Source organism: Ambystoma mexicanum, chromosome 3p (assembly GCF_040938575.1).
Source record: "Ambystoma mexicanum isolate Mex_15411 chromosome 3p, UKY_AmexF1_1, whole genome shotgun sequence".
NCBI lineage: Eukaryota > Metazoa > Chordata > Amphibia > Caudata > Ambystomatidae > Ambystoma > Ambystoma mexicanum.
Window position 1 is genome coordinate 59,895,985 of NC_090925.1, and position 144,179 is coordinate 60,040,163.

Genomic DNA, 144,179 nt, shown 5'->3' on the forward strand with positions numbered 1-144,179 from the left:
GTAACCTGCACTCTTCACTCCATAGATTCCATCGCGACGCTGTAGGAGTTAGCTGGCTCGGCCCTGGCAACCCTTGGCAGACAGATAGTTTGTACCATACCTGCGCTAAGCTGCACATGCCCATACCTTTTTGAGTTTGGTTGACTTGTAATGGAACGGAATCCAGATTCAGGCAGCAGCTAAGCTCGCCTCGACGTCGGAGGAAGGTCAGCACTCAGCAAGTGCGGTCTGTGCTGCACATGCACACATGCACCTGAGGAGCAGTCAGTCACACGGACACTAGTGCACGTGCGGTTTGCTAAAGGCCGGGCCCCAGTCAGTAATGCTCACACATGCGCAGATGTGAGCCACAGCCTGCGAGTCCCAGTGAGAAATGCAGCAGTCTGTGAAGAGCAAACCGTTCGTTCTCATTATGGATCCTTCCCCAAAGCAGGAAAAGAGTCCTTATGCCTCGAGGCCTACCGGGGAAAGTCCCAGTGTCCTGGTGGGCCAGTCCAGCATTGGGCTGTGCACAGTGATAAGTTCACGTCCATTGGAAGTCAGGGCAGCTAATGTCCATAAGTGCCTACTGGGGTGGTTATGTGCCATGGGGTGCTGGGGTTGGCTGTCTTTTCGTGCCCATTATCACTGGCACAGGATTTACATTTTGTCAAGACCGGGTGTTTTTTTAGATAGTTTCACTTATATCTGTTCCCGATTTCTAAGAAGGCTGACAGGCTGTCTGGAATCTATAATCCCCCCCTGTGATGCCATTGGGTATTGAGTATGGTTTTGCTTCCAGGTGTGCACGGGTTCCCGCCAGTTTGTGGCCGTGCCCATTGCTATGCTGCTGTTGGAAGTAGCTCTCAACACGTCATTAACTCATGTCGTGCTAAGCTGGAAAGGGCACTGGGGGCAGCTGATGCCAATAAATCCCCCTCTTTCTCTGGGCCACTGTGTCATTCATAGCGTTCGTCATGGCAACCACGCAGGCTCCTGGGTTCCTGGAAATGCGTGCAACTGCTTGTACCTTTTGGGGCGCTGTGAATCACTGCCACACAGGGCTTTGTGCGCCCATTTCATGAGTTTGTTTCAAACCTTTGCGGTTTGGGGATTTTCCCTGCCTGGGTTATTGTGTGCACTCCCGTCCCGAAGCCCGTGGATGCCATGGTCACCCTGAGCTTTGAATTAGGGCCTAGTTTATTGTGTATTGGAACAGACCCAGTGACAGCCACATTGAGGGGGCGCTGGAGGGAATGGTCAGCTCTCCCTGAACGCAGGGGGTGGGCTGTCCTGGGAGAGGACGGATGCGGATGTGGCTGTGGCTCACAGCAGCAGACACTGGAGGGGGTAATTCTCTGCTTCCACAGGCCCTGGCTGGCACCACACTGCTGAGGATATATGTAATCCTAACAACACCAGGTCTCAGAGAGGGCCTTGTCTGCTCCACAGACCTTGGCACCACACTGCTGAGGGTATATATAATCCTAACACCACCAGATCTCGCCTTCCGAGATGCATGCTCATCGCAATAAAAACAGCTGTGTGGAACATTTCCAAGTTTAATCCAAGAAAAAACAGTTTAATTTTGGCTTTAGTTGACACCTGGTCGGGAATTGAATAGGAAATATTGCACAAATATATTTTAAAGGCATGCACTTTTACTTTGAAAAAAAGATTATTTTGAATTAAAAGCAGCAAGCAGGACACAATTTCACATATTGTAACATTTTTAAGAGATTGCAAAATCCGATGCAAAGCAAACGGTCCTTGGAAATTCCAATATACTGTAATTGTGACTATGGAAGAGTTTTCACCACAGTGAGGGAACAGGCCCACACAGAGTAAATCACCCTTGGGTGTCGTGCTACCAGCTTCAGTGAGAACGAAGGACAGACTGGTCTGGCAGGGAACAAAGTTGGAAAGCCTGATGCTCTCAATGCCGGGCACTGTAGCTCTGCTGCCCTTCTTGGCTTTTGTATTTGCAGCAGGAGGTAGGCAGTGAGACATGGTAGTGGGCTAGTGGCTGGTAGTTTGTTTGTTGTTGTTGCTTTCTTGGCTGTGCAGGGTTAGAAAGTGAAAGGGAGAGATGCCATGCTTCTTGGGGAGAGATACACCACATGTCAGAATGAGGTGCAGGGAGAGTTATATTGCATGAGGAAGACAGCAATGTGTGGTGGGGTTCGGAGTGAGGAAGAAACATGGGAGGAGGTGCCGTGGTAGAGTGGTGCACTTGACAGTAGGGTGCATGGGACGGTTGTAGTCATAGAGGGAGAAGTAGACTAAGAAAGAGCAGCTTAAGTAATAGTGAGGTAGGTTCAGAGAGCGGGGTCTATGAGAAATACAGCTAGCAGAACCTGGAGACAGGGTTTTTTCACGAGAGAGCGCAGCTGTTTAGGAGAGAACCGTGCAGTGTAGCAGTGAGAGTATGGCAGTATATAGGGAGAACCCAGTGTTGGTTGCTTAGGGGAAGAGAGGAATATGCTGTCTGTGAAAGTGCTAGTGTGAGAGGGGTACATAGACAGGGACTATGGCTTTAAATGCTTTGTTGTGCTTTCTATGCATCGCCAGCCTGTTTCATGCACATTACACTATCAAACTGTGCCATGCCATGCACAGTCCTGCTTGAATGCTGTGTTAAGATTTGCCATACATTGTTATGCCATATTGGTACCTGTTATCAATGGTCGACGTGGGGGTTAGCCTTTGGGAGCAGTGCTCCTCTACTTTTTTTCTATTTCTTACTGTTCCTATACTTTTATTTTTTAAAGAAACAGTTCCGGAATGGTTTTGTTTTAAAATAAAAGTGTGGGGAGAAGTTGAAACTGGAACTTCAGTGCACTGCAATGAACGTTCCCTTAAATAGCAGGTATGCTTGTTTGGGGGTTTGGACTGCACGTGGGAGGGTGTGTGGCAGGTCAGCAGAGAACATAGCTCCACTACTTCTTTTCGGACACTTCGACTACTGGGTGCAGATTGCCAGTTAACATATTGGCATACAATGTGGCCACTGTTTCCTTGCATCTGTTCCTTTCATTGGATTCCTGTTAAAACAAACATTTGCAAAGCCAACAACATTGGACCTGGCATAGGTATTAGATAAGCATTTTCCAGGCAATGCCATACTATGCTCATGTACTAAGACGATTTACCTGCTAGCTGATGCTGTATTATGAACAGGCAGTACCTTCATGGCATTGTCTGCAAAATGCCCATGTCATGCCTGCAAAAATGCTAAAACTGTTTGCCGCTTTGCCAATGCGTGTTCACTCCCAATAGTTTTTTTGTATTGTTTCAATAAGTCCCAGGTGTTAAAGACAGCAGCATCTCCAAAGAGCCAGAGAGAAGGATGGAAATCCTCTGGTGTCTGTGAATGGGCGATAGCGTATGGCCCAATATCAATGCACAATGTAAAAGCTGCTGCTGGGGCCATAGTCCATTTAAGGCCCTGTATTCAGAGAGTCTAATCATGGGAGTTGTATTACTAAACATCAGGAGAGCTGCAGGTTGCAGACATCATTGTCTAATCATTCCGTGCAAAGCTTCATTCATGCAACAAGGGGATCAATTTTAATAACAAAACCCAGGCCTCTTAGTTGGGTAAGCAGTAGGAAGGTGTTCATGTAACACATGGCTCTATTTTAGTTGCACCATAATGTTTTCAATGATCTTTCCAGGATCTCAAGAGAGCAAAGTATTTTTTACTTTTGAGGAACAAAACAAAGAGCTTGCCATAAAAGGGCAGGTGCTGTGGCCTGCAGACATTTCTAATCAGGTCACTCTGGAGTCCATTTTACTGTGCTTATTTCATAACCAATCATCTTTTTTGTTTTGTATTGCAGTTTTTTACTGTAGCTCGAGCCGAGCATCATGGACAAATTCGTCATTAGAAGAGGTTCTGTAGAAGCCACCCAAAGTGCATCACAGTTTCCATCAAGTTCTCTGTCCATACCACCCACTTTTTGTGCAGAAGAAATGAAACAGCCTGATCAGCTAAGCACTATTGATCAAGCACAGCATCAATCATGTGCTAACACAGATAATATTATTAATTTGAATAGGGAAACCCATCCCAGCCTTTAATGCAGTCCTATCCAAAAAGTAAATTTGGTACTCGTGAAAGAGCATTCAGTTCAGAATGGGACAAAACCCGAAAAATGGCTGGAGTATTCTGTACGCAAGGATGCTTGCCTTTGTTTTCTTGTCATGTGTTTACCACTGGGCAGAATGACAAGGACATTGTCTTTACTGTAACTGGTTTTCTCAATTGGAAACATGCCTTGGAATCTGGCAAACGTTTTGCGAAACATGTTTTAAGCCAAACACACTCCTATGCTGCTCTTGCTTTGGCAGAAAGTGCAAAAAGAATGCAAAAAGAAGACACAATTTCCTTTTTATTAGATACAAAAGTAATTGAAAACAATAGGTATTATTTAAAGAGCATTGGAGAAGTGATGCAGTTTCTTGTTGTTAATGAACTTCCTCTTCGTGGTGACAGAGAAGATGTGCTGGATTTCTCGGGTGGCTTGTTTTTAAAGCTGTTTCAGTACACTTTGAAAAAAGATAAAAAGCTGGCTGATATTGCTCAATCCGTTCCCAAAAATGCCAGATATACCTCAACAGATATTCAAAATGAAGTAATAGATACTTTAAAAAGTATGGTTCTCTCTAAAATTGAGCAACGGTATGACAATTGTGATTCAAAGAGATTTTGTATCAAAAGTGATGATACTCGTGACAAATGCAACATTGAAAATGTGTCACTTATAGTACGTTTTGTAAGTAAAGCCAAGCCAGAAGTGCATTTAATTGGCCTTATACAGTTAGAAAAGCTGGATGCAGAACACATTGCCGAACAGATATTAAGCCACCTGACAAAATGTAATTTTAAACCAGAGCACATTATAGTTCAATGCTGTGATGGAGCGTCAGTGATGACTGGCTTGAATGGAGGAGTTCAGGCTGTCATACAAAGGCGGTTAAATCGATGTATACCCTATATTCACTGCTATAATCATCAGCTCCATCTTGTTGTTATACATGCAATTCAGAGTGAACCAAGTGCAAAACGTTTCTTTGATTGATGTAATCTTTTGCATACTTTCTTTCGTCGCCATTGCGTAAGTCAACGATATAATGGGCCAGCTCTTAAGAGAATGCTTGAAATCAGATGGACTAACCATTATGAGGTAACCAAATGTGTAGTTGAAAACATAGATAACATTTCTGATCTTTTATCATAAATATATAATGATGCCAGTGCTTCATCTGAATTGCGTGCTGAGTCACGTGGCATATTATCTCCCATACGAAGAGAAAATGTATATATTGTTGGTACATTTTTATTAAACTTGCTGTTAATCCTGAAACCAGCCAACCCTGCATTCCAAACAGTGCAAACGCATCTTTCAGTTGCTGTAGAGATTGTGCAATCTACACTTGAGACTCTAAAAAGTATGTGTTTTGATCCAATGGTTTATATTAAATATTGCTCTCCTTCTACTGCTAAAAATATTTCAGGAGATGTCACACATTTAGACAATGGTCCAAAAAGACGAAGCACCCTAAATTGCCAATTAGCAGATTCTGTGGTATGTACCACAGTTGGACAATCTGAAAATGATAATGATTCATCAATTACAGAACACCAAATGCTAAGGAAACCACTGCTGCACATTCTTGACAGAGCAATTGCTGAAATGGAAACTAGATTCTCACAGAAAAACACTATGATAATAGAAGCGATTGCTGCTCTCGTTCCCTCATCACAGCATTTTCTGGATGTCAGTGTATGTTCACCTCTTTTAGACCTAAAACAGATCAGCAAATCCACTCTGGAGGTAGAAATGGAAGTGGCAAAACCATTGCTGCAAAAAAAAAAAAAAAAATCACAGCAGGTTCAAATATTGCCACAATTTGTGAAGTGGTAAACATTTATGCAGACGCTTTTCCAGGACTGCATGAAATATATGGATCTGCACTTGTCATAGGCATTTCAACTGCGTCCTGTGAGAACTCATTTTCTACTATGTCCCGTGTAGTCACAGCCTTTCGGCGCTCAATGCTTCATGATCGTAAAGAAAATCTGACCACATTAGCACACAGGAAAGAACTGACGGAAAATCTTTGCATGGCTGACTTTGTAAGGGAGTTTTTAAAGATAAAGAGAACATTACCCCTTTAAATCAGTTGGCAAATGACTATTCTCATTTGTCAAGAATACAGTTTTTTGCATGGATGTCTTTGTAAGGGAGTTTCAAAAGTTAAAGAGAAAATTACCCCTTTAGTTTAAACCAGTTGTCAAAGGACTATTCTCATTTGTCGAGAATACAGTTTTTTGGAGAAAAAAATTAAAGTCTTGCTCATTTTTTCCTCTATTTATTTTTCAAAGTATTTTTGTTTTTGATGAGTACACCTTAAGTCTAACCGAATGAATCATAAATATGTATGCAGTTTGAATTCTACAAATGAAAAAAAATTGAAAGAACACAGATAGGCTGCTTGGTTAAAAAGGCAAGGATAAAACCAACGGTTTGAGCTTTTGGTTGGGTATGTGGTAGGCATTTGATATGCACTGATATTATGGTGGTACTACCTGGCCATAGGTTTGCAACAGTGCCAGGAAAATGATGTGATTACTTAGACATTTGATAGGAGTGCCTGGCAAATTCCTATGTAATACCTATACATAAGCCAACTGGCTTTGTCAATGCTTTTTTTAAGAGGACTTCAGTGCAAGGAACAGATAATAATCAAGTGGCTTGGCTAATTGCACACTTGGTTAAGACATGTTTATTCCACCATTAGCCATTTACTTCTGCAATAAATGCTCAGCAGACTTCTTAGAAATAACTCTGGCAGACAAAAGTGTGATATTTCAGATTGCTAGAGTGATCTCAAAGAGATCTCAGGGGCATGTGTTTTGGGTGGATAAGGGCAGGTAGTGGGTGTGGCCCTGGCAGTCCATGGGTGTGTAAATAACCAAACAGCTGCAAGCTATGTGTCCTTTCTCACTTGCCAACTCCCACTGTGCTGTACTCTAATACAATAGTTTCGGATTAAAGGTGTCACTGAAGCACCACCTAATAGCCCAAACTAAAAATACAATTGCTAAGATGTGCAGGTATGGACTTTGTAAAGCTCTTAATTTTTACACAAACTGCATGCAGAGTGCCAACCTAATAACAATGCTTGATGACTGCCCTAATTGAAGATGCCAAGAATGTGACTTTCACAATGTCTCTCCTATACTTTTGGGTGTCAGGCAGCCTGCCCGAAAATGTTTCACCGCAAGAATGATGATTTTGTTGCTCTTCACTCTAAGGGTACCTCTCATAATGATTCCTACCTAATCAGAATGTATTCTTTGTACTTGGGCAGGTTTAGCCGCTTGCCCTGCCTGACAGGGACTAGGGCAGGATGGTGAGTATGGGCAGTGTTTCAGTGCTTTCTGTCATACATACTTACTGGGGGTTTCTGACCAAGGGCCTCATTACGACCCTGGTGTTGGACCATGGTGCTAATAGCACCATGGTCCATGCTGGTAACTTACCGACTCCGCCATGGTGGAATGGGGAATTACCGCCCCATTCCGAGGTTGGCGGGGCGGTAAATCCCCATGCTGCCATGGCCCTTCCCCATTCCCATTTTTGCCCCATAGGGCTCAATGGCAATGGGGAAGGCGCTAAGTACGGTGCCGCAAATTGTGGCACCGTACTTAGCACCAAGGTCCCTTTGCGGGTTGGTTTTTAACGCCTGAAAAAAGCAGGCGTTAAAGTCTCCAACCCGCAAAGGGACCTCGTAATCAGGCGCTAAGGGATTACCGGTACGGGTACCCTTACCGGTACCGGTAATCCCTTAGCGACAGGGTCGTAATGAGGCCCCAAGTGTGAAAGACTGCCCGGCCAGAGGATGTCATGGCTGGGACTGTTTATAAAGTACTGATCTTTATTAGCTCATGCAATTTGGGTAACTGTCCATAGTGTCTGTATGGAAACAGAATCTAACCCGTGTATTGTTTGTGCCATTGGTTTGGAAGGCTATATAATGTATCTCCTGGGTGGGTTAGGCTACTCTCCAACCAAATGGAAATTGGGCCCCACCAATAACACCTCTGGCTCACCTAGATGATACATTCTGGAGCCGGACCTGCTATATACAAGTCATATTATTTTAAAGCGGGTTGTGCTGCTTCCTTGGACAATTCACGCTTTTCTGTATGTCTGATTGTGGCTATGGTGTCACCTCCAAAGCCCCTGATGCTCTTAAAACAAACATACTCCCCTCCCAGCAACACCTCAATAGCTGCAGGACCCAAAATTACAGCTCATTACTTTCTTTCTTAAAGCAAGTGGAAGCGATTTACAAGTGATGGCCCATTTAAGAGATCATTGTTTGGGACGAGACGTTCTTAACGTTACTTTTCTGTGTTAAGACATGCATAGGGTCATTTGTTTTATTCTAAAAGCACACACAAACCACCAGTTTGCTGCCTAGAGCTACACCCTTCTCCAGGCCTTTAAAACATAGCTTACAAAGCAGATTTAAACTAACTGCATTATTTCCAGATGTTCATATGTAACACAACAAAAATTATTTCTTTTTGGTACAATGTAATATTTTCAGAACACCATATATAATGCCTGTATTTGTCCAACATTGAAACACAAACAGGTAACCTTTTCACACATTACCTTTTGTTTTGAGTCTAAGGGTCTCATTACAGGTGTGCCGGTGTCCTGGCAGTATTAAAGGTTACAGTTACGTTCCGGCATTTTTACACAAAATTGACATTTTTGAAATACAAGTTTGTTTCTTTGTTTCGTTATACAAAGTTCAATGGACAGCGAAATGTTTGGGAATGTACAGACATTCCCCTTTTCAAAATGGCAGACACAGATGCTTCGTAGTATAGACGTGGCCTGGTCTCACGTCATCGCGGACACGGTATTTGAAACCGCATGACAGACAGTCAGCGTATCACGTGATCTTTCCAGTCAGGTAGCACACTGCCATCGGAAGCCAACTGCGCGCTAAGTCATCGGCCGTTACAAGGTAAGATACAAACAAACAGTACTCTTTGGCTGTTGTGTATCTAGATTACAACGTTCTTACACCATCCCACGGATGTGTTTTCAGGACTCGGGAGGATTAGGTTCCTAGAAGATGAACGCTACATAGATGTTTTGGAGACAAGACGTGGATACCCGTACCGCACCACACGTCACATAATAACAGTCCCCGGAATAGCGACAACATTAGGTGAGCACTTTATGGTGACCCAACTGTGGTTTTCAAGTTGGGGGTAGTAACTGTATTTTTAACATAAGATAATTAGCGGTCCTGTTTCCCCAGTATCTGCAAACGAGGTGACAGAATACATCAAGCCACTCTGAATTGATACATGTAAAGAAGGTAAACATCAGGACATGGTGGGACTGAAAAGGGTAAGGATCCATGATAGTATCTGCCAAAGTAGGGGTGGAATTAGAACACTCACAACCCTCAGAAGGGGCACATAGAAGAAATGTAAGTGTGTTCCTTATATAATGAACATTTGGAAATTGAGTAAACTGAGGGAAATGGTCCCCTACGAGTATCAATGACGATAAAAATAAATGATTCCTTCTGTTTAAAATTATTCAAAGGTGAAGACGTGAAAATAAAGAGTTTTTTGTGACATGTCAAAAATCATAGCAACCATGGCATTAAGATTTGTGTTATGTTTGTTTTTGTAGAAATGTTGGAAAAATGGCAGCATCTTGTGATGCCTCATGATGAATGTGAACCCATGAAAATCAGAATAAGTGCCCTGAGGACAGCACCAATAAGGAATGCAATTTAAATTAACTAGTGTACATTCTCCAGAAACTAGTATTGGTTCTAGAAACACATTGTTTGAAGAGTAGGCACATTGTTTTTTGCCCTCTCATTCAAGGGGATTTCATTAGGTAGGATTCCAGTAGAGCCACTAAGTAGCTCACGGCTAAGATACAAAAGGGGCTTAATTAGAGGTGCTTCTTTGCCATATGAGTCACATATGTGTTATATGTATGTGTGTATGTTCATGCAAAAACGAATTATGACCATGTCATTGTGTTTTTAAATATATGTATTGTTGATTTTTGTAATTTTGATAAATATTAAAATATGAGTATATTTTGTGATAACCCAGGGTTACTTGCCCTCATTTATGATAAAAGGGTATGACACGACTATCTCAAAGGGCATTTGAGAACTCACAAATTTTTATTTGTTTATTTGTTCATGGTTTATCACAAACCTTTACAAAATATTCACGAAAAAACGGACTATAAAAACAATCGAAAATTTCACATTCAAGATGTAAAAATTACTTTAAAATACATAAGAAAATGAAAAACAAGAAATAAACAGAATACCAAAACCAAGGCATATCTAGCTTAATTCACATATTGTTTTTAAAAAGGAAATTACACGAATAATCAAGATAGGTGAATACCCATTTCTCATTCTATACCAAATATATTTAGGATCCATACATAAGCTATTATCAAATAAATCTGCAAAATATTCTGTTTGTTGTTTGAACAGTAAAGGTCATCTTAACATAATATGTTCTAAGGTCTCATCCATTTCAAACTCATTGCAGAATCTACACCATTTATTTTCTCCAAAGGATTTCTTGTGTTTAGAATACAATAAGTATGCATCACATTCAATCTAAATCTCATGTAAGAGTTTCGAAAAATCCTTGATGGATATTTTATCAAGTACATCTCCATAACCGGCAGAAATTTCCAGAAAGAGTGGGCCTCATTATACCATTATGACGCTAGGACTTTGCTCTTCGTCAAAGACCAATCCATTCCGCTTATAATCAGTTTACATTTGTTAGGCTTATTCATTACAGTACACTTCGAAATCTCTATTTCTGCCACCATCTTTTCAATTTCATTATTTAAAGAAATCATGAAGGAACATGTAAGATCCGAACCTGCTTCCGCATTGAAATTACTAATCCCAGATAACTTACATTTTCTCCATAACATAAGCCTCTTAGTTGCAACCACCGAATGAAGAGACTGCAAACCCAATTCGTACCTCAGTACTTCCATCGGGATACAGTTAGACAAAAAGAATAGTAGCCCCCTCCATATGATTCCTTGTAAGGTTTTCAGAAAATCAGCAATATCTGTTGGAAAAATTTCTAGACCATAGGTGATCCTTGGGACCACTTTCCTTAAATAAAACTCCCTAATGGGTTTCATCGTAAAACCTCCAAACTTCCTTTCCAGCATTCGCATCAGCCTTAATGCCACTTTGGCTTTAGCCCTGAGTTGGTTTTTAAACAGGATAGCAGATTCTGTACCAGTAAAGCAGTATCCCAAGTATTTAAAAGCTTTCTGGGGCTTGATGTATTTTCCCTCACAAAACCATGAAAAAGACTCCTGCTTCTTATTGGCACATCCCATTCGAATTATGATCATTTTGGAAGGATTGATTTTTAGATATAGGTTGCGTATAAACACTTCGAAGATCTTAATTGGGCGCTGAAGACCCACTTTTGTATTGTCCATAAGCAAAAATCATCTGCATAAGCCAACCATGAAATGGCCCTCCCGTTAGGTTTGGGTGACACCAAACCCCCATTATGAAAGGCAATTTGTGCTCCACTAACATAAAGATTGAAGATTGTAGGGGCCAGCATGCAGCCTTGTCGTAAACCATTGTTAGTTATTATCTGGGAGGAAAGGTCCCCGGCAGAGTTCATTCGTACCACTAACCTGGTATCAGTGTATAGCTCAAAGATGATGTCCAGCAAATGGTTTGGCATTTTTAAGGATTTTAATTTATACCACAATGTTGGCCTATCGACTAAATCAAATACCTTACTAAGGTCCATTGATGCAACAAAGGTGGGTCTCATCCCCTTGACCCAAGTTTTACTTTGTAAGCATCGCAGGACTAGACCACCACCGTCCGTGCCACATTTTTTTTAAAAACCCAATTGGTTCATGCTAAGAATATGGTTATCGTCAATCCATCTCTGAACATCTATCAATACCAAGGATGCAAATATTTTGGAATCAGAGTCCGTAATAGCTATAGGGCGGTAATTACAAAGCTGCAGTCTGGAACCCTTTTTAAACACCGGAATGACTACAGAGACCATCCAGGATTGCAGAATAGTTTTAAATAAACACACGTCTCTGAAAAGAATACATAAAATTCTTGCCCATAAAAGAGGATTAGATTTTAATACCTTATTAGTGAGATTATTTAAACCAGGGGCCCCCGTGTTTTTAGATTTGATTATCAGGCTTTTTATTACTTCTACCTCGCATGACAGGGTCCAAAAGATGTAGGTCACGCCCGAGGTGAGTAACATTGATCATTTGTCTTATATACCTTAGCAAAATGACCTGCCCATTTAGCTTCGGCCATTGTTAGGTCTTGGGTCGAGTCCACATTGTTAATCAGTTGCCAGAAATTAGAGGATGTAACCCCCTCATCGCCCTCAACATCCGTTCCCCGTCACGTTGAGCAGTGATGCATCGGTGGCTAATCAACCAGTTTTTATATGATTGCTTTAATTGTTTAATTACGCCCCCAATACCAGGATCTAACATGCTCAGTTTCTGCAATTTGCGGAGCTCCCTATTGAGTTCTCCTTTTCTCTCGTAGACCTCAAGATCCATTGAGTGTTTATGATGAGTCAATTGGGATAGTCTACAAGGCCTATGTTCAAAGAATCCCTTGATTTTCGATCTTATGGTGCTATCAAACTCTTTTACAGAGAACATAAGCAATCGTTGTTCCAGCTTAGTATTTTCGTATTGGGCGATCAATGTAGAGGTAAATTTATTAGTAGAATTAAAGGACCATTTTCTTATATTCTTTGCGGTGTTGAGCAAAAGATCTGTGTTATAGCTCCTTTGGGCACTCACACAGATAATAGATTCAAACTCAACCATCAACATACAATGATCACTTGTCAAGACTGTCTTTACTTCGAAATTAGACACAGAGAAGCTTAATTTTGCAGTTAAGAAAATATAATCAATAGTAGACAAACAACCCCTAGCATTCCATGTGTGGTGATCATTTACGATCAACTTAAGCCCCCACAATTCAGAAAAGCTTAACCATAGAAATCCTCTAAGTTTCTGGCTGCCATTTCTACAGGTCGCCATCTTAAGATACAGAACTTCTCCCAACAAGCTATCTACGCTGCAATATGCATTTAAATCGCCCGCTTTGATTATTTGACCACATTTGTTATCCATGGACCACAGATCTATTTGTTTGACTAAGTCAATTAAATCAATTTCCAACTGTTGGCCAGATAATTCATTTGCGTTCCAATAAACATTGATCACCAATAGAGGAAAGACATTCTCACCTTCTCCAACCAAATAAGCGGTTAAGATTGACCTTGTTTCCAAGTACTTTTGTTTAACAAACCTGAGGACTCTTTTGAGGCCGTAAGCATGCCACCCTTTTGTCTGCCCCTCGGTCCTTTTGTAGCACATAGATCCTCCACTACAAAACCTTCCCAGCCCACATGTGAGGTCAACCAAGTTTCCTGCAGCATAATTAAATCAAAAGAGTGTAAGTCTTTCATAAGTGACTCATTATTAAAAAGATTGAAATTGCCGCAAGAGTTCTAGGAAATCAATTTCAACTTGTGACTTCTTGCTATGCCGGTTTACCCAATTCTCTTAAACTACTGATTGCGTCACGTAAGGATAGGGCCAACCATCTCCAATCCTGTTTCTCTGTCACCTCTTCCACTCTGTAATTAGTAGGATAGTCAGCCCTTTCATGACTGCCCTGAACTATCAACCCACCTCTGTCAGGGGCTTGCACAGGAAACGTTTGATCTTTGAAAGGAAAGAGGTCGAAACCCATACGTTGGAGGGCTTCCGCCTCCTTCAATAACATTGATCGAACCAAGGGAGATGGGATAACCAATCTTACAAAATCCAATCTTTCTTTGTGTATAAAATCCACAAGGTGGATGTCTGCAGACATAATAAGTTTCAATTCAGATATTACCGCAAATAGGGATAGAATATAGGGTATGTTTAACGGTTGATTTCTCTCATCCTTAAATAAGGAGCATAAAATCAGACCCGGTAGATTTGCAAACGCTGGAGGTCTGAGCTCCTGTACATATTTTGTGTCATACAATGCTTTTTCATTACACAACCTCTCCTCCCCCCTTACGTAGGAGCGATAGTCGCGTTCATTCCTTTCTTCATCAGCTAGTCCATCATCTTTTTTTCGACAATTACCCATAGAATCTTTATTCCTCATCCTTTTGTTTTCTTTCAAAATATCATGCACATTTCTCAGCAATTCACCCATTTGACCCTGTTTTTTAGCCTTCAAGTCTTTGCTTACATCAATAGAATCATTTTGTATGATTACATCGTCAATTACCACATCATTGGGCTTCTCAGTAAATGCTACAGTTCCCACAGCGTTTGTACACCAACTCTTGTTCGTTTGATCAATCACTCTACCCTTTTCTTTCAGCCTTTTATTTTCATTCATAAAATCCTGCACATTTCTAAGAATATCCTCCACATTCGTCTGAATCTCGGTTGAACTGGGGTTAGGATTATGAACTCCATCTTTAACTCCCTGCGACAAAACCATCGCATCTGTTTTTCTACAGAAATCTTTAACTACTGTATGATTTATAAAAGGCAAGCTATTACCAATTGTAGGGTCTTTATGGTATAAGGCTGTGTTTAACGATTGCACAATCGGTCTTGTCCGAGGCTTAACTAAACCCCCAGAATCATTAAGTGAATGATTAATTTTAACCTGATCTATACAGATGTTCTTATTGGCTGATGTAATAGGCTCATTCATACCTAGGGGATCGGGATCCTTTACAGAATTGCTCAGTGAGCCCTTAAAGATCTTGAAAATGTCATTCAAACCATTTTCAAGTCTGTTTGTATTATCCACAACAGAAACCCTTTTTTTCATAGCTTCATACATTCCATTCTTCATATTCACTCTGGGTAGCATGATCAACAGATGCTTTCTCGTTTTCGGCTGCCTTTGTCTCTATGGCGACTTTTTGAGACACCACATAAACAACTGCATCCGAAGCATCCTCATCAATCATGTGTTTCATGTCAAGATCTCTCATGAATTTTCTAGAAGATTTGTTTTTTAGGTCAGCTTTGCTTTGTTGTTGTTTTTCTTGGCTTGTTTTTTTTGCGGCTCTGGATTGCGGGATGTCCATCAAGGGTCCTTCAATTGCACCGTTACCCTTACCCTTTGGTAGAATGTTAGACCTAGTCTCCTTTGGTACAGGTAGACCCTTTTTCACAGTATTGGCTACAATTTCTGAAAAATTTTGGACCGCCTTTTTTTTCCTTAGCTGTTTTATCATTAGGCGGATTAGGTACAACAACCTGACTCATCCCTGCTCCATACCCTTCCAAATTGAGTACAGATTTCAATTCAACAACCCAAGCTTCCGTAGCCTCCTTGGCTATGGGCACTAGTATATCAGATAAACCATTGGGCAGTACCTCTATACATTTAACAATAGGCATAAATGAAACCGATAGAGCTTTCGGAATGTTATCAATAGATTTTACCATTGTAGCCAACAGATCATTTTGTTTTCCAAGTTCCCCCAGAATAGCACGGTTGAAGATGCCTAGCATCATTGACATGTCATCCCCTGATGGAAATTCATTTACACCCCCCGAGAGGATGTCATATATGGGGTCAGAAAGAGTGTCATCTGGGATAAAAATAGCCGGAGTGTCTAATTCAAGAGCATCCAATTCAACAGCTTTGTCCCCCTGATGTAATTCATTATGAGTGACTTTGTTCTCATAGTCGCGCAACATATGTTCCCATCTATATTCCTGATTTCAACTGAACAATCCTGTGCACATTGGAGCAGTTCCTCTTCGTCCACACAGGGAGCAGGAAGAGGAAGCGCCGCCGCACGTGCCAGGCTAGCACTGCGAGTACTGACTGCAGTAAAGAAATCAGCCCTGTGATCTTTACGAAAAACAGTTAATTTAGCTTTGCCCATAATGGGAGTATTTAAACCACACTCCGCCACAAGGTTTTCCACAAAAGCAAGAATAAGTTAAAAAAAAAACACAGTCAATGATTGTCCTGACAGTTAGACTTCCCCAAACAACAGAATTTCAAAAGCCAGTTGTAAAAACACGCCTTTAGCTTCAAGGAACAACTGTATCACTGTTCAATTTTGTTCCCTAGCTTCGTACCTAAACACAAACAGGGCCCCAAGGAAGCATTGGCCCAAAACACAAAACGAAAACTTCCGAGGTCAAGAACAGTCCAAACGCCCCACGCGCACCGCGAACAGCAAACAGTACTTTCCTCGTACTTTCTCGGTGCGCGCGCTGGTGAATGGGTAGAAATAGCCCCAACAGAGGGTGTCACCCAACAGCAAGGCAGTGCTTCCAATCCGGCAGTACCTAATGCAGAGAAACAAATAATATAATTTTTAATTCAGTGTGCAATTAAAACTAGAACCAGAGAAATACAGCCCCCACTGTTGAACACCTCCTCCAGCACACGAGGGATATTGGGCACACCAAAAGTATGGGCATACTAATAATAAGGGCACACGCAGGTTTAGGGCAGCCCGGTCGTGAGTTCTAATGCTCGCACCGTCACTATCACGCAATAGTAATTAGTCAGAGTCACCTTCTTCCTGAATGACCAGGTCATGCAAAAAAACGGTGTTGCCGCTCGAGACGTCCTTCAGGTGCCGAACCTTCACGTTGCCGTAAGCTTTCCAAAGAGAACAAGTCACAGAGGAGTTCACACGTGTCCAAGGTGATAGCAAAAACAGCAAACAGTACTTTCCTCGTACTTTCTCGGTGCGCGCGCGGTGTGCTGGTGAATGGGTAGAAATAGCCCCAACAGAGGGCGTCGCCCAACAGCAAGGCGGAGCTTCCAATCCGGAAGTAACTTCTTCCTGAATGACCAGGTCAGGCAAAAACACAGTGTTGCCGCTCAAGACGTCCTCCGGGCGCCGAATCTTCACGTCGCCGTAAGCTTTCCAAAGAGAACAAGTCACAGAGAAGTTCACACGCGTCCAAGTTGATAGCAAAAACAGTAAACAGTACTTTCCTCGTACTTTCTCGTGCTGAGAACTCACTAATAACAGAAAGGAAGAAAGCTGGTCTGTGGGATATTGTGTTTTTTACAGGAAACCGAGCAGCCAGGAACCGACTCCCAGCAAATCACAGGCCCGGATGCTCATATTGCTACTGTAGCCAAGGGGTTGCAAATTGCGACGAAGCGACCATAAGCCATTGCAGCTGGTAGACAAATCTCGCAGCTCAGACAGCCCAAACCACCGTACATGTGTACAACACACGCATTGAGGGAGATAGCATTTCTGCGAGTTACCATCATTGACAATATGTAGGTTTGTTAGGGCAGGTATTTTAATTTGTCCATGCCCATTGCCTTGAATAGCCGCCCGGGTCTAGAAGTCACTCCTCCAAACCAGCAAATATGGGTTTAACTTGGAGGCCATCAGAAGAGGTGAGAAATGCAGACAGACAATTGCCACAAAAGCTGCCACATCTCACCATCACTTTACTAAGAGGGATGTGCAATGACATGCGCTGCCATCCTTAAACCGACTTTCTACCACCTCCAAGAGACCTCAAGAAGCAATTCAACAGTGAAGATGTTACTTTCCACATGAAGATTCCAGTGCTCCAGTGGGCAAAACAGGAAGTAGTTGCACCATTGTTGGCCTTGGTCGCTGCACTAATGAATATATATCTAGCCTGGAAAAAATAGTTGAGTCTACTGAGTAAAACCAATACCAATATTGATGGTGTCACTGGTGAGCGGCCACACAGCGTGAAATAGCACTCTCCATCAAGGCCATTGCCCCTGGGAACATTGTTCAGGAAATAAGGAAAAACAAATGTTCTATCTGCAATGCTACCAACAATGCAGTGGTATAAGGACACTGTGGGATAGCCACGTGGGTCCTCTTCAAATATTCAAACTTGATAGTCAAGAGATGTTAAACCAGCCATGAGTTTGCAAGCATCTCTAAAGCATGCTAAGCCAATGTAGGCTGTCCATTCAGGGTAATGGAGGGGTTTGTGGGGGAGGGAGGAATGTTGCTAGCAGTCAAGTCCATTTGAGATTTTTATGATGAAATTGCAATCGGCCATGTTGGTCTACATAGAGAAAGAATTATGGGGGCTGATTGTTGGGGCTTTGGTGGGGGGAGGGCACCTTTGAAGGGACTGCTCTGGGCAGGCTTCCACAGTACTGTATTTTTGCCCATCTGTGCCATTGTGAAAGTGGTTGAGCCCTATGCAAATCAGTCAAGTACGGGCACCAATGGGAGCAGCCTACCCCAAACTGCTAGCACAGTCCCCTCTGCATGGAAACACAAGCAACTCCTCTGCATGGAAACACAAGCAGCCCCAGACATGTTTCGGCCTTGTTTGGCCGCCTCAGTGAGGTGCAGCTTGGTTTTCTGTGGTGCAGTGAGCATGGGACTCACACTATTAACAAAAAAAAGCGATGGGTGGAAGGTTTTGAATGAATCTGAACCACTGGCACTGATCTGGGCAACCTTCCACAGCACCGTTGTTAGCCTGCCTGCGTCATTGCAAAAGGGATCCAGCATAAGCAAATTAGTCAGGCACTGCCACCAATGGCAGCAGCCCAGCCCAAACTGGCAGGTCAGGTCCCCTCTGCTTGTAACAGTTCCCAATCACAAGGGCCCCTGTGAGGGCTCGGGGCCATTTCTAGATATATCCGCTCTTGACTGCGGGCCTAACTCTTTAATCATCTGGTAGGGTTCCTAGAGTGCTAAAACCATGCATTGTTGTTTTATTAACAAAAATGGGGTCCCCTTGATGAAAGGGTACAGGTGGATATGAGACAACAAAGGGAAAATGACTATTGTGAGGTGGCTGCCATGCAATAGCAAGAAAAGTCCTCACAAGTGAGTCCTTTCTCTCTTTCAGAGGTGCTGGGAGGAGGCATCGTAAAGGCATAGGTTGAGAGCTGGGGAATATTTGCTAATTAGGGGCTGTGGCTGGGGAGCAAGATGCGCTGTGCAGCATGCAGAGGAAAGCTGGCCATCACAGCAGGAAGTAGAATGAGAATCTAGGAAACATGGGCACGCACCGGCAGCGACATTCCTGGAAGCTGGTTGGCTGGCTTCCCAGGCCAGGTGCTACAAATGGATGAACACAAATGACTAGAATCAGCACATAAAAGATAAAAGCATGGAGATGGCATGGTGATAAAAGTTCATGCAATAATGAGCTCCAGCTGGCAGCTGCTCAGGAAAGCTTGGCGTAAACTCAATGTATGACAAAAAAGAACAGCTCATATCAAAATAAAAGTCATGAGGAAATGAATATGTACACTTGCATCTGTCTAACTGAACACAGGCGTTCAGAAAAATGAGAGAATTAAAAGGAAAAGAAATCACACATTATAGATTTATTGGGCCTCATTACAATAGTGGCGGTAAGGCAACAACGGTGGTAGTGCTAACGGTGCCATTGTTACCATGCCGCCACATTACGAGTTCTGCTCGCGGGTGTCGCTCTGCATGCCTGGTCAGGCTGTTATGAACGGTACCGCTGCTACCATCCTCCTGATTCCCATTGAGCCCTATGGAGGCTCAAATGGGAATGGGGATGCACCGGCTCCGGGTCCCACGTAAGGGGAATTACCAGGCCCGCCAAGGTCGGCATGGCCCGGTAATTCCGTTTCGCGGGACCCGGAGCCGGACCCGAGTTTGTTGGTAGCCATGACCTTGTTAAGGACATGGCTACCTCCAACCTCGTAATGAGGCATTCAGTCTCATTACGACACTGGCGGTAAGGCAACCATGGCGCCGGTAGTGGTACCGGCGCGTTGTTGCCTCACCGCCTCATTACGAGTTCTGCTCGCAGGGTCTCCCTGTACGCCTGGTCAGACCAGACGTGAAGAGCGGCACCCGCTAGCAGAACAGGATGCTAACAACGGTCCCGTCATTTCACCCTATGGGGACTCAAATGGGAATGGGGACGTACCGGGAACGGGTCCCGCAAATGGGAATTACCGGGCCCGCAAAGTTCGGCATGGCCCGGTAATTCCCTTTTTTCGGGACTCGGACCCGAGTTTGTGGGTAGCCATGCCGCTAAAAACGACATGGCTACCTCCAAACTCGTAATGAGGATTGTCTTTTATCCTGATCCGGGGCAATGAGTGCATGGCATGACATCTTTACAATATTCGTAAAGTTTGTTCTTCTCTCACTTTCCATGCTACTAAACTTCCTATCTCTTCTCTTGTTTTCTCTCATCTTTTCTAATGTTCTGTCACACTCTTCGGCCTCCCATGCCCTCGCCTTGCTCCTTTAAAATCCATTTACCATTCCTCTGTTCGTTTGCTCTGTCTTCTCTCCTACCATGACTCTATTTCAGCATCACTTGCCTCACTAGGCTGGCAACCTTTCCTTTCGCAACTTAAATTTCATTTTCTCTGCTTAGTCTTTAAATCTCTTTACAGGCCCTCTCCTGACAATCTTGCTGCACTTCTGTCCTTCTACACTCCCTCTCGTTATCTCCGCTCTTCCTGTTTTTTCAGTCTGAATGTTCCTCCTTGTGCCCAGTCCCATTTTCGTTCCTTTCTGCTTCTCGCTCCTCTTCTATGGAATACTCTTCCCCTTTCTCTTCTATCACTGTTAACTCTCTCTTTCATGCTTCTTTGATACTCACCTCTCCACTGTCCCTGATTGTTGACTACCAGAATTGTCGTTTGACCTATACCATTGATCATTATTTTTTGTAACATTTGATTTTAACTTTGTGCAGCGCTTTGTATTAAGGTGCTATGTAAGATACAATAAAATACAAATAAAATACAAATGACAAGAGTGGGTTTTACCTCACTATTCCGACGAAGCGAAATGAGTGCATAACATGACAAGAGTGGGTTTTACCTCACTATTCCGACGCTGCGAAATGAGTGCATGAGATGACAAGAGTCGGTTTTACCTCACTATCCCTATCATGCAAAATGAGTGCCTGACATGACAAGAGTGGGTTTTTCCTCACTATCCCAATCATGGGAAATTAGTGCATGAAAGGACAAGAGTCGGGTTTACCTAAGTATCCCAATCATGATAAATGAGTTTATGATAGGACAAGAGTGGGTTTTACCTCACTATCCCGATCATGGTAAATGAGTGCATGAAATAACATGAGTGGTTTTTACCTAACCATCCCAATCATGGGAAATGAGTGCATGAAATGACCACAGTGGGTTTTACCTCACCATCCCAATCATGGGAAATGAGTGCATGAAATGACTAGAATGGGTTTTAGCTCACTATCCGAATCATGGGAATAGAGAGTATGAAAGGACAAGAGTGGGTTTTACCTCACTATCCCGATCATTGTTAATGAGTGCATGACATGACAAGAGTGGGTTTTACCTCACTATCTAGATCATGGGCAATTAGTGCATGAAATAACTAGAGTGGGTTTAACCTCACTTTTCTGATCAAGGGCAATGAGTGCATGAAATAACAGGAGTGGGTTTTACCTCACTATCCTGATCATGATAACGGAGTGCATGAAATAACTACAGTGGGTTTTACCTCACTATCCAAATCATGGGCAATGAGTGCATGAAAGGAAAAGATTGGATTTACCTCACTATCCCGATCATGGTAAACAAATGCATGACATGACAAGAGTGGGGTTTACCTCACTATCCAGAACATGGACAATTAATGCATGAAAGGACAAGAATGGGTTTTACCTCACAATCCCAAACATACAAAACAATTTCATGAAATGACTAGAGTGGATTTTACCTCACAATCCCAATCGTGGGAAATGAATGCATGAAACATCTACAGTAAGGTTTACCACAATATCACAATCATTGGAAATTAGTGCATGAAAGGACAATACCGGGTTTTACCTCGCAAACCCATTCATGCAAAATCAGTGCATGAAAGGACATGAGTGGGTTTTACCTCAAAATCGCAATCATGCGAAATGAGTGCATGAGAGGAGAAGAGTGGGTTTAACATCACGATCCCAATCATGGGAAATGAGTGTATGAAATAACTAGAGTGGGTTTTACCTCACAATCCCAATCATGCAAAATGAGTACATGAAATTACCTGAGTACCTTACTATCCCAATCATGGGTACTGAGTTTATGAAAAGACAAGTGCGGGTTTTAATCGCTATCCTGATCATGGTAAATGAGTGCATGACCTGGCAAGAGTGGGTTTTACCTCACTATCCCGATCATGGTAAACAAATGCATGACATGACAAGAGTGGGGTTTACCTCACTATCCAGAACATGGACAATTAATGCATGAAAGGACAAGAATGGGTTTTACCTCACAATCCCAAACATACAAAACAATTTCATGAAATGACTAGAGTGGATTTTACCTCACAATCCCAATCGTGGGAAATGAATGCATGAAACATCTACAGTAAGGTTTACCACAATATCACAATCATTGGAAATTAGTGCATGAAAGGACAATAGCGGGTTTTACCTCGCAAACCCATTCATGCAAAATCAGTGCATGAAAGGACAAGAGTGGGTTTTACCTCAAAATCGCAATCATGCGAAATGAGTGCATGAGAGGAGAAGAGTGGGTTTAACATCACGATGCCAATCATGGGAAATGAGTGTATGAAATAACTAGAGTGGGTTTTACCTCACAATCCCAATCATGCAAAATGAGTACATGAAATTACCTGAGTACCTTACTATCCCAATCATGGGTACTGAGTGTATGAAAAGACAAGTGCGGGTTTTAATCGCTATCCTGATCATGGTAAATGAGTGCATGACCTGGCAAGAGTGGGTTTTACCTCACTATCCCAATCATGGTAAATGAGTGCATGACAACACAAAAGTGGGTTTTGCCTCACTATTCAGATCATAGGCAATTAGTGTATGAAAGGATGCAAGTGGTTTTACCTCACAATCTCAAACATACTGAATGAGTGCATGAAATGATAGAATGGGTTTTACCTCACAATCCCAATCATGCAAAATGAGTACATGAAATTACCTGAGTACCTTACTATCCCAATCATGGGAACTGAGTGTATGAAAAGACAAGAGCGGGTTTTAATCTCTATCCTGATCATGGTAAATGAGTGCATGACCTGGCAAGAGTGGGTTTTACCTCACTATCCCAATCATGGTAAATTAGTGCATGACAACACAAAAGTGGGTTTTGCCTCACTATTCAGATCATAGGCAATTAGTGCATGAAAGGATGCAAGTGGTTTTACCTCACAATCTCAAACATACTGAATGAGTGCATGAAATGAATAGAGTGGGTTTTACCTCACAATCCCAAGCATGGGAAATGAGTGCATGATAGGACAAGAGTGGGTTTGTCCTCACTATCCAGATCATGGTAAATAAGTTTTAGGGAAAATTCTCATAAATGTGCTAATTCCATTGGGACCAACCAACTCGTAAGCCACCTGGATACCATTCTCGGAGCTGGCTAGGAATAAACCAGGGGGAAGGACACCAGCTTGTGTGCTTGAAGAACCGCTACTCGAAACAAAGATATTCCATTTGCCAGCTTGTTTGACCAATCTCCGTGCAGTGCAGGAGTCCCCCGACGTCCTCCCTCTTGTCCCCACTACTGAGGCTCAGGAACAGTGAGATCTGCAGCAACTGCCAGGAACCCACGTCTTCAGCTGGATCTTTTCTTCATATTAAGGTACTGTGCCAACCCGATAGAGATAACTTACCTCTCGCAGTGAAAGTTCATGAAAGTTTCTTTTTCGTACTAACTACTTCTGAGAACTTTGGCAAAGACTTTACCGTTTACTACAAGAACTGCTCTTTCTTATCTAAGACACTAGCCCATTGACTTTAGCCTAGGCCTATTGAAGTGAATCGAGTCCTCTAGTGAACTAAAACTATTTGCACTGCCTAAGAAAGTACTTGTGATCTATTTTATTAACTTGTGCCTTTGTTCTCCTATTTAAAGTGACTGAAATGCCATGTTGCTCCTATTTCAGGGGAGTCTAATTTACTCAGAAACGTATTGGTTTGGTACTGAAGTGTGTTTTTGTATGATATTACGTGGCCTCCTTCTAGTGAATGTTTTCTAAATGACTGTGTAATACATTAATAAGTGTTTTACCAAGAAATCTTGAGTGTAAGTGTCTACATGAACCACTGTGATTGTAAGACCTCTGTGTAACATATTTTACTGCTCACATTCCCTCTTGGGATAAGCTTGGCTGCTCAGCTCACTACCAAAAACAGTGTAGTTCAGACTTATACCAAAGGTTGGTTTTGCTTACACCTGTAGTCCTAATTGTATGTGGTGGTCCCAGAGGGTACTGCATGCAATTCGGCCTAACAATAAGTGCATGACATGACAAGAGTGGGGTTTACCTCACTATCCCAATAATGGTAAATGAGTGCATGACATTGCAAGGGTGGGTTTAGCCTCACTATTCAGATCATTGGCAATTAGTGCATGAAAGGATGCAAGTGGTTTTACTTCACAATCTCAAACATACTGAAGGAGTGCATGAAATGACTAGAGTGAGTTTTACCTCACAATCCCAATCATGCGAAATGAGTGCATGATAGGACAAGAGTGGGTTTGACCTCACTATCCCGATCATGGTAAATAAGTGTTAGGGAGAATTCTCATAAATGTGCTAATTCCCTTCACCTTAGAGACCCCAAGCAACTTTGCTGGATTTTGAGGACTTGATTTTTTTACCTGGAAAGAGTGTGAGCCTTTTTTCCCACTCTTTCATGTATTTTGATGTGTGTTTTACTCTTGTGTTCTTTGATTATGATATAATTTTAAATAATTCCATAGGCATCATCTATTCATGTGTGTTACACAGCCCCCTCAATACAGTGGCACAGGGATGTCTTTGTAGACTTCCAAAAGGTTTAAATACCTTCTCTGTCTCCCAGAGAATGTAAGGTTAAATTGACTTTACAAGTCTTTTTAAATTCCTAGACCCAGCACACACTATCTTCCTATAGAGTGCTGGAGGGTTTACCTATTATCCCCTTTGTCTAGAAACTCCTGGAGCAGTCAAATTCTACCCTTTCCTATCGAAATGGCTGATGGCAGTGGTTTTACAATGAGCTGCCATGATTGTTCCTGACCGCGAACACCAGTAGCTAAAAATCGCAGGAGTCATGTTTTTCAAGATGGCGCCTTAAGCCCCTTTGCTTAAACAGGTCCCGGTCTTCTTTTTTTGCTGTTTCTATTTAGAAAGGTCCTTCTAGAGTTTGTCTCTGCGCGCCAAACCACGTTTGGTCACTTTGTTCATACGCCTTTCGCGGGCTTCAGGACTTAAGTCCGCCTCTGGTGCCTGAGTGTCTGTGGTGGACAGGATTTGAGGGAGGTGCCAGAAACTCCCAGTGCTTAGTCTCCTAAGACACACAAATGCACTCTGGCATGATCAGCTGGCTGACTGTCTGGCAAGGACCGTCACCCTTCTGGGGGAGTGACAGCTAGGCTGGAATTAAAGGGAGAAAACTGTTTAAAAGACGAGTCTCTTGGACTGGAAAGCAGAGTCGACTACTGAAACAAAAGAACCGAAGACGAGCTGGAAGAGGATGGCTGCTGCAACACCTGGACCGTTGGTTTGCCCGGTGAAACCCTGCTGAAGGTCCGAATTGCCAAGTTCATCTCAACAGAGAAGCCCCTTCAACGACGACTTTTTCCTTTGAGTTGGTGGGACCAACCAACTCGTAAGCCACCTGGATACCATTCTCGGAGCTGGCTAGGAATAAACCAGGGGGAAGGACACCAGCTTGTGTGCTTGAAGAACCGCTACTCGAACTGAAGATCTTCCATTTGCCAGCTTGTTTGACAAATCCCCGTGCAGTGCAGGAGTCCCCCGACGTCCTCCCTCTTCTCCCCACGACTGAGGCTCATGAACGGTGAGATCTGTAGGAACTGCCAGGAACCAACTTGCAGGCCTAATCAGCTTGTGACCCAACATATGTTTCTTTTTCGTACTAACTACTTCTGAGAACTTTGGCAAAGACTTTACCATTTACTACAAGAACTGCTCTTTCTTATCCAAGACACTAGCCCATTGACTTTGGCTTAGGCCTATTGAACTGAATCGAGTCCTCTAGTGAACTAAAACTATTTGCACTGCCTAAGAAAGTATTTGTGATCTATTTTATTAACTTGTGCCTTTGTACTCCTATTTAAAGTGACTGGAATGCCATTTTGCTCCTATTTCAGGGGAGTCTAATTTACTCAGAAACATATTGGTTTGGTACTGAAGTGTGTTTGTGTATGATATTAAGTGGCCTCCTTCTAGTTATTTTTTTCTAAATGACTGTGTAATAAATTAATACGTTTTTTACCAAGAAATCTTGAACCACTGTGATTGTAAGACCTCTGTGTAACATATTTTACTGCTCACATTCCCTCATGAGATAAGCCTGGCTGCTCAGCTCACTACCGAAAACTGTGTAGTTCAGACTTATACCAAAGGTTGGTTTTGCTTACACCTGTAGTCCTAATTGTATATGCTGGTCCCAGAGGGTACTGCATGCAATTCGGCCTAACAATAAGTGCATGACATGACAAAAGAGTGGGTTATACCTCACTATCCAGATCATGGTGAACGAGTGCATGACATGACAAGAGTGGGGTTTACCTCACTATCAGATCATGGTAAATGAGTGCATGACATGACAAGACAGGGTTTTACCTCACTATCAGATCATGTTAAATGAGTGCATGACATAACGAGAGTGGGTTTTAAATCAGTATCCCGATCATGGTAAATGAGTGCATGACATGACAAGAGTGGGTTTTACCTCACTTTCTGGATCATGGGCAATGAGTCCATGAAATAACATGAGTGAGGTTTACCTAACTATCCCAATTATGGGAATGGAGTGCATGAAAGGACACAAGTGGGTTTTACATCACTTTCCCAATCATGGGAAATGAGTGCATGAAATTACTAGAGTGGGTTTTACCTTGCAAACCCAATCATGCAAAATGAGTACATGACATGACAGGAGTGGGTTTTACCTCACTATTCCGATGATGCAAAAAAAGTAAATTAAATGACTAGAGTGGGTTTCACCTCACCATCCCAATCATGGGAAATTAGTGCATGGATGGGCAAGAGTGGGTTTTACCTCACTATCCCAATCATGGGAAATGAGTGCATGAATGGAGTAGAGTGGGTTTTATCTCACAATCCCAATCATGTGAAATGATTGCATGAAATGACTAGAGTGGGTCTTACCTCACTATCCCAATCATGGGAATAGAGTGTATGAAAGGAGAAAAGTGCATTTTAACTCACTATCCCGATCATTGTAAATGAGTGCATGACATGACAAGAGTGGGTTTTACCTCACTATCCAGATCATGGGCAATTAGTGCATGAAATAACTAGAGTGGGTTTTACCTCACTTTCCCGATCATGGGCAATGAGTACATTAAATAACAGCAGTGGGTTATACCTCATTATCCTGATCATGATAACAGAGTGCATGAAATAACTAGAGTGTGTTTTATCTCACTATCCGAATCATGGGCAATGAGTGCATGAAAGGACAAGAGTGAGTGGGTTTTACCTCACTATCCCGATCATGGTAAATGAATGCATGACATGACAAGAGTGTGGTTCACCTCACTATGCAGATCATGGGCAATGAATGCATGAACGGACAAGAATGGGTTTTACCTCACAATACCAATCATACAAAACGAGTTCATGAAATGACTAGAGCAGATTTTATCTCACAATCCTAATCATGGGAAATGAGTGCATGAAATGTTTACAGTAAGGTTTACCACACTATCACAATCATGTGAAATTAGTGCATGAAAGGACAATAGTGGGTTTTACCTTGCAAACCCATTCATACAAAATCAGTGCATGAAAGGACAAGAGTGGGTTTTACCTCAATATCCCCATCATGTAAAATGAGTGCATAAAATGCCTACAGTCAGTTTTACTTCACTTTCTGGATCATGGGCAATGAGTCCATGAAATAACATGAGTGAGATTTGCCTTACAAACCCAATCATCCAAAATGAGTACATCAAATGACTAGAGTGGGTTTTACCTCAAAATTCCAATAATGGTAAATGAGTGCCTGAAATGGCTGCAGTGGGTTTTACCTAAATATCCCAATCATGGGAAATGAGTGCATGAGAGAAGAAGAGTGGGTTTTACATCACTATCCCAATCATGGGAAATGAGTGCATGAAATAACTAGAGTGGGTTTTACCTCACAATCCCAATCATGCAAAATGGGTGCATGAAATGACTAGAGTAGGTTTTAACTTACTATCCCAATCATGGGAACTGAGTGTATGAAAAGACAAGAGCAGGTTTTACTCACTATGGTAAATGAGTGCATCACCTGACAAGAGTGGGTTTTACGTCGCTATCCCGATCATGGTAAATGAGTAAATGACATTACAAGAGTGGGTTTTGCCTCACTATTCAGATCATGGTCAATTAGTGCATGAAAGGACACAAGTGGTTTTACCTTGCAATCTCAATCATACTGAATGAGTGCATGAAATGACTAGAGTGGGTTTTACCTCACTTTCCCGATCATGGGCAATGAGTCCATGAAATAACATGAGTGGGTTTTAGCTAACTATCCCAGTCATGGGAATTGAGTGCATGAAATGACAAGAGTGGGTTTTACATCACTATCTCAATCATGCAAATAAGTGCATGAAATGAATAGAGTGGGTTTTACATCACTATCCTGATCATGGGAAATATGTGCATGAAATGACTAGAGTGGGTTTACCTCACTATCACAATCATGGGAAATGAGAGTATGGAAGGACAAGAGTGGGTTTTACCTCACTATCCTTATTATGGTAAATGAGTGTATGAAATAACTACAGTAGGTTTTACCTTACTATCTCAATCATGCAAAATGAGTGCATGAAAGGACAAGAGTGAGTTTTACTTCACTATTCCGGTCATGGTAAATGAGTGCATGACATGACAAGAGTGGGTTTTACCTCACTATCCAGATCATGGGCAATTCCTGCATGAACGGACAAGATTGGGTTTTATCTCACAATCACAATCGTGGGAAATGAGTGCATGAAATGACTACAGTACGTTTTACCTCACTATTCCCATCATGGGGAATGAGTGCATGAAATGATAAAAGTGGGTTTTACCTCACTATCCTCATCATGGGCCATTAGTGCATGAAAGGACAAGAGAGGGTTTTACCTCACTATCCCAATCATGGGAAATGAGTGCATGAAATGACTAGAGAGGGGTTTACCTCACAATCCAGGCATCCAGGCTAGGAAACACATTGGACCTTATATTCTCCTTGTTGCCTGAGGTCTCCATCTATCCGGCATTTCCAGTCACCTGGTCTGACCACTTCACCATTCCTTTTCTTTGGGATATTAGGCCTTCCAAAACGTTGCCACAACCCCACAGTACCGTTTGGCGGGGAAGGCGCACGGTACCCAATGACAACATTGTGCTTCAAACGAATTCTCGTCACCTGAATTCCAGTTCCACGGATTTAGGCTCTTTATCTGGTACCCTGGAGGTGGTGGCAGATTTGTTGGCCCCTCTCAAAAACTCTAATCCTAATGCTCGGCAAACCCATCCTTGGCTGTTGGACGCACTACGTGCGCTTAGTGTGAAGTGCAGACAGGCCGAACGTCAATTGTCCAAAGGTGCCTTAGTTATAATCCGGCTGCCAAATCAGTTTTTGTGCAAGCCTCCACTGTTTACCACTTGGCTATTAATAATGCTAAATGGACCTACTATTCACAGTGGAAAGAGGCATAAAGTAAATGCTCCAAAGAATTGTTCAAAGTGGGGCCTATGCTCTACCCTTTTTCCCCGTCGCAGGATTTGTGTGACTCCCGGTCTCTTTACTTTGTGGAGAAAATTAGCAAAATCAGGTCCGACATCTATATATCAGGACTCATGTTGACGGTTCCTTATTCCTCAGCCATAACGTCACTGCCCACTAGCTTGTGGTCAGCGTTTCCCAATTTCTCAGCTGACGACGTATCAGCTGCTGTCTTTAAACTAAAGTTGGCATTGCCTCAGGATCCAATTACCCTCTGTACTTTTAAGGATATCCTAGTGCATATTGTTCATCTGCTGACAAGTGCAGTGAATGACTCCCTTTTCACTGGGCTGATTCCTACACCCCTTAAGAAAATACTGTTATTCTTTTACTGAAATAACCCACCTTGTGCCCTCTTCTGCCAGCTAATTTCCATCCTATCTCTCTTTTCCACTTTCTTATGAAGCTTTTGGAATCGTTGGTTTGTCCACTGCTCAGTTCTTTTCTTGAGGAATCCTCTTTTTTTCACGCCTCACAGGTCTGGTTTTCACGCAGGTCGGGGGACCGAGAGTGTGCAGGTCTGTGTTATGGACGATCTGACAAGGATACATGACAAAGGCGGCATCTGCGCACTATTAATGCTCGACCTCTCTGCCACCTTTGTTACCATCAATCAGGGTGCTTAAAATGGACTTGGGTTACCTACAGCTGCATAGCACAGTAATTCTATATGTTTATGATCATTTAGTGTGCAGCCCAACAGAGGACCAATGTTTGGATTTGGTTACACTTCTCACATTAGCGGAAGAGAAGGGATACAAAGTAGATATTGACAAATTGCAATATTGTCAAAAGGAAGTAGTGTATTTAGGACAGATAATATCAGCAGAGTGTAGGAAGGTCACTGCAGAAAGAACAGCAACAATACAGCAGACCCCACAACCAAACACAGAAAAGGAAATGCAGCCATTCCTGGGATTGTGCATCTATTGTAGGTCATGGATATTTAACTATTCCTTGTATGCTAAACCCCTTCTCCAGTGATTGAAGGAAGCAAACCCAAATGTCAAAGCAAATGTCCCCTTGATCTGGACTCCGGTTATGATTGATTAATATAGGGAATTAAAAGAGGCACTTAGCACCGCCCCCATTTTGGCAAAAACGAAATGATAAAAATATGTTTTTCTTCTTTGCACGCTCTCATGGCCAAGTGATGACGGCTGTCCTCTCTCAGGAAATGATAAGGCTACAAACCTTTGACCTACCAGAGCAGTCCCCTATATTCAGTAATGCAGGGACACTCTCCATGCAAACAATAACATGCAGCAGCGGCATTCGCCATACAAAAATCTGACACAATTACAGTGGGATGTCCACTGACACACAATGTAGAGCACGCAGTGTTCGCCATATTGGACAAATCAGAATTGACCCTGATCACCCAACGAGCTTCAGGGTATGAGGTAATACTGACAAATCCTGCTAATGGATGTTTTCTGGGCCCGTGGGTCCAAACATATGCTCAATTACCACCAAACTGAAGTGCCCAGTGTTCCCTGGTCACCCTAGACTCCCCAGCCCTCCTAGTGCCCCACTCTGACCATGTGCCATTGAATGATCATTCGGCCCTATGAACACTGCAAATTTGAGGTCCATGGACACAGCAAATATTGAAGAAGAGAGACATCCACGCGTCAGACAGTCGAACTTGTGAAGGAGGAAGAGAACAATAATTACTGGTCCCAACAGAGTGCGGACTGACTGGACGCTATCCCTATGGAGTTTAGGCTGTCCAGTAAAAAAGCAATTATTTGCTCGCACCTGGTGTTCAAAGTGCAGCTAATGCCAAATGGCTGCAGATGAGGTACAAGCTTCTACAATTGGAAAATGGGACAGAGAAAGGGCTTAACACAGTAAATGAGGAATTAAGGGCATTAAGGTTGGGCACCCTCAAGAACCGTTAGGTACTGGATTTGTTTACTGCCATGGAAGGTGGCATCTGCGCCAAGATAGGAGCAGTTTTTGCACATTTGTGCCCGCAAATGAAGCTTCAAATAGCACACTGTCAGAAGCAATCAATACCTTGTACACCCTTCACAAGACTGTGGTTCATGAAATGAAACAAGCAGAGTGACACAGAGTGATTTGTGAAACTTTTTACTTGGGTACCCACATGGCTCCGATTCTCATATTGGCTCTCAGTGCCTTTTGTGCATGTCATTTGGGATTGAGGTGGTGCAGAGGGGGAGCAAACGGGGGAAATATTTGATGATGAAGGGAACAGCCAAAGTTAGTGAAGCCATACCCCCATCCAGACACATCCAAATACAAACAATTCCTGAAAGTGATTTGGTTCAGGGGGAGGGGCTTTATGGCTTCAGAGGAAACTTTCCATGCCACCTTCTGATTTAGAACATGATATCCCCCGCTGGATCGACTGTTATGGTGATGGAGGAAGTTACTTTCTGAGATGCACTCCGGAAAGAATATTTTGCTGCAGGTGGAAGCTTGCAGGGGTGTCTAGAATTTGGACAGCACAAGAAAAGTTGGTCGGGAAGGGCAAAGAAGGGTTGATCAATAAATTGATTGAAGGGGCGAATGTGAATATGCAGATCCAATGCTCACAAGGGGGAGTGCAAGCACAAGCTAAAGAAGTAACGCTAAAGGTAATATACATGGTGACGTGCTACGCACAATGCACGTATATCACACTTATATTACACCTAGTGCACCACACATCAGGGAGAAGGGATCTGCAGAGGGAAGTGCATGTTCAAAAAACACAGAATGTATATGTGTTCTTAACTAGTAGGTATCTAGGGATAGGTAAGCATGACTGCCATCATGAAAAGTGCACTTGCAGCAACAATAATATTTTTATATTTTCCGTTGTTTGTTCACATTTTTCGGGGGCAAACTTATACACGCTTTTAGTGTATGTACACACAGGTCATTTTATTTGTTTTTATTTCATTAGTACAGGTGGATCAGAGTTGTTGTTGTTAGGTTTTAATACACCATGGCAAACACAGTTAGAATATTATAATAAGGCAGGTAGAGCTTGGTTTATGAGTAACTTGGCTACGTGCCAACGACACATAATCTGACTCACATCTAGCCTACTCCAGCCATGACCTACCACGCTGCCTAGACACCCATGACATGCCCTACTCTTGGGCATTTGTTGTATATATTCCTGTATATATTCCTCTGTGACGCCGGTGTTTCACAGACACCTGTTTGTATATAATCGTTCATATATGTGCTCTTCTTGTCACTGTGCTGTACATACTTATGCCAATTGTAACAAGCTTAAGTTTTCATGTAAATTGTTGCGCCTGGCTACCCATGGGTTTTCGCGCATTATTAAATAAACAAACAATCAAACAAACAAACAAACAAACAAACATGTATGTTCAGGGCAGACCAGACAGAAGCCATTATTAGTTGGGTGAAAAGCCACATCCGACAGTAGAATTGAGGTTTTGCTGACACTCGCAGAAACACTAGATCGGCTCACCAAGGGGGAGACAGCAAGAATCCCACAGTATCTAATTAAGTGTTGCAAAAGGAAAATATTCTCATGGGAAGGGAACTGAAGCTGGACACCAGGTATAGGTCCACATGATAGTTTGAAGGACACTGTGCAAGGGACCAAGGGCCCCCGGGCAGCGAGCACAGAAGCAAAAGCAAATTAAATAGGAGACAAGCAGTTTCACCAATTGAGTCCCCCACAGTTTTTTCCACCCAGAGCTGGCACGTCGCAAGAGAGAATACAGGGAGAAAAAAGGTGCAGGAGGGTGAGGGTAGAGGGGAAAAAATCAGGGGATTGATATATGGTGTTCCAGGGGCTGTAAGAATGCCCCTGATCTTGTAGTTGTTTCCTCACAATTCCATTGGACAGTTTTGGTGTGATTCTGTGGATTGCGCTTTCTCTAATGGAGAGATTCAATCCATATCGATATATTTATCAAGTTGTATATTGTGGATGCCAACCAATGGCACATCAGAGTTTCTGCAGAACAGTAGATAATGATGTTATTGATGGGAGGGACGCTTGAAGGTCATGATGTCATGAAGGAGTGTCGAGGGTGGTGTTTCAGGAAATGTTTATCCAATCAGAACATGTAATGTATAAGATTGTATAGGGGTCCCGTGATGACCTACCTATTATGTATTAGCACATCCCCAAAATTTTAACAATTGACAAATAATGCTAGTATGTGGTATTGTAAATATTGTAGTCTTTCTGGGTGAAGTTGAGAATATATTACAGCTCAGACTCATAGAGCTGTTTGTTCTTCCATTTTACTGTTCAATAAAGCTGTTTTTTTTTCTTGCACAATGTACACTTCCTTAGGATTACTTTTGTATTTTTCTTGGATCGCCCCCAAGGACCTCTGGTCTACACCACCGTAGGGGAGAACAAGGCAGGATTTCTATATATATAGAGGTTTTTCTCAGCTGCGGTCCCTAGCACTGGTGCTCTGTAAGCTTTGTCTCTAGGGATACCCCAAAACTTAGCAGTAGGATTTTCGATTCCTTGCTCTACGTCAACCATTCGTCAATCCTCGATTTAACTGCTGAGGTTTACAGACCAGACTCTCCTCTATTTGTGGGGGAAAACATTCACATACTAGCCTTGCGTTGTCCCCTGTTCCTTTTTGGGGCATATTGGTGCGTAGAAGGGTAACACATTGAAATACATAAGGATTATTTGTATCCGGGACCAATATTTTATCAGCTCTGATTGTTTCCATCAGTTTGCCTCAGTGTATGAACATCTTCACCCTCTCAGAGACTCAGACTCTAATGCAGCCAGAGTTGCAGCAAGGTGCAACTTACAAAACAATGTGGTGGGTGTACCTCAGCATATACTAGCAGGGGCCCCAAGAACAGAAAACAAAATTCTCTCTACTGTGGGTCCTGTAATACATATTTCACGAAACCTGTTTTGTTTCTATATTGATAATCTTCAGAGAAGGAGGGTAATCTGCATCAAGTGTTGAATCAAGTCCAGGAACACGTTGTTTGAACTCCAGTAAAGTCCAGCTCAAGTACTCATAGTATGTCCAGCTAGTAGGGATGGTACGTTGCTGGGGTAGATGTGATCTTATTACCACCACTGTCTGCAGCATCCTTCCACTCAGAAAAGACAATAATCATAGTTGAAGCCATCAAAACAAGTGGTGTGTCCAATTATACCCTTGTGACAATTTTCCCACTGCCGGGAGCTTTTGGTCCAGCTGATAAATTCTTTGGTTAATGTATGGTGCCTAAATGATATCCAATTCACATAAACATGCAAAATGAAACCAGAGAAGTGATGAATCATTTACGAGTTAGGACAAGGATAAACAGATGGTCTAAGAGAGAAGGAGGAGTCTGGTTTTGTAAATGTACTTCTTTCTTTTGCACACTCATTTGGAGGATCATCACATGCCATTCTAAGACTACAATTGATGAGCCCATGCAGGACACCCTCAGACTTCTACTCCAGGCAAAAGATCCACCTCCTCCTTAGATGGATAGATGAAGCCTTGATCAGAAGACATGGGCATGAGCCACGACTGGAGAACCTCGCCCTAAAATGGTAAGAGAGTGGCATATAGGGAGAATCGCTGTGATATTGTTAAAGTTACCTTTCTTATTTAAAGGATAGTTCCGGGACTTTTTTTTTATTGTCCCTACGGTTCGGCCATGTGTTTTTAAGCATAAATCGGTAGATCGTAGAAAACTTTCCTATGGACCATACCCGACTTTTCGTCCATTAACGCACTCGAAATCAGCCGCCATTTTCTGATAATCCTCTCACTTGCCGCATCACCCTGGCTCACCTGCTTTTGCGGCACTAAATCAAATCCCCCGCCCCTGAAACAGACTTTATCAAAACATTCATATTCCCCGCCTCTATCCGTGACGTGACTGAGCTGCGTAGGCAAACGCGCCCAGGCGTCTTCTACGCGACTCCACACAGAACCCGGAAATCAACACAGATGAGCTCACACAACACAGCGCGCCACAATCGGGAATATGAAACTGTACTTTTAAATTAAACTTCAAGATTGTAAATTTGGTAAAGTACATTTATTTGACATCAAATGTTTTGAGAATATTCAGCGATTTTCATTTTTATTTGCTCACGTTCCAAAAAGTTTGTTTTGAGGCACGCGATGTTCCTTTGCTGTACACAGGGTCTTAGATCATCTCACAATACAGCGCCACAATTCGGAATATGAAACTGTGGTTTAAAAGCAAACGGCAAGATTGTACATTTGGCAAAGTACATTTATTCGACATCAAATGTTTAGAGAATATTCTGGGATTTGCATTTTTCTTTGCTCTCGATCCAAAATAGTTCGTCTTGAGGCAAGCGATGTTCGTGTGCAGTACACAGGGTGTTGGTTTACGATAAAATAAGCTCTTCGGTCGCACTGATAATCGCATGGCTGTTCCAACAACGAGGCACTAGGCCACCACAACGGTCTGTATGTTGCATCTAGCCGTTAGTACCGCGTAAGGGCATACTTGTACTTGGCGATCGTCCCATAAAATGGTCAGGGTGGTAACGTTGTTCACGCGGAGAAGCAACTGGCGGTTAAAAAAACCATCCGCCGGTGTCTGGTACTCGTGACACATGCAGTAATGCATGATGTACCTGTTTGAAAAACATAAAAAATGAAATTAGTCTCACCATCAGATCTTTATTAAAATTATTCATTTTATATATTAGGTCGGGAAATTATTTCATAGCTAGGACAGTGCAACTGGGTATTATACATCAAGGGGTGGCTGTAGGATACTGAGACAGTCCCCCAGTGCAGGGGTTGACAGGGAGGCAGTGCAGGTGGAGAGTGGAAGGGCCCAGGACCGAGGTCGCAGACAGTGGACCAGTTGTAGCAGGGGAGAGGGAGAGAGAAAGCAGAAGCAAAGAGGAAGGTTTTGAGGTGCTTCCGTAAAAGGAGATGGTTCTCCTCAAGATAGTGGCGGTACAAAACAATATGCCACATAGAACGAACAAGTACAACTTAACCCGTCTTTAAAGCTACTGTATAGTAATTAAATTGCGGTATAAACTCATCTAAAGAGTTACTTACATTATATTTGCATTTTCCATTGTGTCTGTGTGTAGGGCAGCCCCGAAATACCACTCCTTCTATGCCGACGTTATTTCTTCTAATGAACGAACATGAAATGGCTTCATTATCGTTTCTTACGTTATTGCCCCACACCCCCAAAAAGAAGTCTTTCGGGATGGTCCCGGCCTGTCAAGGTCAAATAACAATACAACCTTATACTGAGTCGTGGGCCATTCCGGCACCCGAGCAAAAAATCAAAGCAGCTGACCTTCACTTTGAACGAGCGCACATTCCTATTTAGCAACATTCAGTGTAAGGCCATCTCACAGGACTTGAAATTTACACTCCATTTTTGCATTTTGTCTGCATGCTTTGCAGCCCCAGAGAACCATAAATACGGAGACATTCTTAATTTTTTGAAAAATGATTTATAATACTGTTTGGTTTAATTTAATGCGCAGATGAACAAGGTTGGATAGACACATTGCATGTACACTGAGAAATCACTTTAATTTACACATTACATAGATACACATATTCAATGGGCCTGCGACATGAGGAGACTCGAGAGAACAGACAATCAAATTACAATCATTTAAACCGTGATGTGTATTTCTCAATGAGCTCTTCTTTAGGTGGACATGGAACAGAGGCAATGTTGGGTGGCAATGCAGTTGTCCCCTGCACAGGTTCGTTCACAACTCCATTTATGTGCCTATCTAGGACGTCAACAATAAGTCTCTCAATAAACTCATATTGTTGCATATCCTCAAACACTGGTTTGATCACCCATTGTTTACTTCTTTAAGTGAAGGCCTTATTGTAGCGAAGCGACCCTAAAGTTCCGGTCGTCCTACTTTGTTGACGTCCAACATTATGGTTATGTGCCAAGACCGCTAGAAGAGTCCGATTTATCATGCCCTCCATGCCAAAATGCAATCGTTTTGGCCTGTACTTTAGGCACATATTGTGGAACACCTCCAAATCTCCTGTGTGGCAGAATTCCGTGAGTCCCCTCAAATCTCTTGTTATAGTTTTATCAAATACAATCTTTTCAATGGCTTTGTGAGTGGGTGATGAAGGAATCAACCACTTCTTCTTCCGTGCCTCCTCTGTGGACAAATGGCCATGTTCACAATTGTGGAAATGTTGGTTTGTGTTCCAACGGTGAACGTTTGTGCAGTGTAGCATTACTGACCGCCATTTTTCCAGTAGAATTTCCAACGACCCCCCACATGTTTTTGAGCTCCACCAAAGATGGTTGCTGATTGACTTGGACCACTGTGAAATACCTTGCGTTTCTTTTTTTTTACCTGCAGCAGACATTTTTTTATTGATTGTTTTTGCAAGATGCCAAACGTCAAATTGGTGATTTATATTTTTGTACTCTTCTCTCATTGTCTTGCCAATTGAAACGTGTCTGTCCGTGGCTATCAGGTCGATCACCATTCCCCGCGATTGTAGTTCTTGCAATGATACTACAAAGCCAACTTTCTCCATGGCCACTGAGGATGTACTTTGTGACACCTGCACGACCACCGAACTCACAATTTTCTTACTTTCCATGTCCTGAAAGTGGTAGGTGCAGTACTTGGCTGAAAATCCTGGGCTGTCGCAATGTCCATCACCGGCTAGCCTGAACCGTTTGCCCGCGAATGTACTATCAATAGACATTTTTTCCATTCTCCAAGCTTCTCTAATGGCTGGAAATAGATAATCGGTTTGGTATTTGTAGAACTGAGTTTTCGCAATGAAATGGATTCCCACAAACTGAAAGAAAGAAACTTGAACCACTAAAAAGTGCAGCCGCTGCACAAAGTAGATTGCCTGCTGGCAGTTGCCCCAGCATGGGTTGTGCAGACCATGAGAAAGGATGATATTTTGTACAGGTGGCATGTATTTTAAGGTTAGTGCCTCGAATTGCACGAGTCACATTAATCAATGGCTCCCCACATACTTCCCCACCAACCGAATGCCCACATTTCATCCGAATAATAATATCAATCAAACAACTATCGAATACAATGAATTTGGCCTCTTTCCTTATACTGTCACTCTGCATCCCAGCTGGTTCGGCCTGTAACGTTGAGGACATGTCACTCACATGAAAGGTAGAATCTATGATATCGTCTTCCGCTATGTTCAGTGATATTGATGGTGTTTCATTGTCGTCCACTTCATTCTCTTCCATTGCAACATCTGTTCCTTCTCCGGCGATGGGTGAATAAGACAATTTCTTCAACTTTCTCGCGGTCTTAGTTTTTGCGGGTGTGGATTCTGTGAACTGATCTCCGACTGCATCCGAACTACCAGGAGGACATTCACTATCAATGGCTGGATGTGGTATAGCTCCGTTGTCAATCACTTCATATTCTTCCCATTGGCACGATGCATCTCCAGTCTCAAGTCCCTGCCAAAAGGTTTGACAAGCAACATCTCTCGTTCGCTTCACTGTCTGTGTAGATCTAGTTCGTACACCCACTCGCAACTAGAGGACAGATTGGAAAAGGGATGTTCAGTTTAAACACAACTTACAGTATTGAACTATTAACAGTGAAAAACAACATAATATACTGACCAGGACACTAACCTTCTTTTGCTTTCTTTTCTTTGAAACTTTCTTGCCTCGAACTTCAACATCAGAACGCTGTTGCTCCGACTCGTGTGTGCATGTCTCCACTTCCTCTTGCGCTGCAACGACTATATTTTCATGATAAGCACATCCATCACGCACTGACGCTCCATCGACTCCCTGAAACATAGAACTTTCATTAGTATGTATAATAATATCGAAAACACAAAATGTACTTGGGGACCAATACCCACGTACATCTCAATAGCAAAACACGAATGAACGCTTTGTGTAGAACATTCAAACGACACTTATTCACGCATTGTTGATCTAGTTAGATGGAACTGTCAAGATCCATACCTCGGGCTCCTCATAGACTTCCATTGATGATATTATTGAAGATGATGCTTCAGTAACTCCCTGAAACACAGTAATTGCATTAGTATGGTTTTCTATTTTGTTAAAAAGAACATAAACTTTGTGCATGCGTCAACGGCTCATCTAAATAGACCTGCACAAATGATCAGTTGTCTAAAATAAATAATGGATATGTAAATATGATTCGATTTGCTCGATCGTTGGAAGTGTCACCACCCAGAGATCTGCATCAACTACTAGGGGTAATGTCCTTGTGGAAGAAGCTCCGTCATCTCCCTGAAACATAGTACTTGCGTTAATAAAGATGGAAGTATAGCGGATGTAATCACGTCATATGATTTCGCTTGATCGAACTGTCAGTATCCATACCTCGAAATGCATAAGAACATCAAGGGACGATGTAACTGCGGTGCACACTTCTGCAAGCTGTTGCGCCGACCCGTAACTGCATGCTCCCCCTTCTTCTTGGACTAATGCTCCATCGACTCCCTGAAACGTAGGACTTTCATTAGTAATGAACACAATATTGAAAAAAGAAGACACATAGGAGGGCGACAACAGAAGGACATATCAATGGCTAAAAACGAAAGAAACATTGTGTGTAACAATCACGCTACAAGAATGCAAGATCTGATGATCTCGATCGATGGAACTGTCCGGAAACGTACCTCGAGCATCTGAGTGACATCAACGGTTGTCGTCAATACGTTGGACTCCTCAGCATCTCCCTGAAAGACAGTACTTGCATTATTTTGGATAACAATAATTATAACTGAAAACAAAGACTAGAGGACGAGTACAAGGGTGTACCATTAGGTAAAATAATTACACGATAAATTAAAACTATTGATTTACATGCCTAAAAAAAGTCAGTGGCAGAATAGCCAAGTAAGATTACCCGATAGGCGCTTGAAGTGGCTGATGACTGCAATAACGACACGGATGGAGAATCTTCCGCCTTCATATTGAGTGGATACATAAATGGGGAAATTATTGTTAGCTAATGCTACACACTACCGCAAGGCCGAGAGATAAATACGTAAACTTGACTCACCAGTGGAGGGATGTGGACGAATAGAGTGGGAATAGCGGTTGAGAGCAATTTTCGCCTCGCTCGCGGTGTGTTCTTCTTTATTAGCAATGATGTGGAGTACATGTCTGAGCTAAAGTGCCTGCTGCAGATGCGGTATCGATCACCCCTCTTGTCCGCAAAGACTTCTAGGACTCTACTTTCAAGCTCAGACGGTGGATATCCGCAATATCGGACCCATTCTCTTATCTGATCTATTGTCTTAGGGAAAACATGCATTATAGTACCTTCAGATTTATTATGGGTCTTCGAAGGGCAACCGCCAATGGAACAGGGAGGCATTGTGGAAAGTTCTGAAAAGTAAAGATCAACAATTCTCTATGAATACCAATGTAAACTCAGAACATGTGACTAGTTCCTTGCATGTACTGTCTTCAACAAAAAGAAATTGGACGCAAAATGATTATGGTACATGGCCTTACCTTGACGAACAAACAGTTAGATGCAGGGATCAGAGTACTTTCTTGTCGTACAACAGGGAGCAGTTCACCGGTTGCAAACTGAGGAGTTTCCTCGGAGTGGTCACGGAAGTTCACAGAGACGAAGAGCAGATAACCAGCACCTTCACGGGTTGACTAGCAAAGCGCAAAGAAGTGCTCATTAGAAATATGAAGTGGGTTATAAAGAATTCGAAACAGGGGTGTGTTTGTGAATGAATGACGTCTATATGTCGTGGCATTATGCGGATTGCAGGTGGCCGTCCAGCGTGAGGGGGGATGCTTGGCAGGAGACACGGGTCTGGAGGTAGACATGGGAACAACAACCCATGCTCTATAGACCACTTTGAAGTGTACATGGTCTTTGGCACCTCTTGGCCTTTATCGCTCCCTGACAGCTCCACTTGGCAGCACAAGTACCCCAGTGCGAACTGCCTTTGATAGGGCGGGGGGTGGATTGGGGCGCTGGTCGTGCAGACAAGACACAGGAAGACTCGTGAATGGAGACACACTTATGTGGATTGCAGGGGGCCGTCCAGCGTGAGGGGGGGTGCTTGGCAGGAGACACGGGGTCTGGAGGTAGACATGGGAACAACAACCCATGCTCTATAGACCACTTTGAAGTGTACATGGTCTTTGGCACCTCTTGGCCTTTATCGCTCCCTGACAGCTCCACTTGGCAGCACAAGTACCCCGGTGCGAACTGCCTTTGATAGGGCGGGGGGTGGATTGGGGCGCTGGTCGTGCAGACAAGACTCGTTTGCCGCAGGGCCTCACCAAGGAGAGGCCATCTAACTGCATGTAAGAGGCAGGCTGCAGGATCTAGTACATGGAAGGCAGGGGGGTGACTTTATAAATACCTCACCCTCCCAGGAGAATATATGGGTGCAAAGGTTATGTGGATTGAAGGTGGGCGGCCAGCGTGAGGGAGGATGCTGGCCGGAGACATGTGGTGTGACAAGACAAGGCACAGGAAGACTATTCAATGGAGACACACTAGATTCATTTAAAAAATGAAAACAACCATTGTTAAAATATATGTTGGGTTTTATTTTAGATCTTAATTTCAATTGAACATAAATAATAAACATTACACATTGTAAAGTTCCGGTTGCAGCACATCCAGGGAAAATCCGCGGTATTGTCCACTGTCGCTTGGGAAATGTTGTCTAATGGCAAGTACCGCACAGGCAGGTATTACTCTCTGAACGCGGTGTCCGAGCCTCCCGTGAAGCCACCAAGTGAAGCAACGATAGGCCACCAGCCTGTACCACCTGTGAAAATGAAAGATGCAAACTGTATTAAAATGACAAAACTTTCTTATCATTCTGCTTTGAAAAAAATTCTATCTAGAAAATGCACAATATGGACCCAATTTACATGCATTCGAATGATATGTAGATGTAATTTTATATGTGGGAGACGACCATGACATAGTAGTGGCATCACTGACATCAAAACCAGAGTATACTTACTCGTTACTCGGATTACGCGGACGAACAGTGCCGCGAAGTTCGTGCATAAGCACCATCATCATCCTCAACACGGTCCGTGAGAGGCAGGCTTCCCTGAACTCTGGCAGCTCGGTGATGCATTGCGGACTTAGCTCGCCTTCCGAAATGTAGGCCAAGCACCCGGAATTTTCACGGCAGCAGCAGTTCTCCTCCTCAGTTGGCATTAGCTCGGACCGATTGCACGTGCACCAGGTGGAGACGCCGTCCATGCGACATGGTCCAGGCTCTTCATCCATTGACTGGTCCTCCCAACTGCCGTCCGAATCCCCATCGTTTTCGCGTGCTTGCCTTTCCAGTAGTTCTTCCTCGGTGTACTCGGGCTCGTACATATACGGCATTATTATAGCCATTGTGTGGTAAAGAAAGTAAAATAACTTACAGAGATGGTACAGGTGTTCACAAGGCCTAGAAGTGGCGAAGGTAGCTGACCAGAGCACAGAAACGAGTCACAGAATACTCAAAGTAACACAGAGAGAGTAATGGAATCGAAAATCTGCTGCTGTGTGTTGTGAAACGGTGTGTTTATACTTATTGAGGAAAGAGGCGTCCTGCCATTTCCATGGCGACACGTCATTAGCTGAGGCGCAGCGATTGTTGACACGAAACGTGCTTTGGCGTTGGGAAATGGGCGGTACGCGTCTGCTGATGTCAGGCTCAGGGGCGGGGGATTTGATTTAGTGCCGCAAAAGCAGGTGAGCCAGGGCGATACGGCAAGTGAGAGGATTATCAGAAAATGGCGGCTGATTTCGAGTGCGTTAATGGACGAAAAGTCGGGTATGGTCCATAGGAAAGTTTTCTACGATCTACCGATTTATGCTTAAAAACACATGGCCGAACCGTAGGGACAATAAAAAAAAAGTCCCGGAACTATCGGCAGAAAGTAGAACATAATTGTTCATGGCCTTATTTTCAATGGTGTTGGGTGCCTGTGGATATAGAAATGAAACTGGATTGTATAGGTTTTTCAATAAAGACTACATATTGTTGTCGTAATGATGAAGATGTGTGATAACACCAGACTCTCAATAAATGTTACTGAGACTGTGTATCTGACGTTAATGACTATTGAATCTGAGAGAAGCCTGAGTTGGTAAACATTTTAATTGTGAAAATCTGCACAAACTTGGTTATTTTGCACATACACTAAAACAATGTTAGAGCATTTGAATTCTTGAATGTGCAAAAAATACATTAATCCATTGGACATTTGATATACCTGAAAGCTGCGCATTTACAGGCCGATTCATGGAATAATTAGCGCGGCGCAAGTGGCCAAAAACGTGCGAATCGCAGTGGAATAGCGAAAATCGCAGTGCAAGTGCGAAAATCGCACGAAAAGCAGCGCACATCGATTCATGGAAGGCCTTGCGCGAGAAAACCATCGGATGTGCGATAAAAAAGTGTGCGGCGCACGTTGGCGCACAGGCCATCTAACTGCGTGCGCCAGGTCACAGCGAAAATCGCACAGGCCACAGCGAAAATCGCACATAGCGCGGCGCACGCAACAAAAGTAGGCGGAACACGGGGCGTAACACTCAGAATGGGGAACAACTTGCCAAAATGTGGGCGTCACGGGGGAAGTACAGGGTACAAGTGCGCGGAACGCCCACACGCTCGCCTACAACACGTATTCATGGAATAGAATAGGGCAAAAAAGCGCACGCTCAAACCAGCGCACAGGCACAAACACGACCGCCACAAGAAAGCAGGCGGTAGCGTCTCTGCGCCTGTAAGAAATGTGCGCCAAAAGGTGCGCCAAAAAATAGCACCTATATACTGCCATGATGAATGTCCCATACTGTGGCCCTCCAGGACAAATGACGTGCAAAGGGGTACCCACAAACACGGACACCCGCTGACAAAAAATAAGTGTGCGTGTATACCGGGGTGCTCGGGAAGTCTCACACGCGAATTGGCAGGGCATGTGAATTCCAGGGGTTTGCGGGAAGTTCCACACGCGATTTGTCAGGGTACGTGGATTACAGGGGTGCGCGGGAAGTTCCACACGCGATTTGGCCGTGTACGTGGATTTCAGGGGTGCGCGGGAAGTTCCACGTGCGATTTGGCCGTGTACGTGGATTTCAGTGGTGCGCGGGAAGTTCCACACGCGATTTGTCAGGGTACGTGGATTTCGGTGGTGCGCGGGAAGTTCCACACGAGATTTGGCCGTGTACGTGGATTTCAGGGGTGCGCGGGAAGTACCACACGTGATTTGGCCGGGTATGTGGATTTCAGGGGTGCGCGGGAAGTTCCACACGCGATTTGTCAGGGTACGTGGATTACAGGGGTGCGCGGGAAGTTCCACACGCGATTTGGCTGGGCACGTGTATGACAGGGGAACGCGGGAAATTCTACACGCGATTTGGCTGTGTGCTCCCAGGTATTCCCTGTACACCCTCCACGGCCCCTGCAGGCAGCACACACCACAGGGGACTACACTGCACACCTGCTCATGTCACCCAGCACCCCCACCCCCCAGCATCCAGGGGCGTACGTGGATTTCAGGGGTGCGCGGGAAGTTCCACACGCGATTTGTCAGGGTACGTGGATTACAGGGGTGCGCGGGAAGTTCCACACGCGATTTGGCTGGGCACGTGTATGACAGGGGAACGCGGGAAATTCTACACGCGATTTGGCTGTGTGCTCCCAGGTATTCCCTGTACACCCTCCACGGCCCCTGCAGGCAGCACACACCACAGGGGACTACCCTGCACACCTGCTCATGTCACCCAGCACCCCCACCCCCCAGCATCCAGGGGCACCCTGCACCAGGCCCCCACTCATGTCTCCCACCACCCCCCAGCCACCATGGGCAGCCCCCACCAGGCCCCCACTCAAGTCTCCCACCCACCCCCACCTCCAGCCACCATAGGCAGCCCCCACCAGGCCCCCACTCATGTCCCCTATCACCCCCACCTCCCAGCAGTGCAGGGGCACCCTCCACCAGGCCCCCACTCATGTCCCCCTGCACCCCCACCCCCCAGCATCCAGGGGCACCCTCCACCAGGCCCCCACTCATGGCCCCTATCACCCCCACCCCCCCGCCACCAGGGGCAGCCTCCACCAGGCCCCCACTCATGTCTCCCACCCACCCCCACCCCCCAGCCACCATGGGCAGCCCCCACCAGACCCCCACTCATGTCCCCCTGCACCCCCACCCCCCAGCATCCAGGGGCACCCTCCACCAGGCCCCCACTCATGTCTCCCAACACCCCCAACCCCCAGCCACCATGGCCAGCCCCCACCAGGCCCCCATTCATGTCCCCTATCACCCCCACCCCCCAGCAGTGCAGGGGCACCCTCCACCAGGCCCCCACTCATGTCTACCACCACCCCCACCCCCCAGCCACCATGGCCACCCCCCACCAGGCCCCCACTCATGTCCCCCTGCACCCCCACCCCCCAGCATCCAGATCACCCTCCACCAGGCCCCCACTCATGTCTCCCACCACCCCCACCCCCCAGCCACCATGGCCAGCTCCCACCAGGCCCCCACTCATGTCCCCTATCACCCCCACCCCCCAGCAGTGCAGGGGCAGCCTCCACCAGGCCCCCACTCATGTCTACCACCACCCCCACCCCTAGCCACCAGGGGCACCCTCCACCATACCCCCACTCATGTCTACCACCCACCCCCACCCCCCAGCCACCATGGGCAGCCCCCACCAGGCCCCCACTCATGTCCCCCTGCACCTCCACCCCCCAGCCACCATGGCCAGCCCCCACCAGGCCCCCACTCATGTCCCCTATCACCCCCACCCCCCAGCAGTGCATGGGCAGCCTCCACCAGGCCCCCACTCATGTCTACCACCACCCCCACCCCCCAGCCACCAGGGGCAGCCTCCACCAGGCCCCCACTCATGTCCCCTATCACCCCCACCCCCCAGCAGTGCAGGGGCACCCTCCACCAGGCCCCCACTCATGTCCCCCTGCACCCCCACCCCCCAGCATCCAGGGGCACCCTCCACCAGGCCCCCACTCTTGGCCCCTATCACCCCCATCCCCCGCTACCAGGGGCAGCCTCCACCAGGCCCCCACCCATGTCTCCCACAACCCCCACCCCCCAGCAGTGCAGGGGCACCCTCCACCAGGCCCCGACTCATGTCTCCCACCACCCCCACCCCCTAGCAGTGCAGGGGCAGCCTCCACCAGGCCTCCACTCATGTCTACCACCACCCCCACCCCCCAGCCACCAGGGGCACCCTCCACCAGGCCCCCACTCATGTCTACCACCCACCCCCACCCCCCAGCCACCATGGGCAGCCCCCACCAGGCCCCCACTCATGTCCCCCTGCACCCCCACCCCCCAGCATCCAGGGGCACACTCCACCAGGCCCCCACTCATGTCTCCCAACACCACCACCCCTCAGCCACCATGGCCAGCCCCCACCAGGCCCCCACTCATGTCCCCTATAACCCCCACCCCCCAGCAGTGCAGGGGCAGCCTCCACCAGGCCCCCACTCATGTCTACCACCACCCCCACCCCCCAGCCACCAGGGGCAGCCTCCACCAGGCCCCCACTCATGTCTCCCACCACCCCCACACCCCAGCAGTGCAGGGGCACCCTCCACCAGGCCCCCACTCATGTCCCCCTGCACCCCCACCCCCCAGCATCCAGGAGCACCCTCCACCAGGCCCCCACTCATGTCTCCCACCACCCCCACCCCCCAGCCACCAGGGGCACCCTCCACCAGGCCCCCATCCATGTCTCCCACCACCCCCACCCCCCAGCAGTGCAGGGGCACCCTCCACCAGGCCCCCACTCATGTCTACCACCCACCCCCACCCCCCAGCCACCATGGGCAGCCCCCACCAGGCCCCCACTCATGTCCCCCTGCACCCCCACCCCCCAGCATCCAGGGGCACCCTCCACCAGGCCCCCACTCATGTCTCCCACCACCCCCACCCCCCAGCCACCATGGCCAGCCAACACCAGGCCCCCACTCATGTCCCCTATCACCCCCACCCCCCAGCATCCAGGGGCACCCTCCACGAGGCCCCCACTCATGTCTCCCACCACCCCCACCCCCCAGCCACCATGGCCAGCCCCCACCAGGCCCCCACTCATGTCCCCCTGCACCCCCATCCCCCAGCATCCAGGGGCATCCTCCACCAGGCCCCCACTCATGTCTCCCACCACCCCCACCCCCCAGCCACCAGGGGCAGCCTCCACCAGGCCCCCACCCATGTCTCCCACCACCCCCACCCCCCAGCCACCATGGCCAGCCCCCACCAGGCCCCCACTCATGTCCCCTATCACCCCCACCCCCCAGCAGTGCAGGGGCAGCCTCCACCAGGCCCCCACTCATGTCTACCACCACCCCCACCCCCCAGCCACCATGGCCAGCCCCCACCAGGCCCCCACTCATGTCCTCCTGCACCCCCACCCCCCAGCATCCAGGGGCACCCTCCACCAGGCCCCCACTCATGTCTCCCACCAGCCCCACCCCCCAGCCACCAGGGGCAGCCTCCACCAGGCCCCCACCCATGTCTCCCACCACCCCCACCCCCCAGCCACCATGGCCAGCCCCCACCAGGCCCCCACTCATGTCCCCTATCACCCCCACCCCCCAGCAGTGCAGGGGCAGCCTCCACCAGGCCCCCACTCATGTCTACCACCACCCCCACCCCCCAGCCACCATGGCCAGCCCCCACCAGGCCCCCACTCATGTCCCCCTGCACCCCCACCCCCAGCATCCAGGGGCACCCTCCACCAGGCCCCCACTCATGTCTCCCACCACCCCCACCCCCCAGCCACCAGGGGCAGCCTCCACCAGGCCCCCACCCATGTCTCCCACCACCCCCACCCCACAGCCACCATGGCCAGCACCCACCAGGCCCCCACTCATGTCCCCTATCACCCCCCCCAGCAGTGCAGGGGCACCCTCCACCAGGCCCCCACTCATGTCCCCCTGCACCCCCACCCCCAAGCATCCAGGGGCACCCTCCACCAGGCCCCCACTCATGTCTCCCACCACCCCCACCCCCCAGCCACCATGGCCAGCCCCCACCAGGCCCCCACTCATGTCCCCTATCACCCCCACCCCCCAGCATCCAGGGGCACCCTCCACCAGGCCCCCACTCATGTCTCCCACCACCCCCACCCCCAGCCACCATGGCCAGCCCCCACCAGGCCAACACTCATGTCCCCCTGCACCCCCACCCCCCAGCATCCAGGGGCACCCTCCACCAGGCCCCCACTCATGTCTCCCACCACCCCCACCCCCCAGCCACCAGGGGCAGCCTCCACCAGGCCCCCACCCATGTCTCCCACCACCCCCACCCCCCAGCCACCATGGCCAGCCCCCAACAGGCCCCCACTTATGTTCCCTATCACCCCCACCCCCCAGCAGAGCAGGGGCACCCTCCACCAGACCCCCACTCATGTCCCCCTGCACCCCCACCCCCCAGCATCCAGGGGCACCCTCCACCAGGCCCGAACCATGTCTCCCACCACCCCCACCCCCCAGCCACCACGGCCAGGCCCACCAGGCCCCCACTCATGTCCCCTATCACCCCCACCCCCCAGCATCCAGGGGCACCCTCCACCAGGCCCCCACTCATGTCTCCCACCACCCCCACCCCCCAGCCACCATGGCCAGCCCCCACCAGGCCCCCACTCATGTCCCCATGCACCCCCACCCCCCAGCATCCAGGGGCACCCTCCACCAGGCCCCCACTCATGTCTCCCACCACCCCCACCCCCCAGCCACCAGGGGCAGCCTCCACCATGCCCCCACCCATGTCTCCCACCACCCCCGCCCCCCAGCCACCATGGCCAGCCCCCACCAGGCCCCCACTCATGTCCCCTATCACCCCCAACCCCCAGCAGTGCAGGGGCAGCCTCCACCAGGCCCCCACTCATGTCTACCACCACCCCCACCCCCCAGCCACCAGGGGCAGCCTCCACCAGGCCCCCACTCATGTCCCCTATCACCCCCACCCCCCAGCCACCATGGGCAGCCCCCACCAGGCCCCCACTCATGTCTCCCACCACCCCCACCCCCCAGCCACCATGGCCAGCCCCCACCAGGCCCCCACTCATGTCCCCTATCACCCCCACCCCCCAGCAGTGCAGGGGCACCCTCCACCAGGCCCCCACTCATGTCCCCCTGCACCCCCACCCCCCAGCATCCAGGAGCACCCTCCACCAGGCCCCCACTCATGTCTCCCACCACCCCCACCCCCCAGCCACCAGGGGCACCCTCCACCAGGCCCCCATCCATGTCTCCCACCACCCCCACCCCCCAGCCACCATGGGCAGCCCCCACCAGGCCCCCACTCATGTCCCCCTGCACCCCCACCCCCCAGCATCCAGGGGCACCCTCCACCAGGCCCCCACTCATGTCCCCCTGCACCCCCACCCCCCAGCAGTGCAGGGGCAGCCTCCACCAGGCCCCCACTCATGTCTACCACCACCCCCACCCCCCATCCACCAGGGGCACCCTCCACCAGGCCCCCACTCATGTCTACCACCCACCCCCACCCCCAGCCACCATGGGCAGCCCCCACCAGGCCCCCACTCATGTCCCCCTGCACCCCCACCCCCCAGCATCCAGGGGCACCCTCCACCAGGCCCCCACTCATGTCTCCCACCACCCCCACCCCCCAGCCACCATGGCCAGCCCCCACCAGGCCCCCACTCATGTCCCCTATCACCCCCACCCCCCAGCAGTGCAGGGGCAGCCTCCACCAGGCCCCCACTCATGTCTACCACCACCCCCACCCCCCAGCCACCAGGGGCAGCCTCCACCAGGCCCCCACTCATGTCTCCCACCACCCCCACCCCCCAGCAGTGCAGGGGCACCCTCCACCAGGCCCCCACTCATGTCCCCTATCACCACCACCCCCCGCCACCAGGGGCAGCCTCCACCAGGCCCCCACTCATGGCCCCTATCACCCCCACCCCCCGCCACCAGGGGCAGCCTCCACCAGGCCCCCACTCATGTCTCCCACCACCCCCACCCCCAGCATCCAGGGGCACCCTCCACCAGGCCCCCACTCATGGCCCCTATCACCCCCACCCCCCGCCACCAGGGGCAGCCTCCACCAGGCCCTCACTCATGTCTACCACCACCCCCACCCCCCAGCCACCAGGGGCACCCTCCACCAGGCCCCCACTCATGTCCCCCTGCACCCCCACCCCCCAGCAGTGCAGGGGCACCCTCCACCAGGCCCCCACTCATGTCTCCCACCACCCCTACCCCCCAGCAGTGCAGGGGCAGCCTCCACCAGGCCGCCACTCATGTCTACCACCACCCCCACCCCCCAGCCACCAGGGGCACCCTCCACCAGGCCCCCACTCATGTCTCCCACCACCCCCACCCCCCAGCAGTGCAGGGGCAGCCTCCACCAGGCCCCCACCCATGTCCCCCTGCACCCAGGTCCTCACAATCACCAACCATGTGCGTAATGGTCAGCCTCCACAGCCAAAAGGCCCTACCAAGTAACCCATTCACCCACATGGAAATGAAAATTACATGTTACACCCCTAACGTACATAAAGCAAATGAACCCATGTCTGTCACACACAATGGTTGCAAATGATTTTGAAAACACCCAACATGACATGCATGAAACCAATGAGATGATACCACACAGTGAAGTATGAAAACAAAAATGTATTAAATAAATATGAATGCAAATGAAATGAAACAAAGTACAATGCCAATGAAAAAAAGAAAAGGTGCATGTCCGTCCCAAAAAATGAAAAACACCAAATCCAAAAAATATGTACTTCAAAGTCACATTAAAAATGAAATCAATCCGACAGAAAAAAACAAAAATCCAAACACCATTGCTCCATGGAGAAGAAAAAATAAAATTAAAAATAAAACAATCCAATGAAGAACTATACAAAATATCCAAGGGTCCATGAGCCCAACTGAACAAAGGAAACCTACAAAAAACCCTAACAAAAATGCAACTATATACAAAAAGTGGAGCTGTGTCCGTCGACTCCAAATCATAAGAATAAACAAATGAAATCTAAAACTAAAGAACTATATACAAAGGCGGCGGGCAAGTCCAGCGGCTCACTCCGTAGTGTTCCGGGCCAGGGCATCATCAAACTCCTCGTCTATGTCCCGAAGGCGGTCCTGTTCCATGGCCCCGAGGGTCCGCAGGGACGACGCCATCTGCTCCTCCAACCCCCTGCGGATTGCCTCGAGGCACTCGGCCCGCCTCAGGGCCCTCCGCATGGAGTTCTCCGCCCTGACCATCGTGAGCCGCTCCTCTTCCGCCCGCCGCCGCTCCCCACCCATCTGCTGGCCCAACCGCAGCCACACGGAAGACATTTCCTGTCCTGGGTCCTCCTGCCCTCCGGCCGATGCCTGCCCCTCCGATGTTGATGGCCCCGAGCCATGATGCCTCCCACGTTGACTCTGCTGCTGCCTCCGACGCAACTGCCTCTGCCAGCACGACGGCATCCAGGCTGATGGAATCCACCGACGCCGTCGTGCACGTGCCCTGCCTGATGATGCCGGCACATCCTCCATCTGCTGGGGTACAGTTGCTGTGGTGTCCACCCCTGCTTGACCTCCGACTCCCGACTGTGGCAGGGATAGGATCCCCACCGAGCTGGCTGCATAGGTCAGGGCAGGTCCACAGGGGGCCCTGGTGGCATCTGGGCCAGAAGACGGCAAGGAGAACGACTGGCGTATAGCCTCCACAGAGGAGGAGAGGGCCGCCAGATTGGCCGACACATGCAGGAAACCCCCGAACATGGAAGATCCCAATTGGGCCACGTCGGCACGGTGCTCTTCGTGATGATGTGCGTGCTCCTCCCGGGAAGCACGCACGTCATCATGAATTGCACCCGCGCGCATCGCAACCCCAATCAGGACCTTCTCCATACGGACACGGGTCCCCTCGTCCGCAGGTGGAGGGGAGTCAGGTGACATGGACATCACCTCTACCAGCGGGCGGGCCTGGGACGGGGCAACCCTGCTGGTGCATGGTGGTGCACTCACAGGGTCAGGGACAGCGACATGCACAGGCCCCTCCACGGTGACCTGTGCTTCCTCCTGCCCCTGGCCATGGACTGCACCACTTGCACCAGCAGGGATGCCCCCACCAGGCCCCATGTGTGCCCCTGTTGCGGCCTCCTCCTCCTCTGTGGAAACCACCAACCTGGATGGCTCCTCACCGTCTTCCACCGTAGCAGGCCCCTGTGGGGGCTCACCCATCCCTTCCGCTGCAGCCGTGGGGGCATCCCCGCCGCCTTGCTCCACAGCGCCGTCTCCGCCCTCTTCTTCACTAGCCGCTGCGTAGAGGGAGACAAAGAACACAAGCATCAGGGTACTGTACAATGGTCCCCTAGACAGGAAGCAATAGCAGATGAGTACCACTGTCAAAGTACACTTCCATCATGTCCCTCCACAACACATGGGTCAGTCCAGGCAAAACACACACAGTAACAGGCATGGTGCATGCCATGGACATTTCCATACATGTCCAATGGACTCTTGAAACATACAATGATATGGAACTCACATGCATCATGGGTCATGCCTATCACATGCACACACTTCACCTCAGTCACATCCATCTGGCCCCATACACCCCAAACACAGCAGATACAAGGGTAACTAGGCTGCATCAGTGAAGCTGTGCATTGTCACACACATGTGTCATGCATCCATGGCATGCACAAGTCACAGACACGCAGGTCAGGCACACAGACATGGCTACCATATATGTACCTGCCATCAGCACCCATCCCTCACCCCCACCCATGTCCAGGAACAGAGACTGGCATGCTCTCATGTCTAAAATCTGCATAGGGCTCCCCATGTGGCATTTAAACACATGCAACAACCATGTGGTTCACACATCACTGGTCGCACATGCATTACCATGATGTCCCTGCACACATACATGCATACATGGCCTATGTCACACATACAGGCAAGTATCAGAGAACCAGCACACTGCAACATGCCCTGTCTCACACAGCAATGCTTGGACATTTACCGCTCAACTCCAGACGGGTCTCCCTCTCAAGGATCTGGGCGTGGAGCGCTGGGCGTACGCGTTCCAGGACCCTCATCTGGATGGAACTCATGCGGCCCCGGCCCTCCTCCAGGAGGCGCCGGGCCTTCACGAGGGTCCTGGACCTCAAGTCCTCCCAGCGCTTCTTGATCTTCTGGACGTCGCGGGTTGCCAACCCCTCCGCGTTGATGGCAACCACACAGTCGGCCCAGATCCTCTCCCGTCCTTCCTTGCTGGCGCGGGACGATCCAAAGAGGGCATCATACTGCCCCAGGACATGCTCCACCAGGACACCAACTTCGGTGGCAGTGAAGATGGTGCCCCTCTGCCCCTCTGGCCTGGGGTTGCCACTGGTGCCAGATGTGGAAGTGCCCGACATGGCAACCCCAGAGGCAGGTGTGGGTGGGCAACTGGGTTCTGGGGCTGGGCTGTGGAGCGATGTAATCCCAGTCGGGAGTCTTCAGTTCCAGCAGGGGTGGACACAGCAACTGGACCCCTGCAGATGGCTGATGTGCAGGCACCAAATGGCAGGGCACGGTGGCAGCAGGCAGGCAGGCAGGCAGGCAGCAGCAGATGGCACGTGGGAGGCTGCTCGGGGCACTGGGGGGCAGTAATTCGGCCTTCTGGGCAGGAGCGTGGTCTTCCGTGTGTTTTCGCGTGGCCAGCTTGATACGGAGTGATTTGGCACGTGAAAATCCTGCACGTCAGCGTGAAATTCGAGGAAAGGCCCTTAGCGCGTAAGCGCGTCAGCACGCATACGCGATTCTATTGGCCCAAAGGCCCTCAGCGCGTAAGCGCGTCTGTGACGTGACCCGCACGGGTGTTTCCCACACAGCACGTGATGACAGAGCACACGTGGAAAGACTGCACGTCAGAGTGTCATCGCGTGTAATTGGACAGCACGTCAGAGTGTCATCGAGTGTAATTGGACAAAAGTGCGCGTACACGCGATTGGCCTATGTACGTGTATATCAGGGGTGCGCGGGCACTTACACACGCAAGTACGTCAGCGCACCTGTATCCCGGGGTGCGCGGGTATTTCCACACGCTATTGGACTGGGTACTGGATTTCAGGGGTGCGCGGGTCACATGCTCGCCTACAACACGCGCAATGCATAAATTTGCGCGCTAACAAAATAACAAGCTCAGACCCAGGATGAACATACCGTTCCTAGCAGCAGTGGGCGTGGGCTACCAAAGGAGGAGGAGGAGGATAGTCAGGGCGAGAATATTCACACCCAGAACCAGCCTTTTCGGGATGCCTGATGACCAGGTGTATGGGAGGTACAGGTTTCCACCACACATAATACTGGTCCTGGTGAGTGAGTGGGAGGATGACCTCACATCACCCACCCTGTGCTCCCAAGCACTCAGCCCCCTGGAGAAGGTCCTCAATGTACTGCACTTCTTAGCCACTGGATCATTTCAGCGGACAAGTGCCATAGTGGGTGGGGTATCACAGGCCACCCAGTCACACTGCCTACACCAGGTCTTGAACATCATCACTGCACGCCCATCAGTCCGCAGGCACATATACCTGCCCAGAACACCTGCAGAAAGGCATGCTGCCGCCCTGGATTTTTACGGTGTGGCACGATTCCCCAAAGTGCTAGGTGCCATCGACTGCACCCATGTGGCTCTACGTCCCCCCAGGGCATCAGAGCACATCTATAGGAACTGCAAGCACTGGCATTCCATCAACGTGCAGGTAGTATGTAATGCCAAGGGAATCATCACCTCAGTATATGCCAACTATCCCGGGTCCACCCACGACAGCTTCATTTATCGAATGTCCACCCTAAGCCGGGACCTAGAAGCTGGGCGGCATGGCGATACATGGCTGCTTGGTGAGTATGAATGCCACTGCACATGCATGATGATACCAATCACCACCTCCACAGGGGACAGTGCCTACCCTCTCAGCCCCCACATGATGACGCCAATTCGGAACCCCACCACGCCACCCCAGGTAAGATATAACACAGCCCACATTACAACCCGGGGCATAGTGGAGCGCACATTCGGAGTGCTAAAGTCACGCTTTCGCTCCCTTGACCGTTCTGGCGGGCAGCTGTTGTACGCCCCCCCCAGTAGTGTGCAGGATCATAGTGGCAGCATGTGTCCTGCACAACATTGCAACACGCCGGGGCCTGGCCGTGGACATGGTGGTGGCCCCACATCCCCAACCACATGCACAGCCCATGCGCATGGGAGGGGAAAGGGCACGGGGGAGTCAGCCTGTACACAGCTAGTGGCTAATTACTTCACATAGAAATCACACCCCTGTGTAGTGCACACTGCCCTGGCACATTCCATCTGACAATCAATGATGACTCAACCTGACACTGATCCTGAATGTCTGGAGAATCAACCGTGAAAACCATATCAGCCTGAGATTGTTCACCTGGAAGTGTTACAATGTGTGCATCCCTACCCACACAGACACCACCAATGCAGTTTTGTGAAGAAACACATTCAAGCAGCTAAAATGAATACCCACTTGCAAAATGCAACAAGAGGACAGTGCCATGTCAGCCAACCCATCCCCAGCACCGCCACACGACACACCGTGCCATGTCATGCTATTTGCAGGTAAACAAAGTAATCCCCACAACATGACACTAGTGTCACAATGTACAGTGTCCCTAATTGAAACTTGCAACACCTGAAATGCTCACAGTAATGCAGGACCAACAACAAACTTGAGCAGGTACTACCATTAACATGACATCACAAATGTTATAAATTAGTAGTCTCATCACCTGGAAATGCCTGCACTCCCACCACTACCAACTGTGCAGTGTTGGCGCCATGTAGAGTTGTAGGTGCACTGCTGCCAACATGGACCCCATCTCCAAACTAGAGGGCCTTGTGTAGACATGAGGAAGGGACCTGCAAATTGGGAGGTAGACACAGATGATGAGTTACACATCAATGCAACATGCAGTGTACAACACAACAGCAATATGCACTAGGAATGTATACACAGTATTGACTAGACTACCCACACATGTAGTGGGAGTCCAATGTCACCATGTACGTCAATGTCACTTGGGCACACCCTTTGCAAGCCCATGGAAACGGGAAGCAGGAGGGGTGTGTGTGACTCAAACCCAAGCATCTGAACCAAATACATGACAAGCCTGCATGTGCCCAGCCACAATGCAGCGTATGCCCACAGGAACCACGGAAGGCAACAAATTGTCCCCAAAAAATTGGGAAAAAAATAATTAAAAATAAAAATAAAAATAAAAATAAAAATAAAAATAAAAATAAAAAAAAAACAAAAATGGCCATTGATGGGCCCGGGGGGGTTGGGGAGGCCACCCGGGAGGTCCGAGGACAGGGTGCACACCAAAACCCACCTGTGTGGATCCTGGGAAAAAAAAACACCTCCATGGGCTCATGGCCCACACGGCTACCCTATTGTGGGAGTATCACTGCTGTCGCTATTATCACCCTGTGCAGCTGCATCCGGAGGTGGTTGCACTATGGGAGGCAGCCCACGCAAGGCCCTAGTCTGCTCCTCCATGGCTGCAAGCATGCGGGTGTGGTAGGTCTCGTTCAGGAGGATGAGTGTGCGGAGGTCCCCATGCAACAACTCACGGGATGCCCGGACCTCCGCCCTCGTTGCCTGCATCTCAGCTGAGAGCGTACGGGTGAGACGCTCCAGCTGCTGTTCTGTCCTTTGGTGTGTTGAAGCCTCAAGCTCAACAAGAGTCGTCCTGAGGTGAAGGAGCTCCTGCCTCAGGGCTTCCCTGTGGCCCTGGGACTCTATGGAGATGGCCTCCTGCAGAGTCGCCAGTGCCGCCCGCCTGTCCCTGTTGGACGCCAACATGTCCTCCCTGTGTGACTGGCAGATGGAGTCGGTTGCCTGCTGTAGTCGCTCCATCAGCCTTTCAAGGGGGACAATGGAAGTGGCCACCCTATCCATGGCCTGAGCCATCATCTCGGATGATGCTGCCTGTTGGGTTGCCATACTGTAAATGGATTGTTCCCATGCGGTATTGCCAGGTGGCGTACGGCAACCACGTCGGCGGGCACCACACCTGTCTGGGGCAAGGCGAACTGCGCCTTGCTGTGCCGGCACTGCCTGAGGCTGCAGGACTGCATTGCCCCTCTGATCTGCTGGCCCAGGAACAGGATCAGATGTCGCAGAGTGTGACCCTGCATCCGTAACCACCAAAGGCGTAGCTGCCAACACTGACATCCCCATTGAGGGTTCTGACCCTGGTGCAGGTGGGTGGGACAGAACAGAATCCCTCCCTGGAACACTCACCTGCGACGGCACGTAGGTCTCATCATCCGAATCAACACCTGAGTACAGCTCGGGGGAGGTGCAGCCAGAAACACCCCTTGAGAGCACGACCTGCAGCACTTGTGGGTTCTCACCCACCACCACACCACGTCCCTCACGGGTGGTTGGTCGGCCCTCGGACCCCTCCTGGGTCTGCACCATCTCCACAACCCCAGCAGTATCAGGTGCGTCTTCCCCTGCAAAGACATAAAACAAAGAAATGGAAACAGGCATTAGCACCATGGCACACAATGAGGGCTGAGAAGCAAGAGAACCAGTACTTGATTGACACATGTCCCACATGACTAAAACCCTCACATGCATGCACCCTCACTGCATATGAAGGGCAGGCAAATGGCACACACTGATGACACCAAGATGGAAGAGGAACACATTTTCTGCATGCTGCCTGGCAGTGGCATCACACATTGGCCTGTGATTGCCAGGTGAAACACACATGCCATCACACAGATGGCATGTACCATTGCTATTGAGTGAAGATGGAGAGGAGGGCAGCACCTATTCATTCAGTCCAGTTCCCGCATGTAATAGCTTTTCTAATTCAAACAGGTCAGATTTTTCACCTGGAGCTGCCAGTCCAAAATGGTCCAATTGCACAGGGACATGTGTGAACAAATGATATCCAGGTAACAAAGTCACTCCACTTTACCATAGCCATGTCAGACATGTGACTAGAGGACTGCGAAATGCCTAGTAAAAGTGGTGGAATGCAAACAATCTGACTGAATGAACAGTGAAAAATAAGCAACAATGTTGTGGCAAGGTGACACTTCAAGGGCAACTGGCGTGCAGTTGGGCTAGATGTCTACTGTTGGCAGAAGGGATACTGCTATGGCCAAATGCAGCTGCGCAGGATGTATTGCATGAAGCACATGGCTGACCCATACGACTCAGGCGCACACACTCTCACCTGTCACACAAACAGAAGCCCTCACACACACCATGCACATGGATGACACACACATGCATGTGCACTCACCGGACAATGCCTCGTAATCAGGCAGATCTCCCACGCCTTGGATCTGTTCCTCCGTGACGTAGGTCCCAGCGACTGACTCATGTGGAGCGAGTTCCATGTCTACTACTGGAAACCCACCTCCAGTCACTAGAGTTGCGGCATGACTTGAGGCCAGCTTACTCTTTGCCCTGCGCTTTAGGTCATTCCAGCGCTTATAGCAATCATTGGCTGTGTGCCTCACGATTCCAAGGGCACTTACGATGTCCGCAACGGTCTGCCAGTGTGCCTGGCGTTGTGCAGGTGTGGTCTTGGATCCTGCAACAATGACCATCTCGTTATCATGTGCGGACACATACCCGACAAGTGCATTCAGTTCGTCACCCACTCGCTCTCCACGAAAAGCACGTACAAGGAAATGGTGTTCTACATGTACCTTTTATACAGGCCCACACGTCCAGCGTCACTTACGCGGCGTGTACACGCTAGGGCCATTTCCACCAATTACACGCTTTGACACTCGGACGTGTCTTTCATTTTTTTCACACGCAACATTTTCAAACGTGTGCCCAATTCAACGTGCACGTGACTTCATAGACGTGCATACGCTGGCGACGCGTTTACGCGCTAAGGGCCTTTCCTCGAATTACACGCAGACGTGTTGGATTTTTCACGTGCCAAATCACTCCGTATCAAGCTGGCCATGCGTAAGCACACGGAAGACCACGCTCCTGCCCAGAAGGCCGAACTACTGCCCCCCAGAGCCCCGAGCACGCTCCCACGTGCCATCTGCTGCTGCCTGACTGCCTGCTGCCCACGTGCACTGCCATTTGCTGCCTGCACATCAGCCAGGGGTGCTGTTGCTGTGACCACCCCTGCTGGAACCGAAGACTCCCGACTGGGATTCCATCGCTCCACAGCCCTGCCCCAGGACCCAGTTGCCCACCCACTCCTGCCTCTGGGGTTGTCATGTCGGGGCAAACACCATCTGTGACCACTGACAACCCCCGGCCAGAGAGGCAGAGGGGCACCAGCTTCAGTGCCACCGAAGTTGGTGTCCTGGTGGAGCAAGTCCTGGGGCAGTATGATGCCCTCTTCGGAAGTTCCCGCGCCGACAAGGAAGGACGGACTCGGATCTGGACTGACATCGTGACTGCCATCAACACGGAGGGGGTGGCAGTCCGCGATTTACAACATGTCAGGAAGCGCTGGGAGGACTTCAGGTCCAGGACCCTGAACAAGGCCCGGCGCCTCTTGAAGGCAGCAGATGCCAAGGGGCGCCGGGGCCACTTGTCGGAAGAACAGATGAGGGTCCTGGAACGCATATCCCCAGCGCTCCACGTCCAGGTCCTAGAGAAGCAGACCCGTCTGGAGTCGAGCGGTGAGTGTACATGCATCCTGATTGTGAGCAGTGCGTGTGGTGATTATTCGGTAGTGTGCAGGTTGCACATCTGTTTGTATGGGATCCAGTATGGGTGGGGGTGTACAGGGCCGTGGGTCTGACACATGCGAGGGCTGTAATGTGTGAGACATGGATGGTGCTTGTGTGTGTAGGCTTGCATGCCAAATGCAGTTGTGTGGGCACACATGTTTGGATGAATGTGTATGTGAGTAGACATGTCAGTGATGTCACGCATGTATGTTGTTTTCGGCTGCATGTATGAGCACTGTGTACATGTGCATGTGTGTGTATTTGACAAGGGTGCAACAGTGATGCAACATGGATGCATGTGACAGCGGTATGTGGAAGCCTGATTGGCAGATGTGACATGGATGCCCGTCTGAACAGTGCGACACTTGGCAGAGGTGTACACATGCATGCAAGTGTGGTGGTGTGTGTACATGTGTGGTGCACTTCCTGTGTTGCATGTGATGTCTGGCTCACCTTTGGCTGCTCATGCTGTTGTATGTGTAGGGATGGTGGTGGCAGTTGCGATATGGCTGTGGGATGGCTCATGTGTGCGAGTTGTAATGACATGTGTGTTGGGGATTGTGATGACATGTCTGAGGTTTGCCAATGCCACTCATGTGCAACTGTCATGTGTGTATGTGTCCATTGTACAGTGCCCTGATGCCTGTGTTTTGTTTCTCCCTGTCTGCAGCGTCAACTGATGAAGAGGGCGGAGAAGGTGCTGTTGAGCACAGCGGCGGGGATCCCACCGCCAGCCGGAGACGCAAGGCCCGGCTCCCCTCCCGTGTTGTCATCTTGTCGGGGAGTGAGGAGTACGGTGCAGCGTCCCAGGCCGCAGCTGCCGGGGGGAGGTTCAAGAGGCGGAGGTTGGAGTTGGACTCCTCGGCAGCAGAAGGGGCATCTGGGACCCCACAGGGCCCAACAGGGGAAGATGGCACAGAGTCATCCAGGTTGGTGGGGGGTTTGGTGGAGGAGGAGGCCGTGCAAGCACCAGAGACGGGGTCTGGAGGTGGGGATCCCACTGGTGCTAGTGGTGCAGTGCAGGACCAGGGACAGGAGGCAGCACAGGCCGCCGCGGAGGTGCCTGTGTGCAATCCTGTCCCCAATCCTGTCCCTGCATCATCTTGCACCAGCAGGGATGCCTACGTCCAGACCCGTTTTCAGGCAGGGGATGAGCTGACGTCAACTGGCCTTCCTCTGCCTGCGGACGTGGCTATCCAGGTCCGGGTTGAGCCTGTCCTGGCTGGTGTGGCGTTGCGTCAACGGGGGGGATGCCCATGGTGGCTGGGGGGTGGGGGTGGTGGGAGACATGAGTGGGGGCCTGCTGGGGGATGCCCATGGTGGCTGGGGGGTGGGGGTGGTGGGAGACATGAGTGGGGGCCTGGTGGAGGCTGCCCCTGCACTGCTGGGGGGTGGGGGTGGTGGGAGACATGCATTGTTGATCAGTAGTGCAAGGTGACATGTGGGTTGGCTGGGGGGCATGCCCATGGTGGATGGGCTGCCTGCGGGACATGAGCAGGGGTGCAGGGTAGTCTCCCGTGGTGTGGGCTGCCTGCAGGGGCCGTGGAGGTTGTCGAGCGTACACCTGGGAGGACCCACATGGCCAATTCACGTGTAGTACTCCCCAGAACCCCTGAAATTCACATACCCTGCTGAAATCGCGTGTGGAACTTCCCGCGGACCCTTGAAATACACGTACCCTGTTGAAATCGCGTGTGGAACTTCCCGTGCACCCATGGAATACACGTACCCTGCTCGCACTGGGCCAATCGCGTGTGGGACTTCCCGCGCACCCCTGAAATACACGTACCCTGTTGAAATTGCGTGTGGAACTTCCCGCGCACCCATGGAATACACGTACCCTGCTCGCACTGGGCCAATCGCGTGTGGAACTTCCCGCGCACCCCTGAAATACACGTACCCTGCTGAAATCGCGTGTGGAACTTCCCGCGCACCCATGCGATACACGTACCCTGCTCGCACTGGGCCAATCGCGTGTGGGACTTCCCGCGCACCCCTGAAATACACGTACCCTGATGAAATCGCGTGTGGAACGTCCCGCGCACCCCTGAAATACACGTACCCTGCTTGCACGGGGCCAATCGCGTGTGGAACTTCCCGCGCACCCCTGAAAAACACGTACCCTGCTTGCACGGGGCCAATCGCGTGTGGAACTTCCTGCGCACCCCTGAAATACACGTACCCTGCTCGCACTGGGCCAATCGCGTGTGGAACTTCCCGCGCACCCCTGAAATACAAGTACCCTGCTTGCACAGGGCCGATCGCGTGTGGAACTTCCCGCGCACCCCTGAAATACACGTACCCTGCTCGCACTGGGCCAATCGCGTGTGGAACTTCCCGCGCACCCCTGAAATACACGTACCCTGATGAAATCGCGTGTGGAACTTCCCGCGCACCCCTGTAGTACACGTAGCCTGCTTGCACGGGGCCAATCGCGTGTGGAACTTCCCGCGCACCCCTGAAATACACGTACCCTGCTCGCACTTGGCCAATCGCGTGTGGGACTTCCCGCGCACCCCTGAAATACACGTACCCTGATGGAATCGCGTGTGGAACTTCACGCGCACCCCTGAAATACACGTACCCTGCTGAAATCGCGTGTGGAACTTCCCGCGCACCCATGGAATACACGTACCCTGCTCGCACTGGGCCAATCGCGTGTGGAACTTCCCGCGCACCCCTGAAATACACGTACCCTGCTGAAATCGCGTGTGGAACTTCCCGCGCACCCCTGGAATACACGTACCCTGCTCGCACGGGGCCAATCGCGTGTGGAACTTCCCGCGCACCCCTGAAATACACGTACCCTGCTGTAATCGCGTGTGGAACTTCCCGCGCACCCCTGTAATACACGTACCCTGCTGATTTTGGTGTGGAACTTCCCGCGCACCCCTGATGCACACGTACACAGGACAATCGCGTGTGGAACTTCCCGCGAACCACTGAAATACACGTTCCCCGCTTGGCGTTTGCTGTTTGCCAGCCCGGTGAACTGGTCCAGGGTGAGCGCAGCCCTTTGCGATTATTTGTGGATTTTGAAGGCTTTTCCTTGCGCGAGGGCGTTCTTGGGGGCGTAACTGGCGCTGCTGCAGGGTCGCTGCGCCACGCTGCGCCACGGCTGGTTTTGGATGCGAAAATCCATGAATGCGCTGTGCGCGGAAATCGATTTTAGCGCACGCGGCTGGCGCAGACAATCGCACGCGGACACTCTGCGCCAGCCGCTTGCGACACTTTTCTGCGAAATTCTATGAATTACCCTGTTAATATAGTAGTTTGCTGGCCTGGAAAAGTTCCTGAATGGAAAAGTGTGATCATTCATTGAAGAAGGCATTCTTTTCAATAACACATTTTTCAAATGCTCTCTTTAGATCTTTGTTCCTGGCACCATAAATGAGTGGGTTCAGCACTGGGATGACAGTGACATACACCACTGCAAGCAGTTTGTTTTCCTGCATGTAGTACACAGACGCAGGTCGCATATACATACATAGAGTGGTCCCATAAAATAGCATAACAACTGTGAGGTGTGAGGAGCAGGTTGAGAAGGCTTTGCGTCGCCCCTCAGCAGAATTGATGCGCAATATTGTTGATATAATGCACACGTAAGAGGAAAAGGTTAAGAGGAAAGGGCCGATGCCCAAAAAGACCCCTTCCACATATGTCACCATCTCAATGACGTTGGTTCTTGAGCAGGAGAGTTTCATCAAGGCAGTGAGATCACAGAAGAAGTGGTTAATCTCATTGGAGTCACAGAACGAGGAGAGGAAGGCAAATACAGCATGGGGCATTGTGTCCAAAAAGCCAGGAAGCAAAAACAAGCCGGATACAAACACAGTTATTCACAATGACGCTGTAACGCAAGGGATTGCAAATTGCAATGAAGCGATCATACGACATGGCGGTGAGGAGGCAGAACTCTGTGCTGAGACAGCCCATGAAACAATACATTTGCAATACACACCCCACAATGGATATGGATTTATTCTGCGTTACAAGTGTCGATAGCAGTTTTGTCACTGTGACAGACATGTAACAAATGTCAATAGCTGATAGGTTGAGCAGTAGGAAGAACATAGGCTTGTGCAGTTGGTGATCCATACACACTAGGAAAACCATGAGGATGTTCCCAAGTAATGCAATAAGAAAGATGAATAGAAACACAGAGAAAAGCATAACCCGTAGTTCAGGGAGGATCTCTAAGCCAATAATCAGGAACTCTGTCACGGTTGTGTGGTTTTTCATAGTCTTGATTTCTGTGTAATTTTCTAGGTTGACAAAAGAAGAGATACAAAAAAGAAAATTGGAAGAGCAAATAATGTAATGACTATTTGGAAACTTTGCATTAGTTACAAAGAATGTATGTGGAAAATCAATGTATAGACATATTAAACATGAGCAGGGGATTAGGACATGCAGCACATTTTATTTTGTCACTCATTAACTTAATAGTGAACACATTTTTTATTTTGTCTGTGTGGATAGCCCTCTGATCACCCCACCCCAAATTAGGCACACCCCTCAAGAAGCAAGTGCACATTTGTCCATAAAGCAAGTTTATTGTTCAAATTGCTGGGAGGCCTCATGGAGTCAAACTAACCAGAGTCTCCTTGAACCACAGAAGCCTACACATTTTATACATGTTGCAACAGTTAAAACACTCAGACATATTTTATTACAAATCATTCCCCCACACATGATTAGTCAAACCTATACAAAGAAATGTAATCTACTTTAATTCCCATGCTCTCATTGGAGACATTTATTTAACTATCATCCCCTTTCAACATTTCTTTACATAAGCTCATTATTAAAGCACACCCCTTTTTGTGATATTTCTGTGGTAGGTCATGATGTTGTCCCATAGTTACAGATTCACAAAACAAACATAATACATTACAAGTTCCAACTGGTCAGGGACCTCTGTCCTTTTTGCAAGGACACTTCATCAATATGAGGGGGAGAGACAAGTTCTCTTGAACTGGCAATACATATCTTATCCGCCCAAACTTGCTAGCATCCTTATTTCACACAATCTATATGACTACCGATTCAGCATGCATGGCCTCACATTCCAAGAAACTGATCAAAACCCATAAACCACTTGTTCATTCTGCCCTTAAGCCTCCCGTGCACTGGGTTTATTACTCGGCCCCAAAACAACTCTACCAGATAACCAGACTTCCCTGGACAAAAAATAACAGGCTCCCATGAACTTAAAAAGGTTGCATCTCCTCTCCACAATAGTACCATGTTGTAAAAGCCTAAGCCTCGCCATAGCTGACCATCTGATATTATCGCACCTGCCTCCTGCCTTTCCTTAACCTTCAACCTTGCTCAACCAGTTTTCCCAGTCACACAGAGTTTATGTTACCACCCCAGGATTCTGGGCCTGCACAATTCCTAGCTGTCAGAGGACTTGCAGCATACAGATATGTGTATTCACCATGTACCCCAACTGTCCAAATACATGTTCCCATGTATGTGTGTCTATTCAAGTATGTTCAAGATAACTGCATCCTCTCACAGTGATTTCTCCAGTGCAAATCTTTGTGGCATATGCATATGAAGCCCCTTGCTGCCAAGCTTTTAGGCGCTAGGAGGCACACCACACACCTTCTTAATGTTTATATTACATCAGCAGATTTGACATTATCTTACTGCGTGCCTAAAAATCTAAAATATATCAAGACATCAGAGTGGGTTTTTAATAATCAAGAGACCACACTGGTCACATAAATATTATGAAATGGTTATAAAAAACATCTAAAAAAGGTAAAATCTCACAAATTCAATGGCGTAGACACCATACTAAATGAGATATTAATGCTGACCAGAGAAAAAGTACAAGAAGCCAGAATAAAACCATTCAACAAGCTCATACACAGTAAGCACCTTTCTCCAGGATGTGCCAAAGGCATTATACACCTACCAAATGCAAAGGGATAACCACTGAGGCCTCCTAATTGACATGCTTCTTTGTAATATCCTAAATGAAAGACTACTTACTTTTTTGCTGGAGAAAGAGATTTTGCCATGGACAAGAAAGAATTTCTTCCTACATATACAACAATGGATCACATATAAACCCTGTATATACACAGGTAGACAAATTGGTATAAAAGGCCCACAGAAGAACAAATATTTGACCGTTTGTGGACTTCTAAATATTTGTTGACTCGGTCTGGATAACATAGCTGCCAGCTGCAACTTACTCTCTAGCACTTCCATCCATGTTACTCCTAGCACCTACCCCCCATCCCTCTCTCTCTGCACTTGCATGTCCTGAATGCTCACAAGGCCTAGTAGGACTGCCTCTCTCTGGTAATGGTAATAGTAATGTTTATTTATAAAGCGCCTATACAGAGGCAAGTGTTTCAAAGTGCTCAAGGAGGGTGGGAACATAGGGGGAAAAAAACGGTCACTCAGAGTCCTTGAAATACTGAGACAATAAAAGTCTGCACAAGCAGAGTACGTGCAAATAATACATTTAACAGTTGAGACACAGCAAATAGGCCTGAACGGCGATTCTAAGTTTTTACCAAGTGCAATTAAGGGGTGAAGACAGGGGATAACAGACAGACAATCTTCAGGCGCAGTGCATTCGGATTGTGCAAGTGCACAGATGGTCATCGAGGGGGAGATACAAGTGCACCTAGCTGGTGGAGACTGGGATAGGTGCAGAGAGAGCCACTCTCTAGAGCATTTTCCCAAGTGCAGTAAGGGTGGGTGGTGTGTAGGGCCCTGAGGAAACTGAGAGAGGGACTGGCGGGAGTGCCATGGACCTGTGAGACTCTGGGGTACACCAGGCTGCCAGTCAGCAAAGCTGTAGGGAAGAGGAGGGAGAGTGAAAAATAGCAGATGGCTAGGTTAGCAGGGAAGAGGGAGAGAGAAGGGAGAGGAGAAGAGGAAGGTCTTGAGGTGTTTCCGGAATTTAAGACGATCAGGCTCAAGACGGAGGGCGGCAGGGAGGCTATTCCAGAGGGAGGCACCTGCTGAGAATAAAGACCTCCCTCCAAATCTCTGCGTGTAGAACTGGCTCACTCACAGAAGGTTGGAGGTAGATGGGCGGATGTTGGGCAAGACTGTACGTGGTAACCCTGTGGGAGACTACACCAGCCTTGTCCTCTTGGTAATAGGTAACCCACCTATTTGATAGGTCTGCACTACACAAGTTGGTAGAGTGACTGAGCAGCCAGACCTATCTCAAGAAGGATAAATGTGAGCTGTAGAGACGTAACCCTGAGATCCACAATTACACGTTTCCAAATAACACTTATACTCAAGGTATTCTAGTAAAATAATGATGTATTTATTTAACTGTCTGTTTTAAATAAGCATTCTTTAAAAAGGGCAACGTGCAACAATAAAGATACACTTCATAATAAGTTCTCAGTATCAAGTTAAGCAAGTAGATACTCTTTAGAGATGCTTCATACACACTTCCTACACCTTAAGGTGACTTCAATTGCTAGGACAGTATTGGCATTTATATATCACTTTTGTACTTGTTAGAATTCTGAGGTTGTGGAAAGGGTAAAGGTTACGGGAGGAAAAAGGTTAACAGGTCCTCTTAGCATGTGAGCACTTTACAATCCCACAATGAAGTCTAGATAAAACCTTTCCCAGCAATACTTAGTTAAACCAATTTAGCACCTATGAGGGACAGTTAAAATCAAAGTCAATGGGCCAGAAGAGTCTACAGGGAGCCAGGACAGCCAAAGAAATGTGAACAATGTCTATGGAGCTGAGGCACTTCGTAGATAGCATAAAGTCTTCCACAAAGTGTTTGTAGAAAATCACTGTTTGCCACAAGCTGTTAGGCTTGTGAAAGTTAGAGCTGAGATCAACTCTAGAAAAAGAAGCTACTGAAAGTCCCAAGTGAGATAATGCAAGTTACAGACAAAGAGGTATGTACTCCTTAGTCAGAACAGTAGCTTAGGTTAGAAGAAGAGGATCCAGCTGGCTTCTGTCCTGGTTGCAGAGTTGCAAATCCTGGGTTCATGTGCCTCAGTCGTGGGGACAAGAGGGAAGACATCTGGAGGACTCCTGCACTGTCGTTGGAAGGTCGGCGGCAGCTAGGGCTCTTTTCAGTTCAGCAGCACTTTGGCGTTTCAGCTACCGGCAAATAGCACCACTGCGTATCTTGGACACTTGATGGGCTTCCTTCATTCCCTGAGTCCAGCACTCTGGTGTGGTGACTCGAGCTTGGGCCATTCTGCTTTGGGAGGGTCCTCAGGATCTTCCTGGAGCTTTGGTCCAGTTTAAAGACGATGCACTTGACTATGGATTTCTCGTCCCCTGGCGCTCCAGCAGCAGCAAAAAAGTACAGCCAGTTGGTGAAGGTCTTGCAGCAAAGTACATCTTGGGGTTAATTGGTCCCACCAACCCAAATGATGAAGTCGCCCTCTCCGGAGCTTCTCTAGTAGATTCAGAAAAGCAGTGTCAGCACATCAGCAGGGCTTCACCGGACAGTTCAACGGTCCTGGCAGATGCAGCAAACTTCTCTTCACGAGTATTTCATCGGATGTTTCGTCCAGTGGTCAACTCTGTCTTCAGTTCAAAGAATCCTCGCCGTTTATGCAGGTTTTTCCCATTCATGCACAGCCTAGCTGTCACTCACACAGGAGGGTGGGTGTCAGCCAATCAGCATTGGATGAATTTGAGTAACCAAGGAGACTAAGGACAGGGAGTTTTGGGCACCTGCCTCGCTTCCTGATCGGCCAGACACACTGGAGCCAGAGGCAGGTTTCAGCAGTGAAGCCTGTGAACAAACGGGTCAAAACTGGTTTGGCACGCAGAGTGAAACCAAAGAAAGTTCTCACTAACAAGAAATGGCAAAACAAGAAGACAGTGGCTATTTTGACACAATCTCACCCATGGGTGCTATACTACAGCTGAGAAAAAGTGCAATGTAAGGAAAAATAAACCACTGCCACCAGCCATTAAAAGTAGTGAGGTTAACCTAGAAAATTTTACATGAGTAAGTAGAAAAGGGGGCTACTAAGTAAACCCCCAGCGCTCCACATAAGATGGGCTGTGCTCAATCTACAGAGACGAAAAGGTAAGTAAAGTCAATTTCACTTTACTACTCTTGGGAACAGTAGTTCACCCAAGAGAAGGTATTTAAACCTTATGAGAAATCTAAAGGATTTCTCTGAGACACTGCACTGAAGGTGCTGTGGGTCACCATACAAAAAGCAGATGCCTATGGAGTTTATGAGACTCTAAAAACAACGGAAATACAGACTCCAAATCAGATCAAAAATGTATGAGAGGGTGAGAAAAAGGACTCACTCACTCCAGTATAAAAATTAAAAGTCTTAAAGTCCAGCAAAAGAGCTGGGAGTCTCTAAGGGTGAAGGGGATTAGCACAGAAATGAGAATTCTCCCTAACAGCAGAGGGCTCATGAAGGACAGTATTTGGGGAGGTAACGTTGCAGATAAGTGGGTCCCAGGCCCAAGAAAGCCTTGTGGCAATGCAGAGGATATTGAATTTGACCCTTGCAGCCACCGGGAGCCAGTGAAGGGATTTCAGTGCCAGAGAGATGCAGCCCCTGGGCTTGAGGCCAAGGATAAGTCTTTCGGTTCTGTTCTGGGTGAGTTGCAGTGGGCGTAGGCCAGAAGCTGGGAGGATGAGGAAGAGGATGTTGCAGTAGTCCAGCCTACAGAGAACCAGGGCCGAAATGTGAGAGGAGAAGGAGAGAGTAGAGTCGAAGATGACCCCAAGGCTTTTAGCCTGGCAGGAGGGTGAGGGCGCAGGGCCAAGGGAGGCCGGCCAGAGTGAAAGTGGGAAAGCGGGAGCAGGGGTCCCAATGCGAATGATCTCAGTCTTACTGCCGTTGAGGCAGAGGCTATTTTGCAGTTGTCTCTTTCATTGTTATATTTGCTTGTCATTCCCATGTCCCGTCCCGATGCACTGTGGGCTCTTTGAAACACAATTTACTTGATGCATAAGCACCTTACAAACGCACAATCAATAAATAAAAATAGCTATTTATCAATCAACTCAATAATGGTATAAGATGGAATACTATAATTTCTTAATTTAGACCTTGCACCCCCAGATGGAATTCTGTATCGAAATGAGGAACATGATAATACACTTTATTCACCCTGAAAAGGGCAACTGGGGTGCTAGATTGGACTCACCCGGTTTTATATGTACATAAATAACTCACCTATCACCTTGGAGGCCTCTTCTGCTTCGAGTCTATTGTTGGATAACACAAAGTTAAATTGCCACCTTTACGCTGATCCACTCCTCATTTCACCTACAGAATTAAAATTAGAACAAAGTTTTGACGGCTTTTGGAAAAGATACTTGTACCTAGAAATGAAGAACTCAAAAACAAATTAATGTTTTTTTTTTTCAAAAGCACAACAGAAGCAACAACATACAAAATCACGTTTAGTTTTGGATGAAAGTTGGCCATGCCCACTGGATAAAATATTTTTCTTTAGTGTAGGCTTTCAGATTTGTGTAAGGATGCAGAAGTAGTTCTGTTTGCTTTTTCCTTCCTCTAGAGCATTCACCCAATCAGGTTTTTGCCTGACCCTCCCATGACAGAGGCAGGCACTCTCTGATTGGATGAATGCTTGAATACTCATGTGACACCATTCATACATCAAACCTTACTCCACCAACTCTCCCGCCGAGAGAAAAAGAACTGTACGATTATCCTATATTTTTAATGTATAGTAAAGGAGGCAAAGACGGGAGGTCAAACCAAATATTTTGTACATCAGTGTCTGCAATGTTTGCCACCAATAATTACACAGACATTGGGGTGATGTGTAATGATCTTTCTTGTTATTTGCTGAGCTTTTTCCTGGCACACATCTAAAGAGTTTGTTTTTCCCTATACTCTACCCTAACTCTGCCATTACCCACATTACACTGTGGATGCACTGGCGGAGCCAGGGTTAAATATAGAATTAGTAGAGTGTGGGGAGTGACTTATAAATTCCTGATTGGTGAAACTCTGAATGCTCAGAGTTTCGTGACATCACTGGACTCCCGAGACCCCCTAACCACAAATATCCATCTGTTAACTGCCCAGCTTCTTCCTGGTTGGCTGACTGGAGCAGCCGTGGAGCACCATAGGCGTGGGTCGCCACTCTCCAGCACACACTTCCCTGGTAACAGACGTGGCCCACCTCCTCTGTCACTCTGCTGGTGACATGCCATTTGCGGGTGCTGTGAACCTCAGCCACACCCAAACTCCACGTCACACTAAATTAGTACCCCAAGACCACAATGTCTCTGTGCAGGGGTACTAGCTGCTATACATCTCCTTAAAGGTGTCTTCACCTCCTTGTACCTTTCTCTGCATCTTGTTATGGCATGCTTGGGCATCTAGCTCGGTCCCTTGAAGTATATAAGGTGACAGGATCCCTGCCCCAGGGTATATTTCTTAATTAGACTGTAAACAGAAGAATGCAATATTATTAACGACTTTTTCATCAACAAGGTAGGTGACACAGAACAAAAAAATAAATACTGCAAAATTGGCCTCTAGCCCTTTCTTGATAAAGACGGCTCATAAAACAGAGTTGGACTGCATATACTCCCCTGATCCGAAAGGAGCTTGCTTGCAGGGGCAGCTTGTCCATAATGGGTGATGGCGCCTCGGCCCACCTCCCACATTATGGATGAGCCAAGTCAGCCAGTGAAAACACTGAGTGCTCCCAGCTGCAGCTGAGGCAGCGTTCCTGGGCTGGCTTCAACTGAACATGGCTTCCCTTTGACATTTCATTAGTACGCCAGCATGTATGCCCATCGAGCCAGGGAAGGCCGGGGGCGTTTTCCTTCCCCAGTATAGCCTGGCCCATAGCGCTCTAGTTAATCCTCACATATCCTGGGTCCGAGGAGCATCAATATGAACTTTTTTCAATTGTTGTGTTCACTTTGGACAAACCTCCACCATGGCCTGGCGTTGTATTTGCAGGGCATCTAGGGGGAAGGCAGAATTATGCGAGTCCCTACGTGGTTCCGGCCCACATTGGTGGGACCAGTCTGGACAATATACTTTCTTTAGCAGTGCATCTTTTACTGGACATCAAGGCTGAAGACAGTATGATGAATGTGTATTTGTGGTACTGGTCTGCACATGTTTTAACATTCTGTGACCAAAAATCTGTAGGAATCTTAAAGTTTCAAAAATAGTCAGGCGAGGAGGTAATGATAGGAATATGGCGCGTCAGCAGCCCATTGTCATTGAATGAGCCCGCCGCCGCGCGTGCATTCAATGACAATGAGGCGCCTGCCACGCCTTCTGCCATCACGCCAGCTCGGGGGAGTCCTTGAAAGACTCACCGGAGTTGACGTGGTGGGGGGCTAATGGCGCCTTTTGTGAAAGGCACTCGCGGCGGAGGGGCGCCCTTAGCCCACCGCCGTGGGCGCCTTTTACAGCAAAGGCCTGCATGCTGCGCCTTCTCCACTACGCCAGCTCGGGGAAGTCCTTGAAAGACTCCCCCGAGCTGGCGTGGTGGGGGGCTAATGGCGCCTTTGGCCAAAAGGCACCCGCGGTGGAGGGGCGCTTTTAGCCCACCGCCGTGGGTGCCTTTGACATTAAAAGCCTGCATGCTGCGCCTTCTCCCGCTACGCCAGCTCGGGGAAGTCCTTGAAAGACTCCCCCGAGTTGGCGTGGTGGGGGGCTAATGGCGCCTTTTGCCAAAGGCACCCGCGGCGTAGGGGCGCTTTTAGCCCACCGCCGTGGGTGCCTTTGACATTAACAGCCTGCATGCCGTGCCTTCTCCCGCTACGTCAGCTCGGGGAAGTCCTTGAAAGACTCCCCCGAGTTGGAGTGGTGGGGGGCTAATGGCGCCTTTTGCCAAAGGCACCTGCGGCGGAGGGGCGCTTTTAGCCCACCGCCGTGGGTGCCTTTGACATTAGCAGCCTGCATGCCACGCCTTCTCCCGCTACGCCAGCTCGGGGAAGTCCTTGAAAGACTCCCCCAAGCTGGCGTGGTGGGGGACTAATGGCGCGTTTTGCCAAAGGCACCCGCGGTGGAGGGGCGCTTTAGCCCACCGCCGTGGGTGCCTTTGACATTAAAAGCCTGCATGCCGGGCATTCTCCCGGTACGCCAGCTCGGGGGAGCCCTTGAAAGACTCCCCCGAGCTGGCGTGGGCAAAAAAAAAAAATGTAAAAAAAAAAATATATATATTTTTTTTTTACCAAAAAAATCGGTATTTGGTGTCAAAAAATCGGTAGGCGGTAGGACTGCTTAAAAAGCAGTATCCTACCGCCTAAATCGGTAGGGTTGGCAAGTATGTTAATGTTATATGGTTTCAAGCATCAAATGTCAAGGCAGCATAATGAATGTTCCTACATGGTACTGGCCTGCATTGGTGGGTCCAGTTTGGGCATGTCTCTTTAATCATGCCATTTTTCACTGGACATCAAGAGTGAAAGGAGCATAATGAAGGTTCCTACTGGTACTGACCCACATTGGTGGGTCTACTCTGGATAAATCTTCACTGTGGCATGGCATTTTTTTACTGGGCATCACGAGTGAAAGCAGAATGATTAGTGTTCCTATGTGTCCAGTCTGAACATGTTTTTTTGTTACTGGTCAAAGAGGTTGAAGGCATCACAATGAGGTACTACATAGCACAGATTGCCATTGATGGGTCCAGTCTGGACATGTTTCTTTACTGTGTGAAGGTAATTTTTTACTGAGCATCAACGGTGAAAGCAGCTGTATGGGTTTTCCGACTTCATACTTGCCAGCATTGGTGGGTCCTGCCTGCATAAGTTTCTTCTCTGTGGCATGGCTTTCATTAATAGGTGCCAATGGTGAAGGCAGCATAATGAGTTTTCCTATGTTGTATTATCCCGCATTGGAGGATCCAGTCTAGACATATTTCTTTACTGACGTAGGGTGCTTTTTACTGGGCATCAGCATGAAGTCATAAAGATTAGTGTTATTATGTGGTACTGGCCCACATTGGTGAGTCCAGTCTGGACAAATCTTCACTGTGGCATGGCATCTTTTACTGGGAATTCAGGGTGAAGACAGTGGGAGTGTTCCTATGTGCTTCTGGCCCACATTGGTGAGGCCAGTCTTGACATATTTCTTTTTTACCTGGCATCAAGGCAGCAGGATGACTGTCCGGCATAGTACTGGTCCACATTGGTGAGTCCAGTCTGGACATATTTGACTGTGGCATGGCATTTTTTACTGGGCGTCAAGGGTGAAGGCAATATAATGAGGGTTCATATGTGGTACTGGTATACATTGGTGGCTTCAGTCTGGACAAGTTTCTTTACTGTGGCATGGTGTTAGGATGTGGAGTTCAGGGATGCCTCTAGAGGATGGTATACCTTCCTTCCGACCACACCACATGAGCTGATGTGAAAGAACGGCTGTGTGGAGTTATTGGGAAAAACAACGGATGGGCACAGGATAGATAGCCCGTGGTCAACAGAGGTACGAATCCTGGGTCCGCACTTAGAAACCGAACTCAGGTAAGGTATTAGGCACGTTATAAAAAACTATTAAATGCATAAATACAATAAATTAGACATGTATTACTACAATACCTTTCCTCTGGAGATTCACCCATCCTCCCTACTTAGAATTCCCACCTAAACCTGAAGGCAGCAGAAAACACAATAAACAACAGATGAATTCCAACCCGTGAAGTCTAAACGACAGGAAAAATCGTTCGTCACAGGGACCTGGAATTGATACGTTCCAAAACAGAGTTCCCAAGACAAGACAATCTTCTCCCAACAATATTAGGGATACTGTCCAATGTTCCAATCTTCTCCCATCCTATATTAGTGATACAGTCCAGAGAACAGTCACTAATTCCAATTATGCACCTAAACAAAAAGGCACCAATTCCTCTATAAAGTTCCTATAAAGTTCCTAATAATGTATGCACAGGGAACATCCAAAAAGCAGTCAGGAAAACAGAACCAGATCCAAGAATCCGCAGAGTCCAAAGGCAATGAGGTAGACCGGGAAAATCCAAAATACAATCCATGAAACAAAGCCTAGGTCAGAAGCAGGCCAGACAAACCAGGAAAGACAAACACAAAGAGTGCTCCTCACTCTTCTGAGGGCCAGTTGAAAAGCACCAGGAAGAGTTCTACACAGTCATTTGTTTCCGTATTTGACGGGGATGCCACAGACGTGATGACGCCATAGCCGTGCAGCCCGCACAATCTGCTGGGAGCTGCAGTTTTCCTTGGAGGGCCTGAACCACCACTGCAAGCACAAAGAATGTGGCGCAGGGACCTTGAGCGCTTTCACTCTCAGCTGGGGTTTAACATATGTGATTTTTTACTTTTTTACTGGGCATCAAGTGTAAAGGCAGAATAATCAGTGTTTCTATGTGGTATGCTGTCATACTTCTTTACTCTGCTATGGCACTTTTTACCCGGCATCAAGGTTGGAGGCAGCAAGTTGAGTGTTCCGATGTAGTATACTGGCCTGCATTATTGGGTGTAGTCTACACATGTTTCTTTACTGTAGTATGGTATTTGGTACTGTTAAACCCAACTGCAGTATGTTCTTATATGGTAATACTGGCATATATTGGTGCATCCTGCATAGAAACATATAGGCACAGACAACATGAAAATGTTTTATACTTGCATATATTGTGTGCAAAGGCATCATGAACATGAGTTGGAAATGCTTCATTGCAATGTTGGTGACTTGCATCTATCACATTTCTTCATGTGATGCCCTATAATACCCATTGCAAACTGTGGCTTTTTGCCAGGTTTTTCAGAGAAAGTTTTCTGAAAATGCCGGATTTGACCCTAATGTTTCATAAATGTTCTCATGAGGAGAACACCCCCCCAAACCCTTTTGCTTGTTTCAGGCTCCATCACTAGGCTCGAACACTCCCGCGTCTTCGTTGGAAATATTTATGCCATTCCATTTAAATACTTCACCAGTGACCAATGCTTGCTTGGCACCCTTGTGTCATGTATATCAATAGCATGCATAGATGACACCCTCCTTGCTGCCATCTCAAAGCACATCAAGGTGGCCTCTCTCACCCCCACCTTGAAATACTAAATTCCCCACTCATTCAAAAATGCTGGCTTATAATGTGAGCACAGGCAACATCGACATGCTTTACATTGGGAACAACAGCATATACTGTATAACAGTATTATGATATTGAGAATGATGGCATATTTTATGGTAACAATCTCATATGGTGTTTTATAGTGGTAATGATGGCATATACTGTGGGCACAGCATCAAAAACATGTTGTAAATGATTCCTTTGAATTTCCTGCTACCAGCATCTAGCAGAGATTTAGTTTAGTCTATTAAGTGTCTGGTGCAACACCTGGGGTGGCCTGGGAACCAAAAGAGGCCCTGCCTGGATTGACATCTGAGGAGGGACACAGTGTCTCTAGGTATTGTTAGGTTATGTCCCCACCCATTGTCTGCTCATGGCCATGCTAATCCCTATGGACGTTCCCACCCTTTCCTGCCTCTGCCCGCCCAAAATACCTCCTCATTGGAACACTTTGAGCTCTCTTTTATCAAGCCCTTCCAACAGACTTTACATTCAAAGTGTCTGCCAGTGTTTGTTCAAAACAGTCTGTTAAGAGTTAATGACTTAATTGAGGTGTGAACACGCTGTCTTACCTGGGCTGCCTTCAGCTACTTGATTTATAAGCGATCTTCGTGTCCTTCAATTAGGTCCTGTTAAAAACAAGCATTATCAAAGCCATGGAAGGCCTGTTTAAAACAAGCATTGGCTAAGCCAACATGTTTGGCTTGTGCATAAATGTTAAGCTTTTGTCAGGCACTGCTATTAGATGCCCAGGTACACTCACCATTTTGCACCTGCTACCAACAATGATTAGTTAATACCACTATGACTGTGCCTTGCAAGTGCCTTAATGATGCCTACACAAAAGCCCCAAACTGTTGGCATTTCCAGTCCTTCTTTCATGTGGTTCCCTACTCAACTGAGTGTAAATTATATGGCTGTTTACTCCATTTTTCTCAAGAATTGTGCTGTAAATTGAACCATTTTAATTAATTGGAGATCTTGAATCATTTAGAATGCCAGAGCCGCTATAGGCACCAAAAGCCTCATCTAGCACCGAAAAACTAATTATGAACAATTCAAATAATATTGCATTGTGCACGACATGCTTAACGTGCAAAAAATGCACACAATGTGCAACAAATGCTCAACGTGTTCTAAAACTGCAAAGAAAATGCTTTGGGGTTAGTATAAAAAGAGCCAATCGTGCGATACTAGTCCTTATTTTCGAATTCAACTTGGGGAAACAATTACAACACACCACAGTCCCTTGCACAATCTGATTAACAGTCCAAAATGGTGTCTACACGTTTTTAAGAAAAACATCCTGTGAATGTGGGATTACAATTGTGAAAAGAATCCCCCCACGGGGGCAGACCCCTGTGAAGGCATCATGAAGTACGACACAGACAAGAGAATTACAGTTCAAATAAAAAATATTTATTAACTTAAATGTCAGGATGGTTGAAGGCCTAACTTGCCTATGCTAAGGTGGGATTTCCCTACCTGAACGAAACTAAGAAAAGTCTGAGTCAGAGTTCAACTTAAAAGTCTGCCCATGTCAGAAACCTCTCCTTGCCCTCACAATCACAATTAACCAATGTGAAGGGATGTCAAAGTCAAAGGAAACAGTGTTCAAGCTCCCCTTCCCAAAGCAAAAGAAAGTTCCATGAAAAGTCTCAAAGTTTACCTTTTCCCAGTTCAAGGGGATATAGCTCTGAACCAATCCTTGGGGTTCCCTTGCCCAAGTTTCAAGAAACACAATCCAAAAGCAAAAAGGGGTCTTGAGACTCCGCTATCAAGACAAGTGTGGTTCCTTTAAGCCGTGGGTTTCCCTTCCCCAGGACTTCAGTTCTGCTGCTTATACTTGTTACAGTCTTTCCACAGAAAAGAGTCTTAACAAGACACCAGGACAACCTGGCCTTCTTTCTGGCCCACTTTGCCAGTTCCTGTGTAGTGGTTTCCTTCGGCTGCTGCTCCGTGTCCCTATATTTCACCATTTAGGGCCTTCTGGTCTAGGCGGAGTTGTTACACTACATGGTCCACCGTTTACACGTCACACAACCAGGGCCCCGGGACTCCTCAGCACACGCAAAGGTTCCTTGGCACTTGCTCCTGTAGACCAAGTCACCTTCACTTGGCTCCTTGTATTGGCTCCTTGGCTTTGTGGGTATTGTTGCACTTCTCTGGCATCTCCTTATTAGCCTTGTGGTCCTGCCACCATGTGTGCCCCACTTCCTGCCAGGATGTGGCCTTGTCACACTGCCTGCACTGGTTCACTCTTTTCCCTTATAATACTCTTGACTTTGATGTTTGATTTAAATCGTTGTGCTCAATTCGGTTCAGTGTTCAAATGTGACTTTTATTCATTCAGTTCGATATTTAATATGAACCTTTTAGTTTAAATGTTTAAGTTTCCTTTTTGTTTGGTATTCAGTAAGTATTTAATTGTTCAAAGTTAAGTTTCTCTGTAGTTCGATCTTCAATAAACACAGTGTTGTTTCCATATTACAGACCGGTGTTCCCTTGCAGTCTTGTTGGAGCGCCCCAGAGCCTCTCTGCCCTCCCGACACTCACCAGTCTTCTGTGCTTTACCGGCAAAAGCCCAGCTCGCCTGCCTTGCGCCTGTATGCACACACCGGCAGCTTCAGTGCCTTGGTCAGCATGCAGCAGCATCCCCACTGCTCTGGGGCCATGGTAGCTCCTGCTGTGCTCTCAGGGTTCTGGAAGCTCCATGTCTTGGGGAACTCACACGGCTCACCTACAAGCCCACTAGGATTGTTGCCTGCGTCCTGGCTCATTCAGCTCCAGTCCCACTATGGCTGTCTCCTCTAACGTTGCTCCCTGTTTTGGGCTCCTTCTCCCTATCTCTGTCTGGCTAATCTCCATTTATAAACCTGCAGGCCCTTGACAGGCTGCAGGTGGGAATGACCAATTAACCCTGCCTGACCACATCCAAAGGGACATGCCTGACCCTCACAACTCTTGGTAGCCATCTTCCTCGTCACAATACCAAAGTGGTGAAAAGAAGTTCTACACCCCCCTCCCCATTTTCCAACGCAAGCACTTTCCTGCACCGAGACAGACAATGGACCAACACCAAGGCCATTTACCTGACATGTCCCAATGCAAGGGTCAGGCAGAGTCAGGCAATTAACCATAACTATGCACACCTGGCGGCCCTTTCCCTTCCCCACAGGGATAAGAGGTGCAGCACGAAAGCACACATCGAGCAAGGCTGAGCGCACAAGGAAGCAGCTATTCCAGACCAGCAGTCCAAGAGGAGGAGAAAGGTGGAGAGATCTACAAGGGCGACCAGGAGGGAAATTCCCTTGCCCTTTTCAGCCCAAACCCATGAAGCCTCCGGGAAAGCAAAAGTCAGACTAAGAGTCGCCGCTGGCAAGTGGGGTATCGTATGTCTGCGGTATTTGGAACCCTCCTACACTGAATGCCAGGGCGGGGAGAAACAGTTCTGATTGTGGTACCGTCCTTGACTGCAACAACAAAAGGAAATGCCAACGAGTTCAACCCAGCCGGTGAGTCAGGAGCAAGTGATAGCGAACCGGACTGTGTTGAGCCCAAAGTTGCAGTAGCAACATTGTATATATGCAAAGAAGATAATAGACAGAGGTCTTTTGTGAGTGAAGGTGGAACCAGGCAGAGTGGTCCGGCGCCACGTTGGTGCTCATTCAAAGGACTCTATATGGTATTCCTTGCTGAATGAAACTACAAAGAACAAGGGCCCTTAAGGGAGGTTGTCTGTAGTGTCAAAGTGGCCATACGAGCGTCAAGTAAAATCCCTCATACAGTCCAAAGTCTTTGACACATGATGACTGAGGGATGCCTATGAATTAGGGTGACCAACAACACCTCTAGAACATTGTGTGATGTGAAGCCTGACTGGGTGCTCAGACCCGGATTTAGGAAAGCAGAGACCTGAGGGGTCTAGTGAAACTGTGGCAAGTGTGAAACCGAACGAGGGATTCCGGTAAATTAAGAGCAAGTAGTGAAGAGACATTGTGACGACAAATGTGAACCCGGCCCAGGGATGGCTGAGAATTGAGTGAAAGGCCCTAGGGAACCCGATTGAGGGAGGCTAACATTGCAAGAAGAATCCGAGCTCAGTTCAGGGAGATCCAATAGGTGAAGAGCAGTCACCCAACGTGAAAAGCTTGACAAAGGAACTCTTGTTTGTTTATGGTTTGGTACAGCTGACCTTCTACAGCCAGAGATTTTTACAGGCAAGAGACTTGGCCACGGAAGATCCTGGCATCATTGAAAAGAACTGTAACCTTGTTCTGGCGAGGCCCGGGAGTGTGCTGTGCTGAAAGGTCCTGCCTTGCCCTGTGCTAAAAACATGGGGAAGGGAGAGCCAGCCATGCCATTAGTAAACTCTTCTTTCTTTTCTTAAGAACATTATCCCACACTATTTTGTAACTTAGTTGTAGGGATTGGCAATAGATTTTTTTTTAGTATAGGCCCTTTTATTTGACAAGACACCACTAGGACTGCTTTATTATTATTTGATGGTCGTAGCTTGCTCCCATCCAAGTTCTAGGTTTAGATTAGGCATTTTTATCACTGATTATACAGTTTAATGAACACCCTTGAACTGTGATCACTTGTGTCTGTCTTTACCGCTGCCACCATGAGTTCCTTACACTATCCATGCATGATAATAGCGTGGGTGCTCAGCTACAGAGTTAGAGAGCCACTCCTGAAATACGACAGGGAGCAGAAGGAGCTTAGGCTTGAATCCCACTCTATCTGGATTTTTCCACCACAGGCCAGCTAAGACGCTGCTCGATAGATGTGGTCAAGAAACTCATGAGAGTAAAGAAGATCCAATATGCAATGCTATTCGCCACACGGCTTTGATTTCAGCATGATAATAAAACTTATTTTTCATGATTCCAGATAAGGGAATCTCATTAATCTAAACTAGAATCCTTGTGCCTGTGTCCTCGGTCCCTGATGCCTCAGCTACGAGGAATTGAATGTTGGCCAACCTATCCAGTTAGCTGATGCCTCAGCTATGAGGAATTGAATGTTGGTCAACCTATCCAGTTAGGTATGTATTATGCACAGCAGTGGTGCGCTGACTCTGGGGCCCAGATCCATCAAAGCCTATCCAATTTATCGTTGGCAAGCATGGAAGCAGTTAGCCCCCATTCAAATGCTCTGTTTTGGGTTGTTGGGATGGGATTGGTGCACTGCTGAAGTTCGGGTGGTGGTGGCGGTGGCAGGGTGGATGTATGTCTGGGGTAAAATTGGAAAACACACTCAGTAAATTCATGGTGTAAGGACACTGAGTGAACCATACAGATACATGATGGGCAGGTTGATGTCTTTACAAGTTGGGATGCTGTGACTTGAATGCATTAAGGGCATCACTTTCATGAGCTGTAACATAAGAGGGCTGTGTAACCCTATTAAGGCTTGCAAAATACTGGTGTATGTGAATGGGCATGGGGCCCAAATGCTATTCCTGTAGGAGAAAGATGGAATGGACTACCAGGCTAAGATGTTTGCTAAGAACTGGGGAAGCACAGTTATTATACATCTCACTCAAGACAGACTATGGATGTGTTAACACTAATTCATTGATCTCTTCAATTTAAAGGATTGGATACAAAATTTGACCCACTAGGGCGTTATGTCTAGGGAGGATAGCTCAGGGGCAGCGTACTGCCTTGGAAGCAAGACGACACGGAGCAGCACAGGTTTGATCCCCAGGTCCGTGCTTAGAAACCTCTGGGTATTAAACGTGTTATAAATAACCTATCATAATATATGTTGTTGTACATGGCATACGCAATAGCAAGGAGGTTTTACTAGAGAATGTGCGCGGGCCGAAATTAGATGACCCAGCCTATTATGTGGGGCTATTCCATATATGCATGGCACGCTGCTGTAGTGATCTGAAAGGTGACATACATATGATATTAGATGTGAAACATGGTCGCACAGGGAATGTACCCAGTGCATTGTCCAACTCGGCCCGCCTGATTATTGCCCATATGAATGTGGGCATGGTTCTGGACGTCTGGAGGGTACTAAATGCTGAAAGCCATGGGGACTTTACATACTATTCATCAGTTCGTGATATGTACTCTAGGATTGACATGTGGCTGGTGACAAACTGGCTGTTTATGTCAGTTACTAGCTGCAGTATACGCCCCAGGACCCTTTCGACCACTATCCCCTGAAGCTGGTTTTGAACCTTACCCACGAGAAGGAGGACAGACCTCCATAGGAGATTAAATCTGCGGCCCTGCTAGACACAGCATTCTCAGTCACTCTACACAAACACATTGCACTGTTCTTCGAGACTAATACAGGTTCAGTGGAGACAGCAGACTCAGTCTGTCAGGCATTTAAAATATACGTGATGGGGATAGCCATGGACAAAGAGTTTTGAGTACTGAGGGTGATTAGGAGAGATCTCCATCAGGCTGAGGAGAGGCTGAAAGAGCTCCAGCGTAATTGTGCAGGCACACTGTTGCCAATGATTGACAACAAATGGAATCAGAGCTGGCCAGGAGGTATGGGGAGGCGGACAGGCAGGTGAGGCTCCTGGCAAGGCTGGCCATGGCAGAGTTGGTGAATGATAACGTCACACAAGTCAGAGTGGGGGATGGGTCACTAGCACACATGAATATGGACATAAATAGGGTCTTTTTCTCAGAGATTGAACAATATCTACACCTGATCCCAACTTCATTGCTTTCTAGGGAAGTGAGCTCCATACTGGAGACCCTGATGTCCTTGGAAGAAATATCATGACTTACATAGGGGCAAAACTCCAGGGTCTGATGGATGATTAATAGATGAGTTTTACAGGGAATTCCATGAGACACTTTGCCAGTGCTACTGCAGTTGCGAGATGAATCACTGGCAAGGCATATTCTACCAGACTCAGTGAGAGAGGCCATAATAATCCTTTTTTAAAACGTGATAAACCAGCATAGGACTGTGCCTTATACCACCCACATTCCCTTAAAAATGTGGACGCGAAAATCTTTGCTAAATTGGTAGCCCCTAAATGCTGCCCGTAATACCGCATTTGATGCACTCTGATCAGTCTGGGTTCAACCAGGGCCACTCCAGAGCATTAAACCAGCACAGGATGTATAATGTACTCTTTTGAATTAAGCCTGAGGGACAGTTGATTGTGGTTTCCCTAGATATAAAGAGGGCCTTTGACACAATGCCATGGGCTTTCCTATTTAGGTTTTTGGATAACTATGGGTTTGGCCCAAAATTCAGAGCCGGGACCAAGCTCTTATTCACACGACTACTTGCGAAAGTGCAGACGAATGCTGTCCTATCTACAGCATTTCATTTGAAGAGGGGTACTCACCAAGGATGCCCCGTTTCTACGCTACTCTTCACACTCGTGATTAAGTCGCTTGAGGATTTCATCATGGACAGATACTGTAGCTTGAGTATCCGACTCGGGGGGGGTCTCTGGTCCATACATAATATCTCTTTATGCGGATGATATACTTCTATTTGTTCAGAACCCAGGGGAGAAAGTAAAGGTGATTAGGGGAAAAGGCTGAATTTGGTAAAAATGGCAGGCTTAAATTTAATCGGTCCAAATCAGATGTTTTCCCTCTGACTGACAGGATGGCGGAACCAGTAAATGGGGAGGGTTTAAACTGGGCCATGAACTCGCTCAGGTATTTGAGCATTACCAAATTCTGCTTCCGTGCACCCCCTTTAGAGTAGGGCTATGGAAAGTACATGGTACTTCTCAGGTCCAAACATTTACTTGAGAGAAAACTCCCCATTTAGCTGCTGGGTAGGCTCTTACTCCTTAAAATGGCGGTTCTCCCGAAGCTATTTTATATGTTCCTGAATATTCCACTGTGGTGTGGCCGAGCCTTCTTCAAGGAACTTGTAGGTTTATGTATGGATTTTGTTTGGGGGTGGCCGAGCGAGGATTAAGTGGGCGGAGTTGGAACTGCAATATGAGGCAGGGGGCTTCGCAGCTCCGAATGTTCAACTGTATTGGCTTACACCCAATTTGCAGCACAATGGTATGGAATGGAGGAATCCCACTCCTGATGTTGACCTGGAGCAAGGGGCAGTAGACAGGACCACTCTGAGATCAATGGTGCTGGGGGGGCCATTGTAGCCTGGCCAGCCTGTTAGCCCCGGGTAAATCCACATTATCCGCGTGGCAGAAGCTCTTTTATACGATGGGCATTGTTGCCCCTTACAAGAGGTGCCTGCTGCTGTGAGGTATACATTTACTAGCTCCAACCATGGACGGGGAGATTAGGGGAACCTGGCAGACTGCCAGATTCGAAGTATTGGTAGATATGTTTATGGAGTGGCAATTCATTGATTGGGATAATATAAAGGTGAGAGTTGGGGACACCGCACTGCGACTGCTGTATTATAGGCAGGGGCATTGCTAGGGGGGGCTAAGGGGGCTATAGCCCCTGATCTTTTGGTTGTAGCCCCGGATAGAATCTCAGGAGCTACAGCCAAAAGACTAGCTAGCCCCCAGTCCCAACATTTCTGACATCAGTGTAGCCCCGGGTCTTTTCCAGACCTAGCAACTCCCCTGATCATAGGTGCATGAGAGCTGTGTTTAGGATGCACTGGCCATGATTTCTAGCAGAGCGTTCACCCAAGATTTGCCTGTCCGATACATCCCATTATTATCAGGATGTAGGATGGACATTGCTACATCATATTGGCTAGTGCTGCACACAATGCCCGCTGGGATATCGAGGGCCAGAATCAAACGTGGCACGGACTTATAGATGGAGTTCACAGATGTTCAATGAGGCAATATGTAAGTTGACTAAAGAGGTTTCTTTCAACTTCAAATTCAGGCAAATATATTTTAAAAGTCCTAATAGGCTGCATTACACCCAGGCTAAAATAAAGCTGTTGAATTCAGACTCTATGGGCAGGTGCCCGAGGTGCGACAGTACCGATGCACATTATTACACATGCTATGGTTATGTACTGCATTGTCACCGTACTGGGAGAAGGTCTGCCGGGTGCAGTCCAAAATATTGCAGTTACAATTTGAGGTATCTCCTCGAGCATGTTTGTTCGGGGTGGATGGTAAAATGCACTTTACGAAGAGCAGATTTCTCAAATTCTGTTAAGATGGAAGCAGAAAAGCCCTCCCACGTTTGACATGTGGTTGTCTGTTGTACTGTGGACAAACAACGAGGAGGAATACAGCGCAACATTTGGGTGGTAAGAAATGAACAAATGATTCAATGTCTCCAAAGTTTAATTCCTTAAACAACCTACAGAATCTATTAGCCAAAGATATTTTCCTATGAGACCCATCTATAAGGGCCCTGTGCCCCCCGAGGCCTGCGGGCAAATGGCACATTATAGAAATTGAAATAAATGGATAAATAAATAAGCTGAGTCCCATATGTATATGGCAGAAGAATGGATCAGGAAATATTTTAGGAAATATTTTAGCAAAGAATTATACAATCTGTGCATTTTTCTATATTCAGAAAAAAAGTTGAAATTAACAGATGTGATCGTTATCCCTAGCCCATCCTGTCATTTTAATGTTCTTTTTAATCCTGTTGCGATTACTTAAAAGAGTATTTCTGTCTTGGCTCAGGTCCAATAATATCTTTTCACAATCATTCACAAAAGTAGTGAAAGGTGAAAATCGGATTGTTCTCCAAAACGGCATGTCATTCTATGAATAGAGAGTTTCGTGGAGGATTCAAAATCTTCATAAATAATTTCATCCTCAAGGTTATGTAAGACTTCCAAGATTGTAATCCCAATCCGTGTTAAATTAGAACAAATGGTAGTGGCATGGGAATACCTAGTAATCGCTTCCAAAAAGACCCGTCTATAGGATGTAATCTGTCTCAGGCAACAGAAAGAAATTTCTAAACCATATATAATTGATGACAATACCATGCCAAAGTAAAATGTCCTTAAATGAATACAAGTGAATGTGCAATATTTAAAAATAGTCTATCTCATCTGGGTAAAGAAAGGGCCCAGCTTCACTTTCAATCTATTTGCAATGTCATCCAATCTCATCGTATCAAGAATTGGGAAGCGCAAGTGTAACAACCTTGTTGCTAAATTCAGGTTGGAAGCATCTCTAGACCACCTAAGATGTTGCTTGATCTTGGAACTAGATTTTATCAATACTGAGGATCTTAGTGTATTTAACCTTGGTCTGTTGGTACCTAGATAAAAATTTAAACATTCTAGGCCATGTTACAAGCCAATTGTAGTTCTGTCTGAAAGAATGCGGTTGTCTACATATAATAATGCAGGGATGTCTATATTATCCATCTGAGGCAAAAAGAGATTCAAACTTGATAACTCTTTGACCAGTTCAAATAGATATAAATTGAACAATCAGGGTGCAATGGCACAGCCCTGACAAACTCCGACAAAGGTTTGAATCCCTGCGCCCAGGTGTTCCTTATTTGGATTGAAGTAACGCTAATATTTGGGGATGCCCCATTTATACAACTTAGTCCATAACTTAGTGCGATTCACAAAATTGAAAGCACAGGACAGAACAACACAGGTCAAGAAGAAGCAAGGTTTATGTCTTGTATGAGTTTGCTCCTCAAGTAAATGTATTACTAACTCATTGAAAGTTGTTCCTCCGTGTTAACTAAAGTCTACCTGCAATAACGATGGGAGCCCTATGGATGTTGACCAATTTTGTAAATCGTCCAATGAAAGAGATGCAAAGATTTTAAAACTGCCATCCACAAGTGCAATTGGACGATAATTTGAGGGGGCATTACAATTTCCCTTTCTAAAAATAGGGAAAAAGGAACAAGTTTGCAAGGATGTAGAGAGATTTCCATGAAGAGCAATGCTACAAAATAATTTATGAAAGATGTTAGCCCACAGAAAAGAGACACCCTTCAAAACTAAGTTGGGCAAGCCATCAAGGCCCATTACTCTGGATGACTTAAATTTGCAAATTTCTATCTCAATGTCTTCCCATGTTAAAGAACCAATCCAAGGACCAAGCAGGTTGGGGTCAAAGTGAAGAGGGGTTGTACTGGGAGATCAAAACTTGGACATTAAAAATGCATCCCAATTTGCCTCAGGAATTACGTTAACCAACGCAGTAGTAATATGACTATAATTTGGACCAAGGATATGTACGCATCTCTGAAACATTTGCAAATTAAACTTATTTGCTATACCAGTTTCTATATTGAGGCTTACATAATTGAAGCTTTGAATATTTAACATGATCTGGTAGACGCATCATATTTGATCCTTCTTAGCAATCTTCTCAGGGCCACCTTCTTGGCCTGAACAGTGTAATCGAAGACATGGGGCCTACCAAAATGACTGGACAAGACAGCTAATAGGCTTTGAGATATGCCATTTGTCATTACCATAATGAGCTTATGATATGTATAGTTATACCACTGCCAATCTTCAAGCTTAATTAAATGATTTTTCGAATTTGTGGTAGAGATATCTTTTGGGCCATTTGTGTCCAAGCAGGGATCCAGATGCAACTAAATTGTAATATGAGGCCGGAATGATCACTAGCTGGGGTTTATATTAACTGTAGAAAGAGGATGCAAGGCAAGAGCTGTTCAGCAGCTGTTCAGAAGCAAACACAGAATCAATAGTCGATTTACTCCGCCATGTAAAACTACCTAACATATCATCCTTTATATTGGCATGCAGTTTATGCCCAACTTTGACCCATAGGTATCCCCTCCTGCAATAATTGGTAGAATTCATTGCAATGCTGTTCGTAAAGTCTTTGATGTGAAAGTCAGGGATAGGACAATTAAAATCTCCCACCACCACATAAAGCAGCTACACCAAAAGTGCAATGACAATCATTAAAAATATGGTGTAATGATCTTAAGAAATCTATTTTCTTTGTTTTTGTTTAGCGCTTACGCCTAAGCGCTGTACATAGAACATATTTACATACATTTATCATCCCAACCCAAGTTGGTACTCATATATCCACCTCGGAAGGATGAAAGTGTTGGGATGCATGTCCAACGTCCCAACCGTAGGAAGAGGTTTAGACTGTGCACATACTATTAGTCAGGAGTGCAGAGTGATTTTGAGAAGGTAATTGCCATTTTGTATCCATCATTGTAGCTATCATTTCAGTTAAGCGATGCAAAGACACATGTTAATGGAAGGCGTGTTGTTGGATGAAAGGCGGAGCAGCAAACTTGTTGCACAGTACAAGATAGTGATTCGAGAGTTTTGTGGGGGGATGCACGCAGTAGAGTATAGAATGGCTGACACTGTGTATTTAGGGGATTTTCAGGAGATAATAATAGGCCATTATAAGTTTCCAGTAGTAGATCTTTCTTTTTTTTAATAAAACGTTTTATTGTTTTTCATAACAAGGTCGAAACAACCACAAAACAAGAAAACAAAAACAAAAAGAAAAGGGCAGCATAAGCATTACAGAGCCGCATCACCCCCATCAAAGCTCTGCCAAGTATTAATGTCACCGGCCACCATCGTTCCTTCCCTGCTCTCAAGCCAGTCATACGGTGACTACCAGCTTCCGGCCCTCAGGGCCCATATTCTTCCCATTTCCCCCATATTTTGGATGCTTTAGTTGGGCATCCTCTCATACTTTAGATCTGTTGTTCCATCATGGCACACACGTCCATATCCAGTACCCACTGTTCCAGGGTTGGGGGGGTCCGGGACTCCTCACTTTTGTGCAATGTTACGTTTCATTAGGGCTGACGCGGTATTCAAAAGCAGTTTCTCCCATTTATTGAAATCTAATTTATCAGGCACCCCAAGGACCAGGACCCGTGGGTCAGTTTTATAGAGCGAGTGAGTACCCTAGACAGTTCTGTGCAGCAAGCGTTCCAAAAGACGTGGATCTGGGGGCATGGCCAAAGGATATGAAAGAAAGTTCCTTCTTCATCTCCACACTGGAGAAAGTTCGGTTTTGTTGACCTCCTCCAGCCATACAGGGTGTTCCTAGGGTAGTACACCCTGTGCAGGATCTTAAGCTGCACAAGCCTCAACCTGGACGAGATGGCCACCTCCCGCAGGTGCATTAAAACCTGTACCCAGTCCTCTGGAGCTATTTCACCCACATCCCTTTCCCATTTGGCCTTTAGTCGCAGTAATTCGGGGGTAGCAAAGGATGTGATGGCATTATAAATGATGGACGTGCATTTGGCGGGGATGTAGGCTGGGAGTATATTACGTTCTATGGGTGTGTAGTCGGAGACTACCTCCTCCAGAGGTATGTGGGTTCGCAGAGCGTGAATCAATTGCATAAAGTGGTACCGCTCGGTATTTGGCAGTTGGAATTGTTTGAAATTGGTTGGAATTGGTCCTGTAAGTCAGTAATCCCTCAGGATGTCTTCTACCCTCAAGATTCCCGCTCTCACCAGGCGTGGCCTCAGTTCGAACTTCTCTATTTCTTTCAGGTTGCTGTTATGCCATAGGGGTTGTGCCGAGGTGATCTTGTATCCCCACCTCACAAACACGTGTGCCTGCCTCCAGACGGCGGTGGTGTGTGATCCAATCGTCGGAAGAGAGGGCCGCTGTGGGGAGTGGTATAATAGGTGAATTGGATCTGTACATTGCATGGCGTCCACCTCAGCCTTGATGTGGGGCAGTGCCCTGTCACCGTGAAGCAGGTCATTGACCACTAAGAGTTGTGAAGCCCAGTAGTAGGTTTGGAGGCGGAGTACTCCCATCCCTCCCTCCCAGATAGGTCTCTGCAAAGTGCTTAAAGCTATACGTGACTGGCCTCCCCCCCAGATGAGTTCCCTAAGAAGGGTGTCTATTGGGTTGAATTCAGAGGTGGGGATCGTAAGTGGGGCGTTCTGCAGGACATATAGATATCGTGTGAGTGCCATCATTTTAAAGCGTGCCGCTCTTCCCATGAGAGTCAGGGGGAGAAGCTTCCAGTGACGGATGTCGGTGGCAAATCGGTCAGTGATCGGCTGGAGATTGTGCTTTGTCTAGGTGGTAAGATCACTCGTTATCCAGATTCCCAAGTTTTTAAAGCCCTGCCTTTCCAACTGATACGGGCAGTCCGGCAGGATGGCCTGTCCCCCCCCTTCACCGGGAAGAGTACGGATTTCTTCCAGTTAATTTTCAACCCGCTAAACTCCTCATAGTCCACGAGCATCTGGGTTACCAGAGGGCAGTTCCGAGTCGGTTCAGCCAGATACAGCAGAAGGTCATCAGCGTAAAGGGATATTCGATCGTCGTGTCCCTCAGGCCATCTGAATCCCGTCCATGCCCCACTCTGACAGAGCCAGGGAGCCAACGTTTCAATCGCAAGGGCAAAAAGGAGGGGGGAAAGGGGACACCCCTGTCGTGTACCCCTGCCCAGGGGGAAGGATCGGGAAGTCCACCTGTTCACTCTGACCTCTGCCTGTACGTTCGTGTATAACAGTTTTACCCATCCCAGAAAGCCCTCTCAAAACCCCATGTGTACCAAAATTTCCCAAAGGCTGTCCCACCGTATTGAATCACATGCCTTTTCAAAATCAATTGCTAAAAGGGTCAGTGGAGTATCAAGGATAGGAGCCCGTTCCATCGCCAGGTGGAGTCGGCGCAGATTCATTCGGATTGATTTATGAGGCATGAAGTCACACTGTTCTGGGTGTATCAGGGTGTCCGCCACCGGTTGGAGCCGGTTGGCTAAGAGCTTGGCTAAGACTTTGGCTTCGCCATTAATTAATGAGATCGGCCTATAGGAGGCACATATCCCTGGGGGTTTGTCCGTTTTAGGAATTACTACAATGGTAGCCTTACAAAGGTCCTGTGGGAGGGAACCCTGGTCTCGGGCATTCAACAGCATCTGGTGCAGGGGAGGTGCTATGTTGTTACTTCCTAACTTCTGCCAGATTTTGATCGGGAACCCGTTAGGCCCCGGGGTTTTCCCCGATTGCAGTTGTGCTAGGGCCTCTGATACTTTGGCTTCCGTGAGCTCGGAGTCAAGTACCTCCTTCTGTTGCTCCGACAGGGTAGGGATTCCTATGTTATCAAGGAGCCTGATACAATTCCGCGAAGAATTGGGCAAAGGCCTCTGCCATGTCAGTGTCGGACTGGCATCTCTCTCCCCTTGGGGTGAGGATCTCCCGGACACATCGCTGTCCTTCGTCTCGCTTCTCCAGCCAGGCCAACAGTTTCCCAGCCTTGTCCCCAACCTCATATATCCTTGCTCTGTATTCCCAGTGGGCTTGTTTGGCATTGTCTAGCATAAGGTTCCAGGGGCGTTCGGTGACCCGTGTGAGGGAAGTGTGGGTCTGAGGGGTTGGGTCAAGAATATGATCCTTCTCCCAGTGGGTCACCTACTTCTCCGCCTCGTCTATCTTTTGAAGCCTCTCCCTTTTCCTATTCGCCGTCCAGGAGATTATTTCACCTCGCATCACGGTCTTATAGGCCTCCCATACCACCACTGGGTCGCTTTCGCCAGTATCGTTAATCTCAAAATATTCCGTCGAGATTTCCGTGAGTCGATCCACCAGTTCCGGACAACCCAGATAATAGTTGTTCAGCCGCCACGTCCTGGGGGGGATCGTACCCTGCAGCCGCGTCTCCACCACCAGAGGCGAGTGATCGGAGATTCCCCAGGGAAGTAAGTCTGCCGAGATTACTCTAAAAAGCTCAGTGTGCGGAACAAATAGATATTCAAGCCTAGAAAGGGAGCCGTGGGTGCCTGATTGGAATGAATACCCTCTGGTTCTGCGTTGCAATTCCCGCCACACATCACAGAGACCCAAGGTGGATGCAAAGTTGGATAGTCCCGTGAGGGCATCCAGGTTACGGTGTCTAAGGTGGGATCGGTCCATGGTGTTACATATCACATCATTAAAGTCTCCACCCAGAAACCAATTATTGGGTTGATACTTGCCCGACAGGGTGGTCAGTTCCACCAGAAGCTCCCGCCCCAGACCCAGTGGGGAGTAGACCGAGACAAACCCACGGCTCTCCCCCCCGAGTGTCCCAAGGACCAGCACGTAACGACCCCTAGGGTCCCTCTCCACTTCTTGTGAGGCAAATGGGACATGCTTATATATATGAATAGGGTTCCCCTATATCCCATGGTGCACCCCGAATGAAAGGCTGCCCTATAGTTGGTCCGCAGGAAGAAGTTACAGTGTGAACCTGCAAGGTGTGTCTCAGTGAGCAGGGCCACATCGGGCGAGTATCTCTTGAGCAGTTGTTTAACCAAGCGTCGTTTAATCACGGACCCCATCCCGTTCACGTTCCAGGTGAGGACCTTAAGGGATTTGGGACGTGTAGTCACTGGAAGTTGAGATTGGTCAGGTGCCATCTAGCAAGAGCATAAGAGGGGCTGGCGAGTGAGATGTGGGGTAGAATCCTGGTATGTGCCGGTGTAGTGTAGAATCAACAGTGACTGGTGACTGAAATGCTGTTTGAGCGTGCTACGGTCCCAACTGACCAGGAGCCCCATCACTCCCTGAAACCTACAGGAGTAAAGTGGACCTGGGATAACTAAAAACTCTTCCCAACTGGTCCCACCCTCCCCCTCCCCATACTCCATCCCAACTCGAAGTACCTGTCGCCCTAACCTTGCTGACATTCAAAAACAGTTAGGTGCCAGCACTAACAGTCCCAACTGTAGTTCAATAAAAAAATAAGAGGTTGGAGGGGGGAGGCACCCAGACGCAAGGGTATCAGTCCCCTGCTCACTGCCCTGTGGATGTGTGAAACGCTGTGTGTGGTTCACTGAGGGCCTCCTGCAGTGTCGTCCATAAAGTGACTGTCTGCCGGCTGGAGGGTGAATCCACATCAGGGATCAGGGCGGGCTCCGTCATCCCAGTCTCTCGGTCGGTCCAGCGGTGGTGGTTGCTTTGGTATTCGGCGCTGCTCTGGTGGTGGTCCAGGGTTTCTGTCTTTAGGGCCTCGGGATGTCGACCAGTCTCCTTCGATGTGTTGCTCCGCCCAGCGCCATGCCTCCCCGGGGTCATCAAAGTGGACCATTGTCCCTTTGTGATACATTTTCAGCTGTGCAGGGAAAAGCAAGCCATACTTGACACCAAGCGTTTGCAATTTTTTTTTAAGCTTTCCAAAGGATTGCCTCGCCTTCTGTACCTCCCTCGTGTAGTCGGGGAAAAAGGCCAGCCTGGACCCGTTGAAAGTAATCGTGCCCTTCGAGTGTGCCAGTTGTAACAGTGCATCCCGATCTCTGTAGTTTAAGAACCTTGCAGTCACCGTGCGTGGAGGAGCAACAGGCAGCAGTCGTCCTGTAGGCATACGGTGTGCTCTTTCTATAGAGATTTTTTTTAAAAGGATTGCAGGTCGAACAGGTCCATTAGTAATTGTTTCAGAAACAGTTCCATGCATCGTCCCTCCTCCTTTTCGGGGATGCCAAGTATGCAAATTTTATTTCACCTGGATCTTCCTTCGCCATCTTCCACCCTTGCCTCCAGAGACTTGAGCTTAGTCGAGACCCTCTGGAGTTGTTGTTGCGCGGTATGTAAGCCATCTTCTGTATTTGAGATGCGCTGTTCTGCTTCTCCAGTACGTGCGGACAGTTTCTGTAAATCATGCCTGAGGAGGGACACATCCAGGCTTATTCGGTCTATCTTCTGCTCCATAGATGAGCAAGAGTCGACTATGGCCGCCATGACATCTTTAAGGGAGAGCGTGTGCATGGAGTCAGAGTCTCCAGAGGGCTGCAGTTGGGGGTCAGCGGGCTGCGATGGAGGGATAGTGTATTGCTCAATCCTGTTTTGCAAGGTGGATTTCTTCGTTTTTTCTTTGCCCATGGTTGCCACTCTGATCCTCTGATGTATTCCTACGGTGGAGTTCGTGCCCTCTGAACTCTCAGATCCTTCCCTGGGCTGATCCCCCTTCCCCAGTGCACTGTTGGACCAGCGGCTTACTCCAGCAACCTGGGGAGGGGTGGTGCGTTTTAGGGGTGGGGGGAAGGCACAACGCTGTTGTTACTTGTTGTCGGTCCGAGGCTGTCTGTGCTCCCGGGTGATTTCTCCGGCGTTGGCGTGTGGGGCCCCCCTCTGTGATGTTGTAGAGCAGAGCATTCCAAGGTTAGGTACAGTGTGTTCGTTCCAGGCCCACTGCTTCTGTTATAGTGCGGGGGAGGTCCCAGCAGGTGTTGCAACGGGGTTAAGCTACCCTCCTTTCAACCTACTGCCCCGCTCCGCTTGGCGCTATTTCCAGTGGTGTGCCTGGGGTAGCAGTGCTGGTGCTTACTGGGTCTCCTCTTACCCTTTATTTAGGCCTCCCCAGGTCAGCCGGGCTGCACTTCCCGCTGCGGTCACGGGTGGGCCCGAGCCCCGGGCCCAGTATCCAGGCCTCCACCTCACTTCCGAGGGACCGGGCCTGGGTATTGTCACTCCACTCCCTGCATCCAATGGTCCGTCTTGTCCCTCTTTTTGTCAGGGTACTGCTCGATCCTCATGGAGGGGCAACCTGTTGGCTCTCTGGGGGAGGCACTGTCTTGTTCTGCCTGCAGCTGTGTGTGCGTTTCTCCCTCTACCAGGGATGGCCAAGCGACCACAGGCCTCCTTCAGCGTTCGGAAGGCTCCAGTCCTCCTGCGGATCCGTCTCTCCTCACTGGGGCGGACTCTGCTCCCCTCCCCCTGGAGGCCCTCCTTCCGCAGGGGTTCCCGAGATGCACCCAAAAGGCCACCGGGTACCACGGGTCACGGGTGTGGTGAGCCGTGCAGTGAAGGAGAGCCACGGCGGGTGTGCCGATTCCCCAGCCTTCTTCGAGGGCGCGTCGCCACTTTTCCATCCCCAACTCAGCCAGGCGTGGGTGTGCTCCTTCAGAGCCCGGGGCCGTGCCGGGGCACCCCCTGCAGCCCAGGCTGCACCTCACAGCCAGGACAGGCTCGCGGCTCTGGATTTCCTCCAGCCAGGTCTCCCAGCCCAGGTCGTTGGCACGAAGATCAGTTGGCGGCCATCATGTGCCAAAGGCACCGCTCATGTCCTAGATTTCGACACGCCTGGATTCAGGGCTGCCGGCACCTCCAGCGTGTACGCCACGGAGCCTCAGCTTTCAGAAGGTCTCTTTGTTATACTGCTGGCGATCGTAAAACAGGCTGTAAATGCAGGATGTATAGAGCGGTGGCGGGAGCCGAGGAGACTCACGTCCGCATTGCCCCGCAGTTGGCCACGCCCCCCAGCAGGAGATCTTTAATTAACATTTCACATAGACAGGAGAAGGATATGGTGGGTAGGCAGCGATAGGCAGAGTTCAGCCATTTTTAAGTAGGTTGTGATGTAAGTGCAGCTTTGAACAACAAAGAATATTGGAAAAGAGTTTGAAGTTGGTGCACTGTTCTGCTAAGCTAAGACACATGTTTCTTTCCCCCAGCGAGTGTGCAGACGGCCATAGTTAGCACTCAAGATGCATTCTAATTAGAACATTTAAATTGTTCTCCTCTGTGAAGGGTGCAGTGAGCTAAAACGTGGTTGTAGATCCTCCTAAGTAGAAGACATTCCATAGAACAGGGTATTTGACCCATGTTCATTCTCAGTAGAGGGGCTCCCACAATCCTTTTAAATTTTGAATAACTTGGGGTTGCACCCTAAGTAACCAAGGGTAATCCAGACCCTGGACCACTTGCTCACTGTGCTTTGGAGAGGCTCAACGTCACCTCACTGAGGAGGCCCAACAGGGCCAAAACACGTGTCTGGGGTTGCTGATGGTACTCTTGTTCATAGGAGAATTGCCTAGTATTTCGGTGCTGCACTGCCCTTGTGGGTGGGGGAAAGACCTGCATATTTCTCCTCTGTGAAGGGTGCAGTGAGCTAAAACGTGGTTGTAGATCCTCCTGAGTGGAAGAAATTCCATAGAACAGGTATTTGACCCATGTTCATTCTCAGTAGAGGGGGCCAACACTCCTTTACCTTCTAGTTAGTGCGAGTTGCTCTCTGTGGGTTCTATGAGTTTTTACCAACCATTTTTAACTGTAGTATTTTTCCCACAATTATTTCACAGATTTATTTTTGCCCTAGAATGCAGGGGGAGTCCACGGCCCACCACCCCACAGCCCTCAAACTGTCACAAACATCTCCACCTGCCTTTTCGGTGAAGATTCAATATGTGTTAAAAACACTGGATAATATCCTTATGCCTAGGGAGACAAAGAAACACCTCACTGATAGCACCCAAGAAGGCAGAATCACCTGCCTGGGGTTGCTAGTGGTACTCTTGCCCAGAATATTGCCTAAAATGTCAGTGCTTGACTACCCATTTGGGTGGGACCAGACTAAAGTGCAAATGTGCTCAAACATGATGGTAGACTCTCCAAGGGGGCACCTTCCCTGGGGGACAGCTTATATGGCCCTGCTCATTCTCAACCGGGGGGCTCTCACATTATCGACAAATAAGGAAGCTGAAGAAAAACTATACAGTTTGTAGAGGAGCAAGTGGAAGCATTCTCCCTAGTTACCACCCCTCACCCACACTCTATTGGAATGACAATCAAGGAGCCATAATGGGAACCCATTCACAAGTTTATGCGACATGTCCCTACCACGTCGACTAAATGAAAGACGATATGCACTCAGGAAGCCCGTTAGAAGATACCCTCATGTTGGAACAGTGAAGGAAAGCTACCAAGAACGATGTACTTTGCTGAGTTTCCGGAATGTAGCCATGAATAAAATGGTGCGCCACATGGATGTACATTAAACAAAGTTTAATGACAGTAAAATAATGTCTTAAAGAAAAGATATGAATCTATGCAGAAACAATAAGAAATATCTTAAATAGAACGCTGTAACTGGACTACTAAGAAAAATATGTGCTCCATGATGTAGCACGTATGAACACAAAGAAGAATGAAGTGACTTAATGGCCAATAACTGTAAATACACTGAAACGCAAGATAGAAGGAATACGTAGAAGCCTGGTTATGAGAGGTATATAGTCAACGTTTAGGATGACCGATAAAAGAAGATGGATGACGGCATATGTCAATTAACCCGGTTACGTCAAAATACGAGCCCAGGATCTTAATGTGGAAAGATGATGAAGAAGCTGTTTTTCCCTTGCAGATTAGGGGAGTAGATTGGATTAGGACCAAGGACGCTATTTCGAGAGATGAAGGAAAAGCACGAAGGGAGTCTAATGAGCAAACCATGTGCAAGGACATATTTCCCAAAGATTAGGAGCAACAAGAACATTTGACAATGCCAAATACTGGACATATAAAAGGGCACCCCTCAGAACGACCACCATCCACGGGGAATGACAGCCAGCCCACCCCACCACCACTAATGAGCGCTTTATTCAATGCCAGGCCTATACAAGCCCACCCACTGGACATCCAAGACCTCATCATCTCCAATAACTTAGACCTCCTGGCTGTCACTGAAGCATGGCTGCATGCTGCCTCTGGCCCTACTCTGGGCCTCATCACGACTTCGGCGGTAACCCTTAAATCCAGCGGTAGTGCTATTACCGCCGGATTTAAGGGTCAGCCGAATCAGAGCTTCGGCAGATTTCGCCCCACCTCTGAGCTGGGGGGAAATCCGCAGAAAATTTGCGCTATTACCGCCGGCGGTAAATCCGTCGGCGGTATTAGCGCAAAGATTCCCCATTGAGCCCAATGGGGAATGGGACATTCCCGAATGGGCTCAGTGGGGAATGGGGACTTACATTACCGCCGAACTCGTGATCCGGCGCTATTAGCGCCGGGGAGTTTGGCGGTAGAGCTAATACCGCCCGCGCTAATAGCGTTACCGTTACCACCCAAGTCGTGATGAGGCCCTCTGTCTTTTGCGACTCCCACCGGGATTCTCCGTCTTTCGGCAGTGATAGAATCAGCGCTAGGGGTGGAGGTGTAGCAATATTCGCGAGGGTTACCCTCCCAATTCGGCAAATCAACTCTACCCTATTCCAAACTGCAACACGTATTCAATCAAATAAGCCCTCACCCACACTTCCACCATCACGTTACATTTCATATATCGCCCCCCTGGCCCGCATCTATACTTTAAGGCGGAACTCCTTTACATGTTCTGCACCAACATCAAGCAAACCCACGAAAGTCATTCTCCTTGGCGACCTCAATCTAGGTTTCAATGATGCAGAAGAATCGGATGTTGCAGCCCTAGCCAACTCCCATAATGCTTTAGGTTATGGACAACGGGTAATGGCCCCAACACACTCCAAAGGCTACATCCTAGACTGGATAGCAGACCTCAATTGCCAATCCACTATCCTCTCAAACCTTCCTTGCCCATGGACTGACACCCATGTCATTTTCTTCACCATTCTACCACCAGCCTACCTACAGCAGCTACCACACCCTTGTTGCCCACACTTGCCCGATGTTAGGCAGAAACCTGTGGAGCACCCTCTGGGACCACTGCAAAAGATTTAGGACTACAGGCGTTTGGCAGTAAACCCACTTGGTAGCAGTCTGTACCACACAGATTCACTTGGTAGCTGTGGCTGATCAGTCAGACTTCCCTCAAGAAGAGTTAGGCAGTATACAGAGTATTCACAATAGGTCAAGAGCACACAATAGAACAAGTAAACACTGACCAGGGCTTGGTGTAAAAGAGATATAAGTATTTATTTAAAACCACATCTAGAAAAACACACAGGCACCAATAGTAAGCAATTCAAAAACACGGTCACTAAAAGATATACACTCCCTTAAAAGAATATTAGACAAATCTAAAGTAAAGCCCCACTTATTTTCAGACAGCGGTGAGCGCTTAACGTAGATGGCACTCTAATAGTTTGTTTTAAAAAGGGAGAGAAAAGCAGAGAACAAGTTGAAACAGATCCCAACACTTTTACCAGAACATAACAAGAGAGGAAGGCAAAGTAAAACTGTGAAGTTAGAGATCAAGAGGCCAGATCCACTTTCAGAGGATTCAAACGAAATGTGTCCAAGGTCACACGGTTGCAGTGCACACAAGTCTTGTAAAGGTTCAAAAAGGAGTTGGACCAAGGAAAGGGACCAGTTAGAGGGTCAAGGCGGCCAGCCCAGTCCAGAAGGTTAAGGAGTTATTATTACCTTGTAGCAATCGTTAGAAAGGTAGGCCTGGCGGACACGGTACCTTAAAGTGGTGAGAACGCTCCAGCGGGGGCAGTTGTTCCTGGCAGCGGATGCAAGTCGGTGCTTCGTCCGGGGGAAGAGAGGATCTCGTTGTGGAGGAAGACAGGAGTCTGTTGCACTGCCATGGAAGAGACCAGCCGCAGAGTTTCTCAGGTACAAGGAGCGGTCCGTTGATTTGCGGTTCAGTGGTGAGTGGCTATCTGGCCGCCGGGGTGCTTGGCACGGGCAGTTCGACCACAAACCAGTCTGGGGTGCGAAGAAAAGAAGGTAAACTGGTTGCGCCCACCAGTCAGGGGAAGAAGCCTCTCCAGCCGGGAGATCTTCTCTGTCGTCGGGAAGTGGTGAGTCGGTTCTGCAGGGCTCCACCGGTGGTGTCGTCGTGGTAGTTCGGCTCAGCTTCTCCCTCGTCGGATTCCCAGGTCCTGTGGCGACTCTGAAGTTCCAGTCTCCAATGCCCTGCTTTTATGCAGAAAACCCCCATTCACTCAGCCTAGCTGTCACTCAAACATGCTAAGTGGTGAGCTGGCCGGCTCACCACTTGGGCCAATCACACAAGAGTGTGACTAGAGTTACCAAGGTAACTCAGTCCAGGGTGCCTAAACCCCCTCCCACACCTCCCGTGGTACCCAGACAGAGTGGCACCACTTTTGGAGGCTTCTGTGGAGAAGCCTGCCAAAAAGTGGAACAAAGGGCTCGACTTGGGTTGGAGTCACAGAAGAGAATCCAAACACCATTTGAGAATCGAGTCTTGGCAAAAAATACCAACCGGAGAATTAATATTAATTAAATAGACCGGTGGTATGTTCGAGGCTATTGAGAATTAAATAATTAAAGTTGGTAGCCTCGAACAATGGGAAAATCCCATAGGAAAAAATTTGCGGTCGAATATAAAACGTAGTTTCCACTGCCACCAGCCAAAACTCGATCAGGGGGGACGGAGACGTGCCCCCTCGACTAACAGACCCCTTGGCAATCGAATTGCCCCGACCAGTACGTCCACAATATGATGGTTTGTACTGGTTTCTGTTAATAATTTGGGACTAGTAAATCCAATGGTGACTTTACATGCCCTGGGAGACAGTAGTCAGTCCCAGGGTATGGAGTCTATGGTGGGGTGTCACTATGACACCCCTGTGTTACTGTTTCCTAACTTGCCAAGTCAACCCTATCGCTTCCTCTGCTGCCGACACATCCAAACGTATTAATGCCTGCAGGCCGTTCCTATCCAATAACAGCTGCCTCACCATCGCCCGGGCCATGTTCGGCTCCAGACGTGACTACTGTGATGCGATTTACGTAGGCACATCAACAATAAACTCCCAGAAGCTCCAAGTCATACAAAGCAACACTCTCCGAGCCACTCTTAACCTTCCTAGGAGAGAGGTTATATCAACAGCTAGAAGATGATGACTTACTGGAGGACTTACATTTGCAAATTCTTATCTCAATGACTTCCAACGTGAAAGAACCAATCAGAGGACCAAGCAGGCTGGGGTCAAAGTGAAGAGGGGTTGTACTGGGAGATCAAAACTTGGACATTAAAAATGCATCCCAAATTGCCTCTGGAATTACATTAACCAACGCAGTGGTAATATGACAAAAATTTGGACCAAGGATATTTACGCATCTCTAACACATTTGCGATTTAAACTTATTTACTATACCAGTTTCTATATTGTGGCTTACATAATTGAAACTTTGAATATTTAACATGATCTGGTAGACACATCATATTTGATCCTTTTTAGCGATCTTCTCAGGGCCACCTTCTTGGTCCGAACAGCGTAATCGAAGACATGGGTCCTAACAAAATGACTTCTGTCAATTCTGGACGAGACGGCTAATAGGCTTTGAGATATGCCATTTGTCATTACCATAAAGAGCTTATGATATATACAGTTATACCACTGCCAATCTTCAAGCTTAATTAAACGATAGTTTGAATTTGTGGTAGAGATATCTTTTGGGCCATTTGTGTCCAAGGAGGGATCCAGATGCAACTTAAATCGTAATATGTAAAACAACTTAACATATCACCCTTTATATTGGCATGCAGTTTATGCACGACTTCGACCCATAGGTACCCCCTCCTGCAATAATTGGTAGAATTAATTGCAATTCTGTTCGTAAAGTCTTTGATGTGAAGGTCAGGGATAGGACAATAAAAAATCTCCCACCAGCGCTTATGCCTAAGCGCTGTACATAGAACATATTAACATACATTTATCATCCAAACCCAAGTGGTACTCATTTATCTACCTCGGAAGGATGAAAGTGTTGGGATGCAGGTCCAACTTCCCAACCGTGGGAAGAGGTTTAGACTGTGCAAATTCTATTAGTCAGGAGTGCAGAGTGATTTTGAGAAGGTAGCTGCCATTTTGTATCCATCATTGTAGCCACCATTTTAGTTAAGCCATGCAAAGCACACATGTTAATGGAAGGCGTATTGTTGGATGAAAGGCGGAGCAGCAAAACTGTTGCAGAGTAGAAGATATTGACAGAGTGAGTCGAGAGTTTTGTGGGGGGATACACGCAGTAGAGTATAGGATGTCTGACACTGGGTATTTAGGGGATTTTCGGGAGATAATAGTAGGCCAGTAAAATTGGCCAGAAGTAGATCTTTAATTAACATTTAACATAGACAGGAGCAGCATATGGTGGTTAGGCCACGATAGGCAGAGTTTAGCCATGTTTAAGTAGGTTGCAATGGAAGTGCAGCTTGGAACAACAAAGAATATTTGAAAAGCATTTGAAGTTGGTGCAATGTTCTGCTAAGCTAAGACACATGTTTCTTTACCCCAGCGAGTGTGGAGACAGCCATGGTTGGCACTCAAGATGCATTCTAATTAGAACATTTATATTTTTCTCCTCTGTGAAGGGTGCAGTGAGCTAAAACGTTGTTGTAGATCCTCCTAAATAGAAGACATTCCATAAAACAGGGTATTTGACCCTTGTTCGTTCTCAGTAGAGAGGCTTTCACACTCCTTTTCAATTTTGAATAACTTGGGGTTGCAACCTACGTAACCAAAGGTAAACCAGACGTGAACCACTTCCTCACTGTGCTTTGGAGAGGGTTAGGGTCACCTCACTGAGGAGGCCCAACAAGGCCAAAACATGTGTCTGGGGTTGCTGATGGTGCTCTTGTTCAGAGGAGAATTGCCCAGTACTTCGGTGCTGCACTGCTCTTGTGGGGGGGAGGGGAGACCTATATGCAAATACATATTTCTCCTCTGTGAAGGGTGCATTGAGCTAAAACGTGGTTGTAGATCCTCCTGAGTGGAAGAAATTCCATAGAACAGTTATTTGACCCATGTTCGTTCTCAGTAGAGGGGGCCAACACTCCTTTACCTTCTAATTAGTGTGAGTTGCTCTCTGTGGGTTCTATGTGTTTTTACCACAATTATTTCACAGATATATTTTTGCCATAAAATGCAGGGGGAGTCCACGGGCCACTACCCTACAGCCCTCTACCTGTCACAAACATCCCCACCTGCCTTTTTGCTGCAAAGATTCGGTGAAGATTCGATATGTGCTAAAAACACTGGATAATATCCTTATGCCTAGAGAGACAAAGCCACACCTCACTGATGGCACCCAAGAAGGCAGAGACACCTGCCTGGGATTTCTAGTGGTACTCTTGCACAGAATATCCCCTAAAATGTCAGTGCTTGACTACCCACATGGGTGTGACCAGACTAAAGTGCAAATGTGCTCACACATGATGGTGGACTCTCCATGGGGGCACCTTCCCTGGGGGACAGCTTATATGGCCCTGCTCATTCTCAACCGGGGGGCTCTCACATTATCGACAAATAAGGAAGCTGAAGAAAAACTATACAGTTTGTAGAGGAGCAAGTGGAAGCATTCTCCCTAGTCACCACCCCTCACCCACACCCTATTGGAATGACAACCAAGGAGCCATAATTGGGAACCCATGCACAAGTTTATGCGACATGTCCATACCACGTCGACTAAATGAAAGACGATATGCACTCTGAAAGCCTGTTAGAAGATACCCTCATGTTGACACAGTGAAGGAAAGCTACCAAGAATGATGTCCTTTGCTGAGTTGCCGGAATGCAGCCAATAATAAAATGGTGAGTGACATGGATGTACGTTAAGCAAAATTTAATGACAGTAAAATAATGTCTCAAAAAAGACATATGAATCTATGCTGAAACAATAAGAAAAATCTTAAGCATAACGCTATAACTGGACTACTAAGAAAAATATGTGCTCCATGATGTAGTACGTATGAATGCAAAGAAGAATGAAGTGATTTAATGGCCAATAACTGTAAATACACTGAAACGCAAGATAGAAGGAATACGTAGAAGCCTGGTTATGAGAGGTATAGATTCAACATTTAGGATGACCGATAAAAGAAGATGGATGACGGCTTATGTCAATTAACCCGGTTACGTCAAAATACGAGCCCAGGATCTTAATGTGGAAAGATGATGAAGAAGCTGATTTTCCCTTGCAGAATAGGGGAGTACATTGGATTAGGACCAAGGACGCTATTTCGAGAGATGAAGGAAAAGCAAAAAGGGAGTCTAATGAGCAAACCATGTGCAAGGACATATTTCCCAAAGATTAGGTGGAACAAGAACATTTGACGATGCCAAATATTGGACAATTAAAAGGGCATAAAGTTGATATGGAATAGCGTAAGCAAGTCTCTAAAGGCCAAGAGGAGCAACTGCACCCAGTATAATTAAATCAAAAGGTGTTAAATGCAACATCGATATGGACAATTTCATGGTCTTGTAACACGTAATAAAGAGGTCTCAAACAAGGGCAATTCATTAAGTCTGAAGCTAAAATTGTGATGTGCCTACACTCCCTTGAATGTCCCGAGACAGTGCGGACTGGCAAGGTCAACCTTCAAACAGAAGACTCTGGCATGAGGCCTACCGATAAGAGAGGGTAGACTAATTGGGGAAACAATACAAAAGCTGATGTATCTCCAAGCACCTGGGTTTCATTTCTATGTACGTGTTGCTAGCAAGTCCAATGTCCAAGCTTGGAGTTGGGTTGCCAACCAATTAGAATAGCCTGCAATGCACTTTTACATACAATGTTGCAAAGTATTATTCCGTTGGCACATTCTCTGCTATGACGAGGGCCTTACACCATGTGTACAGAAGTATCTCAGGGTGTGTTTTACAGATAAGAGACCACCAATGAGGTAATAACACACGTATATTCTATAGGTAGACATGATCCCCTAATCCAATCCACCCCTCGATAGGTTTTTGCAATTTTATATGTAGGAGGACGTCATAGATGACACATCTAGCATTATATACACTAAATATAACCGGAAGGACATTGTTATCCTGCATAAGTCGATTTGATGAGTGTTTATTCGCCCTGCTTTACTTCTTGAGATTAAAGTAGTATTTTACTATCTCCTTTGAGTCTATCAGGTTATTTGGTCTGAGAGATTTTATTGGTAATTCCATCTAGCACACAGATGCTTCAAGGTGCTGGAGCACAAGTTCCTGGTAAACCCAGAAAGAGTTAGTACTCAGAGCAATATGTAATTCAATACAGACCTGAAAAAGGACTCAGGCTCGGAAACTATTCATTAACAGTTCAATAAGGACCAGCCCCCGGCTGAGCCATTACAGACAGGCAGAGCTGAGAACTGGCGAAAGACAGGTGCAGCACTGACCTTAATAAAAGGGGAAACCCTCTTATTCACTGACACAAATACAAAGACACAAACATGTGCCCCTTTGGGGACTTACATAATAATAGCAGACTTTCCAAGATTGAACGAAGGACCGAAACTACTAATGCCTTCTGCGAAAAAACTGCTAGAGGGTAAGGAAAGCATCAAGGTATCTCCCATCATTTCACATTATAAGACAGGCAAATGCCCAGAGACATATAAGGGCCTGACATTTGGCAGATAATAAATCCATTATTGAGTAAATATGGCATAACATAGTGATCATGTCACAGGTTGAATATAGCGCTATAAGATCATACATCAGGTGCTTCTCTTGCGTGTAGGAACAGCCGTATGGGATATCATCTCCGCGCTGCAGCGGATGGGCGCAGTGGGTTGGGCCAGAAGGAGGAAACAACTGTGGTCTGCATTGCTTTCTATGTCAACAGGAACCCCCTGTTCAACTCCCGGATTCCCCGCTTCACCACATCCAGGCTTCTTTCCCAAGTCTGACAGCTGAAAAGTGGTTCTAAAAGCAGGTGTTCCACTAGTATTTCACTTTTGTTAGAAACACAAATGGTGCAAAAACCACCACGTCCCACCCTTCCAGCAAATGTTTACACGTTTGGACATTACTAATGCAACCAAGAGGGGTTGCCACTGGCAGGGTGCTGTAATGCTCTGCTTCACCTTCTGAGATGGAGTATTTACTATCCTCTAAAGATCATAGGCCCAAAACGCAAACGGTGAATGAATTATGCAAACAATCAATCGCTTGTATGTACGTATGTACGAGGTACTTATAAAGCGCGGACAAAGGATTTGGGGCATCAAGGCGCTGTGTCATTTGGAAATAACAAAGGATTTGTGCCTGCAACAATAACAGCAGCTATGCCTGAAAGAACAATGGGTGCTATGCCTGAAAGAACAATGGTTGCTATGCCTGAAACAACAATGGGTGCTATGCCTAAAAGAACAATGGGTGCTATGCCTGAAACAACAATGGGTGCTATGCCTGAAAGGCCAATGGGTGCTATGCCGAAACAACAATGGGTGCTATGCCTGAAAGAACAATGGATGCTATGCCTGAAACAACAATGGGTGCTATGCCTGAAATAACAATGGGTGCTATGCCTGAAAGAACACTGGGTGCTATGCCTGAAAGAACAATGGATGCTGTCCTGAAAGAACAATGGGTGCAATGCCTGAAACAACAATGGATGTTATGCCTGAAACAACAGTGGATGCTATGCCTGAAAGAACAATGGGTACTATGCCTGACACAACAATGGGTGCTACGGCAGAAAGAGCAATGGGTGATATGCCTGAAAGAACAATGGTTTCTATGCCTGAAACAACAATAGGTGCTATGCCTGAAAGAACAATGCATGTTATGCCTGAAAGAACAATGGGTGCTATGCCTGAAACAACAAAGGATGCTATGCCTGAAAGAACAATGGGTGCAATGCCTGAATGAACAATGGATGCTATGCCTGAAACACCAATGGGTGCTATGCCTGAATGAACAATGGGTGCTATGCCTGAAAAAACAATGGCTGCTATGCCTGAAACAATGTATTTAATTATGTATTTATTGGATTTGTCTAGCGCACCTAACCCTCAGGCATCTGGGCGCTTGGCTTAAAGAATGTGATTACAGATTATTCTTAGTTTTACAGGTCATTTAGGTCATTATACAATACAGTGATAAAAAACAGTCACAAGGTAATGTCTTCGTACAACGAAGAGTAACGACTGATAGCAGGTTGACAGAGATGAGTACAGAATAGCAAAAGATCAGTCCGGTAGGTGAGTCAAGGGCTCTTATGGGTAAGGAGGATGAGACTCAGTGTCCTGTGTAAAGAGCCAGGTTTTTAGTTTTTTGCGAAAGGACAATAATGAGGGATCCAGCCTTAGTTCCGTGGGCATGGTGTTCCAGTACTTAGATGCCATGACAGGGAAGCTGGAGCGACCTGCTCTTTGTCTTTTATACCTTAGTTTGGACAATCGCCCTAGGTGAGCTGAACGGGCGGGTCTGACTGGTTGGGTTTTGGTGAACCAACTAGACAGGTAACAGGGAGCCAAGTTAGATAGGCATTTGTGCGTGAGCGTAAGTAATTTGGTCTCTAACTGGTAGCCAATGAATGCTTCTTCTGAAAGTTGTAATGTGTTCTGACTTAGGGATATTAATTGCTGTTCTAATAGCGCTGTCCTGCACAATTTGGAGTTTCTTAATGTTTTTGGAGGAGAATACTGCAAAGATAGCATTATAGTAGTCCATCCTGGAAAGGATTAGTGCTCTTGCCAAGGTGATGCAGTTCTCTTCAGTAAGATATGGTCTGCATGCCGTGATAAGTTTAGCAGTATAAGATGATGCCAAGGTGATGGCATTGACTTGCCGAGAGAGGGTATGTGAGGAGTCAAGATAGACTCTTAATGTCTTAACTTCTTTGGCGGTCATGATGTCGTTTCCTTCTATGTCGAGGGATTGGTAGGAAGGTGAGAGGCTCTTAAGTTTTGCTGGGTTGCCCTGGATCAAGATCTCGGTCATATCATCGTTAAGACAAAGCTCGTTTTGAGCCATCCAGGCTTGGATGGTGTGATAGATTGCATTTGAGGCTTTGGTGTCGGTATTGTAGTCCCATGTGATATGAATTAGTATTTGGGTGTCATCAGCATAGTTTGTCTATGTGACACCCAAACTGTCTAATTCGTCAAAGAGAGGTTTTGTGAATGTGTTATATATAGTAGGGGATAGGCATGATCCCTGAGGCACTCCACAGGTGACTGGGGTAGGGCTAGCTGCCGCCGTGGATGAGAAGACTCTCATCGAACAGTTTGAGAGGAAAGATTTGATCCACGGTATGGCGTTGTTGTAGAAGTAGGCATTGCTCTCTAGGTGGCAGCATAAGATGTTGTGATTTACTAGATCGAATGCCGCTGAGAGGTCCAGGAGGGGGAGGATGGCTAGGTCACCTATGTCTCTTATATGATCCATTTGCGATTTTAGGTCTACCAAGGCCGTTTCTGTTCCATGACCTGGACGGAAACCTGATTGTCGGAGGCCCAGCAGATGGTGCATTTGTGGGTATTTTTGAAGCAACCCTATCAAGAATTGTTAACAGGAATGGCACTGTTGTGATGGGTCGGTAGTTAGTTGGTACGTTAGTGTCTAAAGTTGTTTTTTTCATTAAGGGCAATATCCATGCTTCCTTAAGATTGTCGGGTACTTTATTAGAAGCAAAAGAGTTGCTTATAAGTGAAGTGATGAATGGTGCCAGGTTGTCCGCGCAATCTTTGATTAATGTCGCAGGACAGATATCGCCTTGGCATCGCAATGGTTTAAGGCCTTTTATGATTTGAGTAGTCTCGTCTAGAATAATGGGAGAGAACTCAAACTTCGGGAATAGTTTGGGTGGGCTGTGTTCCATTGTAGGTTGATTAGAGGTGTTGAGTTGGAGTGAATACATTTTGTCCATAAGGGCCTTTTGTATATTTTCACACCAGACTTGATCCTTGATGCAGAGATCTGGGGCCTGCGAGGGTGATTCTAATTCTCTCAAAACTGAGAAAAGCTCTTTAGAGCTAGAATTGGCATTCTCTGTACGCAGGTTATATGCGTTGCATTTTGCATGATGGGTGTCTTTTCTATATTCTGATGCTAGTGAAGTAAATTGTAATTTATTAGAGGGTTTTATTTTTCTCCAGTTGCTTTCTGCATTTGTTTTTTTATTACGTAAGTCATTGAGTTCTGAGGTAAACCAGTGATTGAGATGTGCTTTAGGTTTAGCTTTGCAATTGCGCAGAGGTGCAACCGAATCTATGGCTGCCTCCATGGTGTGTTTATAGATAGTTACCAAGGAGGAGGGATCGGCTGTGTTTTAGTGTGTGTAGTGAGCCATGAGAGCAAAGGAAGCATGTTGGCAGGCGTGATGTTGCGAATGTTACGCGATTGGGTTGCAAGTCCCAATGGGTGCTATGCCGGAAAGAACAATGGGTGCTATGCCTGAAACAATAGGTGCTATGCCTTAAAGAATAATGGATGGTGTCCCTGAAAGCAAGCACATCGGCGCTCATCTTCCTGAAAGTCAAAAATTGGACAGAAGAGAATGTTTACAAAGTGCAAAAGAAAGGTGTAAAAAGCAGGAGCATTTCCCTTATATGCCTTTCTTTTTTACTTCGCAGTGCAAATGCACGAATGGCAGGCAGCACTCATAAAGGAGTCCATGGGATCTGCCTGCTTTTTCCTGGTGTAAAAATATGACAGATACTACAGCAATCCACAGCATTTACACCAGCATGAAAATGTCCCGCAGGCGTAAAAACGCTGGTGTGTTTGTTTGACCGAGGGGATGGGGTAGCAGAAACGATAATAGCACTCCATGCCCCCACTCCACTATACACATGTTTTAAAATGTAGAGTGCAGTAAAATGAATGAGTACAATGTTTCTGCATGTAGTGTACGCGTGAATTTCACTCTAATGCATAATCAAAGTGCTCTCCATGGTCTGGTTTCTCCACATTTCTCCCTCTGTGCCCCAAAGGCAGTGACATCTGACCGTTAAAATGCAGTACCGTCACTTAACGATGAGAGCACAAATGGTAGCTCACATCGCTCCAATGCCTAAATTGCACAGATGGGACCCATCACGTTTACAAGGCCCATCCAAGCTTCAGGCCTCACTACCCAACAGTAATGCTAAACCCGTCACTCGCTAGCTGCCGACTCACCAAGTTACCAACAGCCCGCCCAATCTTCCTGCAACAACCACAAAGAAGCTCTGCAGTGACACTACCCACATCGTGCCTACCACTAACCCACACAAGTAATTTGCCACTTTCTCACCCCAGCCCCCGGCTGCCCCTCAGAACGACCCCACCATCCACGGGGAATGCCAGCCAGCCCACCCCACCACCACCAATGAGTGCTTTAGTCAATGCCAGGCCCATACAAGCCCACCCACTGGACCTCATCACCTCCAATAACTTAGACCTCCTGGCTGTCACTGAAGCTTGACTGCATGCTGCCTCTGGCCCTACTCTGTCTTTAGTGACCCCCACCGGGATTCTCCGTCTTTTGGCAGTGATAGAATCAGCGCTAGGGGTGGAGGTGTAGCAATATTCGCGAGGGTTACCCTCCCAATTAGGCAGATCAGCTCTACCCTATTCCAAACTGCAACACGTTTTCAATCAAATTAGCCCTCACCCACACTTCCACCATCACGTTACATATCATCTATCGCCCCCCTGGCCCGCCTCTATACTTCAAGGAGGAACTCCTTCACATGCTCTGCACAACATCAAGCCATCCCCGAAAGTCATTCTCCTTGGCGACCTCAATCTAGGTTTCAATGATGCAGAAGAATCGGATGTTGCAGCCCTAGCCAACTCCCTTAATGCTTTAGGTTACGCACAACGGGTAATGGTCCCTACACACTCCAAAGGCTGGATCCCAGACTGGCTAGCAGACCTCAATTGCCAATCCACTATCCTCTCAAACCTTCCTTGCCCATGGACTGACACCCATGTCATTTTCTTCACCATCCCTACCACCAGCCTACCAACAGCAGCTACCACACCCTTGTTGCCCACACTTGCCCTAACATTACTACAGCCCGGATCCTGCCTTTGCTCAGTAAGCTACATGCAGTACCACTCCCTAATACGAACCGAACCACCCTAGCCAACCTCTTCCTCAAAACTATAGAACTGCCAATTGATGCCATCGCCCTTCTTGCACAATGCAAACTGAAATCTGTTGCCCAATGAAACTCCTTGTTTACCCCGGACATCCAAGCCTTATGCTCAAAAAAACATGATGCGAAGACAACTTGCGGAAAACTCCATCTGACCACAACAATTCCCTCTTTGCCTCCTCAACCAAAATCTACCAAGAAGCCATTCTACAGGCTAAAGCCTCCACTTACAATACAGAATGTTGAACTGAAAATCCAACACTCACAAACTCTTCTCCCTCCTAAGGGAAATGGACTCCCCGTCTGCGCCCCCTACAAACCTCCAACCCATCAGCCCACCATCTCACTGTGTGACCTATCGCTGTTCAGATTGAACCCAGTCCCTGAAACGGATGTCACCCTCATCTTAAAGGGTCAAAAACCATCATGATGCAAAGGTGATGCATGCCCAGCAACGATCATTAAAGACTGCTCTAATGCTTTGATTCCCTTCATCACAGGGTTTATCAATGCAACCTTGACTTCTTGCGTTGTTCCCACAAGTCTCTAATGCTTTGATTGCCTTCATCATAGGGTTTATCAATGCATCCTTGACTGCTTGCGTTGTTCCCACAAGTCTCAGGGTATCTTGGGTTCTTCCGCTGCTGAAATAACCCACCTTGGACCCCACTATCCCCACCAACTACCGCCCCATCACAACAGTCTCCATCCTCCAAAAGGATCACGGCATGGAAACAGTTCAGCTGGACCTAAAGATCCAGCTCGACGAGCTCAAAGATGCAGGGAAACCTGCACTCCTCCAACTCCTAGACCTCCATGTAGCATTGAACCTGGTCGACCATAAAATACTCTGCCAGCATTTGACATCTGCGCCCCACTTCTCTGCAGAATCTATTCGCTGGATCGCCTCCTTCCTGGCAGACAGGACAATCAGATTCTTCTCTGAAAACCCCTCTGCCCCACCATCACCAATCACCTTCGGTGTACCCCAAGGCTTGTGTGAAAGGGAGTTGCTAGGTCTGGAAAAGACCCGGGGCTACGCTGATGTCGGACTGGGGGCTAGCTAGTCTTTTGGCTGTAGCTCCTGAGATTCTATCCGGGGCTACAACCAAAATATCAGGGGCTATAGCCCCCTTAGCCCCCATAGCAATCAGCAGACTCCAACTCATTACACACAGTGTACCAAACCATCCAGGCTAGGATGGTGGATCATCAGCTGCGTCTCAACGACGAAAAGATGGAAATTCTCCTTGTAGGCTGCCAAAATATGCTCCGGAACCTAAAGCAATTATACGAGTCCTTCTCCATTGACGGCATCTCGATCACTGTCTCCCCTGTGGTGAAGACACTGGGTGTAGACCTCGATGCCACCCTTTTCCTAACTTGCCAAGTCAACCCTATCGCTTCCTCTGCTGCCCACACATCCAAACGTATTAATGTCTGCAGGCCGTTCCTAGCCAATAACAGCTGCCTCACCATCGCCCGGGCCGTGTTCGGTTCCAGACGTGACTACTGTGATGCGATTTTCGTAGGCACATCAACAATAAACTCCCAGAAGCTCCAAGTCATACAAAGCAACACTCTCCGAGCCACTCTTAACCTTCCTAGGCGAGAGGATATATCAACAGCTAGAAGACGAGTGCACTGGCTCCCTATACGAGAACGCCTTTAAAACTCTTTCAATCACCCACAGATGCTTGTCCAACTCTGCCGCCCCCTTACCTCTCCCAAAAATGTAAAAGAGCACAATCCTCGAGACCAACTTCATCCACCTACAGCCACCCACTCAGCACACCGAGTTCCAAACTAATGCGAGTGGGAGGAACCAGGTTCCCGGTCATGGCAGCAATACTATGGAACTCCCCACCTCTGAGCTTGAGATCTGAACAATCCTACTGGACTTTTTCCGCAAGCTCCTAGAAAACTGGCTCTTGCCCTGGGGATATCTCCCCCCTCCTATCTTCAGCAGTCAGCTAACATATTACTGTCTGCAACCTTGTAAATTGTATCGCAACTAGCGCCTTGATGCCTTCGGGCTTAGTGCGCTGCTACAAATGTAAAAATAAATAAAATAAAACAAGTACAGGAAAACAGGTCCTCAATTTCCATCACTTGCACTGCAAATTTCAAAAAGGAGGTGTAAAATGATTGCAAAATCACCTTTACAAATCTCTTTTGCACAATGCACTGTGAACTAAATAAACACTGCATGCCATTTACGCGTGGCAGGCAGCGTTCATAATGGATTCCTAGAATCCCTCCAAGAGCCATTTGGCTTGATGCCAGCATGACATTTTTCAAGCTGGCAGGAAACCAATGTATGTCTATGGAATCCGTCTGCTTTTTACACCAGCAAGGAATCTATTGTAAACGTTGCCTCCCATACTTACTTGGCAGGCAGCGTTTGCTTTATTTGGATGGCTGAGTGCAAAAGGATGGCGTACAAGCGTATACGCCACCTTTGTGCACTATACTTTTGAACTCCACCACGCAAATGTTCAAAATTACATGGAGGGGACCTGCCTATACAAAAGTGTAAATGTGAAGGGTCCCTGCCACGTGATTTACGGGGTTTAGGGGCTCGAAAATGAACCCTATGTCTTCCGAGTCCATTTCATTTGCATCATGAAAGTGGACGCTCAGAAAATATGTGTGGAGTTAGTGGAGTCATCGGAGAAATGAAGCTGAGCTCAACGAGTAAAGTTTAGAAGTTTGGTGGCTGAAGTATCAACTTCAAGGGGATGCATTCCAAGGCGTAATTAGAGGAAACACCATACAAGAGACGCGACCACCACACACCTCCTACCAAACAAAACACACCAGCTCCAGGAAGGTTTTTCCACTACGACAGTGTATAACATTGCATCAAAATATGCTTAATGAAACAAAAACCTACCGCTATTCTGCCATCTAGCAACATTGTTCCCTCGCCTCTAACCTGCTTCTGTCCCTCACTTCCGCTGCCTCCAATATAGCACTTCACCCATCATGGTCACATCCTGAGCAGAGCTGGTCCCCGTCTTACCGCCTACCTGTACTACAATACGTCCAATGTTCGCTGTCCTTAATCTATGTAGGTCCACTTATTTATTTATTTATTTATTTTTGGTTGGTTTAAAAATGGAACCTTTCAAAACTTTATATCGAATCTTGTTACATCATTTCTATTTCCATTTCTTAGAATTGACTTAGGTCCACGTATGCATTGTCCCTGGCGACTGTTCCATTTATTCCCCTCCACAACCTGGTTAGAATGTCCCTCAAACTCGCCCCATTGTAAGAAGCTCACTGCTTCCCGTCAAATCTGATTTCTTATCTATTGGACGTTCTTTTGTGATGAAAGAGCATTGCTCTTCCTATATATAAATACATAAATAATAGAAGGTTACCACGGATGGACCCTCCCATTCCATGCACCGAGGTAGCGTGTCGAAAAACAAGTTTGTAAAAAAGTGTAAATGTGGTGAAATTCATTTAACTCCATTTTTGGTATCTAGCAAAATATAAAAGAGGTGGAGGCGCCTGTAAGAGCATATAATGAAACTTTGAGGAAAAACTGAAAAATTATCCCAAACAGGTTACTGTTACCTGCCCTCCGTCCGAGGGTAAGGCAGCATAAATCCAAATCTTTGGAGTCGATAGGACGCCATTGGGATTTTGTCAGGTTAACCGTGAGTGGTAATTCCACCGTGGTAAATCTGTCGAAGTTTGGCCTTAAAGTGGATGATTTACCTCGAGCACCAAACAGGAAGTTACTCTTCAACTTCAAGATCAAAATCCGGAATTTGGTGGTGCAGTGAAAGTGGCAGCAATTCCATTACCGTCCCAAAAACTGGCACTAACGGAATTTCGGCCACGGATCAAAATAAAGCGGTGTAGAAAATTAAAAAGTACAGGAGATAATTTGCAAGGGGGGGGCTGACATTTTTCGACTGCCTAGGGGCCTCCACAGGGTATCATCCGGCACTGGTGGCCACAGGGAATATTGTGCCTCCCTGTGTCCTATGCGTTGCAATGCATAGGTACACATGCTCACATGTGTGTTATCATCTGAAGTACCTCGGCTTTGCCCGCTCTTTTTCCAAAATGAAGATCTCAGGTGATGCCTGAGGTGTCCCAGGCATTTTCTATCTACACTGAGTTTATCATCTAGCGTAATTAACGGAAATGAAAACAAAGCCCTTCCATGAACCCTGCGAAGTGGACTAGACACCCAATGCCCCGGGGTTTCAATTCTTTGCCCCTTTTTGGGCGTTCACATCTTCTTTACAGCCACTCAATATGAGACGGCCCAGAACCCAATGCAAGCAACGTATGTATCCTACCACCCAAGCAAGTGTAACCAACCTCGTAAGCAAAAAGCGCCTAGATGCCTCCGGGGTTTGTGTACTATACAAATGACAACATAAATAAATAAATAAATAAATCACTGCAAAATGGGTGTTGTGCCCAGGTGTCCTGATATGGCGCCGTGATCCATGGCATTAACCACTGTCTAATCAGTGTGTGCGTGTGCTAACAGGTGGTCAATGTGGAGCAGGCATGGCTGAAAATGTTTGGGGGCCCATTTCAACAAGATGGTTGCCCCCCCTGACTCCCCACTTGCTTAGAGTGAAAAGCAGCCTGTGGCACGGGATTTGTACTCTATAACAGAGAAGGTTTATAGCACTGAATGCCCACTGAATAGCTATGGCTCCTTCTTTATAAGCAAGTGGCTGATATGGAGGAACTGGTGTTGAAAGGCGACGAGATGATAACACTTCTATTTTCCCCAATGGAAGTGACGGCCTGATGGGCTGCAGCAAAAGCAGCTTGTGAATGTGAGGCAAGCGCTGCAAAGCACACACTGTAAGCCCCAGAGCCTAAGTAATATATGGCTAAATATATTGCTGTGCTATTAGGCTGCTGATTGGCAATGTGGGGGCAGTTGCTGGGGGCCCTCCTAAGGTTCGAGGTACCTTTCATTTGACAAGATTGAAATGCCCTTTCGCCGTCCCAGATGTGGAGCGACTGGCAGACGGTTACCGAATTACTGCATCAGTCATCTAAGCAAGAGGCGGCAAGGCAGGACTAACCTTCCATGGACATACATATATTTCTGTTTTAAAGGCAGCAGGGGTGGTGAGAGGAGCGGTAGCATCGAACAATGGTGCATTCCAGATCAGGGAACATGGCTCGAGTTTGGAAGCCCTGTTTTTTTCTCCTGAACGTCGCCTGATTATGTACACTGTATAAACTCTTTTAAAATAATGCCAGAAATATTTGTGCCCCAGTGTAATTGTAAATATGAAAGTACCGCCGGCTTAAGTCTCTCAATGTTAAACATTTTTAAATGTCCTCGGGTCCCTGTCCCTGGAGTGTGTACTCACTTTGACTCCTTCCTTTGACTCCTTCATCACCCTCCATGCAGTGGCTCCTATGCCTTGTTCTCTGCTAGTGCCTACGCTGAAACGTCACACTACTCTTAAATAAAAACAAATACAGTACACTAGCCTTCCTGGGTCCCCTTCTACATAAATAATATCTAAGGTTTCTAGCCGCTCATAAAGTGAGTGCATAATTGTGCATAAAACTCAGAAGGAAGAGAAACATTACATTTCTCGCGGTAAAACGAAGACTATTAAGAAAAGGAAGTAATTGCCACTCAAAATGAGCAAGGACTCCTCTCTGGCAGGGCTTGGTATGGTAGCCAATCTGCAGGGGGAAGCAATTACCGTGGGGGTTCCGTGTTCCACTGCCAGACACACACGGGAAGCTGCAAGGCTGCCGACATTCAGAGAAAAGTTGCAACTCTCCAGCAGGCAGCCCCCACTGCAGTCACATGCATCAGTCAGGGAGCTCCCCACTGCAGTCACATGCATCAGTCATGGCAGCCTCTCACTGCAGTCAAATGCATCAGTCAAGGCAGCTCCCCACTGCAGTCACATGCATCAGTCATGGCAGCTCCCCACTGCAGTCACATGAATCATTCAAGGAAGCTCCCCACTGCAGTCAAATGCATCGTCATGGCAGCTCCCCACTGCAGTCACATGCATCAGCCAAGGCAGCTCCCCACTGCAGTCACATGCATCAGTCATGGCAGCTCCCCACTACATGCATCAGTCATGGCAACTCTGCACTGCAGTCACTTGCACCAGTCAAGGCAGCTCCCCACTGCAGTCACATGCATCAGCCAAGGCAGCTCCCCACTGCAGTCACATGCATCAGTCATGGCAGCTCTGCACTGCAGTCACTTGCACCAGTCAAGGCAGCTGCCCACTGCAGTCCCATGCATCAGTCATGGCAGCTCTGCACTGCAGTCATTTGCACCAGTCAAGGCAGCTGCCCACTGCAGTCACATGCATCAGTCATGGCAGCTCCCCACTGCAGTCACATGAATCATTCAAGGAAGCTCCCCACTGCAGTCAAATGCATCGTCATGGCAGCTCCCCACTGCAGTCACATGCATCAGCCAAGGCAGCTCCCCACTGCAGTCACATGCATCAGCCAAGGCAGCTCCCCACTGCAGTCACATGCATCAGTCATGGCAGCTCTGCACTGCAGTCACTTGCACCAGTCAAGGCAGCTGCCCACTGCAGTCCCATGCACCAGACATGGCAGCTCCCTCCTGCAGTCACATGCATCAGTCATGGCAGCTCCCCACTGCAGTCACATGCATCAGTCAAGGCAGCTCCCCACTGCAGTCACATGCATCAGTCATGACAGCTCCCCACTGCTTTCACATGCATCAGTCAAGGCAGCTCCCCACTGCAGTCACATGCATCAGTCATGGCAGCTCCCCACTGCAGTCAAATGCATCAGTCATGGCAGCTCCCCACTGCAGTCACATGCATCAGTCATGGCAGCTCCCCACTGCAGCCATATGTATCAGTCAAGGAGCTCACTTACCTGATGGGCAGGAAGCCCTTGTGTGAGGCCGGTGAGCTGCAGTTCTGCCACTGGAAGCCTTTAAAAGCATGCACTGAGACGGAGGGAGCCTGATGCTCATCAAAGGGCACTGAGGAGCACCTGGGACTAAGCGGTGTGCCCCTCGCTGACTTTCTATTTGTAATTGTGCCAAATGCCATTAATTACTGAACCACTGTACCCTACCTACAAAATAGAACTAGGAATACCCGCATGTTGCTGAAACAATTTTTTAAAAAAGTTTGTCGACATAAAATATGCTTCAAATTATTGAACAATCGTGTGTTTATTTTCTGCGCACTGCTGGTGTACAGTGTTAACTTACCACTCAGCATTTATACTTACCATGGCAGGTTCTTCCCTGTATGCTGGACATCTGCCAGGTGCTCAGTGTCTTCCTCACTGATCCCAGTTACTTTCTGATGATGAATAGTAGTAATAGTAGTAGTAGCATTACTGGTAGCAGTAGTAGTACAAATAGTAGTACTCGTAGTAGTAGTATAAGTAGTAGAACAAGCAATAGTAGTAGTAACAATAGTAGTATGTGTAGTAATAGTAGTGCTGGTAAATGTAGTAGAATTATTATTGGTAGTAGTAGAAGTAGTAGTAATAGTAGAAATAGTAGTAGTATTACTGGTAGCAGTAATAGTACAAATAGTAGTACCAGTAGTAGAACAAGCAACAGTAGTAGTAACAATAGTAGTAGTATGTGTAGTAATAGTAGTGCTGGTAGTTGTAGTAGAAGTATTATTGGTAGTAGTAGAAGTAGTAGTAATAGTAGAAGTATTGGTAGTAGTAGAAATAAGAGTAGTTAGTGGATAAACTTTCTGTCAATCCATCAGCTGGAATGCCCACCCCTTGAAATGTCGATTCAAGGAGCTCCCGACATCCACGTCGTCGAATGGTAGTGCCCATTCCCGCGTAGATTACATAATAGTCAATGCAGGAGAGGATTCTTGCTGTGACTCGGTCCAAAGCAATACCACTGATGTGAGCGATCATTCTCTCATCACTTGGGATGTTAATTTATTACCGCCCCTTAGATAAAAGATGTGTGTTGCTAATATAAACATCAACAACAAAGGTAAATGCACCTGATGGACGGCTGACAGGATTAAGGGGGTACATGATATTCTGTAGAGCAACCCCTCAGATGAGGAGGATGGATGGACAGAAAATATATGGGACCTGGCGGGGCTCATTGGATCACAAAGTAACTGCATGTATAAGGGAATGAAGATACTCGCTCCCTTTGATGCTATGATCCAAGAGCAAAAAATATTAAAGTGTTTAGAAAGGGCTTTTGTTAGAGGTAATAAAGCACTTACGACTGAGGGTAAAATCACCACCCGCTCCAAAAATTGGATAAAACAAGACAAGCAGTCTCTTTTGAGTGCAAATTGGTTGACCATTGTTTTTTTATTAAAATCAAATGACAGCCGAAAATTCTGGTCTCGGTTTAATGACTACCTGAAAAAATTCCTTTGGCCAGAGAACTAAATCCAGTAACCGAGACGGCATGGGCGGTGCACATAAGGGAATTGTACACTGTCCTTAGAAATGTGATTGAATCTGCCAATGAGGGGCATCAAAATGTAATACTGGGCCCTCTGGAAGCAGACCTGGAGGACTTAGAAAACCCTCCAGAGCTCCTGGGTCTGATGGTATCCCTAACATCCTATAAAAGGAAAACCCACTGCCATGGGCTAAGATTCTGTCCGCCGCATTTGAGCGGATAGATCATGCCAGAGGTCTCCCTGAGAGCTGGTTTAAAACCATACTAGTACCAGTTTGTAAAAAAGGGCGACAGAGCAGTTCCAGCAAATTACAGAATGGTGGCCATGCTCGATGTTAGCCAGAAGGTTTTTGCAACTATTCTGTTAAAAAAGGCTGACAACATGGGCTGAGCGAAATAACATCTTAACAACGTTCTAGACTGGTTTCAGGAAAAAGTACAACTGACAACAGATCTGTTATCCATTACCGAACGGTGCAAGCCACAAATGGTCAAAAAAAGATCTCTATTGTGCTGTGTAGATTACAGCAAAGCGTTTGACCTGGTTACACATTACTTTTTGTGGGAAAAAACTCAGGCGGTGGGGTAAAGAACCTGAGCTTTTATATCACATTGAGTTGCTGCATACAAATACTATGGTATCAATACAGCTGAATCAATCTGGCAACCTCAATAACCAATCTGGCACTAGCCAGGAATTAGAGCAGGGGTACATCCTAGCTCCCATGCTTTACAACTTGTATGTCGCAGACATGGCAGAGGCTGTTAGTATTGCGAGAAATGTTCTCAGAAAATATAATGGCAAGCCACTGCATTGCCTGGCCAATGCCGATAACACAGTCATCTTTGACATGACTCCAGTGGGACTGCAGAGATCGATAGAGATGCTGGCAAGTATGCAAAGACCGACAGCATGGAAATTAACATCTCTAAGCTGATATTTATACAATATTAGTCACAGAAGTCACATTTGTGTTTTCACATGATAACGTGTGGTGACGACTGTGGCCAATGTGACATAGTGGTGAGGAAGGTAACATTAAATTATGTTCTCAATTCACTCTCACATTGTCACCTTCCTCACCACTATGTCACGTTGGCCACGGTCGTCACCACACGTAGCCCTGCCACACACATAATACTGTGTGGCATAGTGAGCAGCGTGTTGCGGGGGACACCTCCGCAGCACACCTGCAAAAAAAGAAAACAAAAAAACGGGGGCTGCAGGGGCATCCCACGCAACATCCCGCTCACTATACTTTAAAGTATAGTGAGCGGGGGTTGCGGGGGAATCTCCTGCAGCCCCCGTAGTATGTAAATGTGTTCGCATGAGAAAGTTGCAAACTTTTGGTAGTTCGCACCTTTCTCATGGAAACATTCCGGCCGCGGCAAAATCAGCCGCGGTCGGATCACTTAGAATCCTGAGAGAGGTCAGGCGATGGAGTGATTGCTAGAGACTCGCAATGTGTCCAGCGTGCCCGAATGTTGTCGTAGGTCATAGAAGCATTCTACTGTGAGTGGATGGATAGCAGTGCCTGCAGCAGAATGCCCACCGAAGTGGTGGATTCATAAGTAGCAAGAGCACCGATGGAGCTTATCTTTGATGTCGCGGTGTCGTCCGAAAGTCTGTGGAAAAAAGACCAGCTACTCTTGTAGACGCTTCTAGGCATCTAGGCATCGAGGGGGGGCTATTCTCAAGTCTTCAAAGCGCAATAGACTGTCTGACCTGTTAATGACTCCACTCAAGCCTTCCCACTAAGTCAGTGCCTTGTCTGGGATTGCTCAAGGGAATCCCTTATTTATATATTTTTATGACAAGTTATAAACTGGATGATGAATCCTTGTATAATGCCCCTCTCTTAGAATCCTCCTGACCCCACTGAGCCAAGAAGTAGGTTCGTTTTGCAAATTAAAAAGGTTTATTTGAAAAATTAAACAATAGATATATATCACACTTTTATAATAAATTAATATTTGATATCACACTTAGACATATGACAGTGATCAACAATGGATGATGTTATACTAGCACACTGGTTTAATTACTTAGGAGTAGTATAGAGGATAAGGTAGCTGAGAATGCTTTATGGTTTCAAGGAGATGCAAAGATGAATAAAAGGCAGTACAGAAATAAACTTGGTATGATTTCAGCAGAAGATAATATGATCACTTTTTCTCTGAAAATTCACTGCCCCCCTATGCAATGTAAGGAGATGGAAGTAACACAAACAGTCTTCAGGAATACAATCACAGTACAATACGAATTCAGTTCCCCCCTATCAAGCTTATAGCACCAGGGATGATTTTGAAACACAGGCAAAATACTTTCAGGTGATTTGCAAGGGAGTGAAATATGCTAAAATGTATTTTAATTCCCTCTAGAGGTTCAAGGTGAGCGAGAGATACTTTAAATCAGTTCAGGTCCACACTAACACTGATTAATGAGGGATTATCAGATTGAAAACGGATTTCAGTAATGGAAGCAAAGGACAGATCGTTCTACATGTAGTTGAAATGAAGCAAAATGTCAAATCGTGGCACTTTTTTTCGAGTGCGTCGAGCGCAATTATGGAGGCGCTATAAGGAGTAGCGTAGCAAGTCGGTTTGGAGCTTGTTGGAAAGCTGGAAACCTTAGCTTTACAATAAAAGTTCCTAGGATGCACGGTTCCAAAGATACAGACGATTTTGTAAAGGTAGTTTTTCAGAAATGAAATTACAATTGCAGAATGACAGATGCGCTTTGAAAGGATTGAATCAACAGGAGGAACACACGATTTCTCATGATGCAGTTCTAAACAGGTTCTAATGTTTTGAATTAGATTGTTTTAAGCTAAGAGATGGGTTCTGCACAAAGATGGGTTCTGCACAGCTCTAGCTGGATACTCACACTATAAATTTGAAAGCAATGGCCTTGTCACGGATCTGGTCAACAAGTTTAGCTGCGGTTATCTCTGCTCGGCGGGTCAATCAGGCATCGGTTCTGTTCACAACCGTCTGGTCTGGGACTCTAGTTCTGCTGGTCTGGATCAAGTGGATTCTGGATACCGCACTGCTTTCTGGGTACTGGTTCTGTTCTGGATACACAGGACTCTTAGCAAGCAGCAAACCGCACAGCCCAGCGGTTGAATAGTTTGCAAAAGATTTTGAGGCCTGCTGAAGAGTTCAGCTCTTTGGAGTTTTTGTTCTGGAGTTAGCCTGGATCTCTGGAGTTCTGGATTCTGGAGTTCTCCGTCAGCGTGCTGCGCAGGAATTCAGTTGAAGGTTGGAAAATGAATGTCTCTACCTGGCTTTTGGTGTTCCTTTTATGTCTTTAGAAAATGGGTGTGTACGTGGCATAACTAAGCCAGCCCCTCACAACTTATCATTGGCCAGTCCTCCTCTCTCCCTTGATTGGGGGAAGGAAATGGAGTGTCATCGTGATGAGGTAGTTTATGGTTCAGAGGATCCACCCCTGGTCAATTTGCACACAAATCTATTCTTGATCCAAATACATATTTATCTATGTACAATTTTTCTAATATTATATGTCCAGCTAACATATTTTCTGTAGCACCAAACCATCCGATCCCTGTCTTTGTAAGATGTTGTGTCCACTTATGACAGAATTCTGCCCTTTTCATCAAGAACACAACCTCTAAACTTTTCCAGAATTTACACAAACATGCACAAGGAATATGGGCATCAGGTGATAAAGAGTCAGATTTTTAACATACAGACATTCGGAGTAATACCTTATTTTCCACTACTACCCCCAAGAACATACCACAGAGTCCTAACACATCTTAAAATGTGCACAGAAAAATCACAAGAATGATGATATTATTTATATAATTTTGACAAGTCTGTACTATGAATTATCCATCTTTTTAAAATTATGCTCTGGCCCAGAGGGGTGTGGTTTCCCAAAGCACATGGTGGAATTTCTGGTTTGTCCACTTCCTCCAACTCAAGTTGCTCACAGAGACACTGCCCCTCCCAGTTCCTCTCAAGAGGAAGCCATTTACGACCCCCCCTAATTTAACATTTGCCTGAGCCAAGGAAGATTCATTGTTCAGTTTCCTGCAGTCCACAGCTGCTCCTCCCCTAATCCAATCAGAGAGGTGTCATCTCCCTTTGGCGAGGTCAGAAGAATGCAGGCCAGGCCTGGGAACATTTGTTGAGCAAGTTTCAACTCCTGTCAAGGGGTAGTTGTCAGGCAGAATTCAATCTCTTTAAGCCAGGCTTCAACTAAATGTCACTTTTGTTCCCAGTGTTTCTTCATCCAAATCAAACTTACAATTTTTACACATGCAGCTAGAACGCTGATTCTAAGTTCAAAACTATGACATTTAACAGTTGCAAACTATGTGACACTCAACAGTAGGTCACTCATTTATTTTAAACATTTAGATTTTAGTGTCTTTCAGTCCAATTTAACCTGGCTGCTGAAATACACAGCTCAGCCAGTTTCATTATGAACATTATTTTAGGCTCTTTCTCTTTCCAGATTTTGTATGCACACAAGTCTACCTTCTGCCAAATGTCTGCTGGTGTTCATTGAGATTTTTGAATATCTTGCAATTTTTAAAATAGGCATTTTTAGCATGCATTTCATAGAAACAAAGGTGATTTCAAAGTGCTTTTTGAGCCAACCAGCACTGCTGTTTTTACTTTGGAACACATGTCACTCATGGCACTCCTGGCCTATCACGCTTGCACTGGTGGGTGGCAGGTCAGGGGAACATTTTGGTGTGCGCCAAAACTGCGCGGTTTTCCTGGATTCTGGCGCACTGTGGGCTTTTTCGGCTATCTTGGATTTTCTAAGCCCACAGCACCAAATGTTGCAGCATAATAGTCCAAACGTGGGTCAGGACACCCAACAAGCCCCCCCACCCGACTGTGCTTTGATTTCGAGTCGATGGGGAGTCGGGTGCAAAGGATGTTTTGATCCACGCACTGGGATGTCCGCATCATCTTCTTCCGATTCCGCAGATGACAAAGTTCAGCATTGTTTCCTCCATCAGGGTGGATCGATTGGTTCTCCTCGCCGGTCCTGATATGAGTATTGGGCGGTACCCGGGCCCCTCAGATCTTTGCTCCTGGTCCCCAGGTCGTCTTCCGTGGTCAGTCTCCAGGTTTTCTTTCTCCTAGGATGACAAAGCAAAGCGCCAATACCTATTCATAGACATTTCTCCCCCACTACTGATATAATGGTGTGGCATATACATTTTATAAATCAATAGACATTTACATTCTTATTAAAAAAAAAAAACAAGATATAATTATAAGACATTTTAGTTCAAGAATCATAATATTTTAGAGACTATATGTGTGATTTTTAGGATTGGAACTGAATTACTCTGGAGCGGCCCCCTCTGGTATTGCAGAGGACTCCTCCAGTTGCTGCAGAGTGTGTGTGGGATGGCAACACTTTAACTGATTTATATGGACCCACTTGTCTTCCCCCTCTGCCAAACTACCTTTGGGGATGCGGATCTTGTAGGCAAGTGGGGAGATCTTGTCTATAATTTCAAACAGTCCCTTCCATGTAGGCAAACATTTTCGCTGTTTGGCCTGCTTTCTTTGGAAATTGTATAGATAGACCCGGTCTCCCACATTATATGCTTTCCTGGAAGTTTTCAAATCGTAATGGGTCTTCATGCTATCAGCCGATCTTTCTAGATGCCGCTGAGCATATGCAAAAGCGTGTTGACGGTGTTTCCTTAAATTCTCCACATACTCATGAGTTGTGGAGGCATTTATCAATGTCTGCTCTTGGGTCCTGTAGAGCAAATGCTGGGGAAGCACCATCTTGCGTCCAGTCATCAGCTCAAATGGTGACATTTTAGTTGCAGATGAAGGGGTAGATCTGATGGCCATTAGGACCAGAGGTAATCGGATATCCCAACTTGGCCCAGAATCTGCCACAAACTTTTTTAATATGCTCACTATGGTTCTGTTGTATCTCTCTACTGCACCAGAAGAGGCTGGCCGGTAAGCAATGTGTAGCTTCCTTTTAACCCCCAGTATCTCCCACATCTTAGTCATTACTTCACTGGTAAAATGGCTACCTCTGTCTGACTCAATCATTTGGGGTAGACCAAAACGCAAAAAGATGTGGTTGATCATCAGGGCAGCTGCAGTTTCTGCCTTGCAGTTTGGGGCCGGGAGACATTCCACCCACTTGGTAAACAAGCATGTGACCGTCAACATGTACTTGTTTCCCCTAGACGAGCGAATCACGGGGCCTATAAAGTCGACTTGTAAGTCTGACCATGGCAGTGTCATCCCCCTCTTCTGGAGAGGCGCACGGTGTGTGAGGGATGTTGTCTGAAATTGCGCACACACAAGACACCCCTTCAAGTATTGGTCGAGGTCTTGCCCCATGTGTGGCCACTAATCTCTTAAGATTTCAAGTGTTGTATGAAACCCCTCCTGACCGGCGGTGGCCGCATCATGGGCGTGACTTAACATCAGGCTTCGGAATGAAGTAGTAACAACCCACTGATCATGGCCAGCTTGGGACTTCCTTACCAACAAACCATCTTGGATTCGGAACATCTTTGGACATTTCATCAACACACTAAGGTCCTCTTTCCCAATGTAATCGGTATCCATCGGGGGAAAGTTCTCAGGGTCCTCAATGTGTTGGTAAAACTTACCAATTATTGGATCCCCCTTTGGAACTATAATCAAATCAGCATCCGGGGTCTCCTTACTCCATTGTGTAGTTGAAAGATCATTGTGAGCATTTGTCTGGGACCTAGTGATAGCCGTGACCTGGATTTCCCCCAACAGGGACTCAATCTCTATTAGATCCCCTTGGATGGCCCCGGTTTTGGCCAGCTGATCAGCTAAGTCATTTCCAGTTTTGTCTGGTCCCTCTACTTTGGAATGACCCTTGATCTTTTTCCAGTAGATGGTCATCCCATTCGATGTGACCGGATCATCAATATTTTGGATTAACTTCCCATGTTTCAGGGGTTTGTTATTAGCACATAACATGCCTCTGGTTTTCCAATTAACCAGGTGCTCCACAAACCCGTTCCGTACATAATCTGAATCTGTGATTATGACCAGTTTGTGTAGTTGATGTTGGACAGCAGTGAGGATGGCTTGATACACAGCCATCAATTCTGCCACCTGACTACTTCGGGGACCAATTTTGTACCCAGCAGAGGGTTTGGGGACTCCTCACCCATGCATTCCCTACACCGACCACCAGTTCTTTTTCCCCTTTGTTGTCAACATGGTAAGAGCCTCCATCCACATAGACAGTGGGCATTCCCTCACACTTGTCCTCTTCACAGACTTTGTGTGGGGAATTAAGGTATGCCTCCATGTTGTCCTTGATTTTTAGACTTTCGTCCTCAAGACAGTTTTCTCTGGCACAATCATGCAAGTCAGCCAGACCTTGCGCGAGGGGACTCTTCTTGTTTCGGCCATATCTGACCTCCACAGGAAAGCCTTGCATTGACAGAATCCAGAAAGTAATTCGGGAATTACTCACATTTCCGGCCTGGATTCTGTCACTTTGGAGATATTGCAGAGGCTGGTGTGGAGTCTCCACTATGATGTGTTCCCACTGGATAAACGGGCGGTAATTCTTCAATGCCCACACCGTTGCCAGGAGTGCCTTCTCACAATCGTTGAATTTTTCCTCCACAGAGGATAAAGTTTTGCTCGCATAGGAGATTACTTTATTGACCTTGTCATGCTTTTGGTATAATACTGCCATCAAGCACGTATTAGAGAACCCGGTCTCCAGGAAAAACTTCTTGTTTCTGACAGGGTATGCTAGGCAGGGCGCTTGTGAGAGGCTTCTTTTGAGTTGTCTTACTGCCTCGGATTGTTCTGGACCCCATTCCCACTTGACCCCCCCCTTCAAGAGATGAATCAGGGGTCTGGTGATCTCTGCGTAGCCCTCAATGAACTTTCTGCTGTAATTAGTCAGTCCAAGGAGGCTCCTTAGTTCCCGCAGAGTTGTGGGGTCCTTCAGTTTCTGGAGTGCTTCCACTTTCTTTTCCTGATGACAGAGACCCTGAGGAGTAATCTCATGCCCCAAGAAATTAACACGGGTTCTACACCACTGTGCTTTTTGGAAGGAAAGTTTTGCTCCGGCTGCCCTCAACTGTCTTAGAACATAACAGATCTCCGCTATGTGTTCTTCCACAGATGAACTTTTGATGAGGACATCATCTACATAAGCCAGGTTACCCATCGCACCCAGGTCGGGCATGGCCTTATGTAGGAAAATGTTGAACTCATTGCCGGAGTTGAGGTATCCGAAGGGAGTCCAGGTCCATGTGTACTGCTGCCCCCCAAAGGTAAAAGCCAGTTTGTATTGGTCCTCCCTACTGACAGGCACAGTCCAGTATCCATTGGTCAGGTCTATTGCAGTGAATACCTGTGACCCCTGAATCTGAGCCAGCTCTTGGTCAATGTAGGGCAGAGGCCATTGGGAAATATGGACCCGTTTGTTGAGCTTCCTAAGGTCTGCGCAGAGTCTCCACTGGCCGTTTGGCTTCAATATTCCCAGCACTGGATTATTGAAGGTGCTGTGTACTGGACGGATTATCCCCCGGGACTCAAGGTTCTTAATTATTTCAGTAAGGGACTCCATGGATGCGAGAGGCAAGCGATATTGCTTCACAAACACTGGAGTCATGCCAGGGTCCATGGGAATTGTGGTTGTATGGATGTCGGTGCGGCCACAGTCATATGAGTCTACCGCAAAGAGATCTTGGAAATCCAAGAAAAATTGTTTCAACTTTTGCTTCTGTTCTAGAGTCACACAGGCATCAGCTAGGTTGACTCTCTCTTCCACCATCTGCCTGAAGCCTGGAAAGACTTCTGGTTTGCTATCTCAGCGGCCTCCTCCGGCTGGGTGGAGAAGTTCCTGGTCAGAGTGCTGATTTGGACCGGATGCTTCAGCTGGGAAAGGCAGCCCTCATGGACCTGGAAAATCACCTCATCCCCTCTGAAGTCACAAGTCACATCTTCCTTACCTAAGGGCAAGAAGTTTACACCAGGAAGTCCGCCCATGCTGGGTAAAGATCCTTTCTTGTGTTGTATTGTCATCACTGTCACTGTCAAAACAGTCCTTGGGGATTGGTCCTAACAGTTAATTTCCTAAATCAATGGAGAAATGTCGGTCATCAACCGCCATTCCAATAATGGTGCCTGCGGCTAGAGTAATACTCTGTAAGTCGCTGTTATCCACCTCTATTGGAATGGTGTCATGTTCTATGTTGACTAATGGTGTTGGGTTTACCCCCAGCCCTTGCAGTTGGAGAGAAGCCTTTATATGAATATAAGCATCAGGGTTTTTCATTTTATGTCCTCTTTTAACTTTCACTTCCAGGGAGAATTGTCGGATCCTTTCTGGGATGGTGACTTCCTCTTTAACCTGAATTTCAACTGCATAAGGTAGCAATTGAGCTGACCTAAATGCTTTTTCTGGATCATCAAAGCCCATGGGATTATCCGCTAACCAGGACCAAGCTTTGAAGTTTATTAGGTCCAAACTAATGGCAAAGTGATTGAGAATGTCACTGCCTAAGTTGCCAATGGAGATTTTGAGCATACACCTGCTTAGCAGGAGATGTTTCGAATTGGGTGTTTCCAGATCCATTTTCCATTTGTCTATCAGTTTGAATGTGGAAATGGCTGGATCTTGGGAGTTGGCGGAACATGGCTTCGCTGATGAAGCTCTTACCGTTGTTCACACACGCTCGGGCGAGAACAGTGTCCTTCCCATCATTTAACTGAACAGGGATGAACAACTGCTCTCCAATTTGCTGAATATCAGCCAGGCTTTGAGCTGATTTCACATCTTTCTGGACTATCGGAGTGGGAATGCCTGATTGTGGATTAGTAAAGCAGGTTGATTTTCAGAAATAGAGAGGACCCCCCATCACCAGTCTGTTGTCCTACTGCTATTACTGTCACATTTGGAATTTGGTTGTTCTGGAAGTGAAATTCTACTTGGTCATATTTTTGTTCAACCATGTGGCACGTGCCGTTTCAACTAACATGGTTGACACTCTGTTTTAATTTTATTGGTTGGCTATTCTGGGTCCAGACGACCTTGTTTACGCAATCTATTAGGGGTAACAACCTTCTCAGGAGGTCATTCCCTAGTAAATAATGGGTGCCCTCTGGTTTCACTACTATGACTGGATGTTTCACCTTGTGTCACCCAATTTTAATGTCCAAATATGCAGTCCCCTTGACGGGAATTTCCTTCCCGTCAAAGTTCTGCAGTTGTCCAGGAAGAGAGGTGAGAGGAATATGGTAATTCTCCCCCCTTTCTGCATTTAGTTCACCAAAGGCCCTTTTGGACAGAAGGGTAGCTTGGGATCCAGTGTCCACTAGTCCCAAAATTGTACCCTGCCCCTGTACTTGTACCGGGGCATAGTATCTTCCCTCCTTCTCCTCAAGGGGGCACAGATAATGCACATTTTTGGACAACTGGTGGGCTAATTTTCTGGTTTTGGACATTGCGAGAGAAGAGATTTGGGCAGAATTCTGTAGAGAGTCATGGGAATCTGCAAGAAAAAGTTGGCAACTTGAAAGAGGATATTCGAGTTCCCCTGGTTCCAGTCCTGGGCCGTAACCCCCCTTTTTGGAGGCAGTCACCAGAATGGGTTTGAACCCGGGGATTTTGATGCTGTTGGTTCTGGGATAGGATGATATGCGGCGACAGCTCAATCCCCACATCTACCCCGTCTGGATTGGAATCCCTTGGGACCCATTTTTCCTCGGGAGGAGTTCCCCCATCTCTGAAGGAGAAGATCCTTTTCCCAGGATCCTCTGAGGATCCCTCTCACTCCAATTTGAAGATCTGTACCTCCTCCACAAAATGGGTCTGTTTGGGTCCTTTGTTTCTCCTACCTCCTCTCTGCTCCTTGGGTGGCAAACTTTCAGGGGTAGGAGATTTTGTTTCCAGTTCCTGGCCTTTCCAGGGCTGTTTACAAGTGGGGAAGGCAACTTCCTCTGAGGCTGGACACCCCCCTTCCTCTTGTGCCTCCTCCCTGGGAACCGGTGGGTTGTCAGGGTGCTGCCCCCGTCATTGTTCTGGAGCACCAGGTCCAGAGTTTGGGACATTCTGCGCTGGCATGCCCATCTGAGGGTTCCGTTGAGCCCTCAGCATGCGGCCCAAATCCTGTGCCATGCTCTGAACCTGGCTCTCAAGTAGTGAAACCCACTCAGGCTGATACAGGGTTCCATTTTCTCCCCTGGGCTGATCCCGGGAAGGGTAGCTATCCCTTCTCTGGTAAGACCCCGGGTTGGGAATATTTGGGTACCCCTCCACCCTTGGCCTCCCCTCTCCTGGATTAGGTTGTCGGGCTCAGGGAATTGGGGAAAGAAGGATGGATGGTTTTGGGGTTGGAAATTGTGTGGATACCTGGGAAAAAAGTTCTGCCCAATGTTTGGGGAATTTCTGCCCTCCTGTGGGAAGTTAGGAGGGAAGTTCCCTGGGTCAGGTGCTTGGCTGTATCCCCCCTTGGGCTGGAGGAGTCCACACATAACCCAGGATGGGTTGGTTTCCCTTGTAACGGGGACTTACATAATCAGGGGAGTGAGGGACCCCATTTGTGGGACTACCTCCTTGACTCCCTGTCTGTGACTGGCCCGAAGGCCTTCTGGGCTTAAAATTATTTGGTGCAGGTAGGTTTTTAGGCCCACCCATCTCCAAATCTAAAACGGGGGCAACCTTACCTCTGCCACCTTGGCAGCAGCAGGGGTGCTGTTGGTTTTGGGGGTTTTGGGCTGATTCTTATTTTCCACCGGTTTCTGCACCTCATAGATGCGGGTGGCTTGCTCAATGACCCAGTCTAAAGATCTTTTCTCGTGAACATCTCTCACGAGCTGGGTCATTATGTATTTGGGTAAGGCATGGAAAAACGTATTAACAAATTCCTTACTGTTGGTGCGCACCCTTTTGGTAGTCTGTGCAAAAGCACGCTTTAACTCCTGCACAAATCCTTGTGGGGCCTGATCCTCCCCACATTGCAAATTGTAGGCTGCCTTGCAAGCCTCTTGAGGATTTCTATGAACAGAAAAATGTTTCAAGATGGCCGCCCTATAGGTGGACCATCCTGAATGATTTTGGTCCTCCAGCCCCGCAAAGAAACTGGAGTATTCTGGGGAGAATGTCCATTTGACGTACTGGATGCAGCTACTGCTGTCCTTCAAATGGAAAGTCTCCATCATTTGCTCATAGAGCTCCAAGTGTTCCCAAACAGAATATTTGGAATTCTTGTGATAAGGCGTGATGACACTCCTGATTGCCTTAATCTGTTTTAAGGGGTCTTTAAGCAAGGCCCTTTTTGCCTTATTGGCCTTTTTGGTTTGGGTAACCTTGGTCCATTCATCCTCCGACTCAGAAGCACTGCTCCCAGAGGTGCCCGTCTGATCTTCCAGGTTTTCCCGGATTCTGCGAGCCTAGGAATGGCTGGCAGAATATGGGGACCTGGTTTCCTATGTCCTGTGACGCTCAGAGGAGTCTTCAGATCCCTCCTTGCTACCAGGATTTGATGGGTACCCCCCCCCGACCTAACTGGGCAGAGGTTTTCAGGATGCCCTTAGTGGGCCTACTCTCCTGGGGCTCCCCACTAAATTGCACTGTGCTTGGGTGCCCATACCCGGATGCCCGCCCCTCCATTCCTGGGTGGTACTGGCCTATGAGCCCCATACTTTTGGCTGGATAGTAATCTGCCATCCCTGTGGCCCTGTGCTCATGTGCGCCAGGGGACATGGGGGAGGCAGAGTCCAGGGACTGGGAGAGATGAAGGCCTCTGATACTAGGGCTCCTGAGGTTATGCTCAGGTGTTTCCCTTTCCCAGCAAACTTCATCTCTATCAGCCCCTGCTCCTTGTTGCAATGCAAGAGCCTGGGTTTTCAGTTCCTCAACCAAGGCCTTACTAGACTCTATCAGTCTCTCCTGCATGGCTACCTTTTGCTGGAGCCTATAATTGTGTTGACAGAGAGCCTCATTTTCCCTCTGTGCTTCCTGGTTTGCCCTGAAATACTGGGCCAGTCTTTGCTGCAGGAGGTTTACCTCCTTAGTCCCATCCTTACTGGCCTGCTCCTTTCTTCCCAGAGCATCTTCCACCCTCCGGGTGTGCTCTAACAAGTTCTGATGCTCTTTTTGGATGTCACCCAGTCCCTGGAGGGCCAGGTGATTTTCTTCAATTCTTTCTTTTAAGTGACAGACTCCCTGGCCTAAGGTGTCTCTTTCCTGACTAAGAACCTGCATCTGTGCCGCTAGGTCGTCCCTCTGCCTTTGAAAGGCACCAGCTTTCTGGCGCTGCTCCTCATATTCTGTCTGGGTGTCCAGGTCTTTCAGAATCAGTTTGTTGCTCTCTGCCTTCTCCCTATCTAGTTGGATTTGCAGGGTGGCTACCTGCTCTGTGCATGCCCTGTTGAAATTGATCTGTTGCTCCAGCTTTTTCTGGCACTGCAGTAAGGAGTCCAAACTGTCTTGGTACTCCTTTTGCAAAGCCAGAATTGTGGTATCCTGGTCAGCCTTTTCCTGTTGCAGGATATCCATATCCTCCTTTATTTTAATGATGTACTGTCTACTATCATTTTCTGATTCCTGGCTCCTGTGCAGCTTCTGCTCGGAAGAGACCAGGTCAGATTGGGCCTTTTCTAACACCATCTGTTGCCTATTTACCAAATATTGGCCTTCAGCACATTTGTCCTGTATGGCTCCCATATATATATACAGATATGCTTCTATCCTCACAATCTTGTCGTGTTCATCGTTAGCTTTAGGAGCTATAGTTCACTCAGGGTCACATGTAATGGACCCTGATCTCTCCATATGCCTGACCCTGTTTCAGTGATCTGGGGTGCGATTGCCTGCAACCAGACCGCCTGGTCCTGATGAGCCCACTCACCTCTCACAAATAGCTTATGTAAGAAGTGCTCTCTGGCTATTATGATGTCTACCAGTGTCGTCATTCTGGAAGTTGATTTTCTTCCTGACTTACAGAAGTTTGTATTTTATTTTGCAAAACAGACCGTTTCCTTAGAGCGTTCCTTTGGCGGGTGCTTTCACAGTGTAAAACAGCGTGGTGATCTAACCGGATATATGTATCATGTCAGTTGGCACACTGTATTAAGCTGCACAATGGTAGTTCTAATCCAGATGCCCCGGCTCGAGCCCCCAATCTGTTAATGACTCCAATCAAGCCTTCCCACTAAGTCAGTGCCTTGTCTGGGATTGCCCAAGGAAAGCCCTTATTTATATATTTTTATGACAAGTTATAATCTGGATGATGAACCCTTGTATAATGCCCCTCTCTTAGAATCCATCTGAGCCCACTGAGCCGAGAAGTAGGTTTGTTTTGCAAATTAAAAAGGTTTATTTGAAAAATTAAACAATAGATATATATCACACTTAAATTAATATTTGATATCACACTTAGACATATGACAGTGATCAACAATGGATGATGTTATACTAGCACACTGGTTTAATTACTTAGGAGTAGGATAGAGGATAAGGTAGCTGAGAATGCTTTATGGTTTCAAGGAGATGCAAAGATGAATAAAAGGCAGTACAGAAATAAACTTGATATGATTTCAGCAAAAGATAATATGATCACTTCTTCTCTGACAATTCACTCCCCCCCTATGCAATGTAAGGAGATGGAAGTAACACACACAGGCCCTCATTACGACCTTGGGGGAGGACCATGGTGCTAATAGCACCATGGTCCATGCCGCTAAGTTCAGGATTCCGCCATGGTGGATGGCGGAATTAACGCCCCATTCCAAGGTGAGTGGGGTGGTAATTCCCCATTCACCAATGGCCCCTTCCCCATTCCCATTTTTGGCCCATAGGGCATAATGGGAATGGGGAAAGGCGCTAATTACGGCACCGTAAATTACGGTGCCGTAATTAGCACCAAGGTCCCTTTGCGGCATGGGTTTTAACGCCTGCAAAAAGCAGGCGTTAAAATCGCCATCCCGCAAAGGGACCTTGGAATCAGGCGTTAAGGGTCGGCGCCGTTTACGGCGCCGTAAACCCCTTAACGCCTGGGTCCTAATGAGGGCCACAGTCTTCAGGAATACAATCACAGTACAATACGAATTCAGTTCCCCCCTAGCAAGCTTATAGCACCAGGGAAGATTTTGAAACACAGGCAAAAGACTTTCAGGTGATTTGCAAGGGAGTGAAATATGCTAAAATTGATTTCAATTCCCTCTAGAGGTTCAGGGTGAGTGAGAGATAATTTAAATCAGTTCAGGTCCACACTAACAATGATTAATGAGGGATTATCAGGTTGAAAATGGATTTCCGTAATGGAAGCAAAGGACAGATCTTTCTATACGTGGTTGAAATGAAGCAAAATGTCAGCACCACTTTTTTCGAGTGCGTCGAGCGAAATTACGGAGGCGCTATAAGGAGTAGCAAGTCGATTTAGAGCTGGGAATCTTAGCTTCACAATAAAAGTTTCATTCCTAGGATGCACGGTTCCAAAGATACAGACGATTTTGTAAAGGTAGTTTTTCAGAAATGAAATTACAGTTTCGGAATGACAGATGTGCTTTGAAAGGTTTGAATCAACAGGAGGAACACACAATTTCTTAAGATGCAGTTCTAAACAGGTTCAAATGTTTTGAATCAGATTGAATCAGATTATTTTAAGCTAAGAGATGGGTTCTTCACAGTTCTAGCTGGGTACTCACACTATAAATTTGAAAGGAATGGCCTTGTCACAGATCTGGTCAACAAGTTTAGCTGTGGTTCTCTCTGCCCGGCGGGTCAATCAGGCACCGGTTCTGTTCACAGCGGTCTGGTCTGGGTCTCTGGTTCTGCTGGTCTGGATCAAGTGGATTCTGGATACCGCACTGCTTTCTGGGTACTGGTTCTCATCTGGATACACAGAAATCTTAGCAAGCAGCAAACCACACAGCCCGGCGGTTGAATAGTTTGCAAAAGATTTTGAGGCCTGCTGAAGAGTTCAGCTCTTTGAAGTTTTTGTTCTGGAGTTAGTCTGGATCTCTGGAGTTCTGGGTTCTGGAGTTCTCCGTCAGCGTGCTGCGCAGGAATTCAGTTGAAGGTTGGAAAATGAATGTCTCTGCCTGGGTTTTGGTGTTCCTTTTATGTCTTTAGAAAATGGGTGTGTGTGTGACATAACTAAGCCTGCCCCTCACAATTTATCATTGGCCAAGTCCTCCCCTCTCCCTTGATTGGGGGAAGGAAATGGAGTGTCATCGTTATGAGGTAGTTTATGGGTCAGAGGATCCACCCCTGGTCAATTTGCACACAAATCTATTCTTGATCCAAACACATATTTATCTACGTACAATTATTCTAATATTATATGTCCAGTTAACATATTTTCTGTAGCACCAAACCATCCGATCCCTGTCTTTGTAAGATGTGATGTCCACTTATGACAGAATTCTGCCCTTTTTATCAAGAACACAACCTCTAAACTTTTCCAGAATTTACACAATCATGCACAAGGAATATGGGCATCAGATGATAAAGTGTCAGATTTGTAACATACAGATATTCGGAGTAATACCTTATTTTCCACTACTACCCCCAAAAACATACCACAGAGTCCTAACACCTCTTAAAATGTGCACAGAAAAATCACAAGAATGATGATATTATTTATATAATTTTGACAAGTCCGTACTATGAATTATCCATCTTTTTAAAATGATGCTCTGGCCCACAGGGGTGTGGTTTCCCAAAGCACATGGTGGAATTTCTGGTTTGTCCACTTCCTCCAACTCAAGTTGCTCACAGAGACACTGCCCCTCCCAGTTTCTCTCAAGAGGAAGCCATTTTCGACCCCCCCCAATTTAACATTTTCCTGAGCCAAGGAAGGCTCATTGTTCAGTTTCCTGCAGTCCCCAGCTGCTCCTCCCCTAATCCAATCAGAGAGGTGTCATCTCCCTTTGGTGAGGGCAGGAGAATGCAGGCCAGGCCTGGGAACATTTGTTGAGCAAGTTTCAACTCCCGTCGGGGGCAGTTGTCAGGCAGAATTCAATCTCTTTAAGCCAGGCTTCAGCTAAATTTCACTTTTGTTCCCAGTTTTTCTTCATCCAAATCAAACTTACAATGTTTACACATGCAGCTAGAACGCTGATTCTAAGTTCAAAACTATGACATTTAACAGTTGCAAACTATGTGACACTCAACAGTAGGTCACTCATTTATTTTAAACATTTAGATTTTAGTGTCTTTCAGTCCAATTTAACTTAGGCTGCTGACATCCACAGCTCAGCCAGTTTCATTATGAACATTATTTTAGGCTCTTTCTCTTTCCAGATTTTGTATGCACACAAGTCTACCTTCTGCCAAATGTCTGCTGGTGTTCATTGAGATTTTTGAATATCTTGCAATGTTTAAAATAGGCATTTTTAGCTTGCATTTCAGAGAAACAAAAGTGATTTCGAAGCGCTTTTTTGAGCCAACCGGCACTGCTGTTTTTCCTTTGGCACACATTTCACTCATGGCACTCCTGGCCCATCATGCTCACACTGGTGGGTGGCAGGTCAGGGGAACATTTTGGTGTGTGCCAAAAATGCACGGTTTTCCTGGATTCTGGCGCAATGTGGGCTTTTTCGGCCATCTTGGATTTTCTAAGCCCACAGCACCAAATGTTGCAGTATAATAGTCCAAACGTGGGTCAGGACACCCAACAGACCTAGTATATCTACTAAGCTGCTAGCATAGGATTCAGGTTAGTAGGGTTCTCTGGGCGCCATGGACAGGCTACCTTTATAGTCTTACTTGATATCTTCCTAGTTCTATGTACACTCTTAACAGCCGTCTACTAACTGCGATATGAGGAGAACAAGGCTGAGTTGGGCTCTTTAAGTGTAATGGAGGGATTACCAGCATAGATCTGGGGTGTAAAGGTGGCTAACCTCATGGGCGCAGCACACATGGCCATTGTCAGATCAATTTAATGCACACACCGGCCATACAGGAGCCAGGCTAAGTCCTTCAAGAGAAATGAGCCTACTAAAATGACACCGTTCCTTCTAATGCAAGCATGTGCTAAACTTCACCATTATTCAAGAGTAGCACATTTCCTCTAGCAATGCATCTTAGCGTAACTCAGTGCTTGTCTTTCATAGATAAGCATAACACATGTCCTTCCTCAGCAACTTATCTAAGTGTTACACAATTCCAATCCCTCACAAACAATCTAGGTATTACGCATTCCTCTGACAATCCATCTAAGTGTAACACTTTTCCTGCCCTAGCAATCCATCTGAGTGTAACATGTTTCCTACCTACAAAATCCATCTGAATACGGCACAGTTCCACCCCAAAAATCCAACCAGAGGCACCACTTTCCCTACCCTCAACAATCCATCTAATCAAACATTCTGAGCGCTTTTAGAATGCACAGTAGTGGGGGAAAAGTGACCTATATTCAGGGGTCGATTCATGGAATTAATGTGCGCCGAAAATTCCCGCGCAGAGGTGCCAAAACGTACGATTCGCAGTAAAAGTGCGAAAATCGCAGTGCAAGTGTGAAAATTGCAGGGAAACCAGCGCACATCGATTCATGGAAGTCTGTGCGCGAGAAAAACATTGGATGTGCGCTGAAAATGTGCGCCGCGCATGCCGGCGCACAAGTCATCCAACAGCGTGCGCCACGGCCACTGCGAAATCGCACATAGCACGGCGCTCATCACAAAAGTAGGCGAACACGGGGCGTAACACTCGGAATGGGGAACAACGCGTGAAAATATGGGCGTCACAGGGGAAGTACAGGAGGCAAGTGCGTGGAACGCCCACACTCTCGCCTACAACCCGTATTCACGGAATCGAATAGGGCGAACCAGCACACGGTCAAAGACGCGCACAGGGCCAAACAAGTACGCCACAAGAAAGCAGGCGGAAGCGCCCCTGCGCCTGAAAAAAATGTGTGCCAAAATGTGCGCAAAAAGCACCCATATACAGCCATGATGAATGGTCCATACAGTGGCCCTCTAGGACAAATGAGGTGCAAAGGGGTACCGACAAACACGGACACCCGCTGTGTGAAAAATAGCGTGTGCGTGTGTTCCTGGGTGCGCGGGAAGTTCCACACGCGATTGGCCTGGGTACATGTACTTCGGAGTGCGCGGGAAGTTCCACACGCGATTAGCCTGAGTACGTGTGTTTCGAGGTGCGCGGGAAGTTCCACACACGATTGGCCTGGGTACGTGTACTTCGGGGTGCGTGGGAAGTTCCACTCACGATTGTCCTGGGTACGTGTACTTCGGGTGCGCGGGAAGTTCCACACGTGATTGGCCTGGGTATGTGTATTCCGAGGTGTGTGGGAAGATTCACATACCACTAGGCCCCCACTCATGTCTCCCACCACCCCCACCCCCCAGTAGTGCAGGGGCAGCCTCCACCAGGCCCCCACACATGTCCCCCTGCGCCCCCACCCCCCAGCAGTGCAGGGGCAGCCTCCACCAGGCCCCCACACATGTCTACCACCACCCCCACCCCCCAGCATCCAGGGGCACCCTCCACCAGGCCCCCACTCATGTCTCCTATCACCCCCACCCCACAGCAGTGCAGGGGCAGCCTCCACCAGGCCCCCACTCATGTCTCCCTGCACCCCCGCCCCCCAGAAGTGCAAGGACGGCCTCCACCAGGCCCCCACTCATGTCTCCCTGCACCCCCACCCCCCAGCATCCAGGGGCACCCTCCACCAGGCCCCCACTCATGTCTCCCACCACCCCCAACCCCCAGCATCCAGGGGCAGCCTCCACCAGGCCCCCACTCATGTCCAACTCATGTCTCCCACCACCCCCACCCCCCAGCATCCAGGGGCACCCTCCACCAGGCCCCCACTCATGTCTCCCACCACCCCACCCCCAGCAGTACAGGGGCAGCCTCCACCAGGCCCCCACTCATGTCTCCCATCACCGCCACCCCCAGCAGTGCAGGGGCACCCTCCACCAGGCCCCCACACATGTCTTACAACCCCCCACCGCCAGCAGTGCAGGAGCAGGCTCCACCAAGCCCCCACACATGTCCCCCTGCACCCCTACCCCCCAGCTGTGCGATTTGCCTGGGTACGTGTATTCCTGGGGTGCGCGGGTAGTCGCCCATGCTATACCATCAGGGTACATGTATTATGGGTCCGCGTGAACTTCCACAGGCGATACCAGCAGGCTACGTGTTTTACGGGGTTCGCAGGAAGTTCCAAACACGCGATTGCCCTGGGTACGTGTATTTCGGGGTGCACGTGAACTTCCACACGCGATACCAGCAGGCTACGTGTTTTACGGGGTTCGCAGGAAGTTCCACACGTGATTTCCCTGGGTACGTGTATTTCGGGGTGCGCGTGAACTTCCACACACGACTGGGCCTGTGAGAGTGGGCTACGTGTATTCCAGGGGTGGGCGGGAATATTTACTCGCGACTGGGCCTGGGAGAGCGTGTTACGTGTATTCCTGGGGTGGGCGGGATGATTCACATGTTCGCCTACAACGCGCCAAAAAATAAATGGTCCAATCCTGAAACACGTACGCCAGCATGAAGCAGGCGTACGTCGACCCGCGCAGCATAAAAGTGCGTGCAAACAACAAACAAGCTCAGACGCCAGGATGAATATACCGTTCCTAGCAGCAGTGGCCGTGGGTTACCAAAGGAGGAGGAGGAGGATAGTGAGGGCCCGAATTTTCACTCCCAGAACCAGCCTTTTTGGGATGCCTGATGACCAGGTGTATGGGAGGTACAGGTTTCCACCACACATAATACTGGACCTGGTCAGTGAGTGGGAGGATGACCTCACATCACCCACCCTGTGCTCCCCAGCACTCAGCCCCCTGGAGAAGGTCCTCAATGTACTGCACTTCTTGGCCACAGGATCATTTCAGCGGACACGTGCCATAGTGGGTGTGGTGTCAGAGGCCACGCAGTCACGCTGCCTACACCAGGTCTTGAACATCATCACTGCACGCCCATCAGTCCGTAGGCACATATACCTGCCCAGGACACCTGCAGAAAGGCAGGCTGCCGCCCTCGATTTCTATGGTGTGGCACAATTCCCCAAAGTGCTAGGTGCCATTGACTGCACCCATGTGGCACTACGTCCCCCCAGGGCATCTGAGCACATCTATAGGAACCGCAAGCACTGGCATTCCATCAACGTGCAGGTAGTATGTAATGCCAAGGGAATCATCACCTCAGTATATGCCACCTATCCAGGGTCCACCCACGACAGCTTCATTTACCGAATGTCTACCCTAAGCCGGGACCTAGAAGCTGGGCAGCATGGCGATACATGGCTGCTTAGTGAGTATGAATGCCACTGCACATGCATGCATGTCAGATGCAGAGTTATGTCACTACCCCACTAATGATACCAATCACCTCCTCACCAGGGGACAGTGCCTACCCTCTGAGCACCCACATGATGACGCCAATTCGGAACCCCATCACGCCTCCCGAGGTAAGATACAACACAGCCCATATTGCATCATGGGGCATAGTGGAGCGCACATTCGGAGTGCTCAAGTCACGCTTTCGCTCCCTTGACCGTTCTGGTGGGTAGCTGTTATATGCGCCCCCAGTAGTGTGCAGGATCATAGTGGCAGCATGTGTCCTGCACAATGTTGCAACACGCCGGGGCCTGGCTGTGGATATGGTGGTGCCCCCACATCCCCAACCACATGCATGCCCACTGCGCATGGGAGGGGAGAGGGCATGGGGTGAGGCAGCCTGTACGCAGCTGGTGGCTAATTACTTCACATAGAAATCACACCCCTGTGGAGTGCACACAGCCCTGGCACATACCATCTGATAAGCAATGATGACTCGACGTGACAATTATGACGAACAAAGGGACAGTCAACTGTCAAAACCATAGCAGCCTGAGATTGTTCATGTGGAAGTGTCACAATGTGTGCATCCCTACCTACACAAACAGCACCAATGCAGTGTCATCAAAAGACACACTTCCATGCTGCAGAAATGAATACCCACTTGCAAAATACTACATGAGAACAGTGCCATGTCACCCAACCCCTCCCCGGCATGGCCACACAACACACCATGGCATGTCATGTAATGTGAGAGCAAACAAATTAATCCCCACAACATGCCCCAAGTGTCACCAGCTACAGTGTCCCTAATGGAAACATGGCCACACATGAAATGCTCACAGTAATGCAGGACCTACAACACACATTACCAAATACTTACCAAGAATACCAATCACCTACACAACCTCCAACCTACCTTAAACATGACATTACAGACTTAAAAATTTGGTAGCCTCACTACCTGATAATGCCAGCACTTCGAAAACTTCCAAGCATACAGTGTTAGCGCCACACAAGAGTGTAAGTGCACGGCTTACAACATGGACTCCAGTTCCAAGGTGGACCACCTTGTGAAGACATGTGAAATGGACCTGCAAATTACGAGGATGAGTTGGATGCAGAGGCACATATCAATACACCATGCAGTGTACAATACAACAACAATATGCACTATGAATGTATACACAGTATTGACTACAGACTACCCACACATCGACTGGGAGTCCAATGTCACCATGTACATCAATGTCACTTGGGCACACCATTTGCAAGCCCATGGAAACGGGAAGCAGGAGGGGTGTGTTTCACAAAAACCCAAGCATCTGAACCAAATTCATGACAAGCCTGCATGTGCCCAGCCACAATGCAGCGTATGCCCATGGGAGCCACACAAGGCAACACACTGTCCCAAAAAAAATAAAATAAAATAAAATCAAAAATGGCCATTAATGGGTCCGGGGGGGCGGGGGAGGCCACCCAGGAGGTCCGAGGACAGGGTGCACACCAAAACTCACCTGTGTGGAACACCTCAATGGGCTCATGGCCTACACGGTTACCCTATTGTGGGAGAATCACTGCTGTCGCTCTCCTCACCCTCTGCAGCTGCATCAGGAGGTGGTGGCACTATTTGAGGCAGCCCACGCAGAGCCCTAGTCTGTTCCTCCATGGCAGCAAGCATGCAGGTGTGGTAGGTCTCATTCTGGAGGATAATTGTGCGGAGGTCCCCATGCAACAACTCACGGGATGCCCGGACCTCCGCTCTAGTTGCCTGCATCTCAGCTGAGAGCGTACGTGTGAGACGCTCCAGCTGCTGTCCTGTCCTTCTGTTTGTTGATGCCTCAAGCTCAACAAGAGTCATCCTGAGGTGAAGGAGTTCCACCCTCAGGGCTTCCCTGTGACCCTGGGACTCTATGGAAATGGCTTCCCGCAGAGTCGCCAGTGCCGCCCGCCTGTCCCTGTCGGAATCCAACATGTCCTCCCTGTGTGACTGGCAGATGGAGTCTGTTGCCTGCTGTAGTCGCTCCATCAGCCTTTCGGGTAGGACAATAGAAGTGGCCACGCTATCCATGGCCTGAGCCATCATCTCGGATGATGCTGCCTGTTGGGTTGCCATACCGTATATGGATTGCTCCCATGCGGTATTGTCAGGTGGCGGACGGCCACCACGTCGGCGGGCACCACACCTGTCTGGGGCAAGGCGAACTGTGCCTTGCTGTGCCGGCACTGCCTGAGGCTACAGGACTGCATTCCCCCTCTGATCTGCTGGCCCAGGAACAGGATCAGATGTCGCAGAGTGTGACCTTGCATCCGTAGCCACAAAAGGCGTACTGACATCCCCATTGAGGGTTCTAACCCTGGTGCAGGTGGGTCGGACAAAACAGAATCCCTCCCAGGAACACTCACCTGCGACGGCACATAGGTCTCATCATCCGAATCGACACCTGAATACAGCTCACGGGAGGTGCAGCTAGAGACACCCCTTGAGAGCACGACCTGCAGCAGTTGTGGGTTCTCACCCACCACCACACCACGTCCCTCACTGGTGGTCAGTCGGGCCTCAGACCCCTCCTGGGTCTGCACCATCTCCACAACCCCAGCAGTATCAAGTGCGTCATCCCGGGCAACTGGCGTGGTGTTGGGCTGGATGTCTAATGTTGGCAGAAGGGATGCTGCTATACCTAAATGCTGGTGCACAGAATGTATTGGATGAGGCACATGGGTGACCCAAACCACTCCGGCACACACACCCTCACCTGGCACCCAAACAGAAGCCCTCCGACACACACCATGCACATGGATGACACACACATGTGCACTCACCGGACAATGCCTCGTAATCTGCCAGTCCTCCCACTCCTTGGATCTGTTCCTCCGTGACGTAGGTCCCAGCGACCTGTTCTATGTCCTCTGCTGGAGACCCACCTCCAGTCACTAGAGTTGCGGCATGACTTGAGGCCAGCTTATTCTTTGCCCTGCGCTTCAGGTCATTCCAGCGCTTGTAACACTCAGTAGCTGTGCGCCTCACGATTCCAATGGCACTAATGATGTCCGCAATGGTCTGCCAGTGTGCCTGTCGTTGTGCAGGTGTGGTCTTGGATCCTGCAACAATCACCATTTCACGGTCATGTGCGGACACATACTCTACAAGTGCATTCAGTTCCGCCTCATTGAGGCTGGGCTTCCTTCACGGGCCGGACTGTGTAGCCGTGTCTGGGGCATCAGCCTCTACTGGACAAGCACTCTTCCTCTTCCGCTTGGAAGGTGGTGGGGATCCTGAGTGTCCTATGTCGTTTGGGTTTGCACACTCAGCATGGGAGTTGGTGCAGGCATTAGCTCAAGTGTGATGGTGTCATGGGGAATGTCAGCATGATGGTCTTGGACCGACACTGTCCTGGCTGGGTGTG